Here is a 144,179-nt window from a genome sequence, read left to right as displayed (position 1 = left end):
TAATTACAATAAAAAAAACAAAAAAGGAAAAAAAATTCAATAAGCTTGAAGACTCCAAGTCAAGAGAAAGAGCCACACTGCTGTATGATTCTATCCACATGAGATGGAGAGACGAGCCAGAGAGGCAGAAAGTAGATCCGTGACCATTACCAGCTGAGAAAGGGACTATTGAATGCCTTTCCTGGTTAATCATGCTAATCACACAGCAGTGGCTGTGTGCAATCTTCTGAATACACTAAATCCTACTAAAGCATTGCATTTCAATAATAACAGTCAAGAAAATGAAAAGGTGAGCCACAGTTTGTCTGGGAGTGCTGCCAAGACGTATTTCTTACTGAAGGATCTGTCTCTACATGGAAGACTGCCACAAACCAACAACAAAGCTGACAAACCAATAAGACAATGCAGAACACTGAGAAGAGACAGAAGTAAAACGCCTTTCACCGAACACACCCATACATTGGCCAGGAGGCCTTCCATCCACTGGCCATCTTGTAGAGGAGCTCCTCAGGGAAGCCTCAAGTCAGGAGCGGTGGGCAAGAGGAGGTCTTAGGGCGAAGCAGGCGGAAGGTCTGAGGTCCAAGTGGGATGGCACAACCATGGGACTGCCATGCCCCTCGGACGTTCCGCTGCCGCAGGGACGCACAGGGCTTGGCGCAGGTCCGTCTATCAGCCGCTCCTCCATCGCCCTCCAAGCCGCCTGACCCTGCCTGGTGACACTCCCGGTTCCTCTGGCCTCGCCTCGGCTCCCCCACATGTTGCAGTATGACATAGGAAGGATTCCAACTACAAAAGCATTCGACGAGGTAGGCTACTTCTGCAGAATAGGGTACCATCAACCAAAAGGCTGGCAAGCAAACACACACAGACAACAGACAGGCTGCTCCCATTTTATCCCTCACCAGACAGGTGCTGACCCTCTGTTCAAGTTGGGCTCAGATTTACAGCCTGAAACAGGATGTGCCTTAATTAACAGGATGTAATTAACATTTAAGCAGCTTCCAACAGGATGTCTTCATTAAAGTGCAGCAGGAAAAGGATGTAATTAAAATGTCTTTGATCAGCCAGCCTATGCAGGCACTTTTCAGAAAATCAATTACTACAAGATTAACCAAAAGGAAGCAAATTACTTTGACATAAAAGCACTTTTCTTTCACCCAGAGAAAACAGAACACAAACAATAAAAATATCTATTTCAGCCCTAACATAATTATCTTAAATGTCACTTGTCTAAATACATTAATTATACGCGATTAGAGCTGGCCACTAATGGTTCTTGCCTGTCATCCTGTGAAACAATTATTTTCACTTTACCAGCAAAGAAACAAGAAGTGAAGCTGGCTCAAGTGCTGGAACACTAGCCTTGGGTGGCAGAGGGAGCTAAGAAAACCAGGCCAAGTGACAGGTTGATACCCTGTGCTTAAGACCTGGTACTAGCACTCTTCCCACTGAAGAAGCCAGGTATGGTGGTATAGGCCTATAAATCGCAACACTAAATAGAATAGAGTTCAGGGGTTTCACAGTCAGACCCTAACTCCAAATGAAATCGCTCAAAACTTATATCCATATTTTTCCAAGAAAACAAATTGAATAAGCAAAATGTCCAGGTTAGGGCCAGGCATGGTGGCTTATGCCTGTAATCCTAGCTACTCAGGAGGCTGAGATTTGACGATTGCAGTTCAAAGCCATCCCAGGCAATAAAGAACATGAATCTCTTATCTCCAATTAACTACTAGAAAACCAGAAGTTAACCTGTGGTTCAAGAGGTAGGTTAGTAGCCTTGAGTGAGCTCAGGGACAGCGCCCAGGTCCAGAGTTCAAGCCCTATGGCAAACAAAATAAAGTCAGATTATTGGCTGGAAAATCATCTCATCACTCCATCTCTAGGCACACATTTATTGTGATATGGTCTAGCATAAGGCAGCTAACATTTGGACATGAGGCAGAGGTCAGGTCATACTGTGTTGGTAGCTGCAGCCACGGCCTCCTCCTTCATGTACTGCCCCCCTTAGAGACCAATTATAGAAACAAACCAAAAAAAGGAAGATTGAAGCCTGGAAGACACTGCTCAACACCCACAGACACCTCAAAGTGCGTTTTGCAGAAGGCTAACTCTCTACAACCTGAGCTGGAAGACAAAGTAACCAACTTCTCTTGCGTTTCACAGAAGGCTAACTCTCTACAACTTGATCTGGAAGACAAAAGTAACAGACTTCTCCAAAGAGAAAGGGTTCCTGTGTTGGAAGACTTTGCAGGTGTCTTCATTTTCATCACTCCATCATAGCCCTATGTTTCCTGGATTTGTGGGTGTAATGTTTAGGAGCTCCTGCAGGCATCTTTATTGCATCCCATACTGTAAGCATGCTGAAGCCTCAGAACACAGAAGCACAGGAGAGGGCTGGCTCTCATCCATGGGTCTTGGTTCCCTCCCCTCAAGACTTGGCGCTGGCCCTTTTCTCTTTCCGTATGTTGCTTACACATTTTAAAATATCTCTTACTGTCAATGAATTTTTACTCAAGTTTACAGCTAGAATCAGGTAATTATACTTTCATTGGGGGGTAGGAGTGGGGTCAGCAATGGAGTTTGAGCGCAGTCTTCGGTTCTGTCCTTGACCATTTTTGCTCAGGTAGTGCTCTACCACCTTGAGCCACATTGCCACTTTTTCTTGTGGTTCACTGGAAATGAGTTTCACTGGCTTTCCTTCCCGGGTTGGCTTTGAACAATCATCCTCAGATATCAACCTCTGAGTAGCCATCAATGCCCAGCTAGGTCCTCATTCTTCTATGGGTAACACTTACAAGAAAAGCAGCAATTGTAAAGTTTAACGCTAATGGTTTATGCTAGGAATACTAAGTATTCAAGGGACTGGGGGAGGGGGTTGAGGCCAGGCAGGGCAATAAAGGCAGCTAATGGTAAAGTCCTGAATTGAAACCCCAGTGGTATGAGACAGGGGAGTCTTTGTGCTATAGAAAGCATAAATTTAGAAGGGTAGATTTAGTTACAAAACTAAAAAGTTTGACAGATTAGTTAAGGCCTAGAGCCCTTGGTGAACATCTTTCAGGGGAAGGCATTGTTGGCTCAGTGAACCTGGAAGACTGTTTCAGAAATCTCAGCTGATCCCAGTGGCTCATGCCTGTAATCTTGGCTGCTCAGGAGGCTGATATCTAAGGATTGCAGTTTGAATCCAGGCCATGAAGGAAAGTCCATGAGACTCCTTATCTCCAATAACCACTAACAAGATGTAAGTAGAGCTTTGGCTCAAGTGGTAAAGTGAATAAGTTCAGTGAAAAAGCTTAGGGACAGTGCCTAGGTACTGAGTTTAAGCCCAGTACCATACCAATACACAACAAGAGTACATTTATTTTATTCCTAGTCTCTTGAGATATTTTTTTTTTCTTTGCCAACCCAGGGGCTTAAAATCTGGGCCTGATCACTGTAACTTTTTGCTCCCAAGGCCAGCATTCCATCACTTGAGCCACAGTACCATGGCCAGTAATTTCTGTGATTAACCTGAGATTAGAGTCCCACTGCCTTTCTTGCTCTGGTGGCTTGGAACTGTGATCTTCAGAGCTCAGCCTCCTGAGTGGCTAGGATTATAGGCATGAGCTTACATTTGGCCAGAGTTTTATTTAACATGAACTTATGCAGAATCTTTTAAAAGACTATTTCTTCATGAAGTGAGATAATTATATGATTTTGGTCTCCGATTCTGTTTGCGATGTCATGTAGATTGCACTGTTGGACCTTTCCTTAAATCCCTAGAATGAAGCTTGTTTATATTCTGTGTTTGAGGTTAGGCTACAATTAGCTTTTGAGAAATTTTGTGTCTCTATCTACTAAGCAGATTTTTCTTTATTTTCTTTTGTTAGTTTGTTTTATCCTTCTGTTTTTAGGTCATAAGCATAATGCTAGTTTGATATGATGAACTCCATTGTCTTTCTTTCTTTTGGAGCAATGGATATGTTTCAGGAGTATTAGTGTTAGCTAATACTTTAAAAGCTGGTAGAATTTAGCAAGGAATCTGTCAGAATCATTCAGAATGTGTATTGTTTGGAACATCTTTATTTTTGCTGTAATCTTGTTTCTTTGTTATAGCTCTCTTGGCTCAATTGTGAGAGGTGAAAGCATCTAGAAACAGGCCTTTCCTACATCTTTCAGTTTATTTCAGATTAGATATTCAAATATTTCTCATGATCTTCTGGATTTTATTACTTATTTTGATATTCCTTTTTCATTTCTACTTTTATGAGTTTGAGTCTTTCCTCTCTTTTGGTGTGATTGGCTAGGGATTTATCAGGTTATGTCTTAAAAAGTCATCTTCCTGCTGGGCATTGATGGCTCATGCCTAGCTAATAAGAAGCTGAAATCTGAGGATTGTGGATCAAAGCCAGCTTGGACAGGAAAGATCATAAAACTCTTATCTCCAGAAAACTGGAAATTGCTCTGAGCAGAAGGCTCAGAGACAGTGCCTATGTCATGAGTTTAAACCTTCCTATCCTCTCTGTATTTCATTGATTCTTTATTTTTTTCCAGTACTGGTGCTTGAATTCAGGGCCTGAGCACTGTCCGTGTGCTTTCTTAAGACTAGAGCTCTACTACTTGAGCCACAACACCATTTCCAGCCTTTTCTATGTATGTGGTACTGAAGAAATCAAACCCAGTCTTGGTGCATGCTAGGCAAGCACTCTACCACTAGGCCAAACTCCCAGCCCCTCACTGATTCTGTCTATAGGTTTTTTGCCAGTCCCAGAGCTTGAACTCAGATCCTGGTCACTGTCCTTGGGCTTTCTCAAGGCTAGCATTCTACCTCTTGAGTCATAGCACCATAGCACCACTTCTAGCTTTTTCTGTGTATGTGGTACCAAGGAACCGAACCCAGGTCTTTGTGCACACTAGGTAAGCACTCTACCACTAGGCCATGCTCCTGGGCCCTCTATAGGTTTTCTTTTTTAATAATCCTATTTTATTCATTTCTGTTTTATATTTGATTATTCTTTCCACCTACTTATCTGGGGATTGTTCTTGTTCTTGTATTTTATTAATAGTGTTCATTTTTTCTAGTCATTATTTGCTTATTTACTCATCTGGTAAGATCTATTTGCTCCCACAATTTCACCTTTACTCTCTTCTCTCTGTGTACATATCTTTGAGTATCTGATAGAGTATTGATTTATTGGTGATAAACAGCTTTAGTTATTTATCATGGAATGTTGTTATTTCTCCTTAAGTGATGAATAATAGCCCTGCTGAATACAATGATTCAGGCTTGCAGCTGTTTCCTTTCAGGGTTTGAGTTACATCTTTCCAAGCTCTTAGGAGATTATTTATGTAGGACTTAAAAATTGGATAGTAAAATAGGGGATGGGTGAAGGAAGAAACAAGGAAGAAGGAAGATGCTAAAATCAAGGGAGGTGAAATGTGTGGTCTAGAAGTAAACAAGATAATAGTGTTAAAGGATATAGCTCATTATTGGGGAGAATGCTGTAGTTGAAGATTATAGTGGGATAGAGAATAATACATATAGGTAGAATACATCAGTACAAAATTTTGTACGAGATACTAAAACTGTACAGAAAAAAGAAGATAGACATATAAAAATAAATTTTAATGTTTCTTCCTTATTGAGAAGAGTGTAATCTTCCAGGGCTCCCCCAGTGCAGTGAATGCTTTCCTCCACTCTCTGATCTCTTGTCACCTTGGCTCTCGTCAGAAATTCTCCCCTTGTGTTTACTCATGTAACCACTGTGGTCTCTGGACTGGCTTGCTGTAGACTGGAGATAACCTTTTCCTCTGAGCCAGAAACTGATGCTGGGGGTAAAGTCCCTTATATTTAGCTGTGCTTTTAACAGTTGGCTGTGTTGTCCTGACAATCGCAGAGAAGTGCAGCCTGATCTACTCTACTACTCTAGAGGTTCAGCGAAGAAACTTTCTGTTCCTAACCTTGGACTTGAAGAAGGTGTGCAGGCCTTTGGTATCTTGGATCGGTCAAAAGTCACTAGTGGACATCGGTATGAGAATGTAGCCACTGAGTTCCTGTTGACATTGATCCTTTCACACATCTAGTGTTCAGTTTGTTTTCCTCTGGCTATTATCCATCTAGCCTTTTACTTGTACATGTTCTTAGCTTACTTACTAGTCCCTATACTGGAGCTTTTATTCCAGATTCAAGGGGGAACAAAAATGTGGTACAGACTTACATTTTGCTATCCTGTGGTGTCTAGGCAGTTTCTCATTCGACATCCTGCCTGAATATATGACATTCCCTCCCCTTTTAGTTGCTTCCACTCTGAAAATGAGAAGCTTTTCCACTTGATGACTGTTTTCCCAAAGTCAGAACACACCGTTGCTGTTTCTCAGAGAATTGTTGTCTCGTAGCAAATTAACAATATCATACTTTGTACATTTAAATGGAAAAAAAAGACCTCCAACATAGAATTTAGGTAGGTATTATTCCTGAGCTTTTTTGCTTCAGTCTAACACTCGAATACTTTGAGCCACAGTTCCACATTCAAATTTTCTGTTGGTGAATTGGAAATTAGACTCATATGGACTTTCTAATCCTGTGTGATAGTGTACTATGATCTCAGATCTAAGCCTCGTGACTAGCTAGGATTAGAGGTGTGAGTTTCCAGTGCCCTGTTTTCTGTGCAGCTTTCTGGAAGTCCTTTCGCATGCTCTGCCACGGAGTTCCTCCCCCATTTCAGATCCTGTATCTTAGAGTGGTACTCTCATCTACACATTGAAGACTTAAATGAAAAAAAAACATGTACACATATATAAATGAAAGATATATAGATACTTGAAACATAATATGTTTCGAGAGTGTGTGTGTGTGTGTGCGCGCGTGTGTGTGTGTGTGTGTGAAGATAACAGGGCAGAGAGAGGCTTAGTTTTCTGCTTTTCTAAAATAGGCCAAATTGAAGCCAATTCTGACTCTGGAGACCACCTTCGAAATGAAAGTTGTAAAATACTAAAAAAAACCCCAAAACTATACTAAGAGATGCAGTTGTTTCTTTTTATTTAGTACTCACATTCATGGATCAGGGACCAAGGGGCATTTGAGTATTTATATAGCAATACCATGGCCCCAGGAAATTATCACTACTGGCAGGTAAGTCTGTAGGCAGCTGATGAGAAGCACTTGTGTCTGAGGAGCACAGAAAATATCTATATATTTTCTATAAACCTATGTTAGCCATTTGTATTTTTATACTTGTATTCATTTGTATGTTTATACTTGTATTTCCTTAACTGGCCTTTCTGCTTCTGTATATCTGCTTGCTAAAACCCTGAGAAATGCAACTGCTGTCCTTGTGGCTAATCTACAGTCACCCATTTGTCCTTGGGTTCCAGACACTGAGCTACACTCTAGCAGGGAGTATACACATTCCAAGCCGGGAGCTAGAGATAGTGGCCATATGGTACCTACAAGGTCGGACTTGCGAGGGCCAGCAAACTAGGGCAAATGTCAACCAATCACAAGCCCGTTACCATGGAGGTCCCCCTAGACTCATATCTGGCCTAAAACCATCCTCCTAAAATGACAGCCAGCTAGACTGACCAATGATTAGTCATGATCCCTTTCCTGCTTTGTATTGAACCAATCATTTAATGAAATTATAGTATAGATTTCCTGCGTGGCGTATTGATTTGTTGCTATTCCTTGCTGGGGCCTTCCCTCTACCAAAAAATGTATAAAAGGGGCTGTAATCTTGTGCTCGGGGCCTCTGGTCTGCACGCGACTATCAGTGCACAGAGACCCGTGCTCGAGCTCATCAATAAATGACTCATTGCAATTTGCATTGATCTTTGGTCTCTGGCTATCGGGGGGGGGGTGTTAAAGTTTCTGGGCACAATAGTGTCTACCCTGTCATGTACTAGTTATTCTGAGTTCCTTTTACAGTCCAAGGGCAGGACATTTCCCACCCCTCAGGGTTCTCATCAGCATAAGACAGAGACCTATTTGGCTTATGCCAGATGATATAACTCTAAGCTGGAACAGTTCAATTGCCCATTTTATGTTATATGTATATCCAGATAGAGTATCATCATCTGAAATTCTTTTTTATTAAAAGATTTTTATTAACACTGATTTTTACATCATATTTCAAATGTCATGTTTAACAAACAAGTATTCAAGAAGGGACTCTCTATATACAATTCTGGCACATAAACTGTAGAACACAATTAAAACTAAGCTGAGAGTTTATATGTTATAGATATATATTGATATGTATAACATTTTGTCTATAGAGTAAATATACCATCATAGATTTTTATGCATATGTCATAAAAAGACCATGTCAATAACCTTTGGTAGGCAGTTTGGAGGTTCCCCCCAAAACTAAAAGTAGACCTTCCCTTCAGTCCAGCCATACCAGGGGCATCTACCCTGAGCATCATAACTCAGGATATGATAAGGACACCTGCTCAGCCATGTTCATCGCTGCACTATTTACAATAGCCAAGTGATGGAAACAACCCAGTGTCCCATTACAGATGAATAGATATTAAAAATGTGGTACATATATACAATAAAATTCTACATAGTCAACAGACAATATAAAATAATGGCATTCTCTGGGGAGTGGATGAAACTAGAGTGAATCATATTGAGTGAGATAAGTCAAGACCAAAGGAACAAGGTCACACGGTCTCCTTGATATATGGAGATTAGATCCAAATAGTACAAGAGCGAAATATTAGGGTGCCCAAGGTTATCTAAAATTCTTTGGAATAGAAGCGAGGGTATCATCTATCCAAAATTCTTTGGACTAGAAGCGTTTTGTATATTGCAGATGTTTTAGGAGTTTGAAATATTGTAGCTATTCAGAAAATTAGACTCAATGTAAGTGGAATATATTGTGAGGTGCTGGGGCTTGAACTCAGAGCTTATGTGTTCCTGTTATGAGCTTTTGTGCTCATACCACACTCTACCACATGAGACAGAGCTCCACTTCTGGCATTTTTACTGTGATTAATTGGGCAAAAAGGTCTCACAGACTTTTCTGTCCTGGCTGCCTTTGAACCACAATCCTCAGATTTCAGCCTCTTGCATTTCCCTCATGTCTAAGGATGTCAAACATTATTCATATATGGATTGGCCATTTGTCTTTCTTCATTTAAAAAGCTCCTTTGCAATTTAGTTATCCACTTCTCGATTGGATTCTGTGCTCTTGTCATCTAATTTTTTGAGTTGTTCACATATTCAGACATTAATCCTCTGTTGGATGAGTGTCTGCCAAACATTTAATAACTCAGACTCTAACATTATATTCTATGTGTGACCGAGATGCCACAACTGAATTTTAGGTGAAGTGGCAAGTAGCTTCCCTGAGAGATGGAAAGAGAGCATGGCCAAGGCCTGGAGTCCCATGCCTCTGGGTACAAGTCTCTAAAATGTCAAGACAGAGCTCGCTGAGCAGCTCTCAGGTGCCACAAAATGCAGATAATAGCAGAACTTATCCAGGCTCCAGGGAGAGCTGCTTCACCTCACAGAACAACCAGCTCGCTGTCCACAAACCCTGCTGCTTCTAGCCTGCTGACTTCACTCTGAACCCCAAATGCCTCTCAGAACTGTAATGTTAATGGTGCCTGCAGTCAGCTTTTCAGCACTGCACAGAAATCACAGTTATTAAGAAAAAAAAGACAAAGTAGGTAGAACTCATCAAAACCAAATATTTTCACTTATCCAAAAAGCATCATTAGAGGGAGTGATGCTGCCTATGTCAGCCATCCTACTTACTGGAGAGGCTCAGAGGATCATAGCTGAAAGCCACTCAAGGTAGGAATATCCATGATAGTATAAAAAAATGTCAGAAGTAGAATGCTGTTTCAAATGGTAAATCACTACTCTTGAGTAATAGAGCTCAAGGATAGTGCCCAGGCCCTGATTTCAAGGCCCAGAACCAAAGGTCTCTTTCTCTTCACACACGCGCGCGCGCGCGCACACACACACACACACACACACACACACACACAAATCATCATTAATACCCAATATCAGGGTAATAGCCTATGAAAATTTGCTTCACCAGATGTGGGGCAATTTTCTGGTTTCAGTCATTTCAGGAATGTCATACACATCGAGACATTTCTTGCTTGTAAACAAAACACCTGTCCTATCCTTTACACTTAGCTTGAAAGCAAGCATCAACATAAATACATAGGACAGACACTCAATTTTCAAATGTCACTTCAAATAAAATGTTTGGTATGACTGTATAGTAAAAATAACAAAGCCAGTAATGATGGCACATGCCTATAATCTCATCAAATAGGACTATGAATTCAAAGTAAGCCTGGGCTATATGGACTATAGATGGTAATACATTATCCCCTACCCACAAAATTTAAGAACAAGCTTGAAAACTCCATGCCAAGAAAAATGACCACACTGCTGTATGATTCCACCTATGTAATATGGAGAGGCAAATCACAGATAGAATGTAGATCAGTGGCTGCCAGAAACTGAAGGAAAAAAGGGATTACTGAATGCCTTTCCTGGTTAATCATGCCAATCACACAACTACCTATGTACAATCAACTGAATAACCTAAATGCCACTAAAGAATACATACTTAAACCACTCATATCATGGTACATGATTTACATTTCAGCAAGAACAATCAAGAAAATAAGAAGGTAAACCATAGACTGGCTGGCAGTGTTGCCAATATATATTAGTTACTAAAGAACCTGTCTCTATAAGGAAAATTGTGTAAAAATCAACAACAAACTCTGAGAATTTTTTCCCCTGTAATCCTAGCTACTGAGGAGGCTGAGATCTGAGGATCGTTGCTGAAAGCCAACCTGGCAAGAAAGTCTGCGCGACTCTTATCTCCAATTAACCACCAGAAATCCAGTGCAAAAAGGCTCAGGTACAATGCCCAGGCCCAGAATTCAAGCTGCATAACCAAAAATAAAAAACGCAAAGAAATCTCTACTACCAAGACAATTATAAAATAGGAGACTGACACTACTACCACATTTAAAGTCAAGGTAGTGCTGGTGGATGTGTCTCAAGTGGTAGTATGCCTGATTAGTTAGGTTAAGTTCAAAATCCAGTTACACATACACACCCATACCTACCTACCTACCTACCTATTTATTTATTTATTTATTTGGTGAATCATGGGGCTTGAACTAGACCTGGGTGCTGTCCCTGGGCTCTTCAGCTCAAGGCTACTGCCATACCCTTGAGCCAAGCCCTACTTCCTGTTTTCTAGAGGTTAATTGGAGATGAGTCTCAGGTCCTTTAGTGCCCTGGCTTTAATTTTTTTTCCCAGTCCTGAGCCTTGGACTCAGGGCCTGGGTGCTGTCTGTCCTTGGGCGTTCTCAAGGCTAGAGCTTAACCACTTGAGCCACAGCACCATTTCTGGTGTTTTTCTATGTTTGTGGTATCAAAGAATTGAACCCTGGTATTCATGCATGCTAGGCAAGCACTCTACCACTGGGCTAAACTTCTGGCCCATACTTGTAAAAGTGAATCTATATCTCATATTGGTATAGTATCTCACTTTGTTATCTGATATATTGAATTTAATTGTATTTGAATATTTGAAATTTGATAGGGAAGGGGGGAAAACCAAGACAGGTGGGGGGTGTGGGGGGGAGGGAAATGGGTACCAAGAGATGTGAAAGGGTATCAATGTATGTGAATTAATGCACCTTCTATCTGGCAAATATCATGTAACCCTTTTACTAATTACAATAAAAAAAGTGAATCTAAAGCATTATCACCAAAAGAGTATGAGGACTGACCCAAAGTCAGATATTTATCAACAGGATAAGAAACAGACCATCGTGTACACAAAAAACTTACTTGACAAAAGCAATAAAGGAGTAAATGTTCAAACTTGCCCAAACTTGACAAACTTCAGGGGAGAAGATGGTCCTTAATCTTATTCTCAAAAAAAAAAAACAACCATGCCTGATGGATCATAGATGGATACACAAGAAATGAAGCTCCAGAAAGAAAATAGACTTGCAACGATAAAAAAAATATTTTTCTTTTTCCAGTTGTAAAGTTTGAAATCAGGGTCTCACTCTTCCTAAACAGGCACTTCAGGCATACCTTCAGTCCAAACAGATGTTAGTTTTGTGCTAGGAATTGTGCATCTTACTCTTATTTTTTCATATATTGTGCATCTTACTCTTGCATAGCTTTTTCATTCAAGGCTGGCTGGAGTTCTAACAAATGAGTCACAGTTTCACTTCTAAGACATTTCTTAAAACACAGAAATCATTTTTATATAAGAAAATTAAGAAAATCTCATCAAAAGCAAATCATCTCGCTTATCATAAAACATCATTAGAGGAAAACTGCTTTCTGGGTCCCAGTGTTCATTTTTCTGAAAGGATTTTACTTTCTCCCCTTTTAAAATAAATGTGTTAAAAAAAACAGCAACAACAACACTAGAACCTGTGTTAATGGCTCATTGCTGAATTCCTTATCCACTCAGGAGCTTGAGCTCTGAGGCTCTCAGTAGGCTATTGCAAGAAACCCTGTGACACTTATCTGCAATAAAACACACACACACACACACACACACACACACACACACACACACACACACACACACTAGAATTAGAGCTGTGATTCAATTGCTTTGTACAAAGAAAGCTCAGGAACAGTGCCCAGACCCTGAGTTCAAGTCCCAGGACCAACACATGCTTATATATACACAAAACACCATAAGCACATAAACAATGAAAATTTGTTTCACCAAATGTGGGAAGATTTGCTGGTTTCAGTCATATCAGGAAATCTAATATTCATTGAAACTTTTCCTGCTTGAAAATACAAGCGCTGTCCTTTACACTGAGCTTGAAGGCAAGCATTAACATAAATAACTGTGCACTTAAGACAGACATTTAATGACTGCTCACAATTTTCAAATATTTCAAATAAAATGTCTGATATTACTGTATAATAAAACAACAAAGCCAAGGGTGGTGACACATGTCTATAACTCCAGCACTCAGGAGGTTGAAACAGGAGGATTATGATTTCAAAGCAAGCCTGGGTTAGGTGGTGATACCCTACTTCAAAAAAATTAAAGAATTAGCTTGAAAAAGCCACATCAAGAGAAAGAGCCACACTGTTTTAGGTTTCTGCCTACATAAGATGGAGAGGCAAGTCAGAGAGACAGAAAGCAGATCAGTGGCTGCCAGGGGCTAAGAAGAAATAGAATGGTAAATGCCTTTCATGGGGAATTACACAGAGGCTATATAACCTTCTGACTGTATTAAGTGCCACTAACATATTAAAATCATCCATTTTATAATACATAAATGACATTTCATTGTTTAGGATCTGTTGAGAAAATGGTTGTTATGCCCTTCTCTCTCCCCCTATAACACTGCCTTCTGGGCTGTGGTCAAGCCTATAGTTCATTCCATCTAGTTCAGGACCTTCACTTTATAAACACAGTTGTTGTGCCCTCTATACCCCATGGTGCCCAATCCTTGTATGTTATGTTCCACAACTCTCACCTCAGTTGCCTTTTATTCTGTGTATGGTTTAAAGGCTGCTTTCTTCACTGCTCCTTTGTGAACTTCCTCTCAAGACCTCTTTGCCTTTGCGTAGACTAACCCAATTACCCAAACTTGTACACAGCTCACTTGTACTGTACTGCCTCAGGGTTTTTTCATCTGTTTGGCCAAGCATTGGCACAGGACTTACAGGACTTAGACTTATAACCATCCACCCATGTCTAATACGTGGATCACATTCTCTGCAGTCAAGCCGTCGTGGCACTGGTCAACAATTTTCTTGTCTCTCAGGGGTATCAAGTCTTCCCAATCAGGCACAGGGCATCCAACAGTCTGTGAGTTAAACTCACTCCCACATGCAAGGCTATGATGACTCCCAGAAAACACTTAATTACAAATTATCCTACACTTTCCACGAAGTCTGAGCCTCTTTCCCTTACCCTTAGGTAATGGATCCTCAACTATGCCCTCCAAGCCTTCCCCTTAGAGGAGGTTGTACAACTCAGTTATTGCTAAAGGAAATAACCCTGCTGATGTGACGGCCAAACAGACTGCAATGTTCTCAAGGGGACAGCTATTAACACTGCCCTTCCCTCCAGGATATTCTTAAATACCCACAACAACCTTTCTATCCCCATGCAGATACTTTAAGGGACTTCCTTAAGCAAAGTCTTCCCTTAACCTCAACCCATACACGGCTCTCACAGACCTGTGAGATATGCCAAAGGGCCAATCACAACGCCAACATGCAGCCACCTCCCTTTCCAACCCCTCAGGCTTGAGGTAACCTCCTAGGCTTAGAATGAAAAATAGATTTTACACACATACTGACAGTCCAAAAGTACAAATACTTGCTGGTTCTCATAGACCTTTTTATAGCATAGGTGGAGGCATGTACTACCACCACCCTCCTCTGGGTCCCCATTTCTCTTCCAGGACATAATTCCCCACTTTTGGCTGCCAGCCTCAATCTAGAAAGACAATGGTCCAGAATTTGTCTCCTCCATAACCCAGCTTTGGGCTAAGTCTGTAAACATTCCTTGGCATTTCCATATTCCTTATCACTCTCAGTCCCCAGGAAAAGTGGATTGGGCCAATCACTCCCTTAAACTCCAACCAGGTTATCCACTGAGCTACATTTAGATTGGCTCTTTTTTTGGTCTATGGGTTTTGCCAAATAGGTCTTTAATGCTCAGCCCATCTGAAATTATGGATGGACAACCACCTTGGCTTCCTCTATTTCAGGCATCAGATTCTTCTTTATCTCCCCCACTGCTGTCTTCCTTTCTTCAGCACCTGTGACCTTTCTTTGGATGTATGCTGACCAACACAGTCCTATGCTCTCCTCACTGTCCTCTGTGCCACCCATAAATACCCATAAATCTGGTAGACGCTCCCAAAGCTTATTTGCCACAGTCAGCTGGTTCTACCAAGTTTTCTGCTAAGTGGAAAGGACCTTATTTGGAAAGTCTTTCTACTCTGATGGCTAAACAGGTTCAAGGCCATCCTCACCATATTCATCTCCACTCCATCAAATGTCATCTGCATGATTAGCCTTCTTATACTTCTGAACCAACTGAACCCCTGTTTTTAAGGGTAAAAGTGTTTGGCCCCAGCCTTCCACTGGGTAACCAGAGGAGCCAGTCTTGGACAGACTAGTCTTGGATAAGCAACACCTTAACATCAGCCACAGCTGTGGTGGTTGTCTTCAGTTATGTGGTACCCTGTCTTGTCCTAGGTATAAGCTTGGACCAACAACACCTGGTGGTGCTGTGGCCTCTGTGTCACCAGATATTGTTAAGCCTAGGATACTAGATCTTCGGCATTTACTTGTATCTCAACTTGTGCTTCCTTACAAGGGAGTTTTTGTTTTTTGTTTTTAAATACTGGCTATAAACTCTTCATTGTGCGGGGGTATGATTTTTTTCCTTATTTCTGTTAAGCACTTATGAAATACAACATGGAGGATCTGCTCCAGAATCATTACAGGACCATTATAATGTCTTGTTGTGCCTAGCTCAGATTACTAACAACTTTAATTTTTGACTAAAACACTTAAGTCTTGCTTACTCCAGGTATGAACACTTTCATTAGACATCCAAAACTTGACTATTTTCTTCTCAAGACAAATTAATAAATCTATTACTTTTGCTGATTCTTACAGCTGGGGAACACTTTCATGTAAAAAGGTTGTGGATGCACTGATGCTGTACACCCCTGGGTTTTAATCCTGGAAAACAACCCCTGTGCTCAAATTCAAAATTTTACGCACAAATGCCAACACCTAAAAGGGGGATTGTATTTGTGTGAAAGATACCTTTAATTACATGCCTGCCAATTTTTCCCATGATTCCCATTGCTGTTGAAGTTGTCTGGCCACTGTACTAACTCCAATAGAGACTTTTGGGTCTCATCACACCCGAAAGACTGTAAGACTCCTGCGCTGATGAGGTATACTTGCTATTTGAGGCAAAATATAATGTCCTTACCTTTTCTCTGATCAGGATATTACTTGCAGTCAAAGCCTATAGAAGTGCCGTGTGTCTTGCATGTGTATTGGCAGGAAATATTAACTACACCTCCAGTGCCATCGCAATGCTAAATCAAGACCACCAGGAACATAGGCACACAGGACACGTGAGCTGCCATTGATTATTTACTCTTACTAAACCATCAGGGGTGCAGGGAGGTAAAAAAAAAACTTGTACTGTTTTGATCTGACTGACAAAGGTTTTGCCATCTGAGAGGAAATCAAACATCTTAAAGAGCTTGCAAAGAAGATCCAACAGGATAAAGGAGGGTAGAACCTGTTTGGATGGATTACTCCCTGGCTTATGCCTCTCATGGGCCCACTAGCAGCAATCATTTACCTTTTACTAATTGTGCTTTGCCCACTTAGGTGTCTGCTAAACATCCTTATGGGAAAGATGAGGATCTTCACCAATTAAACTGTCAATCAAATGCTCTGAAGAGTGTGCCCTATCAATTGGCAAATCAGGGACCTGACTACTTCGCCCCTTCTCAGCAGGAAGTAGCTCCAGAAAAAAACCAGCCACCACTCATGCTCCAGACCTGGTACCCACACCTATTAAACCACAGAAGAGGAGAATGTTAGCATTTTGGTTTGACAGCCTCCATCTTTGGTACTCTGCCCTCTCCTCCAAATCAAGTGACCAGGCCAGGTCCGCCACAATTGCCCACCCCTATCTAAAATGCATGTATCTCTAGTGTCCAGCTATGGCCACAGTATACTTCCTGCCTTTGATGGAAATTTCTACCTTCAGTGTCCCTCTCCCACCTTCAATGTCCCTGGCACTGTATAACAACATCCCCTGTTCAAATACAGCCTGCTACTCTCTATCCTCCTAGAGCTACCCTGTCAGCCCCTGCTGACAATAAACTTCTTTGTTCTGCATGACTGTATGTCTGTGTGATTTCCTGGACTGGTGCTTTCACATTGAACTCTCTCCTAGACCAGACCTGAGCTGCGTTCCAACAATATGTGAGGACATAACCCAGGTTGTAAGGGCAGCAAATTCCTCTCTGGAATACCAGACACCAGACACTGAGGCTGTCCTTGAAACTATGCTGTGAAAACCATGCAGACTATAGAGCTGAAAGATGGCCTTGGGGTTAGAAGTGCCACTCTGGCAAGCCAGGCCAGAAGCTATGGCAAAAATAGAGGACTGAAAAGGAGGGCAGTCAAAGAGCAGCTGCCTATCCAGAATTCCCCCAGGATGATATGTGAGTCATTCTGGAGCACCTATTTGGACAACAGTTCCTATAACACCTGGGGGAAGAGCATGCTGGCCAGGCTATGAGAGCAGTCAGCAAATGAGCCCTGATATCAGCAACACAGAACAAGCACAGAAGGCAAAGCACTGGACCCATCCAGCAGTCTCACTACAGCGATGCTGAGTAGGCTGGGCCAGGGAATCCCAACATCCTCTCCAAAGAGGCCTCAGCATTTGTTCCCTGGCCTGGACACCCCAATGGAACACAGAAACACTGTTCCCCTACACCCATTGGGAAGGCACATAGGAGTGCTCTCTTCCAAAAAAACCTGCACAGTTCACTCTGTCACAACAGCACACATTGGCTTAGCCCTCAGAGGACAGAGAATGTCTCACTGGACTCAGAAAAAACACTCAGGTACTGACCTCTGCGATGGAGGACAGTACCATAGGGAGCTGGGACCATAGCTTCACTGTGAGGAGAGCTAGATGAAGGACAGTGCAGCCACATGCAGGCTCTGACTCAGGCCTGAACAGCCACAGGGGCTTCTCGGAGCCCTTCCTCTTCTCCTTATTTCAAAGCTCCCTTCCAGCACAGAGTGGCACAAGGGGACAGGGACTCAGAGCCCAGGGCATCCAGTGCTGGTGGGGGGAGCCGTCTTCCCTAAAAGGCAGTAACACACAGTCTCCTGCCAATACTCATTCAGCAGACATATGAAAGAACACTTATATTTATTCCCAGAGGAACAAGTAAACTTGTAGCCTGCTCTTTCCCTGGAGAAAATTTGTGGAAATAGAATACCAATGATGTGAAACAGCTGGGTGCACTCCCAAGTGGAGCTCATCTGTCTCCTCTAGGCATCTGTGATCTTCAACACTGTACAAGGGGGAAAAGGAAGATCAGAAGGGGATCCGGTTCCCGTGAGTGCCAACACTCAGGCTGTTTCCTGTAGCCCCTTGGACTACAGTTCACATGCATCCTGGTTCAAAAGGCATTCTCTGATGCACTAAATGCTAATAGGACTCTCTGGTAATCAAAGAAATGCAAATGCAGAGGCACCCCTCAATCCCATCTTCTGAGAAAAAAAGAAAACCAAGCTTTTAGGACATATGACCATCTATAGCAGATCAGGCTGTAATGACACTAGAGACTCTAAAAAAAAGTTGTCAGCACGACCTACACCTGACAGAGAGCTGTGCCAAGACCCATCATCCTGCTCAAAGATCTGTACCCACAAAACAATGCAATGAAGTGAATACACTGCATGCACATAGTTATCTGCCACACAGGCAATGAACACACACACACACACACACACACACACACACACACACACACGCACACACGCACACACTTGAAATCACCAAGGTGGATCCATCAGCGAGTCAATAGAATTCCTAGTTAGGAAAACAAAAAAAAGTACTCAATGTGGTAACAGAAACCAAAGAATTAAAAATTAGTTTTTTCACTACAATTATAGCGAAGGAAAAGTTCAAGTGCACTATGAGAGGTGTAATTTAAGACAAAGATATCTCAGTGCACATTCTCCTTCCTTGGGAAATGGCTAAGGGCTCAAGGGTAATTTTCCCCCAGAACCCCAGTCCTAGGAGCCCTCCTCCAGGCTGCCTTCACCTTACTGGCTCCAATCAAGCTATGTTCTTAGTTAGGCAGCTGCTGGTGGACTGCTTTCATGAAAGCTTTCATGGAGATAGCAGCAGTCACCCCTGTCTTCCCACAATCCTGGTCCTGCCCTCTGCTCCTTCTTTTCTCTGTGGGTGACTGAGATCCTATCTCTGTGGATCATGGAGTAAGAGGTCTGAGTAGAAATTCCAGTTTTGTCTCCAGGTATTCCTAAGGCCAGTAGTGTTAGAAATGGCTCCAGATATTAGGGTGTGCTATAGGAATAAGAGCATCAACTCCAAAGGAACTCAGAAAGGCGAAATTTACTTCTGCAGAAGGGTGTGGCATCAACCAAAACCCTGGCAAACCAGCACATACATTCAGTAGGAAGGCTGCTCCCTTGTTATCCCTAAGCCAATAGGCCTTGCCCCTATGATCAGATTGTCTAAACTCATATACAGAATCTGCAAAAGAATGTGGATTAACAAGATGTCACCAACATTCCAAAAGCTTCTAATGGCAAGTCTTAAAGTGCAGCAGGCAAAGGGGGTGACTAAAGCGTAATCAACAAAGGCCATGCCTCCAGGACAAAGTACAAACTTTTCAAAAAAACAATTTCATGAGATTGACAGAAAGGAAACAATCTACAAAAGAAGCTTTTATCATACAAGGAAACATGCCTAATTCTGACTCGGAGTAAGGCCTTATGTCACTCTTGTCCAATATGCTCCAAACCTAGACCAAGGAAGGTTTAACAAAAGCACACACAGGACTGCAGTCCTATGCAGGGAAACTTGACCCATACCTCAAAGGGCCTCAGGGAACAATAACTGCAAATGAAGTTATACTCAGCCCTTCTCCCCCACTACCCAGCCCCCAGCCATCCCCAGCTTTTATAGCCCCTTTCCTTTTTAAAAAAAGCTTTTACTAATCTGGTGAATATAAAATAATGTAACCCTTCTATTAATTATAACAAAATATATGAAAAAAAGAAAGAAAAGCTTTTACTAGAAGCAGCCCAGGGTGCTGCACATCTGACAGTGCCCCTGCTCAGCCTCCAAAGTATTGAGATTATAGGTCGGCCTCACAGCACTTAACTGTATGTACTACGACTTTTTAAATTTTGGTAGTACTAGAGTTTTAAAACAAACAAACAAAAAACTCAGCACGGTAAGCTTGCTAGGCTTGTGCTACATCAACTGAACCATGCACCTATGCCAGGACCAACTTTTTTTAAATATATTTTTATTGTAATTAATAGAAGGGTTACATTATATTCACCAGATAGAAGGTGCAATACTTCACATACATTGATACCCTTTCTCATGTCTTGGTCCCCATTTCCTTTCTCCCACCCCCACCCCTCATTTTGTTTTTCTCCTTTCCCCATCTAACTTCAAATAACCAAATATGAATATACAATATATCAGATAACAAGGTAAAATACTGTAATAATGAGATTACCAAGAGACAGCAAAAGAGAAGATAAATAACATAGTACATTAAGGACAACCATCACTCATTATATGGCTTTTGTTTCTATATCCTGGAGGTCCTTTCATTTAGTGTCTTTCTATATGGCCTTATGAATCTACATTTTGTTCTATTGTAAATTTCTGCTAGGAAGCCCAAGGTTTCTACTGATTAGGACACATGCCTGTAATCCTAGGTACTCAGAAGGCTGAGATCTGAGGATTGTGGTTCAAAACATACCAACTTCTTATTCTACCAGTAATTATACAACTGTCACCTATAACTCATAGAAATATTTTAACACAAAAAAGGAATACAGAAGACCTACCCTCAAAAGACAGTACTTGTTGGAGAAGGGAAGGGTACAACACAGAGCTCTATAACTCCATTAGCCGGAAGGCCAGTGCCCACAAACCTCATCTGTTCCCTTGCTCATCTGCTTCAGGACATCACTACAAAATGGTTCTAGAGCACACAGAGGGAAGGTGCATAGGAAAAGAAGCCAAAAGTGAAGCCAGGGAGAGGCCTGGTACAGTCAGTGCAGTGATACCCTGGACAGGCCATGACCACACCCCTCCTTCAGGCCCAGGCCCCCAGCCTCAACTGAAACTGAGCCTACTCCTCCTCCCCACAGTCTAGAATCCTTCAGGAGGCCTGACCACTTGGTGAGGTGCCTAAGAACTTAACAGAACTACAATAATGGTAAACTTGTGCAGTCAAAAATCATTCCACAGGGGGCCAGGAAGTTTGGCCTAGTGGTAGAGTGCTTGCCTAGCATGCATGAATACCCAGGTTCGATTCCTTGGTACCACACAGAGAAAAAAGCTGGAAGTGGTGCTGAGGCTCAAGAGGTAGAGCTCTAACCTTGAGAAAGTCCAAGGAGAGTGCTCAGGACCTTAGCTCAAGCTCAGGACTGGCAAAAATACCAGTCCACAGTACACAAATGACCCTCCATAGGTTGATGCAGTGAAATACCCAGTCCCACTTCTCTGCTTGGTTTTCTCACAGTGATGATGAACACCTATGCTCATAACATAATCGCCTCAGGAAAGCAGAGGACACACTGGTGCTCCTCCTCCCAGGCTCTCCAAGTGTGTCATCAGCATCCACCAGTCCAAGGGTGGGAGCACAATGCTGAGCACTCACCAGGATGAGAGCACTCCCAACAACAGGAAACTCTCCAGGAGAAGAGCACTCACTTACCAGGAAAAGAGCACTCACCAGGTGAGGCAGCCTTTGTAATGATGGTTCACAACATACCCTGGCCCCCTACAATCACCCCAAATATGTCAGTGCACCTAGGATGAGATCTGGAGGACAGACAGCTGGCCACTAGGCTCAATTCATATTGACCCACATCAACTATGTAGGATGGGAACAAGCCATAGTTAAGCCTAAGTGTCCACCCAGACACTATCCTATACCAGTCTACCCCTTCTGGCTGCTTACCTGAGCTATACAGGACTTGACCGGGTCTCTCTGTGCCAGATTTCTACCCAAAGACCTCACCGGGCACACACAGCTCACCTGCTTGCTCTGAAGGTACTGCATCTGCAAGAGAACCTGGGACAGAAGTGGATAAATCCGGAAAAAAATGCTCCTTTAACTGTCTAGGAAATGAAGTGGATCCAAGTCCTCATGGTGTAAAAGATGGTGGTGTTCTTCCCATGTCTTCCATAGCCAACATCCTTCTGGAAGGGAAAGAAAGGTCAGCGCCAAACTCCACGCCCATCGGTTGTCAGAGACTGCAGGGTTTTGCATAACCCCTTCCCCTAAAGCCCCTCTGAGCCCACAACCACACTCTTCAGTTATTTCATCTGGAACTGTCTGTTTACAAAAGGAAATTAGGCATATAAGCACACCTCCAAGCCCCTGTGTGACGGACAGCCCGCACACTTGCACACAAAGGGCCACAGGGAGAGGTGGTCAGCAATCCCATGACACATCCCTCACAGGCACACCCACAAAACCATGGCCTCTGGGAGTCAGAAACAAGGTGTGTAAAGGCAGAATGAGGGCAGTGGTTATAGATGAACAACAATCAGTCTCTCCCTCCTCAGTTTTGGCTACACATCCACAATCAACAAGACTCACAAATATTAAACCTCAGATGAAGATTAAGGAAATTCTAGTATACAGAAAAGACTTTAAGAGTCAATGTTGGGGGGGAGGGAAATGGGGACCAAGACATGTGAAAGGGTATCAATGTATGGGAATTAATGCACCATCTATCTGGCAAATATCATGAAACCCTTCTATTAATTACAATAAAAAATATATGAAAAAAAGAGTCAATGTTATGAACACCGAAATGTTCCAAATCCAAGACACACAATTAGAACAACTATCAAAGCAAAGGAATTCCTGCTGCTGACACACTGAATGACATCCTAAAAATAATGTTTGCTACAAAGAAAAGTTGACACAGATATCAATTTTTGCAAGAAAGGTGATTTTTATTATTGTGGTTGAAGTCAAAGGCAAGCTTGTATGCCTAATTTATGGCTCTTTGTTAACAGTAATGGAAAAAGCCAATCTGGAGCATCATTCTAGTTCAAAGCAGGCCAAACAGAAGTAGAGAAGAAAGAACAGAGGTAAAAGTCAGATACATAAGATCTTGCATCCATTGTAGGATCTGATTATTCTTTCCTTCCCTCTCTGATAAATTAGTGAAAATAGTCAGAATGCAGTCAGCAAGCTTAGAGTATAATACAAAGAAGCTTGTCCTAAAACGTTCTCTTACCAGGATTATTATCTTTAGTTCCCCAGCTGCATCAGCAGAATTCTGCCTAATTGTTGCAATCAGAAAACCCCTTCACCGATGTGCTATCTTTAGTATTTAGCTGTCCATACAGAGTATTTCCACCTCTACTCCCCAACTATAAAAATGCCCCTGAAAAAAGAACAGGTGCCGTTTCTTCCTCTGTCGTGAGAGAATTGACCTTGCCAGTTCCTGTTGATAATAAACACCTTTTTTTGGTATGTGACTATGTCCGTGTGGTCTTCTGGCATGGTTGCTTTCAAAGATAGTTTAAAAGACTTTAAAAACTGGACTTTTTCTTTGAGCAGGATATCTCATTCGTGTAACCACAACTCCCTGGGAAGCATAGGTAGAAGAATCAGGATCCAAGTGAGAAGCTATCAGAAAAAAGCAAAAAGGGTTGGGATGGGGGGTGTGGCTCAGAGGTTGAAGAGTCTGTATACCAAGTGCAAGGCCCTGAGTTTAAACCCCAGTACTTCCAAAAAATAAATGTAAAATAAATGACCCAGGCACCCCATAATACATATACTCAGGAAGATGGGGCAGGAGGACAGCTGGTCCAAAGGCCAGCCTAAGGTACACAGCAAGACCTGTTCTCAGGGTGGTTAAGAGAAGAACATTTACCCCTTAATTTCCCACTTAAGAACTGTAGTATCAGATCCCCATACACAGCACAAAGCAAACATGGGGTGGGAAGAGAGGATGGACACGTGAATGCGTGTGGTCACAGGCAGCTCGACTCTGCCCACCCACTCCCAAGCCTAAAGCCTTTCACTTGCCAGGACTTTATGTGATTCACATTTTCAGTTCTTCTCTCCTACATACAACCCTGACATCTGCCTGGGTTAACCCAGAAGAACAAAACTAGTGAATGTGCAACTTCTGGGAACCAGATCATTCCAATCTAGAAGCAGGGGGACAGAGCAGGCCATGCTGCCCACTTCATCAGCACATACTCGTGTGGCTGCCTGCAGCCACTACCATCTGCCCAGGACAGTTCCTTAGTAGCACATTTGGAGTTAAGCACACTGTCTGTCCAACTTGGCAAGGAAGTGATCCTAGCATGGTGGTGCACTCAGGAGGAAAGTGAGTTCAAGGTCAGCCTGGGACCTATGTCTCATGTCTTACAAAATAAAATAAAATGTCTTTCAAAGAAGACATCTACACAGAGGCCAGGAAGACTGCCACTTGCAACCTGGAAAAACTAGTGCTCTCACGTGCCTACCAACCTGAGAGAAGCTCCTTTCTGGAAATCCTAGTCTCCAAGGAAACCCCCTGGAGGTGGAGCAGACAGCTCAAAACATGCTGAGAGTGGGGGGAGGGGAGTTAATACACAAGGCAAGGGTATGTGGGCAGACCAGAGGGTGAGGGTCTGAGGACATGGTCTGGGGGTGACAGCTTTGGGATAAGGGGCGAAGAACCACTGGTTGGATCTGGGGAAAGCCTGGAATGAGGGGCCAATGGCCTGTCAGCTACAGTCTCCTGGCAACCAGTGACCAAGTGCCAGGGCTACTTCTCAGACTGCATGGGGTTGGGGAGCAAGATGGGATCTTAGGGAAGCCAGGGCCAACACCAGACAGAATCTCAGGGCAACATGGGCCAAACGGCTGGGTTACATTCAGGGTCTTGGGACAACCTAGGACCAACAGTGGTGTCCTAGGACCAAGAGTGACCTAGGATCAACAGGGGTCTCAGAGCAGCCAGGGGAAGAGGAACCAAAGACCACTTGGGTCGCTGGGCTGCCCTGGACAAAGGGCTAATCTCTGTCTCCAAAAAAGCCTGGTTGAGGGACCAAGGGCAACTGGATGTGTCTTGGGGCCAGCCTGACAGGTCTGGAAGAACCCTGGGTGAGGACTCAGGGAGCAGACAACTTCTCAGGGAAATCAAGGGCAAGAGGCTGTGGGCCAGGGCCTAGACAGGGTTTCCAGGCCACTGGAGCTAGGGGCAGAGAACCATCTCAGGTCCCTGGGAAGTCCAGGGCCAGCAAGGGGCTGTGGGCTCAATGAAGTCTCAGGGAAGCCAGAATGAGAGACGAAGGGTCAGCTGTGGTATCAGGGCAGGACAGGGCCTCCTGGTAACTTGATTTGGGTGGCTGAAGGAGGGCCTGACAGGTGTCCTGAAGTCCTGACCAAGGGGCCAGGATGTAGACCAGGTTTCCTGGCAGCCCAGGGCAAGAAGTCAGGCTGATCTCAGGCGGGCCTCTGTGCACTGCCAGCATCGTCTCCTGCTCTCTTCTCCCCCATCACTCAACTCAGGTTCAGGCTTCCAGAGCTCGGAACTGCTTTAGCCAGAAATCCCTGATGATACATTTTACAGAGGAACTTTGGAGTAGCTTCTGGCTGATCCAGGTCTGGAGGGGGCAGGGACTGGAATCAGAGGTCATACCCTTGGGGGCCAGGCCGACCGACCGGCTGCTTGGTCCAGAACCAAGACGGTGGTCTGGGACCCGCTCAGGACCAGGGGCCAAGGGCCCCGCCCCGCCCCGCCCACCTGGCTCAGGATTCGCGCTTGCGCCCTGAGAGACTGGGGGCTGAGGGTGGGGGGGGGAACGGCCAGAAATAACCGATTACCCTAGGGAACGTCTTTACAGGAGTTTCCCTGGCGGGGGCGAGCACTGGAACCAAAGGTGGGAGCCCTGGAGGTTTGGCCCACCCCTGACTGGGCAGCTTTGGAGGGCAGCCCTGGACCCTGGACGGGGCGGGGCAGCCTGGGGAAGCCAGGGGAAAGGAGTGGGGGAAAGGGAGGCCAGGGACTCCGCGCAGCCCCAGAGGAGTAGCCCCAAGCCCGTCTGAAAGTGGAGCCCCTCGAGGCCAGGAGACAAAGGAGAGGGTTTAAAAAGCAAAGAGGCCGGGCCGGGAGTTTGGCCTAGTGGTAGAGTGCTAGCCTTTCCTATTCAGAATCCAGTATGGCAATTAGCCACATGTGGCACATTGGGCACAGGAAATCTGGCTAGTGTGACTGAGGAACTGGATTTAAATTTTGAGGGATGTGAACTTAGTTTGAAATAGTTACCCAGGACTAGTGATTCACACATTGCGTAGTGTAGGTCTAACTCGATTGCCAACTATAATTCTAGAAATATTTTTGTATTACTAAACTCTCTCCAGAGAAATGATAACACTCCCAGTATATCACAGCCTTCCAGATGCAAAGAACTTATTTACTGAAAACCTGATTCCTGACTAACTCCATCTCCTGCTCCAACCCATTACCCAGCTTTCATAGCCTTGGTGCCCCTCTGGTGCCCAAGAGCCTTTCACTGATTTCTGTGAGCCTACAATGTTGGTGGTGTCTGGAAAGACATGACTAGATTTTCATGCCCCTCCAGGAAAACAGCTTCTGCTTCTTCAATTAGGGGACAAAGCAAGGGCTTCAAGGGACCCATGCTAATAATTAGCTGTTTGTTCAAGAAGTGTGAAGTGTGGCCCTGAGTGATGTTAACTCTTAAGAGCATTATTTAGTCTTGCCATAGAGATTTCTCTATTTCCAAGAGATGTGGTTTTCCTCCCTGGATATTTCTTCACTGTGCTTGGACTGATAATATTGCTTAGAGAAAAAGAAAAACACAAGCTGTTAGGTCTCAGAATGCCACACAGGATAAAGTAAAGGTGAAAGTGTGAAAAATGTCTTTAAGAGTGACAAAGAACTCATGAAGAGAGGGGAAAACCCAATTTAACAAAAGTTTGTCTTATTACCCCATTTTTCCCTAGACCAGTATGATCCTTCTTCAGAGGGCTTACTGATCTCATAATGGCTGCACTGTACTATATAGGAAGCTATTGGAGCACCTAATGTCCACAGGGAAGTAATCAGGTATGAAATTCTTATCTTCCATCCATGCTTGAGGACAACATGCAACATCTACCTTTGTTTAGTATGTACACTTCACTTATCAGGATGAAGCTGTCATTCTTCATCTGCAGGGGTTTGGTGAAGCTAGCGTTGATCTCTTTCGGGTCATCTGTAACAGATGATCCAAAAACGAGTCCTAGTAGACATGTAACTAGGGTCACAGATTTTGGAGGGCTCATTATGGACTCGTACAGAATGCTTTCATTGTGCATGGAATATAACTTCTTGTACAGAGACTCACAACTAGAGTTTCCTACTGGGAGCTTGGGGTCCTTTAGAAAAATTTGTGCATTCTCAGCATCAAAGTAAAACCTAAACAAAGTCCAGTGTGATGATCTCATTCCATGCTTCCATCTCTTTGCCAAGAGTTATGCCATTGGCTGTACAGTGTGTCAATCTTAAGGCTGCAGAGAGAATGCAGATAATGGGTAGGCCCTGGGGAAGACCAGTGGGACAGGGTACTATCTGATTATGCATGTGAATGGACAGGAAAGAAAGCTTTTTATTTCTTCATACGATATCCAGATCCTTTATCCCTATTCCTGTTCAGATGCCGAACACTAGAACGTTATCACTAGTAACACAAATTAATATTCCTTATTGTCCTTCAAGCACATGCCTAAAATTGTCCCTTTTTTGACAATGATCATACCGTCTATGTTTAACTTTATATTCTTTATATTAGCTAATTTCCTACTGTCCCCCCCCACACACAACATTTTTCCGTGGGTTGTGGGGCCTGAACTCAGTGCCTGGTGCTGTCTTTCTGCACAAGGCTAGCGCTCTGCTGCTTGCAGCCACAGCGCCCCTAGGGGATTTTCTGGGTGTGGAGGAACCTTGGCCGCCCCAGGCAGAATGCCAAGGAGCATCCTGCAGTTGCCATCGCACCACCCTGCAGGGGAGCACCCAGGCGGCCAGTGGACTGGAGCTTGCCAAGGCCTGGCAGTGGAGCCGAGTGCAGGGCCCAGAGCTCCTGGCTTCGTGCTTTTCCGTCTCCACTGATCCCACGCCCCACTTTCCTAAGGTTCAGCTTGCGCCTCCGCAGCTGCGTACTCAGCCCCCACGGAGTTTGTGCAGCTCAGATAAGCCAAAGGAGCTCTCCTGCAGGTGACCTCACCAGATTGTCAGTGGGTGGAAGGCTTCCTGGCCAGTGTGTAGGTATCTTATGTAAAAGGCATTTTCTTTCAGTCTCATTTCTTAAGGGAATTGTCTGTTCTAAGTGTTATGCTTAGTTTTATTGGAGTATTGGCTTTGTTGTTGTTTTTCCGCTCGCTTCCTTGTAGAGACAGGTCCTTCAGGAAGAAATATGTCTTGGCAACACGGCCAGCCAGTCTGTGTGGCTTGCCTTTCATGTTCTTGAGTGTTGCTATTGAAATGTAATTTATGTTCCATGAAATGGATGGTTTTAGTATGTATGCTTTGGTAGTGTTGGGTCTATTCAGAAGATTGCCACTGTTGTGTGATTGACATGATTTACCAGGAAAGCATTCATCAGTCCCTTTCTTCTCAGCTGGTGGCAGCCACTGATCTACTTCCTGTCTCTGCAACTTGTGGGGAGAATCATACAGCAATGTGGCTCTTTCTCTTGGCATGACATCCTCAATTGTGTTCTTGAATTATTGGGGTAGGTGTTACCACCTAGCTTATAGCCCAGGCTTACTTTGAATTCAAAGTCTTTGTACTAACTAGGATTACAGGCATGAGACAGTGACACCTGACCTAATGATGTTTTTTATTTGTTTTTGTTTATGTTAGTCATGTGGTTTGAACTGTGGGTCTGGGTACTGTCTCTGAGCTCATCAGCTCAAGGCTAGTGCTCTACCACTCTTAGCCACAGCACCACTTCCAGTTTTCTAGTAGCTAATTAGAGATGAGTCTTCTGGACTTCCCTGCCTGGTCTAACTTTGAACTGTAATCTTCAGATATCAGCCTGCTGAGTAGGATTACAGGCATGAGCTACCAGTGGCCAGATAATGATGATTTTGTTTTGCTTCATTTTGATTTTTTCTCTAAAAATTTCTTTATTGAGATTAAGTAGTTACACATATCTCACACTACTGTGGCATAGTTACAAGTACCTAAAGTCGCTATCATTATTTTACTTTCATAATACTTAGCATCATCATTCTAGTCTACAAATTTATAAATATTGAAATATACAAATACTTCTGGTCTTACAAAGAAAAAAAGTTTAACTCTGAACATTGACAATAAGACCATTTCTTCTAGGTCAGGTGTTATATACATTTCTTCCCTTTCCGTGGGTCTCGCTCTCTTGCTCTCTCGCTCTTTCACTCTCTCACTCTCTTGCTCTTTCTCTCCCCCAGCCCCCATCACTGCCCTTGTATTGCTTAGTTCAGTTTCATCAATGTCTGGTGTCTGATGGGTCCAGCTGCTGCTGTCACCTGCTGTCCACTGATTCTGTGCCTTCCTCCCATCATCCTTTAGGTGTGTTTGTATATACTCCATATATGAAACACTCTAAAATAGTCATCTAATAATGATAAGACAGATTAAGCAGGGGTCCTTTATTTACTTATCCTTGGGGGGTTCTTTAGATTCTGTATATTATTTTGTGTACCTATGAAGAGGTGCTTGTGTCTTACACTTTGGTGCTTTTCTCCTAAGACTGTTTTCCTTTGGTTTCATGGGCCTCTTATGTCCTGTTTAGTTTGTCTTGTCAAGTTTTAGATCTAATACCCACATATCAGGGAGACCATGTGACTTTTGTCTCTTTGGTCTTGGCTTATCCCACTCAATGTGATTAGCTCTAGTTTCATCAACTTTTCAGGGAATGCCATTATTTTATCTTTTGGAGGTGGCTATTTAGAATTCCAATATATATATTTACCACATTTTAAAATTCATTCACCTGTAGTAGGGCGTCTGGGTTGTTTCCATATCTTGGCTATTGTAAGCAGTCCTGCAATGAACTTGGATGTACAGGTATCCTTATATCCTGATCCATGTTGCTCAGGGTGGATGCCCAAGAGTGGTATGGTTGGGTTGTAGGGAAGGTCTGTGTTTCGTTTTTTGAGGAACCTTCAGACTGCTTTCCAGAGTAGTTGTACTAGTTTACAATCCCACCAGCAGTGCAATAGTGTTCCTTATTGTTGTCTGAACATTTAGTGATTGGTTTGTTAGGTTTTGGGGGGAATTAGTTTTTTGAGTTCCCTGTATATATGGGATATTAAGCCTTTGTCTAATGTATTGCTGGTAATTATCTTTCCCCAAATGGTTGGCTGTCATTCTATTTTAGTAATTATATCTTTAGCTGTGCAGAAATTCTTTATTTTTAAGTAGCCCCATTTGTCGAGTCTCTCTCCAGGCTGTTGTGCCCCTAAGACTCTGTTGAGGAAGTTCCTGCCTGGACCTGTGAGTTTCAGGGCCTCTCCTATTCTGTCTTGTAGTAAAATGATGTTTTTTTGATAAGTGAAAATATTTTATTTTGTTGAGCTCTAATTTGCCATTTTTATTTTATAACTGTGATTTCTGTGGTAGGCTGGGAAGGTTGGCTACAGGCACTATTAGCATTCAAGTTTCATGAAGCTTTTGTGGGCCAGAGAAAAGCGGGCAAGCAAGAAGAAGCAAAGCTTATGGACAGTGAGACAGTAGACAGAGTTCTTTGAAGTGGAGCAGCTGTGGCAGCCCAGACGTGCTGATGTGGGCAGCTTTCCCGGGAGCCTGGCTATACTACTATGATCATCTACCTGCTGCTCAGTGAGCTCTGTCTTAAAGATTTTCCCTCTCCCCAGGGATCTAGAGCATCTTTAGAATACAATTCTATAAACTGTCTCTAAAATGTTTTCAGAACTCATCCAACAGAGGGTTAATATCTAGAGTATATGAATAATCCAAAAAATTAGATGAGAAAAGTGTATAAATGAATTGCACAGCCACTCTTCAAATGATGAAACACAAATGTTCAGTGAATGTATGACAAATGTCTGACATCCTTAGCCATGAGGGAAATGCAAGTCAGAACTATATTAAGAATCCCTCTTACTCCAGTGAGAAGTACTACAATTTAAAACACTCAAATGCTAGCCAGGAGTCAGAAAAAGGAACCACCGTTGTTGGGAATGGATGTTATAAATGAACCAAGCAGATAATTTTCTTCTTTGGTGTGATTCTCTAGACTCAGATAATTTGGTGGGACCCTGAAACACTGCTGCTTTGGAGAGAGCTCTGTTGGTCCCCTATTAGTTTTCTGCCATCTTCTCTCACCATAGGGTCTTTATTGTGGTGTTTTGCTGTTACCCCAGCAGACTAGTCTGTGGGGTGCCTCAGTGCAGGAGTATCCAACTATGACAGTTGATGGCTTGGAATCCAAAATCTTGGCGAGGCCGTGCTCCATTAGGTTCTGTCCTGCAACTAGCTGTTAATGGGAATGTTCTCCTGCTATTCAATTCAACAGCACAAGTTCATGGAGCCAATAGAGTTAGAAGAGTGGAAGCAGTGGAAGCAAGTTGGCTTCCTGTGGATCCTAGTTCCTCTTCAGGACATGGCCACCTGCTGGCCCATTTGGGTGAGCAGCATTGTCTATGATCTCACTAATGGGTAGGAAGCCTTATATGATCTGTGATGTGGCTGTTACAGCCCTGGAGGGATGCAGAGCAGAAACAAAGGCTGAGTGGTGTTTTATGTGCTTTATGTCAGTGTGAGTGATGGGGTTGGGTCTTTCTTTCCTATTTCCTTCACCCTTAGGGCATAGCCTGGCTGTGTTCATGGTTAGTCATTAGGAAGGAGTGTGTTTCTTCTCAGGAGCCAGGGCTATGGTGCCCAAACCACTTGTAGTCAGCAGCATTGGTGGCTTGCAGTGGTGTGTGTGTGTGTGTGTGTGTGTGTGTGTGTGTGTGTGTGTGTGTGTGTTTGTAGCAGTGAATGGGATCCTGGAAATGGATGTCCTTAGAGCCAATGCTGACTAGAGAAGGGGTTCAGCTTCTGAGCTCTTACCTTCAGGCCACTTAGCTGGTGTTGCTTCTGAGTCAGAGCCTTCTGCATTCCCCAGACTTCATAGTGGGTCCCCACAGCACCTGTCCCCATAGCCTGCTCTAGGATACAAGGCTGCCAGGCTGGCAACTCCTAAGGGCCTGGATTGCCAGTCCCCTGGGCATGGCTGGCAGTCCTTTTTGGGTATGTTTGTTGTAACACGGCTGGCGATCAAACCTCTTAATCTCAACAGATGCACCAAAGAAATGAACCAGTTTTCCCCTTAGCTTTGGAGTGAATTGGGCAACCAACTCTCTCTAGATTGAATCTGAGCAAAAAGGGACACCTATGGAGTCACACTGAAAACTAATTTTCAACAGAAGCTCACCGCTTCTTCCTGTGTGCAGTCCAGTGCCTCATTCACAGGGCCAAGGCTGCTGTTCTCCAACCATTGTTTTGTTCACGGGTGAGCAAAAATCTAGGAAGTTTTAAGGCAGATAGCAGGGTCTAGCATAGCATTGTCTACTGAGTTGAGCCATGCTTCCAATCCCAGTTCTCCCCCCTCGATTTTTTTAACTTAAAAATATTTGGGGCCAGGAGTTTGGCCTAGTGGTAGAGTGCTTGCCTAGCATGCACAAAGATCCGGGCTCAACTCCTCGGTACCACATACATAGAAAAAAGCTGAAAGTGGTGCTGAGGCTCAAGTGGTAGAGTGCTAGCCTTGAGAAAGTTCAAGGACAGTACTCAAGCCCTGAACTCAAGCCCAGGCTGAGATCTGAGATTATGGTTCAAAGCTAGACTGGGCATGCAAGTCCATGAGATTCTTATCTCTAATTAACCACCAGAAAACCAGACGTGACACTTGCTGAAGTGGTAATATGCTAGCCTTGAGCTGAAGAGCTCAGGGAGAGCACCCAGGCCCAGAGTTCAAGCTCTATGACTGACCAAAAGAAAAAAAAATCTGGTATGCTTAAATTGTTTTTTAAATGGAGAGGTGTGCTTAAATGGAGGCAGACACACTAGGCATCTTCTCTAACACTGTCAACTGTCAGAGCCACACAGATCCCAGCTCCAAGGAGGTGTGGTACTCAGGTATCTAGAAGCGGGGTAGGGGAATACAGACATAAAACTGTCTTCCTTGATGTGTCATGTCAATCACAGTCCTGTGCTTTGGGTTACAAGGATGGGAACCAGTGCTGGAAAGTAGGGAAATGAAAGGGGCAGTTGGGTGGAGGTAGTGTTGCAGTCCTTGGCAAGTGGACTGGTATTATTGTCTGGGTGGCTACCAAGGAGCGCTTGTTGTAGAACCTGTTCTGGCCAGAGGTTCCCTTGTGAGATGTAGAGGCTATGTGAAAATACTAGGCTATTTTATGCAGATGACTGAGAATATCATTGAATTTTGGGATTCTTAGGAATTTTGGACCCTTGTAGACTCATCAAGGGGCTGGTGGAAGTGTCAGGCAGGGCTCAGGGTGGGACAGAGAACTAGCCTTGTGAGAATGAAATCCAGGATTTGTCAGTTATGTTTAGATTACTTTTACATAGTTGTGCAAAGGGGTTACCATTTAACAAAGCAGTTTCAGTGTGTTTTGAATACTGTGGCATACGTAACACAACATTTCTCCCCATTTCTTTTCCTGGAAATCATAAATAACAAGAAGAGTGAAGCCAACATGTCACATTTTGGCCAAACAGAAATAGAGCTAAACCCAAGCTGCCAGCCAGAGGAAGGCAGATGGCTAGAGTGGAGGGGAGATACAGAAGTGTGTGGACATGATGTTTACAGGGAGAAGCCAGGGTGCTGCACAGCTATAGGAGCACTCTGGGAAGGGGCTCTTGAGGTTGGACCTGTGCTGGCCAGAGGTTCCCTTGTGAGATGTATAGACTAGGTGAAAATAATAGGCATTATGCAAACAACAGAGTATCATTGCATTTTGGTATTCTTAGGAATGCTGGACCCTTGTAGACTTTGAAAGAATTTATTTTGATGCCAAGAAGGCACATTTTTTCTTGGAAAAAGTGTTAAGTTCATAGGAGGAAGTTCCGTCTAGTTTTGAGTCTAAATCTATATAAGATGTTGCAGCTTCTTTTGGCATGAATATGTGCACTGTTTTGAAGAATAAAAGTGTTCTGTACAAGTTCATAAGTTCTCTAAAATCTGACTCATGTTTTTGGATCATGCAGATGACCTAGCTCCACTAAGCCCAGATCAAGGATGGCAACTTTATCCTGATAGATGAACTTCTACCCACTAAATGTACATCTTGTTGTCCTAAGTATGGATGGAAGCCATTAATGTTACCTTCCCTAAAGGCAGGTATTTCATGTCTGATGATTTACCTATAGATGTTCAGTGCCCAGAGAGCCTCATACATAGTACAGTCTACCATTAAGAGATCATTCATTAAGCCCTCCAGTATCCCCATCAAGCTTGAAGTAGGACTGATAAGATCATACTTATCTAGGGAAGAATGTCCAGACAGTACCTAAGTTTTTGTTACTGTCATTGTTTTTACTCCCTTTATATCTTTTCACATATCACCTTTCTATTACTCTTTTTCTATGACCTAAAGCAACGCTGTTTAACACTCCCACAACAGGGTCTTTATATATGTGGAATAAGTTACTGCCCACTTGTATTAGAAATGAGTAAACTAGTGTGTTCTGAAAAATTTATCTACTTTTGGTCCTCAGTTGTAGAGAAAGATTTCTCTACCATTTCTAGATAAGGAACCATTAATGGAGGCGGAAATAGGAATTGTAGTATGACATTCATTTGGCAATATGTTAAGCTAGGAGGTAGAAAATCTACTTCTCTTGAATCTGTAGTGGGACCATCTATTCCTCAGAGACAATAGGGGCAATCAGAAAGAAACAACCTAATTTTCGTTTTCCCTAAACACTAGCTGGGGATAAACCCCAAACCCATACCCACAAAACAGTATGCAAACGACAGAACTGCTATAAGGACATTTATTGGAGAGGACAACAAGGTAATGTAATGAAGGTTTATTGGGGGGAAAGGAATTATTTTGAGGAAGGAAACTTTTGTCCCTGAGGATGGAGGAAAAGTTTCCCTTTCAGTGGGGAACCACTCCCAACACATTGCCATTAGGAATGGAAGGGGCAGCCAGAGGCACCTGGTGTGCTTGAGGTCTGCAGGTGGGTCTGCTGTGGAGAGCTGGCTCCCTTTGTGACTTGGCTGTGGTCAGAAGATAGCACAGTATTCATTGGCTCTCTGTGCCAGCCGGTGCCCTGCTTCTTATTTTCAAGGTAACTCTGTCCAGGACTAGCAACTCCTTGCATGCGGGACTTCACACATGTCATTTTAGAGTAGGAAGCTTTCTTGTTGAGTTGCTGGCCCTGGATGCGATCTCGATCTGTCTGGGTCTTTAGGTCTGCCTTCTGCTGAAGTCTCCCAGACTTCATGGGAGACAGAAGGGATTCCTGGGGGCACGTGGTATCTACTCCAAGCCGCTGCCCTCGTTTGGCTACTGGGATTTTCCCAGTGTCTCTGGGTACTTTCTGATGTTCAGTGTTGGCCGGAATAGCAGCTCTCCCTTTACTTAGGCTTCTGGCCTGCAGAAATGATGGAGAACTGCCCTTTCCCAGGGAATTTACTTGTGCTTTGACATTTTTACCTGCACTAAGCCACTGAAAAAAGTGTTTCACGTGGTTTCTGAAGTGGTTTTCAGGAGGGGGCTGTGCCTTCTGTGACAGTAGTTGGGATGTCCTCCCAGACGTCTCCCTTACTGTTTTCTCTTGAGGACGGCGGGTCCTCTTTCTGGGTGGGGATGCAGGGAGCCCTGCATCTCCTCTACCAAGATCCCTTGATTTGGGTGTTACAGGGCTCATACCCTTGTTATCTTGTGGCAGATTCTTGCCTTGGCTCTTGTGGAGGTCACTAGTGGTGCAGGGCTTCTGTCCCTGCTCCCTGCTGATCTTTGTCTTGTCCAGTTGTGCATGTAGCACAAGGGAAGCTGCCATGTCCCCACTGGAGACATCAGAGTTAAAAGTAACTGGAGTCATGTTTTTCAAGTTATCTGACTCCAGAGGCAGGTCATCCTGAAGATCCCTTTCTGTCTTTCTACTCTCCAGTTTCAGTTTCAACTCATTGAAAAGTCCGATTTTTAAGTCTGCTAACGTAGGATATTGGGGAACCAATGTGTCCATTGGGGTCTTTTTAGTGGGAAGGGTATTTTGTTCTTTGCTTTGATTAATATGTGTCACTAGGGAGGCTTTACTGTCGTTGGTCATGGCGGTTCTAGCTTGTGATAGATCACAGAATTCACTGGTCTTGAGTGTCTCCCTAGAGGTATTGTATAGGGAATTTTTCTTTGAATGTACCTCTTTTTCATCAGTTTTTTGTATGCTTTGTCTAAAAATTGGTTTCTTATCATCTGGATCAGGTGCAACCACTGCTGTCCTTGGGAACATATTCGGATTGCATATATTGTCTTCTGTGGACTGTGTCAGACTGACTTTTTCTAAGTCACCAAATGTCGGACGCAGAAAAGGCCATCTGCCATCCTTCATTCTATGGAGATTCTCAATGTACTCATTGTTGGTATTAGAAGGTGATTGCCTCGGAAACTCCTGTCCTTTCTTGCTCACAGGTGAGGCTGAATTTGTTGTTCCCACCTTCTTTTGGCTATTAGCAAAAGAATTTTGTCCAAGGGGCTGGGAGACCCCAAGTTTAGAATCCACCCCGGAAATGGAGGTGGATGAGGAGGAAAGTTTAGAGTTGGAATAGACCTGGGATGGACCTTCCTTTACATAAATTGTTTCTATGGATTCCTGGGAATTCTGGGGATGGCATTGCATTGTTTTCATTTGAAAAAATTTAATTCTATCTGTCACAATATTTGACTTGCTAGAATCAGGGAAGGAACTATTATGGGGTGTGTCCAGACTGCTGTCCTTCCCCACCAGTGGTTCCAAATCTCTCAGTTTCATTTGGCTAGGGGATTTTTCACACAGGGGCAATTGCATGCTGTTGGAATGACATAAAGCGTGCTCAGTACTAGGCACCTGACCTTCGCTGATTTTTGCAAATTTCTTGCTCCAGTGAACTTCCAGAGCATCCTTGAGTTGTTGTTGTTTCTGATGCAGACTCACCTGTGAGGTACTTAAATCATTTCCTGACACAATCCCTGTGGAACTTTCTGAAGTTGACTCAGACTGAGACCCTGAACTATTATGTGGAGTGCCCTCTGAGACACTGGACAGTTGGTCTTTGGGGTCAGTCTGTGGATTGTGTCCCTCTTCCTTCCCCACTTCCTCCTCTAGCAGGGGTATCTCTGAGCTCTTCTTATCGGAGCTTTCAAGTTGGCTCGATTCAAAGTTTGGATGTGTACTGCTCTGACATTTCAAGGAGGAAAGCCATAAGAGTCCCTGACTGCTCTTAGACTCAGAGCTCTGGGAAATGTCTGTCATAGAGCCCTGGGGAATGTCTATACTAGGACTTATCAGTGACAGAGACTCTTGGATCCTGCGTGGCAGGCCCCAGTGCTGCTGGATGAGCCTCTTTCGAAGGTGATGCTCTAGTTTTTGCCGTAGTTCACTGGTGAGGGGGAAATCACCAGGAAGGATGGACACTGTAACATTGGCCTTGGAATATTGTCTGGCCAATGGAAGTTGTGGAGCTGGAGAACAAAAGTCTTCCTGAGATCTCTGGACCACAGAGGGTAAACCCCACACATTCTCTTGCTTTTTCTGCAGTATATTATGTTCCACGTGACGAATTTCAGAGGGCGTAAGGATCTGTGTCTCACTTTGTGGTCCATGAAAACAGACTCCACAGGCCCTAAGTTGGGATTCCGGAGAAGGTAGCTGGACTGGGAGTAGAGATTGAATCTGGGTCTGGGCCTGGGCCACTGGAAGATCTTGGCACAAGGTCTCAGGCAAGATTTGAAACTGGAAATTAGGCAGTGGGAGAGGTTTAGGATTAGGGATGATTGCAGATTCATGGGCTGTGAAGACACTAGAGATTATATTGAAGAAGACAAATTTCAAGGAATAGTCACCTAAGGCAGGGACAGTGGAGCTCAGGGACTCACTGTGTAGAGATGGGAGACCCCAGAAGAGCTGGATAGACTTTTGCTGAGAATGGTCCTCGTAGGGATTCAGACCTGGGGCCTGCACATACTTGTGCAGCTCCTCTTGCTTGCCTTTGGAGATCCCAAATGGAAGGGAAACTGCCAGGTCCTGCTGCTCAGCAACAGACTCCAACACTTTCAGTCGGCACTCTAGGTTATCTTGTTGGGCACAAGAATCAGTTGTGCTTTCCCTTTCTTTCCACATCAAGAGGCCACCTCTCTTCTTGATCTGGGTCTCCAAGAATGTTAGAACATCAACACTGACAAATGAGAGGTTACCAGGCTCGATGTGGTAGGGTGCAGTGACACCTCCCGAAGAGGCCTCAGAAGAATGGAGGGCCAGGGATTCCTGCGTGGCCTCGCATTCTGTTAACTGGCTCTTCACACCTGGCTCCCTGCAGGACAGCGCTGACACTGTCAAGCTGGAAGGGCCAGTGTCTCTGGTTAGTGGGTCATGAGTGGACCAGCCAGAGAGGCTGCCAGGTATCTCACAGGTGGACTCGTGTTGGAGAATAGGCTCTGTTGCCTGAGTATGATGTTCTAGGGGAGGAGGAGTGGGGGCAAGTGGTTGGGATGGTAATGGGTCCACTGGAAATGTAGTTTCCAAGGGAGACATAGTCTCTGGTGGCAGATCATTGTCTGGTGAGAAGATCACCTGGTTAGGAAAGTCTGTGGGGGGTAGAGTTGGAGAAGGCTCGGGTGTTGTGGTTGGAATTGCATTTTCTGCTAGGTTTTCTGAGAGAGGAGTGTTCAGTGACGTGGATGACTTTTTCACAGGAGTTTTGGAAACTAATGGGGACCCGGATGAGGTAGCAACTTTGATGGATGCTTGAGATAGCAGGTGACTGGCCTCTGCAGCGGTCCTGCTGCATACCTGACAGAGAGGATCTGGACATAGCAGTTTCCGAAATCGAATAGTGTTGGGATGCTTGTCCAGGAGGCTATAAGTAACAGAATGTACGAAATTGTAACCAGGACCTCAAGGAATAGAGGGCATGCTGCCGTATGGCATGCCTATGGGTTGGAGCAGATGGGGTGAGGACTCTTGAATCTAGCTACCCTCTTTACAATATTCTACATCTATTCCATGTGCCTATCCTCATAACTATAGCCATTAGTTTATCCCTCCCATGACTTAGGCTGCTGTACTGAATCCCAATTTTGCATACAATATGGTAAAGAAGGGAACAGGATAACAAGTGACCAATCACCTTGACACCACAGAAAGCAGCTTCTCCTCCTCAGCTTTTTTTCTCAGAGGTCTCCGTCCTGTAAAATCAGGATGTGGTTTATGTACAACAAAAGCAGGAACACAGAGATGTTACGGGGTATCACTTCTTAGGATAGGGACTCTACTTTGAATAATAGTCTACAACTCTAAGAATTAATAGACAAAGTCAAAAGTGCAATGTTAAGATTATTCACTTATTTATGTTGCCTCAGTTTCACACCACCTGCATATATTATCAAACTAGCATCTGAAGCTCAGGCATGACTACAGACTCAGGAGCAAAGCACTTTGGACAATACCAGGCCACAGGTATTGTGACTCAAAACATTCTTTACTCCTTTGTCCACATCTCACCTGGCCACCTTCTGAGCAGCACCCACCCCATCACCCACCAAGATCCTTCATGATGTCAGAGCAGGGACTTTGAGAAGCATCTCAGTCCTGTCTTCTTGAGCCTCTCCTCTGAGCCTCATTCTGTTAGAATCTGTTTCTAGGAACTGATGATCTCACAGACTTATCTCCGGAAAAGAAAAGGAAGGTTCGTTCTGGAAGCTCAGATCAAGCAAGAGGAAACTTACCTCTAAATTCTCCTCTTCTTTTTCTGTACAATATTGTTGGTCTCTGAGAAGAGGAGAAACAAAGGATAGGAGCTCAGATATCTACTAATCATTTGATTAAGAGAAATTTGTTTTGTATTGATTAACTTTTTTTCAATTGAAATTTCTGGAAAACTTGGAAGTGGGCTACTTTTTTTGAGTGCAGAAAGACTTCAAGGTTTGTACATATTAGTAAAAGGGAAAAGCAGGCTATAGATATGTCAAAAGTATGCTTCCTCAGAGGATACTAGACCCTAGGGGCCTGAGGTCCAGGCCCAGCAGCTTTGAGGACCATAGAGATCAGTACTGCTCTCACGAGCTTCCTGGCCAAAAGAAAGCTGCATGATTGGACAGCTGAGATGGAGGTGGGACTCAGCTCAATTGTCAGCAAAGACAACGGTGATATTGCTTCATCTGCTTTGATTTTCAGTGTCAGATGTCTCTGTGAAACAGACTCGTTACTTTACACAAGGTTAGAAACCACTGGATGGCTGTAAGCCACCAGAGCAGACTTCTCTGTCTCAGAGGGTGTGTTCTCACCCTCCAACCCTTGCTTCAATCCCCTTCCCCCCATGAGTACATCATACTCAGGAAATAGAACTCTCTCTAATTTCTAACAAGATGCCCTTGGGAAACACCAGTACAGAGGGGTTTCTCCCCTATTTCCTTACCCTTGGGATGTGTCTCTTACGATGAATTGCTGGTACTGATGGTTTCAGCAAAAGGTAGCACATGTATAGAAGAAGTAATAATAGCAAAACACCCAGAAGGGTGTACTTAGTGTTAGTATCTAAGAGGGATGAGCCAAAGCTCATGGAGAATATTCTCCATGATCTGAATCGCATGACTGCCAGAGGCAAGTGAATCCTCAGAGGGCATGGCCTTGACTATAATCCCAGGCCTGCATCACAGAGCATGGGTAAGTCATAGAAGGTTTCTGAGGGTGGGGGAGGGGCAGTCAGAAGAGGGTGTGCCCACAGCCCAGCTGACCAGCCAGGCAGCAAAGCTCTCTACCTAACTGTGCTGCTGCTCCATTTCCCATCTTCTACTCTTCATGTTGTGTATTTACCCAAGGGAGTTTTCCTATTAGTTCACCTGTGACCAAGATATTCCTGTTGGGAACCTGTGTATGCTACTGCTTTTAAAATCTGGTATATTATCTCCAATTTCGGCTTATATTTTGACATATCTATAGATTGCTCTTCCCTTTTACTAATATGCGCAAACTGAAAAGTCACTGACAAATTGTAAAGTTTTAAACAGCCTTTCATCTTTTACTCATAGGGAATGACTCAAATTACAGAACAATAAAAGTGATAGATAAATATTTGTAATTATGGGGCCAGGAGTTTGGCCTAGTGGTAGAGCGCTTGCCTAGCATGCACGAAGACCCGGGTTTGATTCCTTGGTACCACATACGTAGCAAAAAGCCAGAAGTGGTGCTGTGGCTCAAGTGGTAGAGCCCTAGCCTTGAGAAAATCCAGGGACAGTGCTCAGGCCCTGAGCCCAAGCCCAGGACTGGCAAAAAAATCTGTAATTATAACTTTAAGCATTCTTGTGCATGCATGTGTGTGTGCGTGTGCACGTGTGTGGGTGCATGGGTGTGTGTGTGTGTGTGTGTGTGTGTGTGTGTGTGTCCTGGCACACCCACACACATCATTTGAAAAACAAATGCAGACTTTTCATCTGTAGGAATATTTTTGTACTTTTTTTCTTTGATTTTATTATCAGACGTGTGGAGAGGTTGCAGTTACATTCATGAGATTATGAGTACATTACTTCTTTTTTTATTGTAATTAGTAAAAGGGTTACATGATATTTGCCAGATAGAAGGTGCATTAATTCACATACATTGATACCCTTTCACAGATCTTGGTACCCATTTCCCTCCCCCCCACACCCCCCACCCGTCTTGGTTTTCCCCCCTTCCCTATCAAATTTCAAATAACCAAATACAAATAAATTCAATATATCAGATAACAAAGTGAGATACTATACCAATACGAGATAACCAAGGGACAGCAAAGGAGATGAGAGACAACATAGTACATTAAGGACAACAATCATTCATTATATGGCTTTTGTTTCAATATCCTGGAGGTCCTTTCAATTAGCTAGTACATTACTTCTTGAACCTTGTTACCCCTTCCCATGTTTTCCTCCCACTTTTCCTCCTCCCACTCCTCCCAAGTTGTAGAGTACATTTCCAATATTGTCTATCACTTCTGTTACTGGTTCCTCCCTTGTCTCATCATCTTGTTTTCCCTTCTCCTTTCCTGATGGAAATAAATGAATAAATGTATATACAATACACTAGGTATCAAAGTTAGATACACCATCAACAGAGAATAAACCTGAAGGGATAGAAAAAAGAAAAAGAGAAAAAAAGTAAAGAAATAATTCACATAGTCCATTAAAAATAACAACTACAAGGAGAAGTCTCTTGCTTCCCTATTCTGGAGTTCATTTCACTTATGCTTTTCCTATGTTATACCCACTCTAACACATTTCTACTTTTTTCTGTCTTTCATTATTGTGGCCCGGCTTCTAATTCTATGTAAACTATAGACGTAGACTACACCCATTTCATAAAGTTATGCCATTCTCTCCAACAAGCCTGATTTACAGTGTGTTAAGGAATGGATTCTCTTAGACCTTGTCAGGACAAAATAGAAATATCAGAGGTTTAGTGAAAAAGCTAGCCACACAAATCATTCATATGGAACATGGAGCTGCAGTCTCCTGTATGAGTATTCTGTCCTAATACGAAGTTGAAAAGATATGTTCTATCACCTAGCTCATGTCCAAGAATCAATTGTCTTCCACAGATTCTGATATTTAGCCCTCAGGTTATCTGCACCTTACCACTTTCATTACACATGGTTTTCCAAACTCTGTCCCTATATGTTCAGTCCTCTGTTCTCTTAAGTTCTCATAATTTTCTTTTTGTAGTTTGAATAACTAAGTAGTTGTGTGAAGAGTTTTCAAGGAAACGTAGGAGTAAAGTGCATCTTAATCCACAGTCAAGATTTTTTTTTGTGGGTCATGGGGCTTGAATTCTGCCTGGGTGCTGTTCCTGAGCTCTTCAGCTCAAGGCTACCACCCTACCCTTGACCCAAGCCCCACTTCTCATTTTCTAGAGGTTAATTGGAGATAAGAGTCTCAGGTCATGATTTTTTTTAAACCCCAAAGACTATCACTTACTGCACTATTTGGTGCTCGTACTTGATCTCCTGTAATGGGGTAAAAGCAGCTCAGGCCAGACAGAGTGTCCTGTCATTTATACAGGAGCAAGTACCCTGCCTTGAGGACAAGTGTCCCTTCTTTGCTCTCTAGCTTCAGCCAGGGTTTTATTCCACACATTCTTGTGGCTGAGGACGAGACACACAGATATCTGTAGTCCTAGGCTCTGTTCCTATGCTCATGTGAGCATGTAGAGAGAAGTCCCACATAGTTCCAGTACTGCACACATGCAGAGAAAAGTCCACTAGCCCACAGCCTTGCTTTATAGCCAGGCAGCTATACCAGTGGATTAGAATTGCTGACACTCAGCTTGTTATTAGCAAGGCTTCCTTGCCTGTCCTGTACTGTACTGTGTTCTCCATGAATGAAAAGTCCTTTGGGAATATGACCAAAGACCAACTGTCTTCTTCTGTTGGATTTTCTGTTTTATCTTGTTTTGTTTGATTTTTAGACCTGGGACTTGAACTCTTGACTTGGGTGATGTCCTTGAGCTTTTGTACTCAGCATTCTACCACTTGAGCCACATCTCCACTTCTGGCCTTTTGTGTTTAGTTGGAGTCTTACAGACTTTTCTGCCTGGGCTAGATTCAAACTGTGATCCTCAGTTCTCAGCCTCCATAGTAGCTAAGATTAAAGGCATGAGCCATGGGCACCTGGGTTTTGTTTAAAGAGGGATAATTGGATGAATATATTTGTGTACATATGTGTGTCCAGATGGAAACTACAGGGGTATTAGTGAGAGGGTGTTTCCCCAGATTCTATGATGACCCTTTCAGAATCAGGGGGAAGCTCCTTCAATACTCAGAGAAGAAACTAAAGAGACAACATGTTCTTTTCTAGCACTGCTGCCACTAAACCTTACTGATACTGAGTGGCAGAACTTCATAGCATTCATGCATCCTGCACTAACATCAGTTTCCATACCTCTTGCTTCCATCAGTGGCCAGAGAGTCCAGCACTGACTCGTTGTGGGAGCATAATCCCTGCCTCTTCCCATTAAGAGAATGGCCTGTATGGTGTTATTGTCACCCTACAGATCCCAATAATCATGATAACATGACATTTTAAAGCCTTATGACATAGATCTATTTTTCTTTTTCTCATCCTCTTTGGCAAGTGTGAATGTCTTAATTACTTGAAATAAAACTTATGAAATTACACTTTTCATTGTAAATCCTCTTTGTTATCCAGTAATGACTTAGGAAATGACCATTGCTATGTTTCTTCACCTGCTCTGCTCTGTTCTGTTTTTTTTTTCCTGTTTCATAACACTCTCTCACTATGTTATCTGTCAGTGACATCCTAGTTCACTTTCTGCTGCTGGGGAATATGATCCAAAATCATGGCTTTCATTAAATCCTGAGAAAATTTCTCTAATAAGCATATACTGAGTGAGTGAATGAGTGAGTGAGTGAATGAATGAGTAGATGTTATAAATGTTAAGGAAACATGGAAGTAGACATCAAAGACCTAGCCAGTTCTTTCTTTCTTTCTTTCTTTCTTTCTTTCTTTCTTTCTTTCTTTCTTTCTTTCTTTCTTTCCTTCCTTCCTTCCTTCCTTCCTTCCTTCCTTCCTTCCTTCCTTCCTTCCTTCCTTCTTTCTTTCTTTCTTTCTTTCTTTCTTTCTTTCTTTCTTTCTTTCTTTCTTTCTTTCTTTCTTCCTTTCTTTCTTTTTCTTTCTTTTGGTTGTAGGGCCTGGGCGCTGTCCAAGCTCAAGGCAAGCTCTCTACCACCTGAGTCGCAGCACCACGTCCAGTTTTCTGGTGGTTATTTGGAGATTAGAGTCTCAGGGACTTTTCATGCCCAGGCTGGTTTTGAACCTTCGTCCTCAGATTTCAACCTCCTAAGTGGATAGGATTACAGGCACAAGCCATTGGCGCTTGTCCTAGCCAGTTCTTGACAAGTGATGAACAGAAATTTCTGATCTTGAAAGATAAAAGACTTGAAGCTGAGCACTGGTGTTTTAGGCCTGTAATCCTGGCTATGTTTTGGAGGCTGAGATTTGGGGATCACAGCCAACCTAAGTAGGAAAATCCTCTCGACTTTTACCTCTAACCACACAGAAAAAAACCTGAAAGTAGCGCTGTGGTTCCAGTGGTGTAGCATTAGCCTTGAGAAAAACAACAACAAAACTCCACACACAGGTGCATACACACACAGTAGGGGACTAGGAAAATGGAAAGGAAAGCTTGAAAGCTTTGTATTTAAGGACTTTGCATACTTTAGGGGAAATCTTTTTCCACATTCTACTGTGAATCTCTGGTCCAGCAAATCTTACCATCCTAAGAAAAGTTTATTGAAATACGGAATTGGTTTTCTCAACTTTGTGGCATTATAGACAATCTGGATATTGGGCAGCTTCAAGAAGGAAATTCCTTCCTGTAAAATTTTCCAGATATTGCTTTCACCTCAAGGTCTTTGATCCATTTGGAATTAATTCTGGGACAGGGTGACATATAAGGATCCAACTTAAGTTTTCTACAGGTATTTAACCAAATATGCCAGCACCATTTGTTGAAGAGGTTGCTTTTCTTCCATCTAATTATTTTTTTGGCTCCCAAAGATTAGGTGGCCATAGACCTGAGGATTCATTTCTGGGTCTTTGTTTCTATTCCATTGATCCTCAGGCCTTTAATGCCAGTTCTGGGGCTTCTGAACTCAGGGTCTGAGTGCTGTTCTTGAGCTTCTTTTCCTCAAGAGTAGTGCTCTATCACTTGAACCACAGCTTCACTTCTGGCTTCTCTTGTAGTTTAGTAGAGATAAGAGTCTCACAGATGGGGTCTAGTGGTAGAATGCTGCATGCATAGCATGCGCAAAGCCTTGGATTTGATTCCTCAATACCACACAGAAAAGGTTAGAAGTGGTTCTGTGGCTCATGTGGTAGAGTGCTAGCCACAAGAAAGCTCAAGGACAGTGCCCAGGTCCTGTCTTCAAGAATCTCGCAGAGTTTTTTTTTGGTCAGGACTGACTTCTGAGAGTCTCAGATCTCAGCCTCCTAAGTCGCTGGAATGATAGGAATGAGCCAACGGCACTTGGTGTTTCCTTCGTTTAAACTGTTCTCTGAGGTGTTCTGCCAGAACAGTGAAAAGGTCCATCTAACACAATAATCATGATAGCATGACATTTTTAAAGCCTTATGACATAGATCTATTTTTCTTTTTATCATCCTGTCTCTTTGGGAAGTGTGAATGTCTTAATTACTTGAAATAAAACTTATGAAATTACACTTATCATTGTAAACTCTCTTTGTTATCCAGTTATGAGTCAGTTCTGTAATAGAAAGCTGTCCTCTGCTTGGTTCTTAGGGCCTCTTTTCTTTTTTTCATAGCTTGATTTTATTGAAAGGTATCTTTTTAGTACAATAGTTGACTAATTAGTCAACTAAATTGGTGCTTAATATATATATATATATATATATATATATATATATATTACACACTGGCAACACAAATTATCCATATCTTAAAAGAGCTTATTTTGGTGGGTGACAAAATTTAAATAGCCATTCCTTGGTATTATATAGAACTTTAAGTCCTTTGCAACCTTTCATACTTTAAATCATCTCTAGATTACTTACATAATCTAAAGCAGTACACATTTCTCTGTAACTAATTTTTTACACAAATAATACCTTGTTCACATAAAAATATCTATAAATGTTCAGAATGATGTGGGTTTTCTTTCGAGTATTTTTTGGAATTGATTTCAAAAGTGTTTGAGAAGTTCATACTGAGATTACTACTGCTAAGAAAAGAAAACCGAAGGCCATGATAAAATATAACTTCATCCTCCCTCACAAATTATCATTTTAGTAGCTAAGTTTCAATTTTTCGTAGTTTGTAGAGTCATTCTCAGTTTTCCTTTTGTCACTTATTTTTATATTCCAAATCACAAAAATTTCCATATGCCTTTATCTATTTGTGACTAGGGATGAAACCCAAGGCCTTGCACTGGCTCAGCCAGTACTGTACCCATAAGCTACACTGTTGGTGGGAGTGCAAACTTGTTCAACCACGATGGAAAGCAGTATGGCAGTGCCTCAAAAGGCTAAACATAGAGCTCCCCTATGACCCAGCAATTCCACCACTTGGCATTTACCCAACCATCCAGAAACTAGGGCATACTAAATCCACTAGCACAACAATGTTCATTGCAGCACTATTTACCATAGCAAAGATATGGAACCAACCTAGATGTCCCTCAGTTGATGAATGGATCAACAAGATGTGATATTTGTACACAATGGAATTCTATGCTGCTGTCAGAAAAAACAACATCGCCCCATTTGTTAGGAAATGGAAAGACTTAGAAAAAACCATATTAAGTGAAGTAAGCCAGACTCAAAGGAACTTAGGCTCAATGGTTTCCCTCATTTGTCATAACCTTGGGCTCTCTTAGCAGAGATTTGCAATAGAGCAAAACCTTGATAATAAGGCCATATAGTATGAAGCTAAGTGAAAGGACCTCTAGGATATTGAAACAAAAGCCATATAATGAATGATTGTTGTCCTTAATGTACTATGTTATCTCTCATCTCTTTTGCTGTCCCTTGGTTATCTCATATTGTTACAGTATCTCACTTTGTTATCTGATATATTGGATATATTTGTATTTGGTTATTTGAAATTGGATAGGGAAGGGGGAAAACCAAGATGAGGGTGTGGGGGGTAAGGTTTTTGGGATCAAGACATGTGAAAGGGTATCAATGTATGTGAATTAATGCACCTTCTATCTGGCAAATATCATGTAACCCTTTTATTAATTACAATAAAAATATTTAAAAAAGTATATGGGAAATCTAAAAGTCTTAGGACCTCTTATAAGCACAGGAGCAAGGCTTGACTTTTGCATCTTGCATTCAGATGGGCTTTGAAATGCATACATATACCGACACCTTTGTAGTTGGCCTTCCCCGGGAATGATTCACAGGCTCTTAGACCTGACAGGTGGAAACTGCATTCATCAGACTTCTTGCCATTTTCATGTGTAGTGTCATCTGTGTATATAACACCTCTGTGCAACCAAATGCCCAGACTGGAATCCAAAGCCTTTTATGACTCTTATATCTTCCTGATTTGGTCCATCTCCCACAGTCAATTTTTACCTACCAAGTATTGTTTGATATAGCTACTATTTTCTCTTTTTTCATATATTTTTATTGTAATTAATAGAAGGGTTACATTATATTCACCAGATAGCAGGTGAATTACTTCACATACATTGATACACTTTCGCATGTCTTGGTCCCCATTTCCCTCCCCCCACCCCCACCCCTCATCTTGTTTCCCCCCTTCCCTATCCAACTTCAAATAACCAAATATGAATATATACAATATATCAGATAACCAGGAGAAATACTGTAACAATATGAGATAACCAAAGGACAGCAAAAGAGATGAGAGATAACATAGTACATTAAGGACAACAATCATTCATTATATGGCTTTTGTTTCTATATCTTGGAGGTCCTTTCATTTAGTGTCTTTCTATATGGCCTTATGTGTCTAGGTTTAGCTCTATTGTAAATCTCTGCTAGAAGAGCCCAAGATTTCTATTGATTACGACAAATGAAGGAAACCATTGAGCCTATGTTCCTTTGAGTCTGGCTTACTTCACTTAATATGATTTTTCTAAGCCTTTCCATTTCCTTACAAATGGGGCAATGTCATTCTTTCTGATAGCAGCATAGAATTCTATTGTGTACAAATACCACATCTTGTTGATCCACTCATAAACTGAGGGACATCTGGGTTGGTTCCATATCTTTGCTATGGTAAATAGTGCTGCAATAAACATTGTTGTGCTAGTGGATTTAGTATGTCCTTGTTTCTGGAAGATTGGGTAAATGCCAAGGAGTGGAATTGCTGGGTCATAGGGGAGTTCTATGTTTAGTCTTTTGAAGAACTGCTTTCCATCGTGGTTGAACAAGTTTGCATTCCCACCAACAGTGTAGTAGTGATCCCTCCGGGCCACATCCCCTGTAGCATCTGTTGTTATTAGATTTCTTGATCCTGGCCATTCTAACTGGAATGAGATGGAATCTTAGAGTTGTTTTGATTTGCATTTCTTTTATGGCCAGAGATGTGGAGCATTTCTTCATGGGTCTATAGGCTATTCTTATTTCTTCTTCAGAGAAGACTCTCTTTAAGTCTTTGGCCCATCTTTTAATGGGATGGTTGTTTCTTTGGAGATTAGTTTTGGAGTGATTCAATTTTTTGAGCTGTTGATATATTTTAGATATGAGGCCTTTGTCTGTTGTATGGCTAGTGAAGATCTCCTCTCACTCTGTAGCCTTTCTAGTTAATTTGCTAACTATGACCTTTGCCATACAGAAGCTCTGCAGTTTAATGCAGTCCCACTTATCCAGACTTTCTCTGATTTGTTGTGTTTTATTAAGAAAGTTTCAACTTGTGCCAAGGAGACCTAGTGTATCTCCTATTCTTTCTTGTAAAGTTTTCAGTGTACCTGCTTTTACCTCCATGTCTTTGATCCATTTGGAGTTAATCCTGGTGCAGGGGGACAAAGAAGGATCCAACTTTAGTTTAGGTGCAGGTGCTTAGCCAGTTCTGCCAGCACCACTTGAAGAAGCTGTCTTTCTTCCATTCTATTTTTTTGTCTCCCTTATTAAAGATTAGGTTATGTCTACTATTTTCATTTTCCCTTCTTAACATCTCCTTGGAGGACTGAAACATCATCCACCCTGTCCACTGTAAGCACTCCTCATTGTCATTGTGTCCTGGAAGATATTTACTTCAAACACCTTAGGCCCTCTGTGATAGATTGTCATTACCCTTAGAAGAAAGATTGACCTTATTAACACATTCTTTGGATCTCAGAGTAGTTGTACCCATGCCTGTCATTGTCCTTTCTCCTGTCATAGGGACTTACACACTCATCTAGCACATTGCCTTTTCTTCCTTGGTACTTGCTAATGTGGAGTGCTATCCGACTGCCAGTGCTTCGGTTACCAAAGTCACACTCACTCCTGGGACTTGAATTTTAGCCCCTAATTGAACTCTCATCAACATCCCTCAAAATCATTCTGGTTTACTTGTCTATTTGCTCCCAAGGCACTTTTTTTTCCTTTTCAGAACTAATCTAAAATGTAATAAATAACTGAAATGAGGGTCTATGAGGGTAGGGGCAAACTAGTTTCCCAGGAATCATCACTGTGCCTTGTACTTAGCAAACATTCAGTACTTACTTATTGAATAAACAGCTGTACATTGATTGTGTTGGGGAAGCTATCTGCATTTTTAGTGGATTGCCATCTTCCATTGATTTGTCATATATATATATATTTGGAATATGTTATGTGCATATAAACTTGGATTTTGCTAACTTGAAGAGTTACCTTTCATCTTTCATGTTTCAGTACTTGGTGTCTCTATTTGCTTGTTTGTTCTTTATTTTAATTTTTTGTGTCCATATTGGGGTTTGAACTCAGGACTTTCTACTCTCTCTTGGCTTTTTTTCCTTTTGTCTGGTGCTTTACCATTTGTGCCATACCTCCAGTCTGGAATTTTGCTGCTTAAAAGTCTTGCAGTCTTTTCTGCCTGATCTGTCTTCAAATCATTATCCTCCAGGTCTCAATCCATACCTATGAGTATGAATATGAGCCATTGAGAAGTGGACTGTTTGTTTTCAATTAACATGTAAAACTGTATATATTTAAGCTGTACAATATGCTACTTTGATATATATATGTGCACATATAGATTGTAAAATAGCTAACTCAAACTATTTAATGTGTATTATCCCACATTTGTTTTTCAGGTTAGAACACATAAAATCTGATCTTTCGTAAATTTCATATAAGTGCTGCTTTCTTTTAATGACTTTTGTAGTTAAATTTCTTTAAAAAATATGTTAGACCCCGGCGTCCTTGGCAGGAAAGAGGAGTTGCATGTGCCGTTTCCGCATTTCCGGCGGGAGCAGAGGCTGGGGGGAGCTGTGTGACCCCCTGGGTATGTGAAATGCTATTGACGTTTTGGAATCCAGAGGTGCTGACATCCAGGGAGATCCGAGGGTCAGTGCCAAGTCAGATGCGGATTATCCACTCCTCGTCCTTTATTGTGGAGTCTATTCACTACCCACAGAGAAATTTCACCCAGACAAGAAACTGGAATTCCTGAAGGTCAAGGAACAATAGGGGAAGAAGAGGAAAAGAAAAAAACAAAAGAGGGGTGGAAGGGGTCAAATCAAACAGAAAAAGAAGATGGTACCACAAAAAGTTACTATTGCAAAAATTCCTAGAGCAAAGAAGAAATGTGTGACCAGAGTGTGTGGCCTTGCAACTTTTGAAATTGATCTTAAAGAAGCACAAAGAGTTTTTTTTTTGCTCAGAAATTCTCCTGCAGTGCCTCAGTCACAGGGGAGGAGGAAATCATCATTTAGGGGGACTTCATTGATGCAAACATCTATTTCATTCAGGAAAAGTGGCCTGAGGTGGATGATGACAGCATTGAGGACCTCGGAGAAGTAAAGAAGTGACTTTGCAGACACGTTTGTATTTAATGACCTGAACTGAGAGGACGTGGCCCAAGGGAGAGAGTGGCTATTTATCCCACAGTCAAGTGCAGAGTGCTCTCTCCTTGGAGTTTCACTGTTCTTTACAGGCTGTTTGACTTTTTGTTTTTGTTTTGTATTTCCAAAGTTTAATAAATAAGAGAGACTGTCATGCTTACGCATGGTTCAGAATGTAGTCAAATAAAAAATTTTAGTCACGTGGAAAAAAATGTTAGAGAGCCAGGTGCCAGTGGATCTTAGCTACTCAGGATGCTGAGATCTGAGGATCACAGTTCAAAGCCAGCCAGGCAGCAAAGTCCATGATACTCTTACCTCTAATTAACCACCAGAAAATTAGAAGTGAGTCTCACGGACTTTAGTGCTAGGCTGGCTTTGAACCGAGATTCTCAGATCTCAGCCTTCTGATTGTTAAGATTACAGGTGTGAACCATTGCACCTGGCTTGCCTATCAGATTTAAAACACATTTTTGTATAATTTTATGTATCTGTGTGTACCTTAACAAATTTATATAAATGCCATCATTAAAATACATAGTATCTACTACCTAAATATAAGTGTCTTAGCGATCTTTCCTGCCCTCGCCTGTCTTCTCCCTTTTTAAGGTGACTGAGCTATATTCCACATTGTGAATGGAATACTTGCATTTGACCAGTCCCTCTGATGGACATGGTATGGCTAGCTCAGAGTTCAGCTCCAGTCCAAGATGGTAGAAGTATTTCCCTTGCCTATGCCTCTGCTCTCCTCTTCTGGCTCCTTTATCAGACATACATTTGTATAGAGGCTCCCTCTTGTCAGTGCCCGTGTCCTCTCTGCTCTTTTTCTTTCCTCTTTCCTATTATAGTTCCACATTTGTACCTGTTTGAGACCTTAGTGAAGTGTCAGACTCTTGCTGACAGTTATTGTTCTGTCAGTGCTTGTTGGCTCACTGATGTGAATATAGAATAAAACTCTGCAGGAGGATATGGAAATACATTTTGATGGCCTGTCACTGGCTGCCTTGGTGCCATTACTGAGGTTGCAAGTCTGTAATCTATTCATGTGGAATAGGAAAAGGTCTCAGAGGCCAGGACTGTCTCATTCTGGCCTCTAGTGGCCAGTGCTATGTTTGCATTCAGGCTGGCTATGTTGGCAAAGCTGCCAACAGTGAGAGCCACTGTATAGCTGCAGCTGTCCAGGCCTTTGTCTAAAATACGGAACTCCATTGTCATTCTTCATTAGGAAGGTAAAATTGACTTTGTTATTATCTTTGGAAATTAAGTGCTTTTATTTTTTGTGTATGGGAACTGACTCAGATCGCTGCACTTGGTTATAGGTCAAGGGCTCCATCACTTGAGCCATGCTTCCAACCCTTAAGTAGTGCTACTGCTGCTGCTGCTGCTGCTGCTTCTTCTTCTTCTTCTTCTTCTTCTTCTTCTTCTTCTTCTTCTTCTTCTTCTTCTTCTTCTTCTTCCTCCTCCTCCTCCTCCTCCTCCTCCTCCTCCTCCTCCTCCTCCTCCTCCTCCTCCTCCTCTTCTTCTTCTTCTTCTTCTTCTTCTTCTTCTTCTTCTTCTTCTTCTTCTTCTTCTTCTTCTTTCTTTTTCCTTTCTCTTCCTCTTCCTTCTCCTTTCTTCCTCTTTCTCTTCCTCCTCCTCTTCTTTCTCCTCTTCCTATTTCTTTTCTCATTCCTCTTTTCTTCCTTCTTTCTTCTTCATCTTATTGTGTGGGTACAGTCTCTTAGGTCTTGTGTTCAAGATTAGCAGTCTGCCACTTGACCCACACCGCCACATCTGGCTTTTGGATAGATAATTTGAGATGAATTAAAGACTTTTCAGGCTGGCTTTGAACCACGATCTTTAGCCTCCTGAGTAGCTAGAATTACAGATGTGAGCCATCAGTGCCAAGGTTTTCAAGTGCCTTTTGTGGCAGTCCTGGGGCTTGAATTCAGGGCCTCATCACTGTCCTTGAGCTTTCCCAAGGCTAGAGCTCTATCACTTGAGCCACAGCACCACTTCTGGATTTTTCAGTGTATGTGGTACCAAGGAATTGAACCTGGGTCTTCGTGCCTGCTAGGCAGGCACTCTACCAATAATAGGTCAAGCTCCTGGCCTAAAAGTGCTTAAAAATATTGCTAGCCAGGTGCTACTCGAGAGGCTGAGATCAGAGGATCACAGAAACTTCTGTGAGATTTTTAGCTCCAACAAACCAGAAAAAAAGGCTGAAAGTGGAGGTATGGCTCCAGTGGCAAAAAAAGGCAAAAAAAGCCAAGCTAGACTGTGAAGTCTTGAGTTCAATACCAGCACATACAGAAATAATTTTATCAGCAAATACTAGGTTTTTCAAGGGAGTTTCAGGATGCCATTTCCACATATGCTTACATATCTTGATTACTCACTCCATCACTCTTTCCCATCCCTCTTGTGCATGTGCATGCGTGTGCCAGTCCTGGGACTTGAACTCAGAGACTGAGTACTGTGCCTGAGCGTTTGTGCTCAAGGCTCATGTTCTACCACTTGAGACACAGCTCTGCTTCTGGATTTTTGGTAGTTAATTTTAGATAAAAGTCCCATGGACTTCACTGCCCAGGCTGGCTTTGAACTGTGATCTTCAGATCTCAGCTTCTTTCCTCACTTTTAAAAACAGATGTAACTGGTCTTGTTCTATTTTCCTACAAAACTGTAAAGTACTTTGACAATATTCTCCCCCCCTCTCTCTCTTTCTCTCTCTCTCTCTCTCTGTGTCTACATACATATGTACATATAAAATCATGTGCTTATGCATGTCATTATCTTTTAAGTGTGCTTTTTAAAAAATGTAGGTATGGGAAGAAATGAAATGATACCTTCGCAACCACTCTGTTATCATTTGTAGTCTAATGTACGCTAAGCTAAACTTCTACCAAACTTGGGGAAACATTGTATCTTCTCTTGTGGAAGGGCATAGGGATGTTGATTGGTGGCAATTAACTACAAAAGCAAAGTTGATGAAAGCATGTCATTACTTAGCAGAAGCATTAGCAGTTGAAGTGCCTTAACTCTATCTGCAGAGTTTCTTTTGTGGCTTTTATTGTCGAGATGGTTAAGATTTTATTACTGGATCGTCTCTAAGCTTATCTTTGTTTCTCTTCTTTTTTATCTGAGACTGTGACTGGAGCTTGGTACCTGTTGCTTCCACAAATGGTCTGGTGCTCTACCAACTGAGCCACACCACCAACCCCTAAGCTTATCCTTTTTCATCACGTATTTGCAACTTTTAAAATTAGGTTGAAATAGGAAGCTATTCCTGCTATTTCTCACCTATCTGGTCTCTGTTATCTTCATCTCTCCTTGCTCCATATGCCAGTGTGCTATGTAGACTGACCAGCTGAAAGCAGAACCTGGTAATTCTGAAGGATGAGTGCCCTGAGACTTAAGTGCTAGGAGTAAATCAAGGCTGTTGGTCCTTCAAGGAACTGGTTTCCTTGTCTCGATGTGTTAATGCATTAGTCAGTCTTGGAGGCTGCTCCCTGAGGTCTGCCACCAGGGACAGATGACTAGGTGTTCCGTCCATGAGTGAAGCCATCGTGTGAATATGAATGACAGTGAGTTATGCATAAGGAAAGAATTTTCTTTATGTGCAACAAAAGGGTCAGAACTTTTATACATTGTACTTTTTATATAGTAGAGAAAAAGGAATGCAGTGTTTAACTGCATCTCATGCTACATCGTCTGTTTCTTTTATTTGTCCATTTTGGAAGCGTTATAGTTTGAAAGGGCCTTATGCTTGCTAGGGAGATAAGCTACCACTAGGTGAGAGGTGTAGGAAGGAGTTTCATGGTCTAATGCTAACCTTGGCAAAAATGTGATACTTTTTTGAAAAGAGGAGTTTGGGCCAGGCCCTGGTGGCTCAGGCCTGTATTCCTAGCTACTCAGGAGACTGAGTTGTGCAGATTGCAGCGCAAACCAGCCCAGGAAGGAAAGTCTATGAGACTCATATTCCCAATTAGTAACAGAAAAAGCCAGAAGAAACACTGTTGTGCAGGTGGTAGAGTGCTAACCTTGGGCAAAAGAAACTCAGGGCAGCTTTCAGGTCTGTAGTTCAAGTCCCAGAACAGGCAAAAAAAATTCTTTTTGGCAGTTTCAAAAACATGGGACTTCATTTGAAAATAAAGCACTTGGTCTTGCATGGGAAGCACTAGACCCTATGTGTGAAGCCCTGTGCTGCCAGAAATAGAAGAGGAAACAACGAATCTCCAAATAGAAGGGGTGATGAGAGTGGATTGGGTGAGGGGAACATTATTTGGGATAGTCACAGAGAGTGGGTATTACAGACTAGGACCAAAGTGGATTTAAAGAATGAGCAAGATGGGAGCAGGCATGTAAAATATTTTGCTGAAATTGTGAAATTGAGTTCCCTTGGATTGCTTTGGAATTGTTTCTCAGATTACTTGTTATGGTGGAATTGTGTCTCTGAATGAGATGTAGGGTCAGGGTCTGGAAAAGACACAATTGTATTGTTGCTAAACATAGCAACAGTATACAGGGTCCTGACCAAATGTGAGCTTCTTAGGTGTATTCCTGAATTGAAGTGAGGTTATGAATTTATCACATCTGCCTGATCTCCGGACTGCATGAGGTCATTGTGTAAGCAACAATAAGATAGGAAAGTGTGATTATTCCTTTCCAGTTACCCTAAAAACCACAGAGACTAGGCTGAAGTGAGGAGTACAGCTTTAGAGAGAAGGAGGCCTAGTGGCTCCCAGAAGAGACCTGTCCTATAGGATGTCTAAAATAAGGGGGTGTGAGTAGCCCTCAAAAATGTCTCATCTGCAAAGTAGATTTTAGCCCAATCCAAACTGGAGTAATCCGTTCAAGTGACAAGAAAGCCAATGACAGCACTCCTTTGACAAATTCGAGTCCCTCCCAAAGCCAGCAGACATGGCAGTGGCCTCTCCACGGTCAGTCAGAATCAGAGAACCACAATGTGGAGGAGGCTCCTTTCTGCCAGCCACTAGCAATACAAGTGGTCAGTACCCAAAAGAGAAAACTCTGAATAGCATCAATTTTATGCCTTTCAGATATCCCATTGCCTGCTCCAAATGGGCTTAAATATCTTCGGCTGTTTTTCTGTCTTATTGCGTTTCATGTGGACTCTGATTTATAGATGAACTGGGATAAGGGAGATGAAAGAAAAGAGAGCTCTGCTTTCTGGTGGTACATATGCTGTGTGTAACTGCATTGCATATGACTTATTGCAACAATGCATGATCTTTCCCTATTTCATTTGCTATCCCTTAGCTTTTTTCACTCAAGGCTGGTGCTCTACCACTTGAGCCATAGCTGCAGTGGTAATTGGAGATAAGAATGGTAGTTTTGGTGGTTGACTGGAGATAAAAGTCTCACAGACTTTCCTTCAGGGGCTGGTATTGAAAGGCGACTTCATATCTCAGTCTCCTGAGTAGTATTGTAGACCTGAGCCACTGGCACCTGGCTTGCACTCTTAAAAAATAAGTTACTTTATTTACGAAAACAACATACAGGACTATTCAGGCTTGCTCTTTTTTCCTTCTCTCATTAAATTATTTTTCATTATCTTTAAGTAGTTGTACAAAGTGGATGCCATTTAACAAAGAAGTTTATGAATAAAGTGCATCTTGATCAGTGTCACCCCTTCAACATTCTCACCCTTCTTCAACTCTCCCTTTGGCCTACTCTTCTTAATTTTGTGGTATATACAATTAATTCTTTTTCTTTTAAAAAAATGTAATGGTTATTTTTTTCCTTTTATTTGATTAATTTTATGTGGTACCAAAGAATTGAATCCAGTGCCTCATGCATGCTAAGCAAGTACTCTCTCACTAAACCACATTCCCGGCTGATACAGTGAATTTTTGACTACATTCTTCTCCTCCCTCCTTAATTTATCTATGTCTCTCCTCTGGGCCACACTCCCCTCTTCCATGTACTCATTTTCCAGTGCTGATTTTGTTGGACTCTTACTTATTAGTTTTCTTTTAATATTTATTTATTTAATTATCAGGGGTTATAGTTACATTTGTAAGGTAGTTGAGTACATTCCTTGTTGAACACTGTTATCCCGTCCCTTGTTTTTTTTTTCTCACATTTTCCCTTCGTACCCCCTTCCCAAGTTATAAAGTTCATTTCCAATCAGTAGAAACCTTGGGCTCTACTAGCAGAGATCTGCAATAGAGCAAAATCTTGATACATAAGACCATATAATGTGAAGCTAATTGAAAGGATCTCCAGGATATTGAAACAAAAGCCATATAATGAATGATTGTTGTCCTTAATGTACTATGTTGTCTCTCATCTCCTTTGCTGTCCCTTGGTTATCTCATATTGGTATAGTATCTCACTTTGTTATCTGATATATTGAATTTATTTGTATTTGGATATTTGAAATTTGATAGGGAAGGGGGGAAAACCAAGATGGGTGGGAGGTGTGGGGGGGGGAGGGAAATGGGTACCAAGACATGTGAAAGGGTATCAATGTATGTGAATTAATGCACCTTCTATCTGGCAAATATCATGTAACCCTTTTACTAATTACAATAAAAAAATAAAGTTCATTTCCAACATACTGTCTTGTGACTATCACTAAAGATTATGCTCCATGAACTCAGTTCATTTGTAAGCACGTGCATACCACCAACATGTTTACATACTGATTTATAGGTATCTTCTATTTACCACCAATGAAGAAAACTATACAACTTTTGTTTCTCTGGGTCTGGCTTTCTTTAATTAATATCATTTCTTCCAAGTCTTTCCATTCCCTTATGAATGATATAAGTTTTTCTAATGGGTAAGTAAAAATCCATTGTGTGTGTACACCACATTTTCTTAGTCCATTCATCCATTGAGAGACAATTGGGCTAATCCCATAGCTTGGCTTTGGTGAATATTGTTGCACTGAACATGGCTGTACTGGTGGATTTGTTGAAACCTCATTTATGATCTACTGGATAAATGCCAAGGAGTGGAATTGCTGGATTATAGGGCCCAACCTTTGCTTCTCAAGCCTTTCTGATTCCTGAAAGACACCTGTCTAGCTTTTTACTTTCACTCTGCTTCCTTATTTTTAATGATATCTGTTCATGAAACTCACTCATTACTCTTATGGAAGTATTGATCATAATAGGTGAATATTATTGCACGAGTAATCCTTTTCTTTTTGCCAGTCCTGGGCTTGAGCTCAGGGCCTGAGCACTTTCCTTGGACTTTCTCAAAGCTAGAGCTCTACCACTTGAGCCTCAGCACCATTTTCGGCTTTTTTTCTATATATGTGGTACTGAGGAATGGAACCCGGGTCTTCGTGCATGCTAGGCAAGCACGCTACCACTGGGCCAAACTCCCGGCCCCACGAGTAATCCTTTTTTTCTCTTGTCATGTGTCCACTGTACAAAATTGGCACATCCTAGGTATACGAAAGAAATACTTCTTACAGTGTCTGCTATTGCCTAAGAAACACAGATTTGCATATTTCCCTACTTTTGCACCAGGTGCTTGCACTGGCTGCCTAAGTGTGATTTCACTTCTACAGAATTGTAAGTTCCTATGAGCAGCAGACAAAGCAGTGTTTGAAATGTGTGGATTACAGCTGGGAAGAAAATGTCTATCTGGTGTTATGTTTGCTCTTACATTGTGTCATTTTTATACATGTCTTTTTTATTCAAGGATTTATTAATATTGATTTTTACATCATATTTCAAATGACATATTTAACAAACAAATATTCAAGAAGGGAATCTCTATAAACAATCACTGGCACTTAGATTTTAGAATATAATTAAAATTAGGCTGAGGGTTTGTATGCTGTATATACAGATGTCTTTTACATCATCATGTGAATTAGTGCATTGCTGCTGCTTATTTATTGGCTCTTCTGTTCCCCTCACAAATTTACTTGCTGCTATGGGATTGCTTGAATAATGAGATATTAGCTGCGCCTCTGTGGTACTAGTATGCTGGGGGGGGGGCAACAAAGCCATAGCCATAACCTTTAGGTTATTTACTTCTCTGAATTTTGGGAGGCTCTGTCTCTGTTCCATCCTGCAGATGAAGGGAGTATCTTCTGCTGGTAGAAGGGAAGCCTTTAGTTGGGCTCTAGTGCTCTGGTCTATACATGAAAAGCAGGGTACTCAGTAACCGAGGTGGGGAAGTCATGCTGGAAAAGGTGAGGTTTTGCCTTTTGGTGAAGGAGCACTAGTGTGTAGTGAGGGGAGGTACTGGAGCTTGAACTTAGGGCCTGGGGTTTGTGTCTTCGGTATTTTTGTTTGACTGACATTCTACCACTTAAGCTGCAGCTCAGCTTAAGATTTTTTTGCTGGTTACTTGAAGCATTTCACTGACTTTCCTGCTCCAGCTGCCTTTGAACTGTAAACCTCAGATCTGAGTAGTTCTAATTACAGGCATTCACCACCAGTGCCCAGCTAGAATGAACACTATTTTGAATGGAAGAAATGAGAGGCCCTGAATTCAAGCTTAAGTATATACAAATAAAATTAACGTTAAATAAAGTAAGCTAAAATAAGCCCTCTCGCAACCAGTTATTTTTATTTTATTTTATTTTATTTTATTTTGTGCTGTTTTTATGGCTTAAACTCAGAGGGCTCTGGTGTTATTCCTGAGCATCTTTGCTCAAGGCTAGTGCTCTACCACTTGAGCCTTACAGCTCCATTTCTGAATCTTTGGTGGTTAATGAGAAATCAGTCAAATGAACTTTCTTACGGGCTGACTTTGAACTGTGATCCTCAGATCTCAGCCTCTTGAGTGGGTAGGGTTGCAGGTGTGAGCCACCAGCACCTGGATAGAAAGCTGAATTTATTGGTATTGTAGAGGTGATATACAGAGAGGATACTGTTAAATATGACAGATAAGTAGTACATTTCCTTTTGGACAATGTTACCCCTTCCTTTGCTCTCTCTCTCGGTTTTTACCTCCCATCCCACCTGCAAATTGTGCAGTTCATTTTCAACATAGTGTCCAGTGAGTAGCATAGCTTCATTTATCATTTTACTCTTTGTCCCACCGTGTTTGTATCCCTTCCTTTATCCTTCCAAAGACAGATAATGAACGAACAACACAAAAGGAAAAGAAAAGAAAAACAGCAACCAAGGGGGAAAAAAGCTCGTGTTTCTATTTCCTGGAATTCATTTGATAAATATTATATGATCAGATTCATACACATAGCTATTGTGCCTTTGTGAACCTCTCCTAAGAATATCCTCCTTGGGTCTCATTCTGCATGAATGCTTAGAGACCTGTATAATTTATCATGTCCTAGTGTATTTTTTTAAATTTTATTATCCAGAGTAGATTTATAGCCACATTCTAGTTATTGTGAATGAGTGAAACCGCACCACCTATGTTTCTTTGGGTCTGGCTTACTTTGCTTAATATAATATTTTTCAGTCTTTCCATTTTTTATGAATGATGCAGTATCATTCTGATGGATAAGGAGAATTGTGTGCATGTATACATGCACATACATATATACATATAAGTAACAGCTGGCATTGACAAGTGGACACGTTACATATATATACAAATACACACACACACACACACACACACACACATTTTCTTGATTCATTTGCCCACTAATGGGCCTCTGGGTTGATTCTATATCTTGACTACAGTAAACAATGCTGCAGCGAATATGATTATGCTGGTAGATGTAGTGTGGCCTTGTTTGAGTTCTGTTGGATAAATGCCTAGGAGTAGAATAACTGTGTCATAGAGAAGCTCTGTGTTTAGTCATTTGAGGATCCTCAATACTGCTTTCTGAGTGGTTGAACAAGTTTACAAGTATGGTAGGGTTTCCTTTTGGCAACATCTCCACCGGGATTTATTACTGTTAGTTTTCTTGATAATGGCTATTCTAACTGGGGTGAGGTAGAATCTCAGTGTTTTGATTTGGAGGGTTTTCTTTTTCTGGTCCTGGGGCTTGAACTCAGGGCCCGAATACCGTCCTTGGGCTTTCTTAAGGCTCTACCACTTGAGCACATCTCTGGTTTTTTCTTTGAATGTGGTACCAAGGAATCAAACATGGGTCTTTATGTATGCTAGGCAAGCACTCTACCACTAGGCCAGGCTCCCAGCCCACCAGGTTTTTGGTGTTGTTTTTGTTTTTGTTTTTATGGCCAGAGATGTTGAACGTTTCTTCATGTGTCTATTAATCATTCCTACTACTTCTGAGACATCTCTCTTTAAGTCTTTAGCCTATTTATCAATTGGGTTGTTGTTTCTTTGAGGGTTTAATTTGGGGGTTTCAGTTTTTGAGCTCTTTAGTATATTTTAGATGTATATCTGGTAAAAAGTCTCCTGTAGCCTTTCTATGTATCTTGCTAGCTATGTCCTTTGCTGTGCAGAACTCAGTCAATTTGATGCCGTTCCATCTATCAGTTTTTCTTTGCTTTGTTGTGATTCCTGGATTTTCACTTTGGAAGTTTTAACCTATGCCTAGTGTTTCTCCTACCCTTTCCTGTAATAATTTCAAGACCTAGTGCATTGCCTACCATTTCCTGTAATAGTTTCATGGTATCTGACTTTACCTTGATATCATTGGTCCATTTGGAATTGATTTTGCTGCAGGGTGATATATATATATATATGCATATATATATATATATATATATGGATTTAGTTTTCTGCATGCACATAGCCAATTTTGCTAGCACCATTTGAAGAAGAGGTAGGTGGTCTTTCTTCCACTTTACATTTTTTTGGGTTCCTTTGTCAAGTATTAGGTGGCTATAGGTCTGTGAGTTTATTTTGAGGTCTTCTATTCTGAACCACTATCCCTCAGGCCCAATCTTTTGCCAATATCAGGCTGTTTTTATATTGCTATGGCTTTGTAGGAGAGTGTGAAATTTGGTATTGATATTCCTCCAATGCTGTTCTTCGTGCTAAGGACTGTTTTTGCTACTTGGGAGTCTTTTATTATTCCATATCAGTTTTTGCATTACTTTGCATATTTCTCTGAAGAAGGTTGTTTTGATTTTGATGGATATTGCTTTGAATTTGTAAATAGCTTTGGTCAGTATTGCCATTTTTATGGTCTTAATTCTTCCAGGAGCATGGAAGATTTTTCCATTTCCTTAAAGCGGCTTCAAATTCTTTTTTTAAAGATTTTTAAAGTTTTCAAATCTTTGGCTAAGTTAATTCCTAAGTATTTTATTTGGGGGAGGGAAGGACTATTACAAATGCGTTGTGGAAAGCTAATTTTTTTGCCAGTTGTGGGCTTGAGCTCAGGGCCTGAGCACTGTCCTTGGACTTTCTCAAGGCTAGAGCTCTACCACTTGAGCCTCAGAACCACTTGTGGCTTTTTTTTCTATGTATGTGGTACCGAGGAATTGAACCCAGGTCTTTGTGCATGCTAGGCAAGCATTCTACCACTAAGACAAACTCTCGGCCCCGGGAAAGCTAATTTTTGATCGTGTCTACTAAAACCTTCCCAATGAGGTCTGGTCCCAAAATGCATTTTATGAATTGAGATTTTACATTTCTTTGTAACACAGTTTTCATTTCCTCAGCAGTCTGCTTTGAAAACAAAGCGAGGGTTTGTCCATAGCTTCAATGTTTCACTGACTTCATTATCATTATAAATGCCAGAAGGACTTTCTTCAATGATTGCAATTCAAACATAGATAATGAATGCTTTGGAAGTACTATAACAAATTGGATAATCACAATGATTTAATAGAAGCCAAGCTAATTAACAGTAGGTAGAAAAACCTGCTAATTAATTGTAATTTTCTTTATAAAACCATACTCATTTAAATAAATTATGAATGTGTCCCCCATAAAACACCTATTCTGTGTATATTTAAAATTCTAACTAATATAGTGATGTTCCTTTAACAATATTTTTGCTATCATGTATTGAAATGTAGTTCACAAAACAAAAATACACCTTTGCAAAGGATACAGTTTGATGAATCCTGACAGCTGTACTTATGAAACTACCATCGTAGTCAAGATATAGAATATTTCTAGCACCTCCAAAACAACTTTGTGTTCTTTGCAGCCTATTTCTCCATCCACCTGGACCTCAGAAGGCTCTTTTTTCTGTTTATTAATTAGCATTGCATATACATGGAATCATAATAGTATGTACTCTTTTGTATCTAGCTTTTTTTTCACTGAAATGATTGTTTTGAAATTATCCTTGTTGTTACATTTCTTAGTCATTCATTCCTTTTCGTTGCTGAGTAGTATTCCATAGTAGAGCCATACTACATTTTGTGTTTTCATTCATCTAGTGATAGACTTCTTGGATTATTTCAAATTCTTGGCTGTTAAAATACTGCAATGAATATCTTGCATTAGTTTTCTGTGGACATTTTTTAAAGAATTTATTAACGTTGATTTTTACATCATATTTTAAATGACAAGTTTAACATACAAGTGTTCAAGGAGGGAATGTCTATTTACAATCACTGGGACTTAGTATTTAGAACTTAATCACAATTAGGCTAAGGGTTTATATGTCATAGGAACATATCAATTTATGAAATAAAATATTATGTCTATAGAGTCATAGGTTTTTATGTCTATATAGTTATGTTTGTATTTCCATTACCATGTCCATAGCTTTGGGTATGCAGTTATTGAGTCCTTGCTCTTGTACTCTTTGGATTTAATAGCCACATATTAAGGATACCATGCACCTTTTGCTTCTTAGGTCTTGACTTGTCTCACTCACCATGATTTGCTCTAGATTCATCCACTTCCCTGCGAATGCCATTATTTTATCTTGTCTGTTGGCTATGTAGAATTCCATTGTGTATATATACCACATTTTCTGTATCCATTCATCTGCAGTAGGGCATCTGGATTGTTTCCATCGCCTGGCTATTGTTAATAGTGCAGAGATGAACATAGATGAGCAGGTGTCTGTGGACATTTTTTAAAATCTTGGGTAAATGTGTACTTAGAATGTTGGGTTGTATCCTACATACATAAATTTCCATTTAAATTTTTTTTGTTGCTTATAGGGCTTGAGCTCAGTGCCTGTGTGCTGTCTCTGAACTTTCTGGCCAAGGTTAGCACTCTGTCACCTTGGGCTGAGCCCTAGTTCTGGATTGAAGGTAAGAGGTTCATGGACTTTCCTGACTAGACTGGCTTCCAACTAAAATTCCAAGATCTCAGCCTCTTGAGCACCTAAGACTACAGATGTGACCCCCAGCACCCAGGTAAAACTTCAGTATTTTTCCAAATAATTTTCAAGAACTGTTGTGTAATTTTATATCCCTATTATCAGTGTATTAGACTGCAATATTCATTCTAATACTCTATACATCGATTTATTTTTGTTTATTCTGATGAGTAGTGATCTCATTATGTATTTATTTGTATTTTCTGATTATTAATGATTTCTACTTTTTATACGCTTCCTGGTCACTTGTATATCTTCTTTCAAAAATGTTTCTTGTACCTTTCAGAAATGTCCTCCTTACATTGGAAGAAATCTTTCCATGTTCTGAAAACAAGTCTTTTGTCTTTTGTATATGCTGCAAATATTTTCTCTCAAGACTAAAGTCTATTATTTAATTTTACCTATATATAAGCTGTGTGTTTTGTATCTTCTCTAATGACTAGCATGTATAGGTATTAGAGCATGAATTCAATATTTTATGCTTTAGTTTGGCTTGATTTCTGGGCTATCCTCCTACCAGTAGAGACATACCTGAACCCCAACATTTTACTGGTTGTGTTAGAGATAGATCTTGACTGGCTTCAAGTGTGATCTTACAGCTCTCACTTTCTCCTTTAGCTAGGATTACAATGTGAGCCACCAGTGTTTGGCTTCTTAACTTTTATATTTTACCTAGCTTTATTTGTTCTGAATGACTTTTTTTTTCAAAACAAAGAAAAGCTATATTTCATCACCTTAAGTTTTCAGAGATGATACAGGTTTACAATTCAAATTCTCACACCCTGAAAGATGTCTCAAGTAATTCATCACTCAAATCAAGAAATACAATAATCTGGAATTCACCACATCTGAAGATATAATACCAGCTGATGTAATTGATGCTCACTGAGGACACAATATGAAACAGAGATATACAAACAGCTCTTGTGAGACAGGGGATAAAACTGATCCAATAGGGTATGAACACGTGTGTGAAGAGTAACAGTGAAGTTTCTTCCATAACCAATATAAGCCAGCTCAGTGTAAGATAATATTTTAACATGTTTATAGCAAGATGCTGAGGATTCCTGTCAGTAGTCTCTAACTAGGTAAATGTTAAAAGGTAGATATACAGTTTTTAGAAACTTTGAAATTTGTGTCTTTGCCCAGATGGCTGTCAGGCCTATTAAGGTGATAGCTGGGTGCCAATGATTCACACTTGTAATTCTAGCTACTCAAGAGGCTGAGATCTGAGGATCATGGTTCAAAGCCGGCTCAGGCAGGGCAATCTTTGAGACACTTATTTATAATTAACCACCAGAAAAGCCAGAAATGAAGCTGTGGCTCAAGTGATAGCCCTAGCCTTTAGCAAAAAAGTTCAGAGATAGCACTCAGGGCCCTGAGTTCAAGGCCCTAGGGCCAGCATGAAAAAAGGTAAGATGATAAGAACCACCAGTTGAGGCATCAAACTCCAATCAAGCCCACATCAACAAAAAAAAAGAAAGAAAGAAAAGAAAGAAAAAATAGAAGATATGGACAATTCCAAGTTCTAACACTCTATAATTAACCAATTAACATTGGTATCTAAAAGAAATGACCACATAGTTTACTGGGATTCCATACTAACCATTAGAGGAGGTAGTAATGTTAAGTTGGAATTTAAAACACCAGGTCAGTTATTAGAACTGTAAACAATTCTAAATCATTGTACTGAAAAATGTAGTGAAAAGAAATTAGAATTCATATAAAAATCAGAACTAAAAAAGCAAATAATAGAAATATTTAGTGAATTTACTCAAATAGAAGCAGTTTAAAGGATACATAAATGAAAAATATTAGACATGTATGTACAAAAAAGCGAATATAAATTAGTGAGCTCTGGACACTCCAGTTAAACATTCATAGATATACACGTTCACCTTTTTCTTTATATAGATAAATACATACATGATAGGAAAATTCTGGGAAAAAAATTAGAAATACTAAAATACACTCTCAAGTTTAAAAATTACGTGGAATATGTTTCACAGAACACTCTCCATAAATGTAAACCCTGATTTAATTCCATGATTTTCACCATGCCAGAAGCATGATTGGTTTTAATTTTTTTATGTTTTATTTATTTTTTTCTTTATTTTTTTATTGTAATTAGTAAAAGGGTTACATGATATTTGCCAGATAGAAGGTGCATTAATTCACCTACATTGATACCCTTTTACATGTCTTGGTACCCGTTTCCCTCCCCCCCCCACCCCCCACCCATCTTGGTTTTCCCCCCTTCCCTATCAAATTTCAAATATCCAAATACAAATAAGTTCAATATATCAGATAACAAAGTGAGATACTATACCAATATGAGATAACCAAGGGACAGCAAAGGAGATGAGAGACAACATAGTATATTAAGGATAACAGTCATTCATTATATGGCTTTGGTTTTAATTTTTTAAAAAGATATTGATATCATATCACATTGGCTTATTAATAATTAAGGCATTTTGTATACATAGTATCAGCATGGACAAAAATTTAATATTGATTACTATGATGTTTCAAACTTTCAAAGTCTTTTCAACATAAGAAAATAGCTGCATCCATTAAAGTGTTTCTTATAAAACACAAAAATTAATGATTGGTCTTTGTAATTCTAACAGTAAGTCCTGTCTTATCTTCTCATAGAGTATAGAGGATATTCCTTTGTAGGATTGCAGTAAGACCAGTAGTTCTTAAACAATATTACCAAATAACCAAGCATCCCAAAGCAGCAGGTGAACAATCTTCACAGTGCACTTTCACCTCACTAAAGTTGGAGCTGCTCCTTTTGGATATTTTCCCACTTCAATGTGAAGTAGATTGCTAAGATTTTCATTAGTGGTTTCATTATGTGGCTTTTTAAAGAAAAATGGTTTTGATTCCCACAGTTCCCAGTTCCCAGAAAAGATCTGTTTGGGGAAATCATATAGTCCAACCATGTTCAGAATAACCAGATACACCTCAGTAGATGAAATCTCTCAATGCAACTGTAATAAATAAGCATCTACATCCTTACCTATATTACCAGTATATCCTGAAACCAAAGTAAGATGGTTTTCCTTTTCCCACAATCCACTTAATTGTTGTTTTAAAATCTTAATATTTCCATCATTTATAACTTCTGTTTTGGATGATAGTTCCGACCACCACCTTTTTATTACTGCTTGAAGCCAGTTTAGGCCAACTATTACATACTCTTCACATTTGCTTTTAAGTAATGACTTTACTAGAGGCAACAAGTCTACACAACAGCCAAGTGAGACATACTCCTTTTCTTCCTGCAAACTATTGGTAAGCACAGGAAGGCAATCTACCACAACTCCAAGATCTTCTATCCTCACCAAATATGCTACAAGTTCACCTATACTCCTCTTTCTCCAGAATGTTAAAGCTACATTCAACCTCAAATTCCTGCTGAATAAAACTTGAACCATTGTTTCATGATCCTGAGAAACCTCTGAAAAAAACCCACTTAATTTTGATGATGGGTTTTCTGTTTGTGAAGAAACAGCTTCACTGGAGTTAACCAAGTATGTTCGACTATCATGGTGTAACTTTTCAGGCAGGTGGCTTCCACAAGCCAGTTCATTTTCTTTATTTGCCATGTCACAGCCCCCACTTTTAGGGGACTGTCTTTTTCTGTAGCAAGGATTTGGGAAGGGATGAAAAACTTTCTTTCTGTGATAGATCACCTTACGAAGTTTATCTGAGCTTTTCACAGTTTGTCCCACTGTTCTATTTATGTAAGCAGCCAACTGTTTTGGAGATTTCTTAACCTCCTTCATGTTCTTATTAGTGAAACTGGAGCTCTTTTTTTTCTAGGAAGATCAATAGAAGGATCCTCAATATTACAAAAATTTCATTTTTTAACATTGTGGATTTCAGATGCCATAATCTCTTAAATACTGGCGCCTCACGGTGCCGTGACATCCCAGCCCAGCCCGGCGCCTAGGGTCGCGCTCGCCCAGAGCAGACCTCAGCTCCCCCGGACCGACCGACCCGCAGTCGGGCCGAGTCCCACGGCCCCGGACAAGATCCTATCTCAAATATCATGCTGGTGGTTAGGTAAAATAAGCTCCTGGAAGGCAGGTACTGTGTCATACGCTGCAACAGGTGTTGTGTTATGTCCTGTACAGGGCAGATCTACATTCTGGTTCTGTTGATGATGTTGACAAAAGCTGTAGACCCCTTTCTCTTTGCTGCAGTATTTATTAACATGTACTAAACATTTGCTTCCCTTATTTTTAACAAGTAAGGCAGGTACTTGGAAATGTGGAAAAGGAATTCTGATAATGTCCTAGGAATTCTTTTTATTTCTAAGGGATAGGTCAGGCACCAGAAGCATCTAGTTCATGAAACAATTATTTATTTCTGTCTGCATTTGCTAAAAGATTCCGTGACAATTTTGAACAACATTTTATCTCCTTAACACTGGGTAAAATCAAATGCTGCTTAATTTGTGTTTTTATGCTGTTTTTATTCTGGTCCTGGGGCTTGAACTCAGGGCCTGGGCACTGCCACTGAGGTTTGTTGCTCAAATGCTAGCTCTGTATACCTGAGTCACAATCCCACTTCTAACTTTGTTGATTAATTGAAGGTTAGAGTCTCAAGAACATTCCTGCTTGAGCGGGCTCCAGCTATGATCCTCAGATGTCAGCGTCCTATGTAGCTAGGATAACAGGCTCGAAACCAGGGCATGGACACTGTCCCTGAGCTTTTGGTGCTCAAGGCTAGCACTCTACCACTTTAAGCCACAGCACCATTTCTGTTTGAGTGGTTAATTGGAGGGGTGAGCCTTCAACAGCTGCCAAATGCTGCCTTTTGCATGGTTGAACATATTCCCATAGGAGCTTTCAGTACTGTGAATGAGAAGAGGAAGGAGACCTACTGTCGGTTATAGGTACATTCAAAGGAAAGTGCAGTTAGCCAGGACAGATCCATTCTTACACACCTCAACAACATCTTTCATGGAAAGCTGGAGATGGAAATCTGGAGAAATCTTCCTCAGACTGTATTCTCAATGAAGAAAAGGAAATACTTCCTCCTTTTCCTTGACAGGCTCCAAAAAGAAGATATAAGTGTTCTTCCCTTTATTCATGTTCTCTCATATGTCCAGCAATTGCAAAGACAAGAACCTCACGTATCAACCACACTGCAACTCTGCAGACCTTGCTTTAGATTATTCTTCTATATGCAAGTTTGCTAACTGAGCTGCACTTAGCAGTTAGAAGCTATTTTTCATGCTGGACTTCTGTGATAATTTTTTTTCCATCAAAACTTCCATCTCACACTTGAAGGATTCAGGGAAGAAAATAAGAAAATGTTTCTTCTAGTGAGTATTCTTCCCCAAAGTTGTTAGTCCACTTAATAACACAATTGCAATCATCCATTGCATAGTCAAAAAGGATGTTCAGTACTACCACACAGTTAAGGAAACAATGCAAAGATGTCAGGAAGGTTGTTTGTAAAGACTTCCTCTTTTTGTTCAATATTCATCTGGAGCTCGCCTTCCGATGTTATCTACCTTCCAGCACTGAATCCATTTGGAGTCTGTCCTTTCAGGCACTTTAATTTTCCTGCATTTAACCTTTAAAAAATTGACAATTTTTCTCTCTTTACAATTTTAGGACTTTTGAGTTCATAGAAATCAGGAAATAAAATGCCATTTCCTTTCTCCAAATTAAAAATAAAAGAAATCTGAAAAGAGAACAGGAAATGACTGTCAAGATCTGCCATATTAAGACATTGGATAATGAAATCAAAACAGATCATCAACTGTAGGCTTACTGATATTTGCATTCAAGCTTTTTTTTTGAAGTAATATGACACAGGAGGTTATTCTGTAAGCCAGAAGTGCTTCTTATTTTTAGGTCATCTTTGAAGACATAGTATTTACAGACAATTATTTAATGAATATTTACTTTCAAATAGAAATTATAAGAGTAGCTAGGAGTTCTGACCTTTAAGCCATCATGCTTCATATTTGTTTGGATAGGTTGTGAACAATTTTCTCACAGTATACAATTCCAAGAATATTTGGTTCAAGGACATGTCATCCACCCTAAATACAAATATGTGTCACCCTCAGTACGAATATCTGTGATATAAAATAGCTGCGAATGAACACATGGTAATTATAATCTAGAAATAGAAAAGATGCTTGAAATCAGAATTCCTTGGGAAAATGCTAGATTTTTACATAGAAATGGAAAGAATTTTACTGTATGACTGTATAGCTCTGTCTTACAACTACTCATTTATTCCTCATAAAAATCCTACCATGACACTCAGATACCTAATTAACAAGCACAAATGGTTTTGTTTAGGGTGCAGAGCTCTTTGGTAGCTATGCTAATGATTCTAGTTTACTGTTTTAGTCAGATTTCAACAACTGCAAGCTATAAGTAGATAAATACTTCCTGTCTCATTTTCATGGTTTCAAAAAAATCACTACAAAGAAACACAAATGCATAATATTTAGAACTGGTAAGACAGATGTGAAAAATGAATACTAATGAACAATACAATACATTATATAGCCTAAATCATTCACAAACTGCAACGTAGATGTACAAGAAAGTTAGTTCCACAACTGGAGCAACCATGTAAACTTTTTGTCTCAGGCACGCACACCTATGCTATATAGTTTCATTTTGCTCTTGTTAGTTTCTCTAGACATTAACATGAGATTGCTTTTGCAGTGTTTTGATCAGGCAAAAAAAATCTGGAGCTGAAAGAAAGAGTAATTTCTCTGAATTTTACTTTCCTGTACATGTATTTCACCACAATACTTATTCTCTCAATATAAGTCACCTGTGAAATCAAGACTGCTCTTTTATAATAACTTACTGTTTATGGCTAACTTAATTCCCAGCAGGATAAAATTTATATAGTCTGTCTGTATGGGCATAGAAAATGTTCTATAGAATTTAAATTCATCAGATTTTTCTACTGTGCATGTTATTATGATACTTTTGTCATGATAGAAGAGTATAAAATTATAGAGGATTAGCATTTGAAGGGTAATTGGAGACGATGTTCAGACATGCATATACACAAATGGATGTATACATAAACTTATTACATTTTCCTACCCAGGAGAGAAATCCTCCATAAGTGGCTTTTCCACATAATTTCTTCCAAATGAATGTTAAGCCCAGAATAGTGGTAACTAATTAGCCACTAAGTGTTTTTCTCTCCAATGCTGCGTCAACATCCCTCCAGTTCATCAACAACAAGTAACAATCATCTCTCAGGTATATAAAAATACTCTACTCTGAAAGGTATTCTGATACCAGTCTAGAAACCTATAAAGTTATTTTGTTATTATCAGAAAATCAATTTGTTATGTCATTATTTTGAAGAAGGATTTCAAATTATTGTAACCTAACAGTATAATGGTGCTTGCTATTTTTGCTTTAAGAGTAACATTCTTTTAAAGGACAGGAAAAAAAATCTTAAACTTTCAAGTGTTCAAGAATAAAAGCTCCCTTATTTAGTGACATGAAAAAAAATCATGCTGGTGGGACTGGGAGTTTGGCCTAGTGATAGAGTGCTTGCCTAGTATGCACGAAGACCTGGGTTGATTCCTCAGTACCACATACATAGAAAACAAAAAGCCAGAAATGGTGCTGTGGCTCAAGTGGTAGAGCTCTAGCCTTAAGAAAGCCCAAGGACAGCACTCAGGCCCTGAGTTCAAGCACCAGAACTGGCAAAAATAATCATGCTGGTGTAACCCCTTCGTACCACTACTTAAATATAATTTTAAAATATCGTGCTGAGTATGGGGGAAAAACATGTTTGTAATCCTAGGTACTAATGAAGTAATGTGGAAGTAGGAGGCTTGCGGTCTAAGGCTAGTACAAAACTAACCCTACCTGAAAAATAAAGCAAAAAGGACTGGGGCCCCAATAGAGCACTTGTGCTATAAGCACAGGGTCCTAAGTTAAAGCCTTAGTACTGCCTCTCCAGGCTCCAGTGGTAAACTAGTCATATAAGTGTGATCTACTTCTCTATTTTGATTACATTCCATTGATTTCTATGTTTATTTTTATGTTGGACAAAGATTATGGTAGGATTAGATTTATAGTGGAGCCCTTTCAAATTGTATCCCTTTCGAATTTGTTCTTTGTCAAAATCACTATGGCTCCTTAAGTATATTTTTATTTAGATTTAAATTTGATAATGATTTGTAAATATCTACAAAATTGCTGATAGAATTTTGATTGGGAGTGTTGGGTATAGACATTGGTATAGGGATTAATTCAAATCCTTAAGAGTTTTGTATCTTCTAGTTGGTGAACATGCTCTTCTTCTATATTTCATTTTTTTGTGTGTGCCAGCTCGGGGTTTTTTTGATATTTTTTATTGCAATTAATAAAAGGGTTACATGATATTTGCCAGATAGAAGGTGCATTAATTCACATACATTGATACCCTTTCACATGTCTTGGTCCCAAAAACCCTACCCCTCCACCCCCCATCTTGTTTTCCCCCCTTCCCTATCCAATTTCAAATAACCAAATACAGATATATCCGATATATCAGATAATAAAATAAGATACTGTAACAATATGAGATAACCAAGGGACAGCAAGAGACCTGAGAGATAACATAGTACCTTAAGGAAAACAATCATTCATTATATGGCTTTTGTTTTTATATCCTAGAGGTCCTTTCAATTAGCATCATACTATATGGCCTTATGTATCAAGGTTTTGCTCTATTGCAAATCTCTGCTAAGAGAGCCCAAGGTTTCTACTGATTATGACACATGAGGGAAACCATTGAGCCTATGTTCCTTTGAGTCTGGCTTACTTCACTTAATATGATCTTTTCTAAGTCTTTCCATTTCCTAACAAATGGGACAATGTCATTCTTTCTGACAGCAGCATAGAATTCCATTGTGTACAAATACCACATCTTGTTGATCCATTCATCAACTGAGGGACATCTAGGTTGGTACCATATTTTTGCTATGGTAAATAGTGCTGCAATGAACATTGTTGTGCTAGTGGATTTAGTATGTCCTTGTTTCTGGACGATTGGGTAAATGCCAAGTGGTGGGATTGCTGGTTCATAGGGGAGCTCTATGTTTAGCCTTTTGAGTCACTGCCATACTGCTTTCCATAGTGGTTGAATGAGTTTGCACTCCTACCAACAGTGTAGTAGTTGTCCCTCCTGGCCACATCCCCTCCAGCATCTGTTGTTATTCGTTTTCCTGATCCTGGCCATTCTAACTGGAGTGAGGTGGAATCTTAGAGTTGTTTTGATTTGCATTTCTTTTATGACCAGAGATGTTGAGCATTTCTTCATGTGTCTATAGGCCATTTTTGTTTCTTCTTCAGAGAAGACTCTCTTTAAGTCTTTGGCCCATTTTTTAATGGGATGGTTGTTACTTTGGAAATTAGTTTTGGAGTGATTCAGTTTTTTGAGCTGTTGATATATTTTAGATATGAGGCCTTTGTCCATTGTTTGGTTGGTGAAGATCTTCTCCCACTCTGTAGGCTTCCTACTTGGTTTACTAGCTATGTCCTTTGCCATACAAAAGCTCTGCAGTTTAATGCAGTCCCACTTATCCAGCCTTTCTCTGATTTGTTGTGATTCTTGGTCCTTATTAAGAAAGTTTTAACCTGTGCCAAGGAGACTTAGTGTATCTCGTATTCCTTCTTGTAAAGTTTTCGGTGTGTCGGCTTTTACCTCCAGGTCTTTCATCCATTTGGAGTTAATTCTAGTGCAGGTTGACAAAGAAGGATCCAACTTTAGTTTTCTGCAGGTGCTTAACCAGTTCTGCCAGCACCACTTGTTGAAGAGGCTATCTTTCTTCCATTCTATTTTTTTGGCTCCCTTGTCAAAGATTAGGTCGTCAGAGGTCGGTGGTTTAATACCTGGGTCCTCAGTTCTATTCCATTGGTCTCCAGGCTTGTTTTTGTGCCAGTACCAAGCTGTTTTGATAATTATAGCTCTGTAATAGAGTCTAAAGTTTGGTAATGAAATTCCTCCAGCGCTGTTCTTTCTGCTAAGAAGTGTTTTTGCTATACAGGGTCTTTTATTATTCCCTATGAAATTTTGGATTGCCTCAGGGCCTGGGCATTGTCCTTGAGCTTTGATACTCAGAGTTAGTACTCTATAAGTTGAGCCACAGCACCACTTTTTGCCTTCTGGTGGTAAATTGGAGATAAGTGTCTCAAGGTCTTTCTGGTCCTCACTGTTTTCAAATCATGATTCTCAGTAGCTAAGGTTGTAGGCATGAGTTATTGGCATTTGGCTTGGCCTTGAGTTTTATCAAATATTTTTAAGGCATTGAATAAAATGAGTAGACTTTTTTCCTTTATTTCTTACTCTGATGAATTGTGTTAATTGAATTTGGAATAGTAAGTTAAATCTCCATTAGAATATTATAATCAATGATGTAATGGTATCACACCTACTGAGTTATTCTTTTGTTTCTTAATTTTTACTTCTGTAATTTCTATTTTTTCTTTTTGTCTAACATTCTATATCAGTTTTTAGTTTCCAAATCCATAATAGTTTGGGTTTTATTTTGTGAAACATACTGATCACCATTGATTTATAGACTGGTGTGGAACCTTTGTGATTCTTTTTCTGTTGTCTCTTATGTGTAGTAGGTTTTATTCATGTTATCTTAATTATATGTGGAGCATTGATCATAGAAAACTACTTATGGAAGGATATGAATTTGAAAATGGTGACCCAAGCCCCTACGAAGTGCTTTTGTCTGAATTTATTCAGTTCCTAGGAGTACAACCAGCATGGTATCAACTTGATCCAATTTCAGTGTTTGATTATTCTTGTAAATACCTACAGAGTTCATATCTTCTGAGGACTGGATGACTTAAATTGAGTCTAACCCTAGTTCACTAAATTCATGTGTAGCTGCTTTGGGTTTCATTCTTGCAGGGATTAAATTGTGTTTTGATCTCCTCTGTCCCTAAGAGGATGTAAGAATCACTGATAGACCACATGGCTGTGGTGTCTGGGTCGTTATATGCCTAGGAAAAGGATGGATTCCAGTTTTTTCCAGAATTTTGGATGGGTATTTTATCGATACTTAGTTTTGGTTTTTAGCATCTTCAACATGAATTCAAAAAATACATTCTGTGGGCCTTGAGTTTGGCCTGGTGCTAGAGTGCTTGCCTAGCATGCATGAAGACCCGGATTTGATTCCTTTGTACCACATACAAAGAAAAAGCTGGAAGTGGTAGTGTTGCTCAAGTGGTAGCACTCTAGCCTTGAAAAAGTCCAAGGACAATGCTCAGGCCCTGAGCTCAAGCCAGGACTGGTAAATATAAATAAATAAATAGATAGATAAATAAATAGTACATTTTGCCTGTGTGTGTATGTGTGTGTGTGTGTGTGTGTGTGTGTCATGGGGTTTGAACTCAGCCTGGGTGTTGTCCCCGAGCTCTTCAGCTCTAGGCTACCACCCTACTCCTGGGCCTGGGAGTTGTTCCTGAGCTCTTCAGCTCAAGGCTACCTCCCTAGCCTTGAGCCAAGCCCCACTTGCCTGTTTTCTAGAGGTTAATTGGAGATAAGGGCCTCAGGTTCTTTTGTGCCTGGGCTGGCTTTGAACTTTCATCCTCAGATCTCAGCCCCTTGAGTAGCTAGGATGACAGGCGTGAGCCACCATGCTCAGCCATGTTGCCTAATTCTTAACTTGTGCTCAGCCATGTTGCCTAATTCTTAACTTGCTCTCCGTGGCAATTAGCTTTGAGTTATACAAAGTAGATGCCCTGATATTGCCTCCTTCATCTCTTTACAGATGACCCCCTATGATTTCCCTCTTGAGTGCCAAATTTGTTTCTAGATCTGTTCTTTTTATCTGTTCTTGAGTGAGAAGAATCATTTCCTGGTTCTCTGTTTTGTGAACCTTTTTTCAACCTGTCTCTTTGTCTGTGTTTGTGTTTGTGTGTGTGTGTGTGTGTGTGTGTGTGTGTGTGTGTGTGTGTGTGTGTGTCTGTCTCTGGTTCTCTCAGGAACATCTTAAAATTCAGATGGACAGTGTTATCAGTCTATTATGTTCTCTACCTTCCAGTGGGAACACAAGTTCCCTGAGAGATTCTTAAATAATCTCTCACTAGGTTGAGAGAAGACCATTCCAAAGTTGTTATCCGTAAACCAGCAAGTTTTTGCAAAGAAATATTCTTGATAACAATTTGTAGTACCTTCAGTCCTGATCTGCTGCTTAAATTAGGTCAATGTCAAAAGATTAAAAATAAAATTCACTTTATAAACACTTCTAGTTGCCACATAATGGCTTGAATGTTGAAGTTGGAATATTTCAACATGTTATAATGTTGAGACATTGTAACATGTTTAAGTATTTCACATTGTATCACTGTTATTTGCTTTTGATTTTTCTATTGCACTGTTTGAAATTTGGGTTCCTCACTTTTCTTTAAAATATTTTATGCTTCTATATTTTATTCTATTCTGTTAGCATTTTGTTTTCTACATGTAAATGTTTAATCTGGTTTCTATTTGCTAGGTTAAAGAACCTTTTTCCAAGGTGTAAATCACTCAAATATTCATGTTTTTCTAGATTTTTATATTCTATTCCATTAATCCATCTTTTCTGTTAATTGTAACTTGATTAATTAAAGTCCAGACGTAGATGTGCTTAAGTACTTTTACTAATGCTGGTGATGTATTTAAATTACATCAGAAATTATTACAGAAATTATTAAAATTACATCAGAAAGAAAATTATTGGTGAAGTAAATAACCTTAATGAAGATGCTTCAATGAAATCAGTCTTTTTGAAAAAGGGCAATGCTGAGGATAGAATGCATGGTCTGTGTATAGTAGACAGATGTTCTGTCACTAAGCTTCATCCCAAGCCCTCATTGAAAATTGTCCTCAAATTAGGAATTGCCTTATAGATTGATTTGGCTTAGAATATAATGCTTGATTATTGAATAACAGTGGCGGTGTATAGGAAATTACCAGTTTTGAAGGGAATTTGATGGCTATAAAGAAGCTATATTTAAGGTAATGCCAATTTTGTTAGATGGTTCTGAATGTATCATCTCATTGGCAGATATTCTGGCTTCTGTAACATCCTTGTAGCAAACTTTGAAACTAATAACTCACTTGCAAAAACAAGATATTTTGGCTGGGGGTATTCAACCATGGATGTTATATATACAGAGTATTTGAGATAGCAGACACATCACTTTATTTACTGATGAGACTCCTGTGCCTGCACTCTGAGGATATGAGGCCAAACACTTGAAATTGCTGTTTGTTTACAGGGAAGCCAAGCTTAGTCATCTTAGAGTTCAGCTTGCAAGATACTTGGCAGTATGAGCCACATGGGTGCTTCCAGAAAGAAAGGCTTGTACTTCCATATTTCAAAAAATGGGTAGAGAGAGAAATCATTTTGAACACCATTACCAAGGAATTTTCTCCTTTTTTTTCTCCTTCTCCCCCACTTGCTTCCCCTCTTCCTTCCTGAACAAAATAGATAAGGAGATAGTTTTGTAAGTACTTTTAAGAATTGTTTTACTTCTCTCCACAATATTTTTCTTAAAAAACCCTAGATGTGTTTATGGAAAATAATGAAATTTGCTGTCTTATTTTATAAGATAATGTCATCTCATCACAGGGTCAGGTAGCAAGTTAAAGGCAAGAAAGAAACAAGTATATATATCTGTCTGGCCTTTGTTTTTGCTTTCCTTTTTAAATCTAGTGTTTTCTTTTTCTTTTTTTTAAACAAAAAGCAAACTCTGGTATCAACTTCATTGCTGAAGGGTGCAGCCTCTTCCCTATGCCCTCAATCTCCAGTGGTCCGAAGTCCCTCCAGGTTAGCACAGTGCTTTAGGATCTGCTTGGCCAGAGGCAAAGGAGACCATAACCAGTCTCCTAAACTAGCCCCTGGTCCATCCCCCTCCCACTCCCACCCCTGCATCAAATCATGCAAACATGGTCATGGGCTTGGCCCGAAACAGCAGTGAAGCAGATGGATGTGTAAACGGTATTGAGATCAGAAGCCAGATCCACTTACCTAGCTCTGCCTCATCTGAGGCCACAGCTAAGTCTGAAAATACCCAGGCCTGGGCCCAAACTCTGGCTCAAATTATGCAACAGTGCAAATGGGTGAGTTCACCTCTGCTACCTAACCTTTCAGATGCTGGGTCCTGCGGTCCAGCCACCTTGCGCTCCCTCCTAGAACCAGGCAGCAGATGGCAGTGTCCAGTCTCTCCCTCCCTCCCCCAGCTGCAGGTCTCTGATGGGTCTTTCTAGATGCCCCGGGGGAAGTCAGAGACAGGCAATGGCAGTTTGTCCAGCCCAAAGGCCCCATCAGCTCAGCCCTCAAAGCTGCTGTGAAAGTCTTCACCAGGCAGAGTGTGGTGAGGCCAGCAAAGGCAGCATTGTAGAGGAACATGATGTAAAAGTTGCCTAGCCAGTCAAGGCGAGTTCAGCCCAGGGTACGAGAGAAGTGCTGAGCGTAGGACCAGGAGACAGGCACAGTTGCCAATTATTGGTGTCATGGTGATGTCATATCATCTGGGCTGAAGACTCCAGAAGAGAGGAGAGCTGTCGAAGCCAACGACCAAAGACACCATCAAGTAAAAGATGAGGACAACCTGGATGATGGCACCAAAGGAGCCCAGCTTGGAGGATACCTGGCTCGGGGAAGCATTCTGTATGCCCCATGGCATGGCAGCCTCATCAATGAGCAGCTCCAAGATGTGGATGGCCACAATAACCAGGCTGTCTGTACCAGTAAGCACAGCATGGCCAGGGGGTAGCCCAGATTCTGCTGCCAGGCTGAAGCCTTCTTCTGCTTCTCCAGCAGGACCCTCTACATCTGAAGAGCCAGGACCTGTCTGTGCAGTAGCTCCATGTCTAAAGGAAGCCAGCAAGAGGTGGGATTACAGATCCTATGGGTCAAAGCTGCCTCTTCAAAGGCTGAGCAGTTCAGCTGTTCTTCCAGATCTTCTAACAGCCCAGGCTTGACCAACAGATTCTCAGTGACAGAGAACATGCGGGCGAGACCTAGTGGAGTATATACCAGGAGTAGCAGAACCCCAAGGAAGGAGATGCAGGAGTAGAGATGTGGGAGGTAGTACTCTCAGAAGTCATAGAGTGACTCCCTGCTGGCCTCGTGGTTGTCCACAATGGCTGATGCCACCCATACCATGCCTACCACCAGCAGAGTGAGAAGCATCAACATCACCACCATCTCGTAGACCCGCCCCAGGACGTCCTTTCTGGAGCCAACAAAGCATGAGGAAGATGATTGGGGAAGAGAAAAACAAGGTTCCAGAGGCCACGAATAAGGGAGCCATTGAGCCACTGAATGTAGTAATTCCGTGGGAGTGAGAACAGCACCTCATTGCCAATGACGGAGAAGGGCAAGAGCAGGGCAGCACCCAGGGAAACTGCCAGGGTGAAGGTGTATTCTCCAGTGCAATCTTGTTGACTGTGGCATCTTCATCATCCACTGTGGGGAACTCAGCAGGCTTTTTGAAGCGAGTCAGAAAGATGGATGTGGCAAAGGATGTAGAGTATTGCAAATAGAAGAATTTAGATAATGCACTTGAGGACCACCCTCCCCCCACACAGCTAGTGACAGAAACCCGGGGTAATCTGTGGCTTGGATTCAGGCAGCACACCCTGCCATTTCTAGTGTTTTCTTTTTATTGGGGAAGGGAGGGAGGAAGGAAGTACAGGGAGGGAAGGATGAGAACAGGTGACCTTCTGTTTGTTTCTCTGAAGTACCTTTAACTGATGAGGGTTATGTCTTGCATTTGGAACAGCATCCAGGCCTGTTCTGTTCAATTTCACAAGCAAACTTTTTTCTCTTGACATGTTATGTGCACCAGCATTGAGTGGGTGGGTGTGGCTGTGAGGACAGGCAAAGGTGACAGCGTGACTGTATGGGAGGGGGTCAGCCCTTGCCCTTTGTTTTTATCCTAGAGTTAATACAGAATTGCTACAGAATTGTCTTTGGATTTTCTTGGCCTGAGAAAGAGATGTATATGATGCACCACAGTGTTGCATACAAAAGAAAAATAAGCCATTTATGCAGACAGAGGGGAACAAAGGTTCTCATAGGAGCAAGTAATGTGTTGGAGACACTTCTACCACGGCTTCTTTAAGGTAATTCTATAATTATGTCAAATTTCTTGATGTTGTTTTTATTTTGTGTTTTATAAAGTGTTTAATATGTGATGAAGACGTCTATCAGGCAGTTTTTCAGACACCCATGTACATTAATCAGTTGTTAAGTACACTCAATTGGTTTAGTATTAAGAGGACACAAGATAAAGAAACAACAGTTACCACCCTTCAGTAAAAACTAGCTAGGCAGCTACTTACATTGCAAGCTCACTAGCACAGGTGACAGTACTGTTATATTATGCACAGAGAAAGGAGTAATGGTTTCAGCAGGACAGCTGAGCTCACATTAAGGTACGTTTAACTGTGACAACTGGAGCAGGAGAAAAGGGGCAAAGGGAAAAGGGGGAGTCTCAAATGCACAGGGATGCTTAACTCATTGACAGCCCCACATGACGAGTGCTTGTTCACAGGCTGGGAGATAATAGAAAGGAAATCATGTGTAGTTGAGTTCTACAGGTGGACACTTAGGATGCTTGTGTGAATAATTCTCTGACCTTTGTTTTCTCAGACTACCTAGTGCAAAATTCATGCCCCTGATACTGAAGGAGCTATATTCTCCTGGATGTTAGCAGACTGCTCACCAGGGTTGAAACTCTTTTCTTCTGGACTATTATTTTTTCTTTCTTAAAGAGAAGGACTGAGAAGCTGATGGCAGAGGCTGCTTTCACTCTGAAAAATTGTGGGTCTGAACTAAGGGCTTGGTAACCTGAGTTCTTTTACTATCTGAATGGAGTATATGTTCCATGGAATTGGTGGATAGTTAACTTGAAATGAAATGGCTGAACCACTTAAACCAACAGCATTTGAAACATCCACAGCTGGTCCAGCTGTGCTAACCACTTCTGGTTCCTTCTCAGTTATACATAACACTAAAGACTTTGCAGGTCCAGAAAGAAAAAGATATATACTTTGAAGGCAGTAGTAAATTCTGCTATTTTATCCTGCAGCTTTCAATAGCAGAACTTTTGTTGTGACAGTGATCAGCATTCTGTACACCTGTGAGGTTCTCCTTGGAGAATCTGTACATTTGTCAAACCATTTTCCAAGCACAGCTCTGGTCATTCATAGGTGATGGTTTAGAGGTTTAGAAGTTTATGCAAATGCTTTAGAAACCAAGGCTGATGAATTCTAACTAGCAGAGCTACATATCACTCTTTTGGAGATCTGGGTGCTTTAGTTTTATTAGCCTAATTGTTGTCCCTGCAGGTGAATGTTTATCATATTTACCTAGTTTATATTCCATTTTGTGAATTACATATCTGTTTTTGTTTTATTCTTCTCTCAATTGAGTACATTGTAATTTCCAAAGGTGGACCAATTCAGGGCTAGCTAGTCAAAGCAACATTCTCACATACCTTTAAGCTGAGTAGATGTTAAGCAAAACACCCATCCTTATGCTAACATAGTGACTCAATAAATGGTAGCTCCTTGTTTTTCCTTATGAGCACTTCTCATAACAGCACAAGAAATAAAAGAAGACATATGTCCACCTACTCATCACATGGATAATCAATTCTCAATGTTATTCTTTATTTCATAAAAATTAATGCAGTTGCATGAATGAGCCTTGAAAATATACTAAGTTCAGAAAAGTCCATTCCACTTACCTGCAATGTCTAGAATGGGAAAAGTCATAAAGAAAGCAGTTTTCTGGCTTTGAGGGGAATGTGAAGGATATGAATACTGCTAAAGGACAAGGAGTGTACTTTTGGGAACGGGAAAAACGTTTGCCAGTAACTCATGCCTATGATCCTAACTACTCAGGAGGTTGAGATTTGAAGATTGTGATTCCAAGCCAGCTTGGCAGTAAAGTCTATGAAACTCTCACCTCCAATTAACAAGCTAAAAGCGAGAAGCAGAAGTATGGGCCAAGTGGTAGAGAACTAGTCTTGAGCAAAAAGCTAAGAGACAGCCTCCAGATCTAGAGTTCAAGCCCCAGTGGTGGTGTACCCCCTACACACAAACACACACACACACACATTTTAAAACTGGTTATGTTGGTTTATAACTGTTAACCTCCTCCAAATTGTTCACTTTAAAGAGATGAGTTATGTGCTTTATGCAGTACATTCCAATAAGGCTGTTAAAAAGGAAAGATTCAGAGAGCTATATCCACCATTTGAAGGCTTATAAACTTGGTATTTTTAATATCTCATTAGCTTTCAAGAAGCTTTCTAGAAGTTTCTAGACCAAGTTGGAGAAATAAGATCCTAAGACCTCAGGTGATCTACCTAAGACAATGGCTTCTTAGAGCTAGGGTATGTTGAGAGAAGCTCAGAGAGTAGAGCCTCTCTGAGGCCAAGTTTATTATTATTTTCACAATAATAGCTTTATCATTGTGAAATTGACGTTTTAAAGGCCAGACCCAAGCTCTAAGAGATTGGAGCCTACATCTGTATGTCAAACAAAGAGATGATAATGATGAAGAACAGAGAAAAGCGATTTATTATATAGCATGGACAGCTACAGAAAGAGCACTTTATTTCATATCAGTATAAACATGAACTATGGGTAAAAAGGACTAAATGTAGGGGAAAGAGGTATGATAAACAGTTCCAGTTACAGGCATGATCCAGTGGTCAGATGTGTTCTGACGGTCTCAGAATTGGCCATGTGTGGCCTTATTAAGTAAAAGTCATGGATGCCTGGGTGGTGTCCTGATCCCTCCTGGATTCCAAGATGGCTGCAACGTGACTGCTGGAAAGAATGACATAAGGCAAAAGAGATGCAAAATGAAGGTTAGGATGCCTAGTTTTTTTTTTTTAAGTCAATTCATGGACCCAAGAAAGTAGTTTTAGACATGTGAAAGGGTATCAATGTATGTGAATTAATGCACCTTCTATCTGGCAAATATCATGTAACCCTTTTATTAATTACAATAAAAATATTTTAAAAAAGAAGTCTTTAAGTACTTGTCATAGTTGATGTTTGAGGTTATGATGCTTATTTACTTTAATTGCCTTGTTTAGTGAAAGAGAAATAATTGATATTATTTCAGGCAATGTTTAAAGTTTCAGTATATTAACACGTAAACTGCTAGACAATGAACTTTTGAAGTAAACTAAACTTCTTTTTGTCAGTCCTGGGCTTGAGCTCAGGGCCTGCGCACCCTCTTTGGACTTTCTCAAGGCTAGAGCTCTACCACTTGAGCCTCCGCACCACTTCTGGCTTTTTTTCTATGTATGTGGTACCGAGAAATCAAACCCAGGTCTTCGTGCATGCTAGGCAAGCACTCTACCATTAGGCCAAACTCCTGGCCCCTAAACTAAACATTTCGAAGTAAACTATTTGAAGCCCTTCTAAAGTATTAACAGGAAACTTCAAAAGAAGTACTACTTTGACCTTGTTTTCTAATGGAATTAACTTTCCTAGATCATACAGCTATGTAGTATGTGGCAAAGCTAGGATTTGAATCCAGTTCTTACTGCTCTAAAACTTTTATATTAACAAAGAACTTTTCTTTTTTTTCATGTATTTTTTATTGTAATTAATAGAAGGGTTCTTTTTTTTAATGCCGTATCCTATAGAAAGAGACAGCGAGCTGCTTTATCTGTTCAGTTGAGTAGAGATCTGATACTGAAGGCCACTGTTTCAGTGGCCTTCACTGCTCAGGCACTGGAGCCAAAGGTGAGTGGGTATCAGTCAATAGAGCTATCCTGCTCTAAGGCTCTGCCTATAGCAATGTTTGCTTTGTGGTAACTAAATAAATTCTGTGTCAAGTGACCAGGCTGGGGTGCGGGTGGGGGAGACTTTGCAGGAGAGATAACTGTGGTTTGTCTGAACTCAAAATTTGTGTGTACTAGCACTGAGAGAAGAGTCTTGTTGCACACACACACACACACACACACACACACACACACACACCCCAATGCGCTAGCGGCAACCTCACCGTCCTTATAAGTGTTACAATGTCTTACCATCTGGCCACATAATGGCAGGTTATCTTCGACCCTGGCTCTCTGTGTTCTGTATCACTGATGCAGCCCAGCCCACAGGAAGTCCCTGGACTTGTCTTTCAGGTTAGTTGTTTAGAGAGGACTCAGGGAGTGCTTCTCTTTGGACTTACAGAATCTACTTGTGACTGTGTATCAAACAGAATCACAGGCTTTTATCAAGGTAGTTTTTCCTTCTAGCGATGTCAGTACCTGGTTTTCTCAGGAGAGACCAAACCAGGAGAGAGTTAAGCCAGCTTCAGGGTTAGAGGAATCTTTAGCTTCCTAGTGCTTTCCTGTATACTTTTCTTGTGGGGGTGCGGGGGAGGTCGGTTGTGGGGCTTGAACTCTGGGCCTGGGTACCTGTTTACTATTCTTGTGGAAGTTAAATCAGTCACAATGTGGAGTCATGAGAGGGGACTAATAGCAACCCTGCTTTCTTGGAAAAAAGTCTTACTTTGTAATTTGGAACTTTGAAAATTTATCTGAGCAAGTATATATCATTATAAACTATTTCTTTATTTTAAATACAATTGATGTCTGGATTCTGATTTTATTTTAGAAAAATGGATTATAATTGCATATGTACTGATAGTGGAAAAGGAGCTTGAAAAGCTGGTAGGATGAAAATCTACTGACATATCCTAATTTTAGTGTGTATTGTTGGCAGTGGTGATGGTAGCCTCTCTCTCTTTTTCTCTCTCCCTCTTCCTCTCTCTGTATATACATGGAGAAAGGCATTTAAATTTGCCTTCCTGAGAGAAACTTTATACCTGATGACAACGCTGCAAATCTGTAGTGCTCAAAGGACTTTGACATGTACACTTCTGCTTTTATCACATGAGTAAAAATGCAGAGCCCTAGTCAGCCTTAAGGAAGATCTGGTTGTTTACACTTAAAAAGGGAGAAGTAGGTTATGGATAGGGTTATAAGGGGCTTTTTGGTGAATAACCAAGTTATTCTTTACTTAAGCTCTGCTATTGATATAGAATCAGTAACTGACACTCTCATTGGCGATTTTTTCGTATTTGTCAATGGAGAACTTCCTGACTCCTTGTTCATCAAGGAAATTATGATTTTCTACTTTGACTAGCTCCTTGGACTTGTCAGTCATAGGAAAAGGCTCTAAATTCTTCATTTTTCTCTGAAACTTGTTGGTATTATTGCTGGAATCCTTATGGGTCTCAGGTTCAGTTTCAGCTTGTCTTGTTGACAGCATTGAGTTGTCTGCAATCTCTTTCTGAGCAGTTCTATCAACAATGTTATTTGTGTGGGACAAAGCTGTCAGTCTGCTATCTTCAACTGTGAAGTTGTCTGAGGATGGGATTTGTAAATAAGAATGTGTTTGAAACTCTTACAGTGAAGATTTCTATGGATTCATGGACCTTTTATGGAAAGCCATTCACCATTCTCCAATGAAAAATTTTAATGTGATCCTCCAAAATCTTTTGCCTGTTGTCATAAGGGAAAAAAACTCAAGCAGCTACCCTTTCTCCCCAATGGTACCAAATCTTTTCTTCCACCTGACTGGGGAAATTCTCAGAAGAATTTATTCTGACAGAAAGCTTTGAGCTATGCACAGTTTCTGGGACTTGACCTTTACTGATTTCATCGAATTTCTTGCTCAAATGTGCTTCCAGGGCCTCTTTCTATTGTTGACCTGCCTCTAAGGTGCTTGGATTATATGCTGAGGGCCTGTCTAACAGTTTCTCCTGGTCTGTGAGAGTCAGGTACTGGGGATCATCTGGAACCACTTTTGCATAACTCAAGGAATGGTCATTTTGTCTGGTCTGTGAACTGTGGCCTTGTTCCTTCACATCCTTTTCTAGAGGAGGTGTCGCTGAGCTCCTCTCAGGGAGCTGATCATGGTGCCTTTCTGTTTCAAGTCAGCCTTATTTAATTCTTTGTTGCTGGGAATCCATGGGAGTCTCTGGCTCTGGTTTTTCGCAATGTTTTGGGAGATTTCTGTCAGAGGATACATCAAGGACAGGGATGGAATGGTCCTTTGGGGAAGGCCCTCTCTTTTGAAGGTGATGCTCCTTATCTTCTGACATCAAGAAATCACATCCCTTTTGGATTTGTCTCTCCAGAGCAGATAAATGAGGGAGTTTTAGAATTTATAATATAGGATGTGGTGTCTCCCTGGAAAGAACCTGAAACACTATCAAGATCAGGAAGCTCTTCGTCCATGTGATACTGTGCCAAGCTGGGTGGAGGTGAGTTCTCGGTGCGGGGCTGCAGCATGGGGAGTTTTTGGACATAGAGAGGCTTAAACTGCTAGTGTTCCTGGTGGTTGGGTCATAAGTGATTATTGGGTCATAAGTGGGAAGTTCATCAAGTCTGTCCACCAGACACAAGGAGGTATCTTGTCTGAGTATGAGTCCTGTTTCTGGAGTATTACCTGGGCAAGGGAGAAATTCTGGGTAGGAATGGGTCCACCCAGAATTGGGAATCCATAGGAGAAACAGATGATGATGTTTCATCTCACTACCTAAGCTAGAGATAGTCCTGGCCCTCAACTGCAAGTTTATAGAAGTTTTTCAAAGTGTTAGTAATAGGGTAGGAAGGAATGGATCCCTCAGACCTTGAAAGAAAGTGCAGGTGTGCAGGTAGGAACAAAAGCCAAAGTCTTGGGCAGAATGCAGCCTTGAGCGGCTTCTGCCCATGCCTGAGCAGACGTAACTGATCCTTTCCTGAGGTGGATCTTGAACTCTGGCCTGGGCACTATTCCTGAGCTCTTCAGCTCAAGGCTAGCGCTCCTCCACGTTGAACCACAGCGCCACTTCCGGTTTTCTGGTGGTTAAATGGACATGAGTCCTGTGGACTTTTGTGCCTGAAGTAGCTTTGAACCAAGATCATCAGATCTCAGCCTCCTGAGTAGCTAGGATTTCAGGTGTGAGCCACTGGTGCCTGCCCTGAGTATCTTTTGTAATTAAAAAATAAAAGCTTGGGGATATTGGCTATGTAATCACCTGCACATGTTGAGAAATTGTCACTTTATTAAACTCCCCTTGTCAGTTTTTTGGGGATTTTTTTCTTGTGTCAGTTTTGGGACTTGAAATCAGGGCCACCCCTGAGCTTTTATGCTAAGGCTAGCGCTTTACCACTTAAACAACAGCTCCACTTCTGGCTTTATTTTGATGGTATTGGATGTAGGACTCCCTAGAACTTCCTTGTCCAGATGGTTTTGAACCATGATTTAGCCTCCTGAGTATCCAATATTTCAGTTGTTAGCCACCTATATTAGCTCCACCAGTTAGTTTTAAACAAGTCCAAATAACCAGACCCAGCCCTTTCCCAAGGCTTCTTTTCTAAACATTTTATTGTCATGTGAACTGTTTCAGGAACTTTGTCTTTCTCACATCCTCTCTCTTTTTCTCTTTTTTCTTTGTTTTTCTTCCTATCTTCATTTCTCTCTCTCCCTTCCCCCCACCTCCCTTTTGATCCAAATCATCCTGTTATGAAAATATATAGGCCATTACGATATGTATGTGGGCTTTAATTTCAGTATTTTTGTTTTTCCTTTCCCCTGTCTTCCTTTTTATTGTATTATTTTTTATTTATATGAACATAAAGGAATAAAACAAACACATTAATCTACAAACATTTCTTGAAAGGCAGAGCTACTGGAAACAATATCTTCAATTTTTGTTTTCTTCTTTGTCTTCATCTCTTTTTCTTTCTCTTTCTTTCTCCTTCCTTCCTTCCTTCCTTCCTTCCTTCCTTCCTTCCTTCCTTCCTTCCTTCCTTCCTTCCTTCCTTCCTTCCCTCCCTCCCTCCCTCCTTTCCTCCCTCCCTCCATTCCTCTCTCTTTCTTCCTTCCTTTCTTTCACTGGTCCTGGAGCTTGAACTGAGGGTCTGGGTACAATCTTCTTGAGCTTTCTTTGCTCAAGACTAACACTCTACCACTTGAGCCAAAACTTTACTTTCAGCTCTTTGATGTTTTATTGGATATAGTAATCTCATAGTTTCCTGTCTAGGCTAGCTACTTGATCCTCAGATCTCAGTCTCCCAAGTAGCTAGGACTGACACTGCCCAGATCTCATTTACTTCTGAAGCATGATTTTGAGACATTCAGATTTGTAGTATGACAATTGTTTACCTCAACTTTTCAAATATTGTATTGTTTTACTTCTCTTGCATGTTTTCTGAGAAGTTAAAGGGTAATTCATGTTCTCTACAGGTAAGATAAAGACCTTTCCTTACTTTTTTGTTTCTTTATTGGTCGTGGGGCTTGAACTCTGGGCTTTGCGCACTGTCCCTGAGCTCTTCAGTTCAAGACTACCACTCTACCACATTGGGCTACAGTGCCACTTCTGGTTTTCTGGTGGCTAATTGGAGATAAGTGTCTCACAGACTTTCGTGTCCAGTCTGGCTTTGAACCATGATCCTGAGATCTCAGTCTCCTGAGTAGCTAGGATCATAAAGTTGCTTATAAATACTTTGAGTGTTTTCTAAATATAATTGCTGCAGATTTGTAAATTTTTCTACACAAAATCCATTCCAGTGCATAATTTAACATTACTAATGAAAGGGGTGGCATTGATCAAGATGCATTGTTCTAAGAAATTGACATGTTGAATTGAAATCCCTTTGTCCAACTGCTGAACGATAATTTTAAAATATTAATAAAGAGAAAAAATGAAATTATTCAATTATAAAAGCTTCATTAAAAGAGCTTTCTACTAAGTGAAGACGTTCCAAAGTGTAATTAGGAAATTTCAGAGGAACTATTATTGAACATAGCAGTTCTGGCTATTTTTTTCCCATTTCTCCATTATTATTAGCATTTTGTTGTTGTTGTTAGTCCTGGGGTTGAACTGGGCTTTTTCTCAAGGGCAGCGCTCTATCACTTGAGCCGCACCACCACTTCTAGCTTTTTCTTTGTGTGTGGTACTGAGGAATCAAACCCAGGTCTTTGTCCATGCTTAGCAAGCACTCTATCACTAGGCCACACTCTAGCCCTTCTCCATTATTTTTTTTGGGGGGGCGGATACAGTTCAGTAATGTTTCTAACATTTAATTGATGATATATACAGAGTTAATAGAGTATATTCTGTCTTGCATCTAAATTTTGACACCAGCATTGTATATTATTTTTGTCATTTATCCCACCTGTAAGGATAGGTAAAATAGGTATTCATTTAGTCATTGAAGTGGTGGTAGTGGTAGGGTGTGTGTGTGTGTGAATGTGTGGGTATGTATGTATGTGTATGTGTGTTGTCCCTAGGAACTCATGATCTCAATTTGCTTTTTTTTTTGCCAGTCCTGGGCTTGAGCTCAGGGCCTAACCACTGTCCTTGGGTTTTCTCAAGGCTAGAGCTCTACACTTGAGCCTTAGCACCACTTCTGGCTTTTTTTTATGTATGTGGTATCGAGGAATCGAACCCAGGACTTAGTGCATGCTAGGCAAACACTCTACCACTAGGCCAAACTCCCAGCCCTCAGTCTGCTTTTTTTTTTTTTGCTCACAGCTTATACTCTTACCATTTAAGCCACATGTCTACTCTGTCATTTGGCTGGTTAATTTAAAATGGCATCTTGCAGACGTTTATGCCTCAGCTGGCTTCAAACCTCAAACCTCTCCATCTCAATCTTGCAAGTAGCTAGGATTACAGGCATGATCTAATGGTTCTAGGTTGAATGTTGTTTTCATTAGAGGTCATAGCTTTTATGGTTCTTAATATTTATTAGGTATACAATTCTTATTATATTTTCCTTCATAAGGTAACTTAACAAAATTCTTTCTTTTACCATTAACACTATGCTGTGTGAAATTTTTAAAATTTATATTATTACTACAAAATCTTCCATATTGACTTTTAAGTTAATTCATAGTGCTAGTCTCAATATTGATAGATGTTTTACTTTAATGAATTTAATGAAGAATAATTTTACTCTGATTAGATCAATTAGATGAAAAAAACCTAACCCTTACTAGGAAATTATCTTAAATGATTATTTATATTTAGTGTTTGATCAAGTTGAGTTAAAATGACATCATGAACTCTTACTTCACTGTTCTTACATGTATAAGAAACCATGGTAAAAAATGAAATAAATTAGCTTTAGGAGTGGTCATTTAACTTTGAAAATGCATGTATTTCATAATGGTATTTAAATACACCTTTTGTATTGCATGTGCAGAGTCAGCTTTGGGAATAGCCTTTTTTTTTCTTTTTGGTACTGGTCCTGAGACTTCAACTCAGGGCTTGGGTGTGCTGTCCTTGATCTTTTCTGCTCAAGCTAGCACTCACCACTTGAGTCACAGCTTCACTTCTAACTTTTTTTGCTGATTAGTTGAAGACAAGAGTCTCAGGCTGGCTTTGAACTGGCAAGCTTCATGTCTCCCTTTGCTGCAGATTATAGGTATGGGCCGCACCTGGCACTGTGATTGTAACCTTGACTTCAGGGCTGATGTTTCTTAGATGATTTCTAACATCTAGTTTTCATGTGCTACTAATATTACCATATCCCTGTGGTGAGTTGTAAATGGCAATATTCTGTAGCAGTTTACACTTCAGTCTTCAAATGCTACTTAGAAAAGTAAATTCATTGCCTCGTTTTTCATTAACTACCCACTAATTATTATTACTTTTTGGTTGAGGGAGTTGAATTCTTGGCCTGGGCGCTGTCCCTGAGCTCTTCAGCTCAAGGCTACCGCCCTACCCCTATAGCCACTGCACCACTTTCAGTTTTCTGGTAATTAATTGGAAATAAGAGTCTCACAGACTTTTTAGTTCCTGGGCTGGCTTTGAACTGTGATCCTCAGATCTTAGCCTTCTGAGTAGCTAGGATTACAGGTGTGAGTCACCGTGCCTGGCTACCCACTTTATTTCTTACCTACTGTCAGTGAAAAGATTTTATTAGGAAAATACTGTGGTCAAATATAAAATAAATAAGTAATATAGATTTATACAATGCTGTAAATAAGTGACAAGACTTCTGTCAAAAGAGTGTTGAGGTTAACTGTCCATAAGTGGATCTGTCAGTCTGTAATCCGTACATATTTTTCATGTAGACTTAATATCCTGCTTCTTGGATCTCACTCCTTGTTTATCATTGTCTTTGAAGCTCTTGCAGGACTCTGATATATTGTGGCAAAACTGGCAGAACAGGAAGTGGTTGTCTGCAGCAGTCACTTCTAGTCCTTTCCTGCTCCACAGTGACTAGAATGATCAGTCATCTCTTCTACCCAGTGCATTTATTTATTCTGTTAACCAGTAAGTATTTTGCATGTTATATGAAAGGGAAGATGTTAATTGCATTTCATCTGAAAAGACAACGGGTTGTTTTGAAGGTAACTACATGTTAAAATAAAAATTGTGCTTATTGTGCTTATTGCTCGTTTCTCACACATTATCTCACACGTGACAAGGTGACACAAAAATGTACATCTCACAAACTCATCCTGACTTAGTGAAATTAAAGAGGTAATGATATTTTGTTCAGTGATAAAAATCCATGGCAGCTTCTCAGATGAAATACTGGTGGTACTGTAGGCACAGTTGAGGACTGTCCTATGCAGATCAAGAAAGTTCTGCACATGCCAAGATGCACTATTACACTACTACTATACTATGCGCTATTCTTGCTACTATAGTCATGGGTTAAAATGTTCAAGTAGACAGTTAGATAAATGACTCTCAAGTCTCTGGAAGACATCTGGTCTAGATCTTCAAATTTGTAAGTCATGTGTAAGTAGACCATGTGTAATCCATGAGATTTAATGAGGCCAAGGAAGGGAGCAAGTAAAATACAGGACGAGAAGAGACACCAAGAAATCCCTTCATGGGGAAAACAGGGTAGATAAGGAAAAAACAGATCGTGTTGAAATTCAACTGCCACTAGTTTGCAGGATACCCAAATCTGAGAACTGGACTATTCAGTGAGCTCTTGCCCTGGTGTACCACACTGTCACAATCTGTGGTGATCCTGAACTAAATGTCTAGTGTCAGAGCAGAGAACAAAACATACTAAGAGAGACTGCTACAAGACCCGGGCAAGGAGTGAACAGAATACCAAACCTGAGAAAACAGGTTATTTCCCAAAAAGAATTAAAAATACTTTTAAATATTTTGTGACTGGAAAAAAGGAAAGAAAGAAGGAAGGAAGAAGTGACATGAGATAAAATCTTTAAGTTTGTTATGCCTGCTATTTATGAATTCTATTTTTAATAGAAGTTATGTATCTTTGAACCTGAAGGGAACATCTGGGACCAAATAGAGAAGGCCTTGCCTCAGAGCATACAGATGTTTTAAGGGTAACAATGCATATTCATGGATCCCTTGACATGGTACTTTATAAACAACTGGACCCAGAATGTACTCACTGTTCTTCTCCTTCCTCTCTAGCTTACTCCAGGGTTCTAGCTGGATAGATGGAATGAATCTTTTCTTGTGTATACCTCTTTTCCTTACAAAGCCCATGATGGAGGAATGTTGACTTGGAGTCTGGTATGTGAAGCTCAGTTCTGCCACCTGGGCCTAGGTAAACTTGAGGCACAGACACAGCCTTCGTGGACCTCAGTTTTTATTTTCTTCATTGTTTTTGGAGATAAAGTCACACTATATAAGCCATGTTAGCTTAAAAGTTCACTGTGTATTCCAGGCTGATCCTGAACTTTAGATTGTCTTTCATTAGCTTCCCCAGTTTTAGGATTATATGTATGAACCACCCAGCCCACCTTATTTTTAAGTTCTTAAATAGGAATGAAAATACCATTCTCTCTTACTTTTTTACTTAGAAGATTGTAGAACTGAAATGAAGTATTTGTGATTTCTCTTAAAGGAAACCACTTAATTCTATGAGTGTTAGGATTTTCATTTTAAGAGCAGGATTTTTATTTTAAGAGCAAGCAGAGAGAACATAATGTGCAGAGAGGCAAAGGTAGATTTGGAAATAAAAATTTGGACTGTGAGCAAGGGAATTCTATAAAGTAGAGGGAAGGATGCAAAATGGAACAAAACTTGCAAAAACTATGCCTTCACTTTGATACTTTAGAAGTGCCTGCGTTTGAGTATTCCAGGGGCTAAACCAGCTATGAGTTTTCTCGTTGTGACTGTAAAGCTGAAATCTTCAGGAGTGTTCAGCTTGTCTAAATTAGAGGCCTGAGAATAAGAACTGTATATCAACCTTCAAGTCTTGAGTGGAAGGGTTTTGAAGTGATTTGAACTTGTAAACCTTACACAATGGCTACAGCAAAGAAAGCTAAGAGGATCTCGTTCTTTATTTCTTTTTCTTTTTCATTTTTTCTGAACATGCTATCAGGGAGAAAACTTTGTGCCCATCTCTCCTTTTCTCCTGACCCAACAGGGACACTATGCCAGCTTGGAAAACCAGGTCCAAAGGACTAGAAAAAAGTGCGAAAAGCCATGTAATGCGAAAAGTTCTGGTATATGAACTCTACTAGTAGGAGTGGAATTGAGTCTTTGCCAAATGGAGCAATGAGTACTAGACAACAGAAGAAAAGGTGCTGTTACTCCACAGAAGGTTGAAGGCAGCCAGGGAGCTCCACTGTGGACAACGAAGTCCCTGTGACCTGTGACTAACACTGATATTTTGACAGCGGTAACAATTTTGTGGTGCCCATAATGGGCTTCCTTGAATATGTGAGGATCTGAAAATTTATTTATTTTTATTTTTATTTTTATTTGCCAATCCTGGGCCTTGAACTCAGTGCTTAGGCACTGTCCTTGGGCTTTCTCAAGGCTAGAGCTCTACCACTTGAGCCATAGCACCATTTCTGGCTTTTTTTCTATGGATGTGGTACCGAGAAATCAAACCCAGGTCTTCATGCATGCTAGGCAAGCACTCTACCAGTAGGCCAAACTCCCAGCCCTATTTATTTATTTTTGAAGTTTTTATTACCATTTAGGTAGTTGAACAAAGCAGTTGCCATTCAACAAAGTAGTTTATAAAGACTATTTCCTCTTATAATTTTAGAAAACTAATTTATTTTTTTCTTCTTTTGTATTATAATTAGTAGAAGGGTTGCAGTTATAGTCACCAGATAGATGATGCAATACTTCACATACATTGACACCCCTCTCATGTTTTTGTCCCCATTTCCCTGCCCCCCATCGCCTTCCCTCATCTTGTTTTTCCCCCTTCCCTATCCTATTTCAAATAAACAAATAATTGTATATAAAATATACCAGATAACAAGGTAAGATACTGTAGTAATATGAGAATAACTAAGGGACAACAAAAGAGATGGAAAGTAACAGTACATTAAGAACAACAATCACACATTACATGGTTCTTGTTTCCATATCCTGGAGGTCCTGTCATTTAACCTCATCCTATATGGCCTTGTGTATCTAGGTTTTCAGCTGTTGTAATCCTCTGCTAGGAGAGTCCAAAGTTTGTACTAATTATCAAAAATGAGGTAAACCATTGAGCCTATGTTCCTTTGAGTCTGGCTTACTTCACTTAATATGATTTTTTTCCCAAGTCTTTCCATTTCCTTACAAATGGGACGATGTCATTCTTTTTGATGGTGAAAACTACTTCTTGATCAGTGTCACCCTTTCAATATTCTCACCCAACTTTCCCCTTCTCCTACATTTCTTAATTTTTGGTTTATGTATTGAATTTTTTGCTATTTAGCAAAGCAATTTATGTATGCAATGGATCTTGATCCATGTCATCCCTCCAACATCCTTACCTCCTTTGACCCACCCCTTTCCCTATTTTTCTCAATTCTGTGATATATACAATAAATTCTTACTTATATTCTCCCTTCTTTCCCCCTTCATTTTTCTATACCTCCTCTTGGTCCCACCTTCCCCTCTTGCAAGCACCCATTTCCAGATGCCTATTTTGTAAGGCTTTGACTTAGTCTTTCTAAGTAATTATACTATTTGAGCTCTTTTGTAATTTATTTTTTATTGTAATGTATAGAGAGTTATAGTTACATTCAGCAGATAGAAGGTACATTACTTCTCACACATTGATACCCCTTTTCATGTTTTTGTCCCCATTTCCCTCCCCCACCCCCTCCCCATCATTTTGTTTTACCCCCTTCCCTTTCCTATTTTAAATAATCAAATAAATGTATATACAATATAGCAGGTAACAAATTTAGATACAGTAAATATATGAGATTAACCAAAGGGCAACAAAAAAGAAGAGAAATAACATACTACATTAAGAACAACGATTATACAAGATAAATCTCATTTCCATATCCTGGAGATCCTTTCCTTTAGCCTCATCCTATATGACTTTTTGTATTTAGGTTTTGAGCTATTGTAATCCTCTGCTAGGAGATTCCTAGATGTGTACTAATTATTACAAGTGAGGGAAACCATTGAGCCTATGTTCATTTGGGTCTGGCTTTCTTCACTTAATACGATTTTTTTCCAAGTCCTTCCATGAGCTTAATGAGCCTCAATGAATTTACTTTTCCCCTTCTTTCCTCTCTCTCATTCTCTACTTCCTTCCCTCCTTTCCATCTATTCTTTTTGACAGTGCTGCATATTGAACCTTAGCCCCTGCATATATTAGGCAAAAGCTGTACCACTGAGCTGTAATTTTAGTGTGCATATAATTTTCCTTTAACAAATTTACACTAAAATCATTAAATATTAATGCATGGCTCAAAAATATAAATGCAAAGAAAATGACTTGAATAAGGTAGATGACATTTAATAAATAACAGGAAGTAGCTAAAGATCTTAAGGTGAGAGAGACCCTATCTGTTATGTGAACGAAATGGTGGTGACATTAAGGTATCTTACTGAAGAAAAGAGAATCTGTGAAGCTTCCTAAACTATATATTAATAAAGTCAGTATGCTTGAGTTTGAAATGATCAAATGTTTCACATTTTTATTATTCTTTCTAATAAAAGTATATTAAACTAATAAATTTTTAAATAGTAAACAAGTTATTTTGCAAAGTTAATCCTAATCATAATATATGTTATATTATATTTACATAAATTATATTATATTATATTATATTATACATAAATATATTATATTTACATAAATTATATGTATATAAATATATAATATAAATACTTAATTTATATACATAGTAACACAATTGTAAAATATAATTAAATTAGGTTATATTAATATTAAACTATGAACTTTACTTATATTAACATAGTATATTGATTTATTAATTAAATTATATAATATATTTAATTATATTTAATTTGAATTATATTAAATTTAAAACATTTTTTAGAGTTTATAATGCTTTTAATGATATTTTAAAAGTTTTATATTTATATATTTTTTTCTGCCAGTCCTGGGCTTAAGCTCAGGGCCTGAGCACTGTCCTTAGATTTTTCTCAAGGCTAGGACTCTACCACTTGAGCCACACCACCACTTCTGGCCTTTTTTTTTTTTCTGTGTATGTGGTACAGAGGAATGGAACTCAGGTCTTCATGCATGCAGGTCAAGCACTCTACCACTAGGCCAAACTCCTGGCCCTCCCTGGTTGTCTTTGAGATAGAATCTTGCTTCCTGCCTGATTGGATGCCTGGGCTGTCATTTGCTGACTGAAGGCTTCCTGTTATTGCTGGACCACAGATACAAACTACCTTGTACAACTTCTCTTCTGTGGAGCTTTCTAATCTCAACCTACCATGAAGTTTGGTATGACAGGCCGGTAACACTGCACCTAGCCATACGTTGAGAAGTCTTCTAATTTTTCTGCATTGTCTGTCCTCAATCTTAAATTCTCCCATTCTCAACCTTCCATATAGCTACTTACAGTTACAGGCATGAGCCACCAGCAGCAGGCTGCCAATAGTCCTCCACTGTATTAGAGTTTGAAAATTCAGAGAGAGCCATAAAAACATGTACAAAGGCAGAATAATAAGAGAGGGACCCCATTAAACATTTTTATTGTCTGCATGAAGAAAGACAATGAATCTATGGATAGAACACTGGCCTGGGCTAGGGGAGAGATATAAGTTAATTTTGTCTCTCCTTCCCCAGACTGTGAGCTGTTTCTCAGCCTGAAGTTCTTTAGAATGAAGGGCTGGAAGAGTCCTTTCCAGTTCCAGCTGTGTATAATGGTATTTGCAATTGATATCTGAAGTAAAAGTACTTTAAACAAAAAATGTATTGCTTAGAAGGCGTAATGCAGGCAGATCATAGCTCAGGCACCCAGCTTGGCAGAAAACAAGACTCCTAGCTGGGTAGCAGTGGCTCCTGCCTGGAATCCTAGCTACTCAAGAGGCTGAGATTTGAGGATTGCAGTTCCAAGCCAGTTTAGACTGAAAAGTCCAAGAGACTCTTTTCAACAGTTATCCAGCAAAAAAGCTGGAAGGGGAGCTGTGACTCAGTTGATATGGTGCCAGCTTTGAGTTTTAAAAGTTAAGGGGCAGTGCCCAGGCTCTGAGTTCGAGCCTCAGTATCTGAACAAAAAAAATGAAAAGAAAAAGAAAAGACTACTGGAAGACAGCAATCCAAGCCACTGAGTTGATTATAATGGCAAGTGAAGAAATTCATGAAGACTATCCAGTAGGAATTAATGACTATTTATCAACCTTTGAAAATTCCATTAGTGCTGTGGATGAGATGCTGAAGACCAGGATGTCTGTTTCTAGAAATGAGTTGTTATAGAAGTTGGATCCAAGTAAACAACAAAAGTGGATTCGTTTCTGCATACACATTAAATTCAATGTTTTGGGTTTATTTTGCAACTCAAAGGAGTTAATCCTAAAGATTAACATCTAGTGAAACAGGAATTGGAAAGAATCAGAGTATACAAGAACAGAGTCAAGGAAATAGAGTCAAGTCTTCCAAGCTCGTCAGAGGGGCAGCTTTAAGACATACAAAAACCCAAAATAGAAATATCCTCTGGGAATACATATTCAAAAACTGCATCATTTTTATTGTTTTCACAAGAGTAACGACTATGTGGTTTAAATGTGTTCCTTTAAAAATTCTTACGTAGGCTGGGAGCATGGCCTCATGATAGTGTGCTCGGCTAGCATGCACAAAGCCCTGAGTTTGATTCCCTGGAACCACATACACAGAAAAAGCCAGATGCAGCACTATGGCACAAGTGGCATAGCACCAACCTTGAGCAAAAAGTATCCAAAGACAGTGCCCAGGCCCTGATTTCAAGCCCCAGGCCTGGCACCAAAAGTAAAAATAGAATTTCATATGTATTCATACTTTAAACGTAGAAATACAAATATATTTACACTTTAAATGTATAATGGTGAAATCACTTTTCCCTGAGAAAGATTGTTGTGTTTATTGATTTTGTGTTTAAAGATTTTAACATTGTGAGGCAGTTGTTTAGCTTACCACTTCTTTCAGTGAGGCACACTTTGTTATCTAGGTAAATCTTGGAGTCGCCATACTGCCAGTAACTGAGATATTTAAGTCAAATGTTTATTGTAAACAATTTGTATTATATTAAATGATGTGGTCTTGTGGAATATGCTCCTTGTATGTAGAAAATATGACTGTCTCTTCTTATGATCTGATTTAAAGAAGGAGTGATGTGACCCAAATGTCTACTTTTTTCTTGTGCAGTTAACTCATCACGCTTTTTTAATTTGAGGAATTACTTTCTTCATACTCAGAGTAAGAAGATAAAACTAAGTTTGTACTTTACTTCTTGGCATGTAGCCGTGATGTCCCATTTAAAATGAAATAGATTCTGATTAACTTGAAAAAAAAAGACTATTAAAAAGACAATGAAAAACAGTGTCAGGATCAAACTGAATTGTAGGACACTTATTTGGCTTCAAAGACTTGGTTGTTGATATGGGAAACCTCTACAAGTTAAGTGATAGGAATGTTGTAAGTAAAAGTAGCTCATTGCCCTACAGAGGAGGGGAGTGTGTTAAGATTTGGCCCCAGCGAGTATCTAAAGTGGCTATTGTTGGGGCCTAGCCTCCATCTCTGAGGCCTGATTCTGGCTCAGCTGCAATTAAAGGGCTTTGTCTAGGCATTCGGTCTTTTGCATACCTCTCCTAAGGCATCTCTGTGTACGTGACTCGATTGAACCCCCTGCAGTTTCGCGGGTCTCGCAGCAGCTCAAGTCTTGCGAGCTTTCCTACACCTGTCCTGCCCAGTACCTGAAAGCCCCACCCAGACCCTTAGTGGTAGCACAGAGGCCCTCTTCCTATTGGCTAGCTTCCCAGTGCCCACCTTCTCCTACCCTAACAGTATATAACTAATTGTCTGACGCAATAAAGGAGGAGAGCATCAGAGAGAACGAGAGATCAGCAGAGATCAACAGAGAGATCTGATGCGCTTTCATGGTTAACACTGCTTCTGACTCAGCGTGGTTTTTTCTTCCCCGGTGATTGGGGGAGGGCTGGGTCTTCGACACTTACCATCTCGCTCGGCTCCTGGGGGACTACAGGCTGGCCCTGTGTGTCCCTCCCCGTTCCCGTGTTGCTGCTCCGGAGAGGAGAGGAGCAACAGCTGGTGCCCCGTGTGAGGAAACTGCTGCCCATGTGAGGGCTCCACGTGCTGGAGAAACTCACCGCCGACGAGCTAATCGGACTGCGGGTAAGTGTACTCCCATCAAATATGGGAAAGAACCTTTCTAAGAATGACCCTTCCCTCGACTCTCTTAAGCTCTTCCTTAAAAGTCGAGGGTTAGAGATTTTAGTTGCATAGACATGTAAAGTTTGGGATATTTTAGTTAAAATCGCCCTGTGGCTGCCAACTAGCAACTTGGTAGACTGGAATACTTGGGACAAAATTGAGCATCTAATCAGAAAAGCCCAGATTAATCAAGGGGAGATTCCTCCACGAGGCGTTTATTCAGTCTTGTATGCTCTAAAGTCTAGTTTTTCTCCTGGGCATTCCAACCACAGGGCTGGGTCCCCTGGGGACACAGTTAACAAAGAGAGGCCAGATGCCTCCCTTACTCCCTGCGGAGATGCTAATCTCTCATTGTCTACTGAAAGGCCAAGTTCCCCTCAGGGAGATGAGAAGGAGCCACCCTTTACCCCTCCCCCATCAAACCCAGGCCATGAGGCCTCAGTAGTCTCACAGGAGGGTCCGGGCCTAGTGTGCCCTGTTAGTTTCCCAACCCCCACGGCGCCAGGGCTCCATCCACCCTCAAGTAGTCTCACAGGAGGGTCCGGGCCTAGTCTGCCCTGTTAGTTTCCTAACCCCCACGGCGCCAGGGCTCCATCCACCCTCAGTAGTCTCACAGGAGGGTCTGGGCCTGCCAGGGCTCCATTCACCAGACAGGCTTCTGCACGGTGCTTCTGAGGCCCACAAGATATTGCAGCCTTTGAATGGAAGTGTGTCAGAAAGGCCGGAGAGCGTGACCCCAACAGACAGTGTCACTAGTGAGGCACCATTTGAACCTGTCCCTGAGTCCTGCCAGCTATTCCTGGTTAATATTGACCCGGGTGGTAACCACCCTGCAACCGGGTATCCCTGGGAGCCTGGTGACCTTAAGGAACTCAAAAAAGCTGTCTTAGAAGTTGGCCCTAATGCTCCTTGGACGGAAGCCATCCTCCAAGGCCTTGCTCATCAACCATGTACTGCAGCCGATTGGATGGCTCTGGCCAAAGCAGTTCTTCCAGGCCCGCTTTTCATTAAGTGGTGCGCCCTGTATAAAGAAGAATGCCGCCAGCAGGCAGAGAGGAACCATCATGCCCAACCTATGATCCCCATTACTCTAGGGATGCTGACAGGGACCTCTGATCAATACTCTACAGGGGTCCAGCAGGCCACCATCCCCCCTCCCTATCAGGATCAGATTAGAGCTTTGGGCCTAGCGGCCTGGAGAAAACTGGAGGAGGGTCCCTCTGAGTCTCCGATAGCAAGAATTAACCAAAGAGCAGAAGAGGACCTGTCCACTTTTATTGATAGAGTTGAGGGGAGTATAAAAAGAAAGTTCCCTCCTGGAGATCTTAGGGACCAGTTTGTTAAGATGATGGTTTGGGAGGGTATGAACAATGAGCACAAGATGGCTTGTTCAGGATTAAAAGGCAGATCCATGGAGAGGTGGATCGTGGCCTCCCAGGACATAGGTACTCATTCCCACCAGGCACAGACGATGGCAGCTGTGCTTCAGGCCTCCCGTAGAGATGATATGGCCGCCCTTGCTTCCACCCTCAGGCAGGCACTCCCTGGGAGAGGGCGTACTTGTTTTGGGTGCGGTCAAGAGGGACATTTTAAGAAAGACTGTCCCAATAAGCCTCCGCCGCCACCGCCGCCGCTCCCATTTAATAGATCACAAGACTCCAGTTTGCCTCCCACCCCCTGTCCTAGGTGCAGAAAAGGATTTCACTGGGCTAGAGACTGCCGATCCAAAACTGATATTCAGGGCAGGCCTTTAAACTCCAAGAGGGGCGTACCCCAGCCCCGTTAAATAAGGGGAAAACTCCAGCGCGTGCGCATTGGACGGTGCCTCTCGTGTCTGGGGTTAGGCCTAAGATGGTGTTCATTATAGGAGGAAAGTCTTTCAAGTGCCTCATTGATACAGGCGCGGATCGGACAGTGCTTAGGAAAGAGGAGATTCCCGCTCAGTGGAAGCTGGTTGCCGGCCACCTCTGTTGGGGGTTGGAGGACAGACAGGATCACAGCAGACAGCTGATTGGGTAACTTGGGAGGATCCCGATGGCAATACAGGAGAAGTTCGCCCCCTAGTGGCCTCAGGCTTAACCGCCAATTTGCTAGGTCAAGATGTATTAGGGGAAGCAGAGGCATTTATTACCACTGACCGTAAAGCCTCTTATGATAATGGTCTGGATGATGAGGAATATCGGCAATACTCTCTTGAAGATCAAAGAAGTTATAAAAACCACCCTACATTTGGGTTGGCCAGAAGGGATCAACTACTTTGCTGCTCTCGGCCTCACCCCCAATCCTAAGGGCCACTGCTCCTCCGGGGACACCGAAAATACGTTGGATCTCGGGTCCCCCTGTCTGGGTGGAGCAGTGGCCGTTGCCTCGCCAAAAATTAGAGCAACTTCACCATTTGGTTGACCAACAAGTCCAGTTGGGACATCTCCAACGCTCTCTGAGCCCTTGGAACTCCCCAGTATTTGTGATTAAAAAGCCTAATGGCAAGTGGAGACTACTCCAAGATTTGAGAAAAATAAATGAGAGGATGGAACTTTTTGGGACCCCCCAAAGGGGGATGCCCTGGATACCTGCCATTCCTAATGACCAATATCTCGTAGTCATAGACATCAAAGACTGTTTTTTCTCTATTCCTCTCCACCCGGAAGATACTGAGAAGTTTGCCTTCTCCCTTCCTTCATTAAATTATAAGGGCCCTGATTTACGTTTTGAGTGGACAGTTCTACCTCAAGGTATGGCCAATAGTCCTCCTATATGTCAGGACTATATGTCTAGAGTCTTATCCCCTCTTAACGAGGAGACAGGCTCACTTTTCTATGTATATATGGATGATATCATTATAGGAAGCCCAGACACTCAGCATTTAAATTGTCTTTTTAATAAATGTCTCCAACTGTTAAAAGATAATGGCTTCCAAATTGCCCCAGAAAAAATCCAAAAGATACCCCCCTTTAAAATCCTGGGATCTGTCCTAACACTGGATGTTGTGTCTCCTTTAAAACCCCAATTATCTATCCAAGATACTTATACCCTGCCCCAACTTCAAAAACTTCTTGGTGAAATTAATTGGATGAGACCATGGATCCCTATAACCACTGCAACCCTCACACCTCTTTTTGATCTCTTAAAGGCTCTTGATCTGACCTCCATAGTAACATTGTCAGCTGATCATAAAGAGGTTCTAAATAAAATTCAATTAGCTATCAATGAAGCAGCCTTAAAGAGGTATGATCCTGCTATGCCCCTAATGCTCTATGTCCTATCAGGACAGACCCTCTTTACTGCCCTTTTAGGCCAGGAAGGGGAACCTCTTCACTGGATTCACCTGCAGTCGGAGGAACACCTAGAGTTTACTCCATGACTGACCAGATGGCAGATTGCATTGTCAAAGGACGAGACTTATCCACTCGTCTTTTTGGGAGTGAACCCCACTCTCTTATTGTCCCTTTTAGGATTAATGATTTCTCTTGGCTACAAAGAAATAATGCTAGACTTGCAATAGCCATGGAAGGCTTTCCAGGTAAAGTAGATTGTCATTATGGTCCCCATAAATGGATGCACTCCTTTAGTCAGCTGGAGTGGCGACCTCCAAAACTTTTTCTAAGTGAAGCCGATCCCTCCTTCCCCACTGTATTCACGGATGGAGGCAAGAAGGGGGCTTCTGTTGTTATTTTCTCCCCAGGTGAAGGCAATTCCTCTCCTGCAGTGACCCTGTCTCATGAAATACAGGGTTCAGCGCAATTTAAGGAACTTTATGCGGTGGTCTTAGCTCTATATGAGGTTACTGGTCCTCTTAACCTATTCTCAGATAGCCTGTATGTGGTCAATTTGTTACCTAACCTCATAGAAGCTCATATTAAACTTGATAGTAACCCCATCACTCCTTTGATGATTCAAGCTAGAAATTTGCTCAAACAAAGGATTGCTCCTATGTTTATTCAACATCTGAGGGGACATCAAAGCCTTCCAAGTATTTTGACCAAAGGCAATGCCCTCGCTGACCAGTTAGCCTCTAATCCTGAATGTTACACTTTACAGGAGGCTATCTCTTTCCATCGGCTCACGCATGCCAACTGGAGGGGACTACACCACCGATTTCCCCAAGTTGCTATTAAAGACCTAAAAAAGATTATTAGGACCTGCAAGTCATGCCACCCTTTCTTACAGGTTCCACCACTCCAAATGGGTGGTGTTAACCCTCGAGGTCTTAGGCCTAATAATCTGTGGCAAACGGATGTTACACATTTTCCCTTTTTTGGAAAACTTAAATACATTTTTTTAACAATAGACACCTTTTCCCATGCCTGTTGGGCTACAGCCCATTCTGGGGAGAGAGCTAAACATGCTATCAGTCATTTTCTTCAATGTTTTGCTACTCTCGGATTGCCAGACCAAATAAAAACCGATAACGGTCCGTGTTTTGTAAGCAAGTCTCTTGATGACTTCTTTAAACAATGGCAAATTACCCATACTACTGGCATCCCTCATAATCCCAGAGGACAGGCAATAGTAGAAAAATATAACCATGTCCTTAAATCTCAATTAATAAAACAAAAAAGGGGGAATACACTCCCCCCCCATGATCAGCTAAAGATGGCTTTGTTTACTCTCAATATTTTAAATTTTGCCAAAGGAGAACATTTCTCACCCTTCCAGAAACATTGGACAACCTCTATTCCCTATCGAACTGTCTATGTCCGGTGGAAGGACCCCCTTAATGGGGAGTGGAGGGGCCCTGATCCCCTCATTACAGCTGGAAGAGGATTTGGTTGTGTTTTCCCCACTGATGAAACAAAGCCAATTTGGGTCCCTACAAGGGATCTTAAATATTGTCCCCAAATATGGAGGGACCCCAATAACATTGATGAAGACCCAGAAGGCTCTCTGCCTCCTGAGGATATCTCTCTCTCTCTTCTTTTTCAGAATAAATAATGGACCTTACAGTGCTGATCCTGTTTCTTCTTGGAGTCAAGATACCCATCATCAACTTCCTCTGGACCGGACTGCACAGATGGCTTATGTCCTTCCATTTCTTGGTCCTATACTCCTCTTGTTCTTACTCTTAACTTTTGGGCCCTGTGTTATCAATAAGGTTACAATTCATTCAAAGCAGGATAGAATCCATTCAGTTGATGAACGAATCCATTCAGTTGATGAACGTACAGGTGCCTTACCAGAGGCTTGCTACCAATGCCAATGACCGCTATGACCAAGGAGAGCCCAATGACAAGAAGGGATCCCTCAACTCCCCTTAGATGTCTCCCTGAGAGCCAATGACGGGTAAGATCTCTGGAGCGGGGACAACCTAAGACAGGCCCGGGGGTGATCTGTACTGTGGGACAGAAGGCCGCAGAGCGCTCAATGACGGGTAAGATCCCCGAAGGGGACAACCTAAGACAGGGGCTTTGCGTGCTTGTCCCCCCTGTTCTAATAAACAAAAAAGGGGGAATTGTTGGGGCCTAGCCTCCATCTCTGAGGCCTGATTCTGGCTCAGCTGCAATTAAAGGGCTTTGTCTAGGCATTCGGTCTTTTGCATACCTCTCCTAAGGCATCTCTGTGTACGTGACTCGATTGAACCCCCTGCAGTTTCGCGGGTCTCGCAGCAGCTCAAGTCTTGCGAGCTTTCCTACACCTGTCCTGCCCAGTACCTGAAAGCCCCACCCAGACCCTTAGTGGTAGCACAGAGGCCCTCTTCCTATTGGCTAGCTTCCCAGTGCCCACCTTCTCCTACCCTAACAGTATATAACTAATTGTCTGATGCAATAAAGGAGGAGAGCATCAGAGAGAACGAGAGATCAGCAGAGATCAGCAGAGAGATCTGATGCGCTTTCATGGTTAACACTGCTTCTGACTCAGCGTGGTTTTTTCTTCCCCGGTGATTGGGGGAGGGCTGGGTCTTCGACACTTACCATCTCGCTCGGCTCCCGGGGGACTACAGGCTGGCCCTGTGTGTCCCTCCCCGTTCCCGTGTTGCTGCTCCGGAGAGGAGAGGAGCAACAGCTATCAGGTACCATGGAGCTCTGTCACCTGATATGGCACTCTGGGTAGCGACAGGGATCATTTTAAAACTCAAGTCTGTTCTTTGCTTAATACCCGTGGACTGAATCTCTCAATGTGCCCTGCAAAGCCATACACAATAGTTTGACCTTTGCCTCACTCTCATCCCTAGTCACACCTCTTTCCCTATACAAATACCAGTCACACCTGCCTATATCAACCATCTTCCTGCCTCATTACTTCTCACACAGTTTTCTGGAGCTGGAATCATCTTCCCAGGTTCTATTCATCCTCTTGCAGGTGCATTTCCACTCTTCTTATGTTTCCGTATAAGTACTTTTTTCTGGAAAGTCTTCTCTAACAGAGCACTTAGATAATCTCCCTCATGCTGTGTATATTTCTTCAGCATTTGTCTTGGGTCACCAATGATATGCACAAAATGATCATCGGATTGATATGGTCTTTCCTAGATAGGCTATAAGTTGCTGGATGGCACAGTGGTTACGTTTCCGCGCTAACTTGGGTTGGTCCTCTGTCACTTTTGTGGCCTATGAGACACCATCCCGGAGCAAGAACTTTCTCGGAGATATTAGTTGTCCTCAAAGTGAGTTATTTGAGATCTTCCTTGTATGTACATATGCAAATATGCATGTATGCATGTATGTATGTATGCATTTAATATTGGAAAATGGAGCCTGATTGCACATTCTGGAAGGTGACTAGTTGCCTGAACTCATCTGCAGCTCCTCTTTCCCTTGGCCTGGTGGCTGCCATGCTGCGCAGAGACTGCACATGGAATGAAGATACTTTTCCATCAATGCAGGGCTGTTCTTCAGCCACTTATGCTTCTCCTCCTTCTCCCAGAGGAATGATATCTATTAGAGTCTAATGATTTTCTTCACTATTCCCACTCAGCCTCCATAAGATAGTATCTTATTTGTAGGCTATTACACAAAAAGTACAAGATTTTGAATGGATATTGCTTTCAATATCATGTTTTATATATTTCATATCATAAATATAAAAGATTATAATGTAAAAAGATACTTGTTGAAAAGTCTCATCCAAACCTATATTATATTAATTTCCAGGGACAAAGAACTTCAGAATGGATAGCTTAACCATCAGATATACATTGCTTCACATTCTGGGACAAGATTCTGAGATCAGGGTTGGTTCCTTTTGAGAGTTCTCTGAATCTCCCTTATGCCTGCCTCCTAGTTCTGGTGGCTTGCTGAACTTCTTTGATTGGTAAAGCATCATCCAGGCCTCTGTCTTCAACATTCAGCATATCAGGATGTTCTCCTTCCCCTTTCTGAGCTAGTACTGGGGCTTATACTCAGAACCTCACCCTCTTGTTTTCACTTAAGATTGGCAATCTAACATGAGCTACATATCCAATACAACTTTCGTTGGTTAATTGGAGATTAGAGTTTATGAACTTTTCTGTCCATGATAGATTTGAACTGAGCCTCAGATCTCAATCTTTTGACTAGCTAGGATTACAGATATGAGATATTATTGAGGTAATGTATAGAGGGGTTACAGTTACATTCACTAGATAGTAGGTGCATTATTTCTCACATACTGATACCCCTTTACATCTTTTTGTCCCCATTTCCCTCCTCCCACCCCCAAGGTTTCTTTTTAATTTGGGAAATATTCTTGGGAATTTAAAGGCAACCACAATTTTAGAACAACAGAGTGGTAAATCCCTTGTTAAGCATATGAGTCTGTATGCATATTAGTTTGGAAATTCAAAAAGAGTTGCCAACTTTCATCTGAGTTCACAGATGAAATTTAGAAGAACAGAGATATTTATTCTTTGTTATCTTTCATGGATCATTTCGTGTATAAATACTGAATTCTTTTGTGCTACACTAACAGGCAAGTAGTAACAAACATATTTCCCAGGAGAACAGAATTATGAAATTATCACTCAAAGAATTGTGTGTGTGTTTGTGTGTGTTTGTGTGTGTGTACAAAAACTGTTTTATACAGAGAAATATAGCACACGTCTCAGTAAGAAATCGAGTGAAAAATCACATTTTTTTCAAAGCTAGAGGGACCCTTAGGGTTTGTTTAGCTTATTCCACCTGCTGGTTATCTGCCTTTTTTCTAAAATGGTAATCATTTGACCACCAGAGAGTAACTGAATTGCTAGCAGTGGTCCATATACTTGCCTTATTTTGAACAGTTTAATAAAGAAAAAGTCGTTAGCATTTGTATTCAGATGTCTTTAAAGATTTATCTTGTGAGCCACCATGTGGTTCCCCAAGAAATGTTTCTTTCACGAAGCATGATCTATAATTGCTACTTAATGTATATTAAGTGGAGCAAAGTTAAATGCACCACAAGCTAGATGATGGACCATTTGCAAATTTAACAACCCTTAAATAGGCTTTTTTAATTGTAAAGGTGATGAACAGTGGATTAGAGTTACATAAATAAAGTAAAAAGTAAATTTCTTTCTGAAACTGTTATCCCCTCTTTCATTTCTCTTGCTTTCCTTCCCCTCTCCCCCACCAAATTGTAAAGTTCATTTCCAACATAGTTGCTAGCAGGTATCATTGTTTCATTAGTTCATCCTTTATCCTGCTGTTTCTGTGATTCCAAGGATCAGATAAATTTATTTTTTTATTGTTAGGATAATGTATAGAGGGGTTACAGTTACATTTGTCAGGTAGTAGATGTATTATTTCTCTCACATGGATACCCCTTCTCATGTTTTGTCCCCATTTCCCTCCCCACACTCCTCCCACTCATCTTGTTTTACCCTCTTCTCTTTCCCATTCCAAATAAACAAATAAATGCCTATACAATATACAAGGTAACAAAGTCAGATACAGTAACAATAGGGGCAAAAAAAGAGAAGAGACATAACATAGTACATTAAGTACAATAATCACACAAGATAAAGCTCTTGTTTCCAAATCCTAAAGTCCCTTTCATTTAGTCTCATCCTATATGACCTAGGTACTATATGTATCTTGAGCTATTGTAATCCTCTGCTAGGCGAGTCCTAGATGTGTATTAATTATTACAAATGAGGGAAACCATTATTCCTTTGGGTCTGGCTTACTTCTAAGTCTTTCCACTTCCTTACAAATGGGGCAATGTCATTCATTCTAATGGCAGCGTAGAATTCCATTGTGTATAAATTCCACATCTTCTTGATCCAATCATCTACGGGGTATCTGGGTTAGTTCCATATCTTTGCTATGGTAAATAATGCTGCAATGAACATCGTTGTGCTAGTGGTATTAGTATGTCTTTGTTTCTGGACATTGGGATAAAAGCCAAGGAGTGGAATTGCTGGGTCATAGGGGAGCTCCATGTTTAGTCTTTTGAGGATGACCATACTGCTTTCCAAGTGATTGAACGAGTTTACAGTCCCAACAACAGCATAGTAACAGTCCTTCCTGCCCACATCCCTGCCAGCAAGGATCAGATACATTTATATACAAGACAAAGGAAGCCAGCAAGGTCATGCCTGTAATCTTAGCTACTCAGGAGGCTTGATATCTGAGGATCGTGTTTCAAAGCCAGCCTGGGCACTAAAGACCATGAGACTCTTATCTCCAATTAATCACTAGAAAATGAGAAGTGGGCCCGTGACTTTTGGGGTAGGGTGATAGCCTTGAGCTGAAGAGCTCAGGGATAATGCTCAGGCCCAGATTTCAAGCCCCATGACCCACAAAAATAAATAAATAGATAAATAAAGGCAAAGGAAAACTAAAAAAAAAAAGATAGAAATAACCACAAAATATACATAATAAAGACCCTTTGTTTTCACAGGAGTTCACTTTGATAAGCTCCATTATATATAGTCATATGCACTTAGTGATTGGGCTATTATGATCCTCTCCTAAGAATATCATAGACATATTGTAGTTATTACCAATGAGAGAAAACATGCAACCTACACTTCTTTGGGCCTGGCTTGCTTCGCTTAATACAATTTTTCCCCCTGGGTCTTTCCATTTCCTTATGAATGGGGCAATGCCATTCTTTCTGATGGATGCATAGAATTTTGTTGTGTATCTATACCAAGATTTTCTTAGAAGAAGAAAGATGTTTTATAACATAGACAGCATGTAAGTCACTGATTCTTGATTTTTCAAAAGTCCTTTATTTTCACTTAAATACGCTGAAAATTTTAAAATCTATAATTAAGTATTCAGCAGTGTAGACTCACATTCTTTTTTTTCTTTTTTTATATTGTATTTAATAAAAGGGTTACATGATATTTGCCAGATAGAAGGTGCATTAATTCACATACATTGATACCCTTCCACATGTTTTGGTCCCCATTACCCTTCCCCCCCTCTTGGTTTTCCCCCCTTCCCTGTCGAATTTCAAGTAACCAAATACAAATGTATCCAATATATCAGATAACAAAGTGAGATATTGTGACAATATGAGATAACAAAGGCACAGCAAAAGAGATGAGAGATAACATAGCACCTTAAGGACAGCAAGCATTCATTATATGGCTTTTGTTTCAATACTCACATTCTTAAAAAAATATCAGTCTCAAAGGACATTGGACCAACCAGTGCAACAGCGATTCTCACAAGACAGTTAAGTTGGAAATGAACTTTACAACTTGGTGGGAATTGGAAGGGAGGGGAAGTGGGAGAAAAACGTGGGAAGAGGTAACAATTCTGAAGAAGAAATGTATTCACTACTTTACGTATGTAAATGTAACCCCTCTGTACATCACCTTGACAATAAAATTAAATTTAAAAATTCAAAAAAAAAGTATCAGTCTCTAGGACCTACCTGCGGTTTTCCTATTGTTTCTCTGATACAGTAGCTAAATATTAAAAACAGCAAAAAGACTCCGAAGTGATGCCTCTGGCATATATGTAAAGACAGATATGATCCCACTTTATTCATATTACTTGCCTTTCCCAGAAGACACCTGAACTCCAGGTACAATAAATGTGTTGCTATGAAGCATCATGGGAGAAACATCAGTGAGAAATTGAGCTCCATCTAAACTAACTCTGGTATATTAAATTAGCACTCATACTTATGTTTCTGTTGCCCTTACCACAGCTGTAGTTCAATTTGAAGAGCAACATTCTCTACAATTCTGTAAAAATTTCTTCCTTTCATTATTCTGACATTTATTTTCACAAGGAAGCTTGAATTCAATGTGGTTGTACTTTTGCAAATAATCTATTTATTTGGTTTTCTTTTCCTGTATGAGTAAGATCATATTGCTTAGAAGAATCTCATCATGAAAATAAAATTATCATCAAGACAAGTGTAAAACTGGGTAACAGTAATTTTTGGTTGAGGATAAAGCAAAAACTCATTAGAGCTGGAGACTCCATTTTTATCCTAGAGAATTGTTCGTTGTTTGTTTTGTTATAGAGTTGAAAACAGGTTCCTTTGGCATGTAGTTGTCATTTAACAGTTACATTATATAAAGGCATAATTCAGTGATTTACAGAATACTCCTGTCATTTTAAAGCAATTCTCTTTTCTTTTTGCAGGTTTTTTTTAACTGCTTATTCTCATCTTTTCATCCCTGTGCAATCTTGAGTCAGGGATGAATGCATTTGCCTGGGAAACCATGATCTCTCCATTATCAAGCCCATTGTCTCCACAGACAGTGGCACTGAGAGCTGTGTCTCCACCACTCCCAAATCTAGTTGCAACTCCTCTACACAGCAGATCCCCTACCTTGTCAGAACTCCTGTGACTACAGGCGGGGGTGGAAGAGGTAGGGACTGGAGAAGATCCAGCAACAATGTCTTTATTTCCTACTGATTGTACTGAAAGTTTAGATGTTGTTAAAAGCATACATACTTCTCAGATCATTATTTCTAGTTGTTTGGTGAAATCAACCACTGGCTCCTTCAACCAGCCATTGCCAAAACTCTCACCTGTTTATATATGTCAGTTGTTTTCCCTCTCTTGATTTTTGTCTGGTGTCTTTCTCAAGGGTGTTAGTGGCCCAACTGGTCAGGTCTTTGCTTTGCATTATCTATTTCTTTTTCCTTTTTATTTTTATTGTAATTAATAGAAGAGTTACATAATATTCGCCAGATAGAAGGTGCATTACTTCACAAACATGGATACTCCTCATGTTTTTGTCCCCATTTCCCACCCCCATCCCTTCCCTCATCTTGTTTCCCCCCCTTCCCTATCCCCTAACAAATAAACATATATACAATATACCAGATAACAAGGTAAGATTCTGTAACAATATGAGAATAACCAAGAGACAACAAAAGAGATGAGACATAACATAGTACATTAAGAAAAATAATCACACATCGTATGGCTCTTGTTTCCATATCCTGGAGGTCCTTTCAATTAGCCTCAACCCATATGGCCTTATGTATAGGTTTTGCCCTATCCTTTTTCCTTTTATCTTTTTTTTGGGGGGGATTTAAAAATTTTTTTGTAATTAATATAAGGGTTACATTATATTCACCAGTTAGAAGGTGCAATACTTCACAAACATTGATACCCTTTCTCATGACATGGTTCCCATTTCCCCCCTCATTTCTCACCCCCCTGTTGATCTTGATTTCCCCCTTCCCTATCCAATTTCAAATAACCAATCAAGCACATATAAAATATATCAGATAACAAGGTGAAATATTGTAACAATATGAGAAAACCAAGGGACAGCAAAAGAGATGAGAGATAACACAGTACATTAAGGACAACAATCACTCATTATATGGCTTTTGTGTCCTTATCCTGGAGGTCCTTACATTTAGTGTCATGCTATTTCTTCTATTGTAATTCTCTGCTAGGAGAGCCCAAGGTTTCTACTGATTATGACAAATGAGGGAGACTATTGGGTCTCTGTTCCTTTGAGTCTGGCTTACTTCACTTAATATGATTTTTTTTCTAAGTCTTTCCATTTCCTTACAAATGGGGCAATGTCATTCTTTCTGACAGCAGAATTTCTGACAGAATTCCATTGTGTACAAATACCACAGCTTGTTGATCCACTCATCAACTGAGGGACATCTGGGTTGGTTCCATATCTTTGCTATGGTAAATAGTGCTGCAATGAACATCATTGTGCTAGTGGATTTAGTATGTCCTTGTTTCTGGACAATTGGGTAAATGCCAAAGAGTGGAATTGCTGGGTCATAGGGGAGCTCTATGTTTAGTGTTTTGAGGAACTGCCATACTGCTTTCCATAGTGGTTGAATGAGTTTGCACTCCCTCCTGGCCACATCCCCCCCAGCATCTGTTGTTATTAGTTTTCCTGATCCTGGCCATTCTAACTGGAGTGAGGTGGAATCTTAGCGTTGTTTTGATTTGCATTTCTTTTATGACCAGAGATGTTGAGCATTTCTTCACGTGTCTATAGGCCATTTTTGTTTCTTCTTCAGAGAAGACTATCCTAGTTTATAAGCTCCAAAATGGACAAGAACATTTCCTATGTTTAACACACTAATTATGCAATAGTTTTGCTATGTTAAGAATTAACCACAGCCTTGCACTTCCTAGGCAAGGGCTCTACCTCTTGACCTTTTGTTTCTGAGATAGAGTCTGGCAGCTGCATTGGCCTGGGGTGGCCTGGTACCCTGATCTTCAGTATAACTGTGCTTATAGATATGCACTACCACAGCTGTATGTGATAAATATTGAGAGACTGAATAAAGAGGAACAATAGAGAAAGTATTTCAAGCTTTTAATTGCAAGAATAAGTATGTGAAATATCCCTGAACAACAAAAATAGTTTTGAATTCTATCACGAATACCAGCAGGAGCATAGTAAATTGGTACACATTTTTATCCAAGTACTTTTTGACATGTGCCTTCTGGAAGGTAATATGATACTTTGTAAATTGAGCTAACAATTCCCCCTACAGATATATAAAGTAGGCAAAGTTAAACATGCCACGTTAATGTTCTTTGGTCTAAGTCTGTAATATATTTAATATTATGGGAATGATTGTACTAACTTGCACTTTACAGAAGGGTATGTGATGAAAACATACCATTAGTATGAATTCTAAATATGGAAACAAGTAGAAATATAAAACATTATGTATTATGATTGAAAATATAAACTATTCTATTAGCACTCAGAAGACTATGCATAAATACAGACATAAAAGTTTATGAGAATGGTACATTTATACTCAACTGTTACTTTTTCTTTGTATTTTAATGCTATCGGTTTAATTAAAATATACAAAGCACATGAATATACATCTATGTACATATGTATGCATATGTGCATGCTATTTACATCTCCATGAACATAGGTAAGCTATTGTTCTTCAAGGGAAACTAATAATCTCTGAACAACAGACTCTCTTCTACCAGTAGTATGTAACAGTCAAAGGGAGACTTAGCAGAAAAGTTGAAATACTGTCTATTTCAACATGCCTGTGACTTGTGAACCCGCATAGAGAGTAAGCTTAGCGGTACTGACATCGTACTTGCACCGACAACCATTTTTGAGTGGATTGACTTTGGGGATATTTATTAGGCGTTAATTTACAACATGGAAGAAACAAAGTAATTTATATGTCATGGATTTATGCATGACTTTAAAAAGTACTGGTTTATTGAAGTATAATTTATACATTAACATTTATACTCTAAAGTTCATTTTTTTTGCCAGTCCTGGGCTTGAGCTTAGGGCCTGAGCACTGTCCTTGGATTTTTCTCAAGGCTAGAACTCTACCACTTGAGCCTCAGCACCACTTCTGGCTTTTTTCTAAGTATGTGGTACCAAGGAATCGAACCCGGGTCTTCGTGCATGCTAGGCAAGTACTCTACCACTAGGCCAAACCCCCAGCCCTGAAGTAAATCTTTTTAAATTGTTGTTTCACCTCTGTCTACCATTGAAACTCTCCCATTACTCCTCCCACAAAAAACCCTGGACCATTAGCAGATATCCTTCCTCTCTCTCCTCAGTTCCTAAGCATTGCTAGTATATTTTCCTGTATGTATGTAATTCTGTACTCAAAACATACCACATAAGTACAATTGTGCACAAATATCCTTTGTGCATTTAGATTCCAGTGTTCCTGCTGTACTATTGTATCAGTACGCCATCCTCTTATTTTGTACTGGAGACGGAACCCATGGCCTTGAGCATGCTAGGCAAATGCTCTACCATTTGAGTTATATCCCCAGCACTTTTGTTTTTCTTTGGCTTTGGAGATAAGGTCTATCTAGCTTTGTATAGGTTGGCTACAAACATATGATCCTCAGTCTTCACCCACAAATAGTGGGGACTATTTCATCCTTGTTATGGCTGAATAATTGCATTGTATCTATAAATCACATATTTTCCAACAGTGAATGGGCATTTGCATTGCTTCCACTTTTGGCTGTTGTGAACAATGACTATTGCATTGAACATTCATACGCATGTTTTTGTATGAACATATATGTGTTTTTAGTTTTCTTAGGTTTGTACCGACATGTGGAATCTTTTGGCTCTATTATTATATTTACCATTTTGAGGAGTTGCCAGACAATTTACAAAGCTATTTTACAATCTGATTGCAAGTTGCAAAGAAAAACTGCGTGGCATTTTTGTTATTCTTTTATCTACCTACCCTTTTATTAAAAATATATTATGTGGATAATCAGGAAAAATTATTTAAAACCATCTACCAACCCCAATCATAAGGCTATAATTGACACAGTGGTTTTCATATATTCAGGTGCCATCATTGTTTTTTTCATCAGGTAAAAACTCTTTATGTATATGTGTAAGTGCTTTTATGACCAATGAGGAATGAGGTCGTTAGGTAGGAAAGAATCTAATCTGGATGAACCTAGTCAAGTGAGAAACTATTTGTGAAGAGGTGTGTGTGGACTCAGTGTTCTTCAGGGGATTTCTCTGAGTAAGCTGTGGAGTTCTCTTCCTCTGTTACACTTAGTTGTGAAAGTACAGTACAACCACCTTTGCTGAACAGGTGGCTACAAATGGGGAGGAGTAGAGGAGCCTGAATAAGGGGGGAATTTTTGTTTCAGGGTATTGATATATAGCACTAGACCTATATTTCTATATATTTATAACGGTCCATATAATATATATTTATAATTTTATATATTATATAAAATATATGTATACAGATATAACACATGTATATATGTCTATATATTTGTCTATATGCCTATATATCTATATAAACTAACTCACTCTATCACTAATTATCTATCTATCTAGAGATAGTTAAGTATATACATATATGTCCCATATTAACAAGTACAGGTATTACATATATCTATCAACACTTTAACTTATACTGATACCTGAAGTGATTTGATAAATAGATAAGTGTGATCTACACATAAAAAAAGAACTTGTGAGTTGCTTGGGAAAATCTAAAACATTCCTTGATTTGTTTTTTTGTTTGTTATAATTTCTGAATATGATGTATTAGGGGAACATAATTTGTGTGGCTCTTATTGCTGAATAATAAGCATATTAGTAATAGCTGAGTAATAGTATTATTGATTATGTTTTGGTTGAAAGTTTTGCCATTTTGTTTACCATAGATTTGTTTGAATGTATGGTTTTAAAATATTGCACTATATATTATTTAGTTTGAGGAAATTTTTGTATCATCTTTATTATTTATTCGGGGCCTGTCTTGGCTTGAACTCAGGACCTGTGCATTGCCTCTGAGATTTTTTTTCCTGAAGGCTAGTGCTCCACTGCTTAAGCCACAGCTCCACTTCTAGCTTTTTGGTGGTTAATTGGAGATGAAAGTCTCACAGACTTTCCTGCCTATGCAGGCTTCCAAGTAAAATCCTTAGATCTCAACCTCCTGAGTAAGTAGGATTACAGGAGTGAGGCACAAACACCTCACTCTACACTCTTCTTTTTCTTTTGCTTTTTTTTACTATATTGCCTGGGTAACGTATAGAAGGGTTACAGTTACCTTCATCAGGTAGTGGGTGCATTATTTCTCACACATTGATGTCCCTGCTCATGTTTTTGTCCCCCCTCTCCCTCTCCCACTTACTCTACACTCTTACATTTTGTATACAAGGAGAGTGGCTCCTTAGCCTCTGATTTCCACAGTCCTTAGTGTTCTTGTGGTTAAAGGGGTAAACAACTGAATGATATTATTTGAGGAGAAGCTGAATCATAGGTCAGATAACTAGTAACTAATTGGGAATCTGACGGAAAACTTCTATGTTTTTCTAACCAAGTCAGTCAGTGATACTCCCTTGCCATATATTTACTTTACTTAATTTTTATTATTTATTCTCTTTTCAGGTATTCAATTGGAAAGATGAATTGTTGGTTAACTTTTTCAAAATTCCTTAATTCTTAAACTGTGAAAAAAAAAGCACAATTCTTAATCACGAATGCACTAACCATTTCATGCTTGTTTCCACAGGAAATACTCTTATTTTAAAACCTGATGATTCACTTTGTGAAGTTTTCTGCATGACTCCTTCATTCCTCTCAAAGAAAGAGACAAAAGCTTCCTCTCTGTGTCTCTCTCCCTCCTTCTCTCCTTCCCCTTTCTCTGTCTCTCATTTTATGTCCATCTTGGTCTCTCGATCTGTCTCTGTGTCTTGTCTCCTCCCTCCTTTTTTTAATCTCCTCCTTCCCTCTCTCCCTGCATCTTTTTATGTCTTTTCCTCCTCCTTTCTTCTGTCTCTGTCTCTGTCTCTCCCCTAGCCCCACCCTTGCCCTATGGCTTGGTGTTTCTTTTCTCTCCGCCCTCTTTTTTTTCTCTGCTGTCTCTCTGTTTCTCTTTTCCACCCACTTTCTCCTCTCTTCCTTCCCATTAAGAGTTTTTCAGGCAATATAGAGCCAGAGACTTATGAAGATTCAGTTCATTGGAATGTTTATCGAGCACATCCGGGAACTATTATTGGCAAAAGGAATAGTGGATGACATTTAGGCTTTATGTGTTTGCTCTCTGATACTGTGTGATACTGTATGACTGTATGTCACACTCATGAGTTACCAAGCCTATCTTCCTGAGGAGTCTGGTAACTGCTTGCTTTTTGATTTATGATCATGGTAAAGTCAAGCTATTGATTTAAGCAGTCAAGCTACTGATTGACCCACGAGAAAAAGTCCAGCATTTCCCACAGTGGTTCCTTGAGAAAAGTTGTAAAAATAGTTGCGTGTGGCATTCGACTGGAAAATATTGCTTACTAATGCTGATCTTGGAGATCACCCGACCCATTTGTGTATAAAAGGCTGGAGGAAAAACGTGCAGGGAAAAACACAAACCTGTACAGTTTAGGTGAACCCAATTCATATTGCCGTGCAATCATCTGTCGTGTTTCTTGTGGATTAGGAGTTTGGAAGGATTCATCTGAGGGCTTCTAGCTTGGAGTCTTTCATGCGATGAGAGTTGTTGCAAGAAGAGCAGTTGGCAGGAGCATCCGTGGACTGCACGATTACTGCTCTTTATCTCACCTTAAAACTTTCTGGGTTTCCAACCCAGCAGAGCTGTCTCCAGAAAGCAAGACTAAAGTTCAGGTAGCGTCGCAACATACAGGCAGAATCTGCTGCCACTTCTAAAGTTCTGCATTCATACCTTCACCTCATCATGTTAATTTCGAGTGAGTCACAAGCCCATTCAAGAGCAGAATTCAATTCAATGTCAGCAAAGTTACAGGAGGTTGGGAGGCAGGAAACTGCCTTGCTTCCATTTTGGGAAAATATTTCTACTGTAGTGCCCTCTTTCAATACTCAATATTGAGAGCTGCTTTTAAATGGGAAGATGAATGGATTTTAAAAGAATCTTCACAAATTGTGGAGGTGGTCAGATACATATGTCACAAAAAATTTTGTACACAGTGGTACAATTACTTAAAATCCTGTAATGTAGATTGTACCCAGTTTTGTTTTTTAAAACTAAACCATGTTTTATGGCTTAAGGAAAATTGATATTTAGTTCTCTGAAATCAATATTTTCATCTGAGCTAGATTGTGTGGAGTACCTTGGCTTTATTAGTTTGTTTGCTTTTGTTATCTATATTTAAGTTTGAACTCAGAGCCTTGTGCTTATTAGTCAGATGCTGCATCTTATTACTTGAGCTGCACTGCGTCCCTTTTATGCATCTTTTTTTGATAGGGTCTTTTTCTCCTAGGTATACATTATGCCCAGCCTTTTGGTTCTTGTTGAGTTGGTAACATGTTTGCTTTATTGGCCATCCTGGTATCTACTTTATGGCCCAGAATGGCCTCAAATCATAATTGGAGTATCTGGAATTGTAGATGCGAGCCGCATCTAGATGAGTCTAGCCTGGATGGGTCCACGTTGGTATTTATATATCTAAATGAGAAAAGGTTCAAAAGTGATTCACTGGAATCCAAAATGACCCTGAAAAATCTTCCTCAAGTAAGATGATCTGTCTATCAAACTGAATTGACTTCCTTTTACCAAGGACATGTTTTGAGAGGTGTATTAATACACTTTCCCATTTTGATTCCAATGTGATAAATTAGCTTTTATCTATGCTCTTACATTTCAAAGGGTGAAAATGTAGCATGTGCTGAGTGCTAGAGGCTTGTGTCTGCAATCTTGGCATACACAGACACACAGACACACACACACACGCATACACACACACACACACGCATACACACACACACACACACACACACACACACACATACACATAGCATAATCATTGTGGCTATTTCTCCTGCTCAGTACTAGATCTTCCCTGTTAGTCTTTATGAGTAAACTATTGATTATCAATCCAATAAGACCCTCTGTGTCTAACAACTTATCACACCACTTTGTTTCTTCTGTCTGTACAAAATCCACTTATTTTAGCCATACCAGTGGCATTTATGAATGTTATATATTGTGTTACATATAGATATTTTTATTTTTTTCATTTTATGTAAATTTTATGGTTACCACCAAATTGAGAAGTGTCATTGCTCTCTGATTACTGTAGTTTTATAGTCTGTTCTGAAGTCCAACTTTGTTCTTATTCTTCATATTGCATTGGCTATTTTAATTCTTAATATAAATTTTACAATGTTTGTAGCTATCCACAAAATAATATGTTAGAGTTTTGATTGAGATTGAATCAAATGTAAATGTTAAGTTAGGAAACAATGGTAATGAACATGGAATACCTCTCTGATTTCTTTAATCCATTTTATTGTTTTCTTTACAGAAACTTTGCACATACCTTATTGTCTATCTAAATGTTTCTCTCTTTTGGATGCTGTGTAAATAATATTGTGTTATTAATGTCAAATCTTATTCATCATTGGTATATAAATAAGAAATTGACTTTTTATTGTTATGATTAAGTGGTTACACATAGTTTACTGTGACATAGTTGCTCTTAGCAATTATCAGAATCACTTATTTAACTATTATACTTCCAAGCATCATCATTCTAGTCTACAAAATTTATAAATGTTAGGATATACAAAAATTTCTAGCGTTACATAGAACAAAAAGTTTAACTCTTTGAACACTGGCAATGAACCCATTTTTTCCAGGTGGGCTATTCTGTACGTTCTTCCCTTTGCAAGAGGATTCGGTTGTTCCTCCTTTCTCTCTGTTCCATCATCACTCTTGTATTGTTTAGATCTAATGTCCATATATCAGGGAGATCATGCATCTTTTGTCACTTTGGTCTTGGCTTATCTCACTCAATATGATTTGTTCTAGTTCCATCTACTTTCCAGTGAATGCCATTATTTTATCTTGTCTGGGAGCTATGTAGAATTTCATTGCATATATGTACCACATTTTTTTTTCATCCATTCATCTGTAGTGTGGCATCTGGATTGTTTCCATCTTTTGGCTATTGTGAAGAGTGCAGTGATGAACATGGCTGTACAGGTGTCCTTATCATATCCTTGGTCTTGTTGCTCAGGGTAGAGGCCTAGTAGTGATGTGGCTGGGTGGTAGGGAAGATCTCTATTTAGTTTTTTGAGGGACCTCCAAACTGCATTCCAGAGTGGCTGTACTAGTTTACATTCCCACCAGCAGTGTAGTAGGGTTCCTCTTTCTCCACATCACTGCTAGCATTTGCTGTTGTCCAAATTCAGAATATTGGCCATTCTGATTGAAGATATTAACTTTTTACATGTTAACCTTGTATCCTGCAACATTCCTTTAATTATTAGTTCGTGAAGATTGTTTTTATAGTTCATTCTTTTATATTTTCTTCATAGATGATCAAATTATCTGTGAACTAAAGTAGCTACTTTTCCTTCCCTATACGTAAGTATTAGTTTACTTTTCTGGCCAAGTACATTAGGATTTTTAATACAATGGACCCTCTTTGTCTTGTACCTGATCTTTGTGGGAAGGCTTCAAGTTTCTCATCATTAAGTATGATATTAGCTATAGATTTTTGTACTTCCTAAGCTGAAGTTTTTCACTGTTTATACTTTACAGAATTGTATTATCATGAATGAGAGTTAGATTTCATCAAATGTCTTTGATGTTGTGTAGCAAAATTTCCTCCCATTCTGTAAACTCTATCTTCAGTCTAGTGACTTTTTTCTGTGCAAAAGCGTGATGCAATCGCATTTGTCAATGCTTGCTCTATTTGCTGAACTATTGGACTTCTATTATTAGATTATTGCCTATGTCTATATGTTCCAGTGTTTCCCCCTTCCTCTCTGTCCCTCCTTTCCTTCCTTTATTTCTTTCTCCTTCCCTTCCTTCTCTTCCCTTATTTACCGCCTCTCCACCTTCTCCTCCCCTCCCTTCTCCTCTCCCATCTCTTCAGTCTCCAAACAGGCCTTTCTTCTAGATAATAGGGTGATTGTAGCCCCATTTCTAATTATTCTCTTTATGTATTGAAGCAATATCCCCTAAAGGGCCATTGGATAGGACATACTCAGGATAGTGTAAAATTTGTTTAAACTGCTAAATTCTGAGAAATTTAAATACAGACTTGACATATTACCCAATATTTTGTTGCTTCATGTAATGCTTATCATTACAGTACCTTTTTCTTTATGAGGTAAAATTTGTTTTTCATCAAATACACATAAATGTGATATTGGTTGACTTTTGACAAGTGTACTGTAGACCTGCATGGTTCCACTGCCTCCAGATGGAGAACCACAACAGTTAGTGTAAGTTGCCTTACAAAACTTATTCAGTCTCCAGCTGGAAACCACTGCCCTGTGTTTTCTCAGTGTGAAATATTTTTGTCTTGCTGGCAAATAACATTTTTAAGGTTACAAAATGATTATCTGGAGATTACTTTTGGAGATTATATATGTGTAAACAATTTTTACATATATCATTTTTATTTAAGTATTTTCTCAATTAATTAAGTGTGTTGTAAGTACAGTTTTAACGGCTGTCTAGACCAACACCCATGGCTCTTGAGTGGCTTCTTTTCTCTAATGGAATCTTTGGCCCCAGAAGGGGAGATGGCACCAGTAAACCATCCAGTAAGGAGGAAGGCAGCCTGTGTCTACATGGAAACACACTAGTTTTAATTGTCCAGTCATTTTCTTCCTTCTCCTTTGGCCCATCTGTTTACACAGTAGGAGTTGGTTTCTGTGGTGACGATGTCAGGGTATTTGGTTCACCTACTATCTTATTAGTAATGAAATCTTCTTGGGATTACTCCCTGTTTCTGAAGTGTTTCTAATGACAACTCCCTGTTTTCATCTCCTAGGAGCTGAATGTGTATCCTGGATTTGTAGGAAACAAAGTCCTACTCCAGGAAGGGGCCCAGCCCTTTGCAGACATTTGATAGTAGTAGACGTAAGTTGGTCTGGGGCCACAGATGCGGGCTTCATGGCTCTGATTCAAGGTACCTTAACAAAATTTATGTCATTTCCACAATTAATTAGAACTTAAAACTAAACTTTCTTGTTTGTATGAGGCACTCTACAAACTGTTCATCTACATTACATTTTGATATTAGATATTGGCAAGTAAGTAATTATCAATGAATAAACAGTTATTTCAGTTACTAATTTCTATGTTTCTACTAATACGTGAATAAGTCTACATGTTGTTTTTCTTTTTTTCTGCTGAATAAACATACGTACAGTGAGGTTAAAAGATGAGGTCAAGAGGATGAGAAGCATGGCTTAGAGGTAGAGTACTTGCCTTATATGCATGAAACCCTGGGTTCGATTTCTCAATACCACACACACAGAAAAAGCTGGAAGTGATACTGTGGCTTAAGTGGTAGAATGCTAGCCTTAAGTAAAAAATCCCAAGGACAGTGCCCAAGCCCTGAGTGCCCTGAATTCAAGGCCCAGGACTGGCAAAAAAAAAGACAAAGTGAACATTACATTATTCATCTAATGAGTAATGTAGCCTGTGTAGAAAGTCAGCAAATTTCAGAGTCTGATCAGCTTTGTGTCTTTTTCTGGAAGAATAAAGTAATCATATTCTTGTTATTCTTTCCCCTCCCTCTCTCCCTCCCTCCTTCCCTTCTTCCCTCCCTCCCTCTCTCTCTCCCTCCTTCCCTCCTTTTCTTCCTTTCTATCTCAGCACAACCAGGAGTGCCCAAAATCCAGTGGAAGCATAAACCTGAACAGGGATCAGAACCACTTCTCACTTCTCTGTCTAATGAATCAGACAGGTAGAGAATCTCTTCTGATTCTCTTCTTTGTATGTACTCCAGGCTTTGTAGTTTTAGTTCTGTGATGCCCTTAAAATAGGAAACTAGTCATTTTCCTTTTAAATCTGAATGATAGATTACTTGAACAAGACATGTCAAGAGGTTAATTCCTAGCCAGAGCAATAAGGCAAGAAGCAGGCATAAAGGGGATCCAAATAGGGAAAGAGGAAGTGAAGCTTTCCCTCTTTGCAGATGACATGATTCTGTATTTAAAGAACCCTATAGACTCCACTCCCAAGCTGAACTGATACAAATCTTTGGCAAGGAAGCAGGATATAAAATTAACCCTCCAAAATTAACTGCCTTCTTCCTCTATGCCAACAATGAGAGGAATGAGACAACAGTCAGGAAAGAACTCCTTTTGCAATAGCCTCAAAGAAAATAAAGTACCTAGGAATTAACTAAGACTGTAAAGGAGCTTTTTGATGAAAACTTTAAAACCCTGAAAAAGGAAATTAAAGCAGAACTGAGGAAATGGAAAAACCTCCCTTGCTCCTGGACTGGAAGAATCAACATCGTGAAAATGGCAATCTTGCCAAGGGCTATCTACAAATTCAACACAATACCCATCGATATCCCAATGTCATTCTTTAAAGAAATAGAAGAGGCAATCCAAAATTTCAAATAGAATAATAAAAGATCCCATATAGCAAAAACACTTATTAGCAGAGAGAACAGCACAGGAGGAATTTCAATACCAACCTTTAGACTCTATTACAGAGCTATAGTGACCAAAACAGCTGGGTACTGGCACAAGAACAGGCCTGAAGACCAATGGAATAGAACTGAGGACCCAGATATTAACCCACAGACCTATGGTCATCTTATCTTTGATAACGGAGCCAAAAAAATGGAATCGAAGAAGGACAGCCTCTTCAACAAGTGGTACTGGCAGAACTGGTTAAGCACCTGTAGAAAACTAAAGTTGTATCCTTCTTTGTTACCCTGCACTAGAATTAACTCCAAATGGATCAAAGACCTCAAGATAAAAGCAGATACACTGAAAATTTTATGAGAAGGAATAGAAGATACACTAGGTCTCCCTGGCACAGGTCAAAACTTCCTTAATAAGGACCAAGAAGCACAACAAATCAGAGAAAGGCTGGATAAGTGGGACTGCATTAAACTGCAGAGCTTCTGTGTGGCAAAGACATAGCTAGCAAATTAACGAGAAAGCCTACAGAGAGGGAGAAGATCTTCACTAACCATACAACAGACAAAGGCCTCATATCTAAAATATATCACCAGCTCAAAAAATTGAATCACTCCGAAACAAATCTCCAAAGCAACAACCATCCCATTAAAAGATGGGCCAAAGCCTTAAAGAGAGTCTTCTCTGAAGAAGAAATAAGAATGGCCTACACACACATGAAGAAATGCTCTACATCTCTGGCCATAAAAGAAATGCAAATCAAAACAACTCTAAGATTCCATCTCACTCCAGTTAGAATGACCAGGATCAAGAAATCTAATAACAACAGATGCTGGGGGGATGTGGCCAGGAGGGATCACTACTACACTGTTGGTGAGAGTGCAAACTCATTCAACCACTAAGGAAAGCAGTATGGCAGTTCCTCAAAAGACTGAACATAGAAATCCCCTATGACCCAGCAATTCCACTACTTGGCATTTACTGAGTCATCAGAAACAAGGACATACTAAATCCACCAGCACAACATTGTTCATTGCAGCACCATTTACCATAGCAGAAATGTGGAACCAACCCAGATGTCCCTCAGCTGATGAGTGGATCAACAAGATGTGGTATTTATACACAATGGAATTCTTTCTATGCTGCAGTCAGAAAGAATGACATCGCCCCATTTGTAAGGAAGTGGAAAGACTTAGAAAAAATGACACTAAGTGAAGTAAGCCAGACCCAAAGGAACATAGGCCCAATAGTCTCCCTCATGTGTCATAATCAGTAGAAACCCTGAGCTCTCCTAGCAGAGATTTACAATACAACAAAACCTAGATACTTATGGCCATATAGTATGACCCTAAATGAAAGGACCTCCAGGATATAGAAACAAAAGCCATATAATGAGTGATTGTTGTCCTTAATGTACTATGTTATCTCTCATCTCTTTTGCTTCCCTTGGTTATCTCAGATTGTTACAGTATTTTACCTGGTTATTCAATATATTGTATATATGGGTATTTAGTTATTTGAAGTTGGATAGGGAAGGGGGGAAAACAAGATGAGGAGTGTGGGTGGGGGGGTGGAGGAAAATGGGGACCAAGACATGAGAAAGGGTATCAATGTAATGCACCTTCTATCTGGTGAATATAATGTAACCCTTCTATTAATTAGAATAAAAATATATGAGGGAAAAAAGAGGTTAAGGTGTTAGTTTTGCCTGCATCAGGAAGGATCCTTCTCCCCAACACCTGAATGAGATTATAGGTATTGAAGAGTTTGGAGAAGAGATTTCTTTTTATCAAGTTATTGGTAACTTTGACAGGGTAGGAAAATGCCCAATGTGGTCTCACACTGAATGGAATGGGGTTGTGGAAGCACTGGTATAATTTTCCTCATGGAGCCCCAAGGTTAACCTTTTGAACATGTTCTGGTTCTGAAATACAGTTCTTCTAATGCCACTATCTTCCACACTCGAATTTCATTTTACGTAGGTTAATGTGCACTCAGAAGCCAAATTACTCAAAGATTTGTTTTAATAATTCTGACTACCCAAAAATGTTTGCAAACAAAAGTTTGAGTCACTTAATTTCCTTTAAAAATATCATTAGTGAATTAAATGCTTATTATGAGTTCAGTGAGTTTAGTGTCCGCAAGAGTTTATGCAACTTATAGAACTGACCTCTCCAAAAAAATAGAAAATGTAGACAGAAATAGATTCCTTCAGTATTAGAAATTGATTGATGAGAATCAGATTTAGCCTCTGATGCATCCCATAAAACTTATTTTACTCTGAGAGAGAAAACACCAGATCTCATTAAGGAAAGAATTTATAACTCTGCATCTCAAAAGAAATGTGCATAGATTTTCTAAGATGGGCTAATGCTTGCACAGTGTTAAGAAGGTTTATTTTTGATTAATAGATTGTCATCTTATGCATGTTCCTTCAATTTGCAGCAATTTAAGATCCGAGCATTAATCAGTTTCTGTAGAAAGCCACACACTGTTAAGACCTCAGTATGAAAAATTGGAGAGTGAGTCTTAGGCCAGTCATCATGTTGACTGGTGCATCTTTATTCTGTGTGAAGTTGTTTGTTTGTTTTTTTGTTTTTTTTTTTGCCAGTTGTGGAACTTGAACTCTGGGCCTGGGCCCTGTCCCCCAAACTCTTCAGCTCAAGGCTAGCACTCTACTACTTGAGCCACAGCACCACTTCCGGTTTTCTGGTGCTTAGTTAAGAGTCTCATGGACGTTAGTACCCTGGCTGGCTTGAACCACATGCCCCAGATCTCAACCTCTTGAGTAGCTAGGATTATAGGTAAGAGCCATTGGTGCCTGCTTAAGTGTTTTTTTTTTTTTTTAATGAATGAATTGGCCAAAACTCATCACGTCCTTACCAAATAACTTCTGCAGATTTTTTTCCAATAAAGTGGTGCTTCTCATTTGACATCTACCCTCCCCATACCAAGTAGACCCTTGATATGTATTATCATTAAAATAAAATCAGTTAGCATACAAAAGGAGTATTTGTTATATACAATTGTATTTTTCTGTAGAAGAACATAAAATATCATATTCCTTCCTGGAAGCCTATTTTGTCTAACTTTTATAAAATAATGACTTGTTTAATAAAAGTGCTTAATTCGTACATTTCTTTATTGCTCACTGGTTTCATACAATGTGCAGGACATTACAGGAGCTACACTGGGACATAGCAACAAGACTGCTTATATAACTGAGCCCACAGTGTCCCATACACATTCCCTGTTATTTCCTCTGGATTCTTGGCTGTGGAATCCAATAGATATGTGAATAATTTTCAGAAATGTTCACTCCTTTAAAGCTATTATCTTATGCTTTTCCACATAATAATGCTAGGGACTGATGGCTCATCATTTCTGAAATTCTGGGTCTATGCTGGTGCCAAAATGTATTCTCTATTTTGACTGCATGCACTGATAACCTCTCTGGACTTACGTGAATATTTTTGTTGTTGTTGTTCAAGAAGCTGCAGTTTTATAGCCAATTGACTTTGAGTGATTTGCTTCCACATTACAATATAGCAGCTATATGTAATGGACAGATATTGTTATTGTACGGTATAATAAAAATCTCTGGCTAAAATTATTTGCAGGAATATGTTGGTCAGGATCTATCACAACAAAATTACACATTTTCATAGTGTTTATAGGCTTACAGATGGTTCACACAATATTTTGAATAACAGAATCACTATTACATTATGCCTTTTTAAGAATAATTATAAAAAGTCTTCTCTCAGGGTTTATTTGCAATTGTGTAAACATGCAGACTGAGAAGAGAATTTTATTTGTGATTATTTCTGTTAGATTAATTGGCCTGTCAGATGGATACAATGAAGAGCATATTGATAAGGAAATTAGATTTCAGCCATAAACTTGGGGAGTGAAAAGTCAGGTATAACAATTCCCAGTGTTCTAGTATAGCTGTTATAGTTTCAAATAATAGTCCCCCTGGAAAGTGGGACTCCATGATTCTTTTTAGCCTTCGTAATGATTTCCCTCCATTCCTTATTTGATAACTTTTAATGAAGTGGAAAAGATTTTAAAAGAGGGTTATTTTATATTATTAAAATAGAGTCAAACATCTCTTTGACCTTAAACTCTATCCAAGGTGAAAGAGTTGGCAGATATTAGAACCATGTGTCTGGGTCATATAAAGTTGGGTTTGGCCTCAGAGCAGTAAGAGGAAGAGGAAAGAGTGGAATTTACAGGGAGGGGAGGAGGGTAATGGGGACCAAGACATGTGAAAGGGTATCAATGTATGTGAATTAATGCACCTTCTATCTGGCAAATATCATGTAACCCTTTTATTAATTACAATAAAAAATATCAAAAAATAAATTTAAAAAAAGAGTGTAATGTACAATTGGCCTCTTACTGATACTTGAGTTTGAGTGAACTGCAGAGCACCTGCTGAACCCCACTGTCCTTTGTATTGACAATGTGGAAATTTAATAAGTTTAAGGTTTCCATTTCTTCCTCTAAGCTGAACTATTTGTATACACACACCCATTATACATATTCATGTATAAAGGCAGTAGTAGTGTGTAAAGAGGTCTTTTTTCTAAAGCAAGCTGGTCTTGATGATTGGAAAGTTTTAAATGATATTACTTGTATTATTTTACCGGAGTATCCTATTAGCAGTTTGAGAAGGTAATTTTTTAACTTTTAATAAACTTATAAAATAGACAATATGTTTGTAGGCTTGCTGAACTTAGTAAAGTTAGTTAAGCTGTCCTACAGTTGTGGTGTACCAAAAATTTAATCAATTGAGAAATGCAGGGTTGCTTGGTTACAAGTAGCAATAACATTCTATGATGTGTCAGTCAGATTTTCTTCTTTCTTAAAAATGTGCCAGTCCAAGGGCTTGAACTCAGGACTTGGGCACTGTCCCTAAGCTTTTGTAGCACTCCAGCACAGAAGCCATAGTTCTCTAATGGCTTTTTGGTGGTTAATTGGTGATAAGAGACACAGACTTTGCTGCCTGGGCTGAGTACTCAGAACCATGAACCTCATCCAGCCTCTTGAGTAGCTACGATTACACATGTGAGTGAGCGATGCCTAGCTCGTTTGTGATTTATTGTTTTCCTTTTCTTTAATAGACACACTGAGAACCAATTGTTTTGTAGTTATAGTATTTTGATTAAAGACTCTTAAGTTGTTTTTCTCTTTCTCATACAGACAAATTCAATGTTTCTTGAAGTTTCCTTCACTAGCTTTGTAGCACCATGAGGACGTGACTCTCAGAGAATGGTTTCTTTTACTAATTTCTTTTATTGCTTGATACATATAGACAAAGAAATAATTTGGTGATTTTTAAAAATAGATTCTTCTTTAAGCAGGAATAAATTTCTTAAATTAAAAAATAGTGGTTATTTTTATAGAAAATCTAAAGTATTTAAAATTTGCTCAAATCAAGAGAAGTAGACTCCCTTTCTCTTTATTTTCCTGCTTCTTTCCTTGCTCTTGCCCTTCCTTCTGATTATTTTGACTAGAAAGTTCCCATCAAGTTTTCTAGTACTATATTGGAGGATTTTTTCCTTGACACAGAAATGTCATGGTGACCTTGTTTCTGAAGGGTGTTTTAACCTCATTAATTAAGCCAACTCCAGTCTTATTCAATAAAGCTCTCTTGAGAATAAAGGGTTTTTAATTAGTGCAATTCCCTAATTGGATGGGATCTCTCATCAGAAAGCATCACAACATGATTGCCTCTCCATCAGGGATTCCATTGCTTAGCACAAAACTCCTTCAACAAGAATTTGATTAACTAAGTCACAATATTAACCTGGAGGTATTTGGAACTAGAGAAAATATCAAGTCAACTCAACAATCCTAGAATCTAAGGAAAAAGAATGGAGTTTTGATTCAGAATGTTATAAATAAGTAACATATATGAATTTCATTTTCTGTATAACTACTGTCCTACACTAATTGCCAATTTTAATACTTCTTTTTCCTGTGCCTTTTACCTTGCTTTAAAAAGATTTATTAAGGGGCTGGGAGCATAGTGGTAGAGTGCTTGCCTTGCATGTATGAATGAAGCCTGGGTTCTATTCCTCATTACCACATACACAGAAAAAGTCAGAAGTGATGTTGTGACTCAAGTGGTAGAGAACTAGCCTTGAGGAAAAGACCAAAGACAGTGACCAGGCCCCTAATTCAAGCCCCAGGACTGGCAATTCAAAAAAAAAGGTTTATTGTGTGAATGCTGTATTAATGGATAAGACAAAAAACATTTTAAAGTAATTCTTCCCCCTAGTCCTGGGGCTTGAACTTTGGGCCTGTGTGCTGTCCCTGAGTGCTGCTGTTTGCTCAAGGCAAGCCCTCTACCACTTGAGCCATAGTACCAGTTCTGACCTTTTTTTTTTTTGAGCAGTTTATCGGAGTCTCATGGAGTTTCCTGCCCAGGCTGGCTTCAAACCACAATTTTCAGATCTCAACCTCCTGAGTAACTAGGATTATGGACTTGAGACAGAGGCATCTGGCTGCAAAGTAATTTTTATGGATTCATCACCCAGCCTCCATTATTACCAATATTTTATCTGTGACATCAATGCATTTAGCTTTTTTTTGTTTTCTAAGAGTTTTTGAAGCAAACCTCACATATGTTACTTTTCCCATGAACACTTCAGTCAATCCTTATGCTATGAAAAGAACTAGGAAGTACTAATACTTTGAAGTACTAAAGTACCGTATTTTATTAGGACATCATAAAAGTTTGATAATTATCACAACTGAGCAGATTTTTAAAAACGAAAACATTTTTGTCTGGTTAAATGACATTTTCAGTGACTACTTATTAGTAACAACAGATTTCAAAGCTGGGTTCTATAGATATCTAGTGTAACTTTATATTATGTTAGGAGTATGTAGGAGAAGCTCTTTTCTTTAGTTTTTGTCCTCTATATGAACCAATTAAAAGGAAGGGAAGTGATCACAATACATGCATATTAAAGATGACACTTTATTCTGATCTTTTTTTTGCTAGTCCTGGGCTTGAACTCAGGGCCTGAGCACTGCCTTTGGGCTTTCTCAAGGCTAGAGATCTACCACTTGAGCCACAGTACCACTTCCAGCTTTTTCTATGTGTGATACCAAGGAATCCAACCTGGGTCTTCGTGCATGCTAGACAATAACTCTACCACTAGGCCAAACTCCTGGTCCCTATTCTGATCTTTTGGCACTTGAGCACCTGGTTGATGTGGAGAGAATGTCCTTCCCAGGAATTAGCAGACTTTAAGCCACTATCCATCTGTTTGGGAAGTGGCCTGAAATGTGAGGACCAGATAAAAAACTTACCACAGGCCCTATGAGGGCCCTATGTTGTAGAGGCTGTTGGAATTACTCAAATTAGCCAATTCTAATTTGATTTTTTTTGCCTTGATGGTTCCTTCCCTTAAATTTACTCTCTAGGCTTTTGCCCATGTTTTCCCTTTGCTCGTATTGCCTCCTGATCACACTTGGTGCTCCCTGTATGTGCTCCCAATGTGGTAAACACACGTTTGCTTTTGGTTAAATAGCCCTTCAACTACTACATAAACAAAATGGAGTATATCCATACAATATTAGTTAGCCATAGAAAGGAATGAAGTACTGATCTATGCTACATGGTGAATGAACCTTGAAAACATTATGCTAAGTTAAAGAAAGATCACACTTGTTCATAGGACATGCACAGAATAACAAAGACAGAGAAAGAAAGCAATTCATTTTATTCGGGAGCTGAGGAGGAGCACAGAATGGAGCGTGATAGTGTGTACAGGGCAGAGTTTAAAGAATATCCTGAAATTAGTGATGATGGTTGCACAACTTTGTGACTATAGATTTCTTGTATATTTTATTTTTAGCTCTTGGTGTTTTTTTTCATATTAGCATATACTAATGTACACAGTGAGTTACTTAATGACATTTCATGCATGTATATAATGTACATTGACCAGATTCACCCTCATCATCCCTTCTTGGTCTCCCCCCACTGCTCCCCTTTTTCTAATACCCTTTTTACTTCCATGCTTTTATCTTAAAATCTATTTTTTTCTTTTTCTTTTTTGCCAGTCCTGGGCTGAGCACTGACCCTGGAATTTCTCAAAGCTAGAGCTCTACCACTTGAGCCTCGGTACCATTTCTGGCTTTTTTCTTATTTATGTGGTACCGAGGAATTGAACCCGGGTCTTCGTGCATGCGAGGCAAGCACTCTACCACTAGGCCAAACTCCCGGCCCCTAGTTTTTTCCTATGAGAGTAAAAACATACTTTTTCCCCGTTTCATTTATTTTTCTCACCATTAATTATCTTCCGTTCCACCCATTTTCCTGTGGGTAACATTCTTTTGTTCTTTATCATTGTGATTGTCTTTGTGTTTAACACACACACACACACACACACACACACACACACACACACACACACACTTCTTTTATATCCCCACCAACAGTGTATAAGAGTTTCTTTTTCTTTGCATCTAGAATCTGCCACTATCCGTGGCTTTTTTTTTCTTCTGATAATAGTTATTCTGACTATGATGAGATGGAATCATAAAGTGAATTAGATGGCTAAAGATGCTGGACCTTTAAAATGTATTTGTTGCCCATTTGTACTTTTGAGAATGGTCTGTTTCATTCATTTGAGCATTTATTGATGGGACTTTTTTGCTGTTTAATTTTATGAGCTTGATTTATATTATGGATATGAATCCCCTACCAGATCAATAGCGAGAGGATATTTTTCTCTTATTCTGTGGCTTATTTCTTTACTGCTATAGTCATTTCTTTTGCTATGGAGAAGTTTGTTAATTTCATGATATCTCATTTGTCAATTATTGTTATTATTTCCTGAGCTATTTGAGTTCTATTCAGAGATTCATTGCCTATGCCAATATTTTGCTGTATTACAAAGTCTCAGGTCTTATTTTAAGGTTGTTGATCCATTTTGAGCTGACATTTGTACACTATCATAGGTGGATATCCATTTCTCTAGCATCATTTTTGTTGTTGATGATGTTGTTATCTGTCTTCCATGGGACTTGAACTTAGGGACCGGGCTCTGTCTCTGAGCGTTTGTACTCAAGGCTAGTACTCTAGCACTTTGAGCCACAGCTCTCGCAGTTTTCTGGTAGTTACTTGGAGGTAAAACTCTCACAGCTTTTCCTACCTGGGCTACTTTTGAACCTGATCCTCAGATCGAGCCTCCTGAGTAGCTAGGATTAGAGACATGAACCACCAGCTTGGACACCAGCATCATTTTTAAAGATGCTGCCCTTGCCCGATGGCTTTGGGGAAATCAGATGGTAGTAACTGAACATTTGTTTCTGGATACTCTATTCTATCTCATTCATCTACATGTCTGTTCTCATGCCAATGCCATGATAGTGTTGTGTTATATGGCTCTAAAGTATTGTATCTTCATATGAATTCTTGTGTTTTTTTCTGCTTCAGTGAAGAATGTCACTGGAATTGTGATGAAAAATTTTGAATCTATAGAAAGCATTTTTCAGAATATTAATTCTGCTGAATCATATACATAGGAGTTTTTTTCCATTTTCCAATGTCCTCCATTTCTTCAGTGCTTTGTAGTACTTATTAGAGAGATTTTTTGCCTTCTTATCTTATTTAGGTTTATTCTTAGTTAATTTTACTTATTTCTGAGGCTTTTGTGAATGGGATTGTTTCCCCAATTTCTTTCTTAGCATGGTATATAGAAGAGGTACTCAGTTTTGCATGTTTATTTTGTAGCCTGCAACTCTGCTGAATTCTCTGGCCAATAACCAGTGAGAGACTGAGACCAAAAACCATGAAAGTGAGTTTGGAAACAATGGGCTTCTCAGTCTCAGGGCAATTACTGGTATGCTGACACTTACTGACCGGACATTGATGGCTTTCTGCAGTTACTCTTCCAGCCTATCCATGAAATTTGATCCCTTTTATAAAAAATGTACATTTTAAATAAATATGATCTTTTCATTCCTTATTGTAGTTGTTACTTCCTTTTTATGTGAGTACTTGGGCTTGAACTCAGGGCCTGAGTACTGTCCTTGTTTTTATGTTGTTGTTTTTGGTTTTATTTTTCTACTCAAGGCTTGAGCCATACTTTCATTTCTGGCTTTTTTGGTGATTAAGAGTCTCACAGACTTTCCTATTCAGGCTGCCTTCAAACCATGATCCTCAGATTTCAGCCTGCTTGGTAACTAGAATTGAGAGCATGAGTCACTGGTGCCCAAGTTACAATTTAGTATTTTTGTTCTTCCTCTTTTTGACTTTCTCCAAATAGCTGAAATTGAGCTATCATTTCTGTTTATAAGAGGTTAACTCTCCTGGGTGCTGTAAAAATTCATGCCTATAATCCTAGCTAGACAAGGAAGGTTAAGATCTAAGTTTCAAGGGTTCAAGTCAGCCCAGGCAAAAAGGCCTGCAAGACACTTAACTCCAAATTAAGACACAAAAAAGCTGGATGGGGGATGTGGCTTAAATAGTAAAGCAATAGCTATGCAGAAGTGCAAGATCTAGCTGGAGTTCATTAGATCATTAATAGGTAAGAACTAAATAATTGGTTACTTAAAACATCTTCTTTCCCACAGCTACATGTTAGTGTCTTTAAAAATAAAAATAATGGACCAGGAGTTTAGCTTAGTGGTAGAGAGCTTGCCTAGCATGCACAAAGACCCAGGTTCAATTCCGCAGTACCACATACATAGAAAAAAGCTGGAAGTAGTGCTGTGGCACAAGTGCTAGAGCTCTAGCCTTGAGGAAAGTCCAACTCAGGGTCAGGCCCTGAGTTCAAGCCCCAGGACTGGCAAAAAGTAAAAATAAAAATAACGAGAAAATGAACTTAGAGACATATGCATCACTAGATACTTCATCTGTCTATATCTATATCTCCTCCCGGGTCCTGGGCTTGAACTCAGGCCTGGGCATTGTCTCTGAGATTCTTTTCCTCAAGTCTAGCACTCTATCACTTAGCCATAACACCACTTATGGCTTTTTCTAAGTAGTGAGTTAAACTACCTGAACATTTTTCACTCATTTACTATAGTTACATTTACTACAGAAAAAAAATGCCTTGATCACCTGTAGATCACTGGGCCTCAAATTTTGACTTTTTCTTCCATCTTCATTTTCTATACTACAATGGTATCCTTCCTTTTTTCTTTTTTTCAAGTATCAGGATTTGAACTCAGAGCATAGCACTCAGATAATCTTTCCTACTTGGCTTGGCTTCAAACTAGTAAGTTTACTTCATTGCTATCTTGGAGTTCAAGTTTATTTTGGATCTACTTTGTGTCTAAATCCTATTATAGATGGCACTCGACTTCCTGGTTTTGTCTTAGTTATTGATTGCCTTTTTGCTTGTTGCTAATGGTTTGGTTGTTTCCTTTTTAAGGAAAAATTTAGACGCGGTCTATCTTTGTAGTGCAGCTTGACCTCAAACTTGAGAGCATCTTGTCTCTGACTCCTGAAGGCTAGAGTTGCAGGGGTGCACCACTGACGTTCATTTGTAAACATCTGTATCAAGATTAGCTTTATAATCCTTTGATCTACTTCCTATATATATTTGAACTTCTCTTTGAAGCCTCACTGAACTGTAATAAAGAATGAATACAGACTGTGCTGTGACAGTTGATAAGCCGTTGTTAGACAGGAACTTGAATTTGTGTCCGTTGAGACAAGAGCAGCTCCCTATCCTGATATGGAATGACAGAAACTTATTATTCATTTGGAACCAAAATTTTCTCTCTGGGTAGCAATGGCAGTGGGCTTCCATGAATGGATAAATTTATTCCATTTTCCAATTAGGAAATTACCTTCATTTTCAAAATTGGCTGTGCCATTTAACTGGCAAAGCTTCCTAAGAATAGAATACTGCCAATTGGCAGAATGAAGTTACTTTTCTTCATTCAGGATTCCTTCCTAAAGCCAAGATCACACTAATTAAAGTACAGAGGATAGAATGCCTCCAGTCTTATGAGTTCATTGGGCCACATTTTCAATATCTTCCTGACAATGAGAGTCCCAGCTGTTTCCTGGTAACCATGGCAACATCCCTATTTCGTGGGTCCTCCTGGAACTCTCCCATAGGATTATCTAGTTCATGCTTCCTTAGAGTCATCCATTTATATTTTAGTTTACTGCCTTGAATAAAACACTTAGGTGACTCAAATGTAAATGAATTCAGTTACACTGCAGTTTTTAAAGCACCCAAGCCAGTACTTCAGTAGTTTAATTTATGGAGAGGTGATTTAGTAGGTAAATACATGTTAGGCACCCTTGTGTCTCATTGTTCTACTACAAATCTTGGAATCACAACTGAGTAGAGTTGGCCTAGTTTAGGGAGACTTACTCTGTTATGAGAAGAAAGAAGGTATTATTCCAACAGCTATGGTTAGGTTTCTGGTGGTTAACTTAATCTGAGAGAAATCTATATTACATAAACATGAAACCTGCCCTTATGTGGTCTTCCTCACATGAATGGATTTGTTTCCTTAGCATAATCCTTGTACTCCTGAAACCACCCAATAGAAATGAGTGTCTGCATTTTGTGGTGCAACCACAAGCATTTTTGTGTGATTTGGAGTGAGACAGAATCGAAGTCCTATTTACTCAGTTGCTAACGGACGAGTAGCACATGACTCATAAACTGGGAAAATCACATTTTAAGTTTACATATGTAATGGGAATCACTGTTTCACCTGATTTGAGAGGCAAAACTGATCTGAACTTTGGAGTATAATTCTTGAGTCCAAACCACAACTCTTTTATTACCGATGTGACCTTGGGTAAGTAATCTAAACCTCTCTGTGTCTCCCATTACCTCATCAATAACATGAGGATGACACTAACACCTTTGCCACAGGGGATGTACTAGGTTACTATAGGGAGAGATTTAGGAGCTAATCAGATAGAAATACACTGCTCAGGCTTATTAATTGCTTATATTTCTATTGAATTTTTCTTTATTCCAAAGAGTATGGGTTAGTCAATATAAACAAACTTTTGTGCCTGATTTAAAGAAATTGCTTCTCCAAACTTTAATAATACTTTGAAAGCAGAAATATCAGGATTACTGAATTTAAATCTATTTTGGAGATTTCAAAAATCTTCATAATTATGAAATGAATAGGAAAGAAGACATTTCCAAAATTGATTCAGTGGAATAATGACTGCAACCCAGTGTTATACTACGCCAAGCACCAGTGGCTCATGCCTACAATTCTAGTTACTCAGGAGGCTGAGACGTGAGGTACCAGTTTGAAATTAGTCCTGTCACCAGAATTTCAGTATTTATAGAGCATTTGGAGATTACTGTGAAATGTATAGCACCTCTAGGATGCCATGTTATTAATATGAAATTAGAGGAAAGGACACAAATGAGTGTTAGGTATATAGAAGGTTTCCGGACACGGAGAGGCTTAGTACTCTAGGTCTCTGTGCCTTCAGCAGAGATCTAGAGAGCCTAAGATAAAGCGAGACCAGACATACACATTTAAGAGACTCTTATCTCAAACTAACCTGCAAAAGAAGTGTAGCTGTGGCTTAAGTGATAGGGTGCCAGTTTTGAGTGAAAAAGCAAAGAGTATGTTCAAGCTCTAGTACTTCACTATTTTACAGAAGTTTTCAAACTTTCTGACTGTAGATTAATTTTTCTTTTTTGGAATAAGACTAGTAATTGAACTTGATTCAGGACATTTTCACTTATTGGCTAGTGGTCTACCAACTGAGCACTGCCTCCAACCACCGAAGGGCTGGGCCTTTCTATTTATTTTGTCCAGTATAGATTAGATTCATAACTATTCGTGTAATCTTTAAAAATCTTAGTGTGTCTGCCATCAGGTTTCTTTTCTTCTTTTTTATACTGATACTAGGGCTTGAACTTAGGGCCTGGGCACTATCCCTTAGCTTCTTCACTGTCATTTAAGCCATGGCTCTATTTTAGCTTTTTGATTGAAGACTGAAGATAAAGGAGTCTTACAGATTTTCAGGCTCAGACCACCTTTGAACCACAATCTTCATATCTCAGCTTCAGGCCAGAGTAGCTAGAATAACAAGCCTAACCTAGGATTATTGACTTTGCAGTAGATTTTAAAATCATTCTGTCACAGATGAATTTAGGATGTGACTAAGGTTGTGTTACAATATATACTGGAGCCCAAATAGTCAAGAAATAGTTTGAACAGCCATTTATAAATCAAGAAAAATCAAAGCTAATGTAGTCCAAAGGAGCCATGGAGGAAATAGAAGGAAAGACTTCTCACTGTCCCTTTTAATGGGAAGACATGGTGAAATATAAACACAGATTCTGCCATTGTAAATTTATATTATCAGTTCAAACAAAGTGGATTTGTAACAGGACTTTGTCTTTTACAGGATGTAAATAATTACAGGACTTGTCTCGGCTGTTATAAAAAATCCCAGGTTATCCCCGTAGATCGTCACTCATCTTCCATTCACCTGTACACTGAGAGATCCAGAATGAAATAATTGCAACTCTCTTGGTTATGACTTACATTTTGTTTGCCACCCATAACCATAAAGGACTAATAAAGATATTAAGACAGTGAGCCTAATGTGCTCTGCCAGACCCTGTGAATCGTCTTTATTTATTTATTTTGTCAGTAGTGGGGCTTGAACTCTGGGCTTGGGCACTGTCTCTGAGCTCTTCAGCTCAAGTCTAGTGTTCTACCACTTGAGCCACAGCGCCACTTTCAGTTTTCTGGTGGTTAATTGGAGATAAGTCTCCAGGACTTTCATGCCTGGGCTGGCTTTGAACCATGATCCTCAGATCTTAGTTCCTGAGTAGCTAGGATTACAGGCATAAGCCACTAGCCACCCGGCTTTCATTCTTTTGTAAAATCTTTATTTTTATTTTACTTTCTTTTGTCATATCATTCGTGCATATTAACTGTACAATAATTTTCTTCTTCCTTTTCTCTTTTTCTTTTTGTGGTGCCAAGGGTTTAACCCAGAGCCTCACACATGCTAAGCAGGTACTCTACTGGGCCCTTCCTATATGGAAGGATTTGAGATGAATCTTCATTAAATATTCTCACCCTCTTATAACAATTTCCTTACTTTTCTGTCCTAATATTTGCTTTAAAGGTTTAATTTTTATCAGTTTTTGTATAATGTTAGCGGACAGTTGATTATACCCGGGCAATGTGAAATGGCTTATGTTTGCAAGACACCCAAATCCAAAAGTCTTCAAAGGCTACTTTAAACATTATATGACAAATTCTTTCCAGAGGTACTACATGTCATATTTTGCTAACAGCCTCTGTCAGCATTTTGAAACTTTATCCCTTGTCAACTTTCTCTTTCCTCTTATTCAATTACATTTGCACATCAGTTTAGTGATACTGAAAACAGATCACCACAAGCATCGTAAGTCCCATTTATTGTCTTGCAGCCTATTAAGTCAAGGACCAGTATAACTGGAGTCCTTGGTTCAGGGTCTCAGAAGGCTGAAATCAAGGCCTTATGTCAAGCCTGGTCTGTGCGCTCACCTCTTACCCAGAGTCCTCTTCCAAGCTTATTCTGATTGTTTGTCATATTAAATTATTTTCAGTTATAGGAGAAAGGCATCCTTCCTTGCTGACTTTCAGCCTGGTCATTCTCAGTTCTTAGAGGCCTTCCTTGGGTCTTTTGTAGAATTCTGGTGGCTCATGGCCTGGCTGTCCAGCCTTCTCATGTCATGGTAGCACCCCTCTTCACAGGCAGCAGAGGAGAGAGTTGTATACCATTGAATGTTATCACAGCCCTGATTTCTCATCATGTTCTTGCGTCCTCTTCACTGTAGATTTGAAGACAAAAAGGAGGGAATTTGGGAGTTCTTGTTGAATCATGCTTAACTATAGTTTGCTTTGTTGAATAACCAAAATTAAACTGAGAACCATTTGTGTTTTTGCTACACATAATATAAATGATAAAGTTTTGTTTCAACTGAGAGGAGCAAGATGTACAAGACCCATATTGTGTCCATGTGGGAAAATGCCTTGTTCTGTCACCACAGAACAGAATCAGAAGCTTTGAACTTAGCATTGTTTCCTCAGTTCCAGTGATGAATTCCAATGACAGTCTTGTTTGACTTGGAAAATAGTGTTTGATACACATTGGAGCACAATGACTATCTTCAAGGTTTTATAATAAAAGATGAATCAAAGTCATGAATCTGCCAATACAACACATTCATTACGTTGTAGATGTGTTCCAGAAACATACAATGAAGTGAAAAGTCCAACTCAGTCTTCATTGCTTTATTTGAAAAATAAAACAAATCAGCAGCAAATTTGCTATTATTCCCATTGGATAATTCTCCATAGGAGTATATGAATATTACATTATTTTCTTTTTTGTGCATTACATAAAAGGGTAAGTAGATCCCTATAAATTTTCTGATTCATCTCTCAAGAAACTTGTGAACATTTTTCTTTTAGCTTCCTTTCGAATAGTAAGCCATGTGTACTGAGTTGCTCATAGAGAACAGAAGACTCTAGCATGCAAGCTCTTTCAGGGCTGTATAAGTTTCAGAGAATTCCTGAACCTACCCATTGCTTCCCTCAGTGGTATTCCACTACTTGGCTATCTAGGTCTATCTTAATTGGAACATCAGATCTTTCTGGGGCAAAGTAACTGTAGGGTTAAAACATTTTTTGAGGGAACATTTTGTGAAGGAAATTGTACATGGTAGATTACAATAGGCTTCTATTAAAAACTGTACCTAGTTAGCAGGTGAAAATCAGGTTGCAAAGCTGATGCTCACAACTGCTATGGGATGTTGGGTTGGTGTAAACAAAGGATCATTTGTTAGAACAACCCACTCTAGTCACTGCTTAACCCTGTTTCCCAAAGAATGTTCTCAACAGCAATTACTCTGGAAAGTTCACAGCAATTACAATCAAATCTCTAAACTGAAAGCTTTCATAGTAAAATACAACTAGGAAATATCTTTCTTTTACCCCAGAAGGAAAGTAATATGATTCTTTCGCAAATGTATTTGTATACAAAAGTATTTGATCCCAAACCTTTCTTTCCAAGGATATCTTTTCACTACTTTGAAAAACATGCTCTAACAAGATTATTATCTGATTTTTAAACTCATTGAGCAGCCAGAGAACAAGGTGATCTTTCTAGAAGTCATGATGGAAACTGCACAAACTCACTATTCCTTCTCATTCTCTGGCTCTCAAAGGCTCCTCTGTTAGCTCTGATTCCTAGCTAGCTGTTTCTGGATGCCAGAACAGAAAAAAAAGGCCTCCTGTTTCATCCTTTCCACTGTTACTTGAAAACAACCTTAAGAGACATCATACGACCTTGGCTTTTCCCTAAAAGCACTCCTGAAGATCTTTAAAAACTTTATTGCAGCTGGTTACTTGAGCTGGCATAAGAACACATTAGGCTTTGCAGAATTGATCCTACTGAAGCCTAGAAATGGCTTAGATGGAAGAGAGAAAAATTCATTTTCAGGCTTTCTTAGCTTTAACACTACTCAGAAAATTTGTGGTAATGGGAGTGGAGTTTAATGGAATGGGAGTTTAACGGGATGGGGGAGGAATTGGCTCATACCTTGTAGAAACCAGTATTGATGGCATCTAACTAATAAATACTGGTAGGAAACATCTTCTCAAATGAAGCAACCAAAAAACCTTTTCTGTTACAATATTTCACCTTGTTATCTGATATATTTTATATGTGCTTAATTGGTTATTTAAAATTGGATAAGGAAGGGGGGAAATCAAGATAAGCGGGGGGTGGGGGGGAGGGAAATGGGGACCATGTCATGAGAAAGGGTATCAATATATGTGAAGTTATGCACCTTCTATCTGGTGAATATAATGTAACCCTTCTATTAATCACAATAAAAATTATTTTAAAAAAACCTCTTCAAATGTTGCCAGGTGTGCTCTATGGCACAAAACTGTCATCTGACTGGGATTCATTCATTGAACTGGTAAATAATGGAATAATTGGTGTTCAAAAAGGACTGTCCTGCTAGGTGCCTGTGTCTCATGCCTCTAACCCTAGCTGAGATCTGAGGATCATGAATTAAAACCGGCTTAGACAGATAAAACCTACAGACCCTTCCCTTAGATTAGCCAGAAAAAAATGTTAGAACTAGAGGTGTGGCTCAGGTGGAAGAGTGCCATTTGTAAGCAAAAGCTGAGTTTAAGGCATGGTGGTATGGATAAATAGGAGAATGGCCAGTTAAGACCCCAAGAAGATATATTAGAGTGGTCTATTGCTATAGCAAGGACCTCCAATGAAGCATGTCTTTCTGTATGGCTTTGTGTAGTTCCCTCCTACCTATACTCAGCTTGCTCATGTGACTTGCTGTGGTCAATGAAGGATTAGCAAGAGCAAGCTGAGATTTGCAAAGCACTTATACGGACCCTCTAGGAATACTGTTACCATATGACCAAGTCACTGCTAGCCTCTGAGCTGTGGCCCAGTCAACATCCAACACCAACTTCCAGCCTCTCAGACAATCCAATCCTAATCAAGTCACCTGAGTAACTCCAGGAACCACAACACCAAAACCTCTTACTTGAGCCATGCCCAAATAATGGTGAGGGAATGATGAAGAAATAGTCACTTTTTAGTCACTGTATATTATACGGTGATGGATTGATCATGTAAATGAAATCAGCTGATACGAGTGAAAAAAAACATAAAGATGACATACAACATTTGCAAAATCTGTGTTTCTTGATGACCAACCAATGAAGGGTTTGTAGGGAGAGGAAGTGCAAGTGAATGGATTTAAAAATTCAGAAGCGGGCACAAAGGTTAGAGTGGAAATTCAGACAGGAGGTTGTATGAGATGTCTTTCAGAAACCATGTCTGCCAAAGCAGTATAAAAATTCAAAATGGGTTTGAAAGACACCATCATTAATATCTAACAGTGTAACAGTAATTAAAAGAATAAAGTAATTTAAAATATCTCAGGTTAATAAGTATACTTGAAAATCCTTAGAGCTAGCTATAGTTTATACTATACGGAAAAATCAATATAATAAACAGGAAGACATATAAACAAAAATCAATAACAGTTTACACTGCATTAGTGAATTAATGATAAAACTCATTTCAAGTACTAGCTGGGCCCTCTGTGTCAGTATATTCACTTAAGCAAGAGGAAACCAGACCTTCTACTGGAATGTCTCTGGTAATGTATAAACTACTCAGCTAGAGAAATGCTGTACATACCATATTTAATGTACAGTTCAAGAAGAAACACTTCCTCAGATGTTTAGCACAAGGCTTTATACTGAAAACCAAAATCCTGGAAGAATTTCCAGGTAAATCCCACCTTTAACTATCATGTTTAAAAAAATTTAAGTAGGGGCTGGGAGTTTGGCCTAGTGGTAGAGTGCTTGCCTAGCATGCAGGAAGACCCGGGTTCGATTCCTTGGTACCACATACATAGCAAAAAGCCAGAAGTGGTGCTGTTGCTCAAGTGGTAGAGCCCTAGCCTTGAGAAAAAAAAAATCCAGGGATAGTGCTCAGGCCCTGAGCCCAAGCCCAGGACTGGCAAAAAAAAAAAAAGAAAGAAAATTCAAGTAATAAAGATAATCCAAAGTGAGATAAAAAGGGAAATACAGAATCACAACAG

At 40.2% G+C, this 144,179-nt stretch overlaps 1 protein-coding gene, 1 long non-coding RNA gene and 2 pseudogenes across 4 annotated transcripts; 1 reads left to right on the top strand and 3 right to left on the bottom strand.

Moving 5' to 3' along the window:
- Positions 1–25,626: 25,626 nt before the first annotated feature.
- Positions 25,627–92,136, top strand: LOC150064965 (uncharacterized). Of its 3 annotated transcripts, XR_016534867.1 has the most exons (6): positions 25,627–25,712; positions 26,797–26,899; positions 34,055–34,183; positions 34,777–34,863; positions 64,544–64,741; positions 91,872–92,136. It is a non-coding gene; the product is annotated as an uncharacterized LOC150064965 (long non-coding RNA). The 3 variants fall into 3 exon arrangements; XR_016534868.1 differs by lacking the exon at positions 34,055–34,183; XR_016534866.1 differs by lacking the exons at positions 34,055–34,183; positions 34,777–34,863.
- Positions 34,982–40,661, bottom strand: LOC150064968 (spermatogenesis-associated protein 31D4-like). The gene is made up of 4 exons (XM_090329023.1): positions 40,467–40,661; positions 39,778–39,820; positions 39,180–39,237; positions 34,982–38,909 (listed from the first exon to the last, which is right to left on the bottom strand). The coding sequence occupies exons 1-4, from the start codon at positions 40,638–40,640 to the stop codon at positions 34,982–34,984; spliced, it is 4,203 nt and encodes a 1,400-aa protein (XP_090185149.1). The 5' UTR covers positions 40,641–40,661.
- Positions 67,546–68,608, bottom strand: LOC150064967 (KATNB1-like protein 1 pseudogene; annotated as a pseudogene).
- LOC150064966 (protein LMBR1L-like) lies at positions 78,978–87,041 on the bottom strand (annotated as a pseudogene).
- Positions 92,137–144,179: the final 52,043 nt, after the last annotated feature.

The sequence above is a fragment of the Megascapheus bottae genome, chromosome 3, assembly GCF_031878675.1.
Source record: "Megascapheus bottae isolate mThoBot1 chromosome 3, mThoBot2.hap1, whole genome shotgun sequence".
Classification (NCBI taxonomy): Eukaryota; Metazoa; Chordata; class Mammalia; order Rodentia; family Geomyidae; genus Megascapheus; species Megascapheus bottae.
Note: the sequence above shows the minus strand (reverse complement) of the source record. Positions and strands in the feature narration are given on the sequence as shown.

What these genes read in the sequence shown, in the direction of transcription:
- LOC150064968 (XM_090329023.1), bottom strand. Translation starts at nt 40,640, where the DNA reads ATGCGATTCAGATCATGGAGAATATTCTCCATGAGCTTTGGCTCATCC. An exon ending in GTAAGAGACACATCCCAAGG is followed by an intron (nt 39,821 to 40,466) that starts GTAAGGAAATAG and finishes TCCTCTTCTCAG; the next exon opens with AGACCAACAATATTGTACAG. An exon ending in AAGAAGAGGAGAATTTAGAG is followed by an intron (nt 39,238 to 39,777) that starts GTAAGTTTCCTC and finishes CTGATTTTACAG; the next exon opens with GACGGAGACCTCTGAGAAAA.